A 144179-nucleotide genomic window follows, 5' to 3' on the forward strand; every position below is an offset into this window, starting at 1 on the left:
ATTACTAAGACTAAGTTTATCTAAAGAATAGAGAGGAATTTATAGAAGTAGTTGGGGCTGTCCAACACATTGTGGTCTGTCTACAAGTGCCCTAAACTGTCAGCAAACCTTTGGTACTGAGGTGAAATTAAGGCTCCTTGTAGGGCTGCCTCTGTTAACACTTTCGTGATCCTTTTCAAGAAGGAAGAAGGTAGTTGTCACTCCTCTTCCTTCTCAGTGAAAAGAGGCCCTGCTGCCAAGGTCAGAGTTGAGGCGAGGCTAAAACAAGTCGTGAAAAATTCTCTCAGAAAAGACAGAAAATTTCTTGCTTGACTGGATTGAATAATCTTTCCTTTTTCCTTTTTCTTTCTTTTTTTTATACTCTAGCGTCACAGGCTGGCTAAACAAATCTCTGTTCTCTTTTTCTGAAGGTGAGATGCACAGATAATCTCTCTCTCCCTCTCATACTTCAGAATCCCCCTTGAATACTGAGCTGCAGCTACAGTCCAATGCAGTTGAGATGATCCGGATGTTTGCAAACAAACTTCTCTCTGGAATAGCAAAGCCATTTTTTTTCGTCCTTCTGCAACAAATTTAGTCCTGCCTTGTAAAATATGGATAAGAGAGGCCAGGGTTAGCCTCCTAATTATTAGGCAAGGCAACTTTGGCTCAACTGGAGTTAGTAAGAATAGAACTGTGAGCAATTAGAGAAGGATGTCATTTTAAATTATACCTGTGCCACTACTGTTCATGCTCATTATGAAAAAAATCTGTGCTGGCAATTTCTTATAGTATAATATTGGGTTTTTTCCTCTCTGCAGGTTCTGACTCTTTGATATCATGTTGTTGTTGTGTACCAACAAGCTCCTTCAGTCTATGGCAACCCTGAAATAGTTACCTTCAAAAGCTCCTGTCTTTAACAAACTCACGTCCCTTCAGGCCTTAATAATAATAATGTGCCATCAAGTAAATTCTGACTTATAGCATCCCTTTGCACAGTTTTCCAGGTAAAGAATATTCATCATTGGTTGACCATTCCCTTCTGCTGGGGCACCCTGGGACTGTGCAGCTTGCCCACATTCACAGAAGCCAGCTTTTCCCCCAGGAGGTTCAGTGGGCAATCAAACTCCCAGTCTCAGGCTCTGAGGTCAGATACCTAAACCACTGAGCTAGCCAGCCAGTTCTTGAGACCTTACTCTTCTATATGTCTTTGTCCTCTGTAACCTCTCTTGCCACCCAGTGGTGTAGCATGGGGAGGGCCAGAGGGTTAATTGCCCCAGGATGCAACACTTTTAGGGGACACAACTGCTTCACTTTCACACTTCCGCACTTCATTGTGCTGCTGGGCTGGGCTGGGCGGCCCCATCCATCTGTCCTCTGTCCTTCCCTCCTTCCACTGCCACCCCCAACTCCCTGCCTGCTGCAGCTGTCTGGCGGGCAGGGCGAGCCATCTACCTCCACCACCGGCACTTTGATTTGAATTGTTGCACTGAACAGAGGGTTGGACTCGATGACCTTAGAGGCTCCTTTCAACTCCATTGTTCTGTGATTCTAAGGCAACATAATGAATAGGCTCCTGAGACTGCTTGAGTGATTTTCATTCATCAGAAGGTCCTTTCTGACAAAAAGTGTGAATGTGATTTGCACACAAACCTAAAAACTAGCCCTGGAGAGTTGGGAGGCCCTTCAGAACATGTGGAAAGTGCTTGCAATGGGCTACAGGGGTAGAGGACAACAATCAAAGTTTCCCTCTCACGCTTCCATTCCTAGGAGTCTTTGCTGGATAAAAAGTCCCATGACAAGCATGAGGAGTCCTTCCTTTCCAATGCCATCCTAGCTCTCCTAAATCAAAGGACATTTTTAAAAGTTTTCTGTATTATTAACAATGCGATCACAGGCATAGCAAGTCAAAAGCAAGCCTTGGTTTGTAGGGCAAACATTTTGTCAGTATTGTTTAGGATTGCATTCCAAAAGAAGCAAATGAAGTGACATTACACAGTTAGATACAATTGAAGCGATTATTGTACAGTGCATACAGTAATATCCTAAAGTATTCTGTAAGTTACAGCATCTCACCCTCTGCAAAAGATATTTGTTTTCTTTCTTTTTTTAATCATTTATTTGCATTGAGAGCCAACTTGAATGACTTTTGATGTCCAAAAGTGCTGGTAACAGTGTCCAAATATTTGAATAAATAAATGCATCACAAGAAGTTAACCAAGTGCAGGAGAAAAGGGAGGGAAAGGGAGTTACAGTGCTGCTTTGGGAGCAGGGTAAGGGTGCTTGCTCAGCAAAGGTGGCTTAGGAGCCCTCATAGCTCTAAACAACTCTCTAAAATGTAATTCTGTGTGTTATTATTATTGACACCATGGACCTTAATAGCTGACATGACCATGGGCAGTCAGAGACCTTGCCTCATGGATTATTAATGTGCTCAAACTGTACCTATTATGAGCCATTGTGTCAAAGACAATTTGAGTGGTTGTTGACAGCCAGCAGAAGGAATGCATGCCCTATTTAATTGTGTGCTATAAACAATGGAATGGTAGGAAACACCACAGACCTTAAAAGAATCTCCTGGGCAGTTCTATAGATTATCTCTCATGCCAGATGACCTCTTGTTGAAATATTGAGCATGCAATATGAGCAAGCAGGGGAAAGGTGGTGGTTCAATTTCAGGGCAGTTGGAGGGAGAAAAGGGATAGTGACACAGAATACTGCCATTATCAAACACTCAAAAATTACAAAATAACAGTATAATTTTGAGATAAATAAACAAGGCCTGTTAGCCTAACGACCCTAGCAATACGTGTTGCTGTTGCAACCAAAGACCATGACAAATATATCCTGGACACATGTACATGGAGTGGTAAGCCAGTTTCCATCAAATTCTGGTTTATCGTGAAGATGTTGCACAATAATGTGTGGAACAGCTCACTTCCACTTGGCTCCTTGCACTGGAATAAGCAGCTATACAAACACTGTCACTTGAACCCAGGATGTTTGCTTGTTGCACTTTTACAAACCAGAATTATAAATTAGGGCTTATTGTTCACTTGAAAATCCTACCTTATCAGCGCATAGCAAGCCAAGATTCTGAATTCAGGCAACACACTAAGCAAACTACAGTGGTGCCCCGCTTGACGATGATAATCCGTTCCAGGAAAATCGCTGTTAACTGAAATCGTCGTCAAGCAAAAAAAAAACAACCATTGGAATGCATTGAAAACTGGTTAATCCTTTCCAGTGGGGGAAATACCTGATCGTCCAGCGAAGATCCTCCATAGGGCGGCCATTTTACAATCCCTATGTTGTGAAAATAGGTCCGGAAAACAGCAGGGAGCCATTTTACGAACTGCCGATCAGCTGTTTTTAATCATCATCCAGTGAAAAAACGGTTCCTGAAGCAGGGACTGAATCGATGTAAAGCAAAAAAACCCCCATAGAAATATCATTTTGCGATCGCTATCGCGATTGCAAAAAAGTCATCTTAAAGCGATTTCGTTGTCTAATGGGGTCGTCGTCAAGCGGGGCACCACTGTATTTCCGATTTGTGGAGCAGCTCTTGCTAACCAGAAGTGCCAAGAAATAATAATCTTCATGCATTGCCATGCAAATGATTGCTGGTTGGCCAGGATTTAAAAGAATCCTGGCTTACTATTTCATGTAAATGCAGCAGTTTAATCACAGCAGTACGAAGTCTGAAATGCTAACCCCTGCAATCACAGCAGGAATACTCAAATACACAAAAACACATTTTGATTTTGATTCTATCTCGGCATTTCAACAGTAGTTTACTGCAGTTTTATCCATTTCTCTCTTTCTGATAGTTCTTGCTGCCTAGGCAAAGAAAGATACTCAGTTTGTATCTTTCTTTGGCACTAGTATCACTCAAGAGAAAATAAACAATTTCTATGAGAAAGAAAACTTATCCTCCCACAGGTCAGCAAGAGTTTCCAAAATTTCTTTTTGCCATAAGCTAAGTGCTGTCACTTACTATTGGAGCCTCGGCCTGAAGCTGAGGCTCCAATACTTTGGCCATCTCATGAGAAGAGAAGACTTCCTGGAAAAGACCCTGATGTTGGAATAGTATGAAGGCAAGAAGAGAAGGGGACGACGGAGGATGAGATGATTGGACAGTGTCATCAAAGCTACCAACATGAATTTGACCCAACTCCAGGAGGCAGTGGAAGACAGGAGGGCCTGGCATGCTCTGGCCCATGGGGTCATGAAGCGTCGGACACAACTAAATGACTAAACAACAACAAAGTGCTGTCAAGCCACATTGAACGTATGGCAACCTTAGTAGGGCTTCCAATGTACATGCAATATTTAATGAGTAATTTACCAATGAAATAGCCTGTGATTTCCAATGCCTGAGCAGAGATTTTGAACAGTACAAGTACTTTCTTCTACCTTCTATCTAGGCCTTCCACTTGAATGACTAGAAAATGTTAGGTTGGTGATATTAATCCAATAAATGTGTTTCTTGCGAATACTGAACTAACTACCTTTTCCTATTTTTTCCTGGTTTCAAATGTTCTGACAGATTGAGGTTATGTCTTTAATAATTATTCTTCAGCAAACCGAGATGACCAAGCACATTTGCAAAACTTTCACTGAAAAAAATCACATCCTTTCCCTAGAAATCTGTGTCAATGGGAAGTAGAGAAAGCTGTTCTGGTGGTTGTTGGTTTCTTTCTACTGGTATTTGATAGGGTTCAGTTTTCATCAAGTTACACGGAATTCCAGAGAATGTGAGCTTCAAAAGGGGAGAGATGTTTGACCTGTTTTTCCTTGTTCAGGCTTTCATAGGTACAGATACTCAAATCACAGGATCCAGCTGGGGTTATTTTATATTTATTGCCTATGTTGGGATAATACGATTTTAAGGCCAACCAAAAATGAACCAAAATATATCCCTTTAGAAAAGGTGCTGAAGGATGGGGAGAAAGGAACAGGTTTAAAGCTATGTAATCTGCGCAGTGTGATGACATGTTAACAGAGAAGGAAAGAGAGACATTTTTCATGCATTTGGTTGTCCTAAAAACAGTATGGTATGGATTCTGGACTTTGTTTTATAGTCAAGATGGCTAACTCTGTCCTTGTATTTATTATGTTATTAAGTGTAATTATGTACAATGTCATAAAATATCTATCTATCTATCTATCTATCTATCTATCTATCTATCTATCTATCTATCTATCTATCTATCTATCTATCTATCTATCTATCTATCTATCTATCTATCTATCTATCTATCTATCTATCTATCTATCTATCTATCTATCTATCTATCTATCTATCTATCTATACATTTTCAGCATCTTTAGAAGTTTACTGTTTTGAAATGGATAGTTCATTTTGGCTATAATGCACATTCTAAAATTTCAAAAATACGTGCCAGATTATGTAATAATTCTTAAACTTTTCCTCCCCTCACAGCTTCCTACAAAATGTATTAACATATTGAAACACAAAATAATTCACATCCTAGTCAACCAGTCTGTCATTTTGATGACATTTTACATATTTTATGATTACTTGTTAGCTCACTTCTAACAGCAATCTGCAGATTGACCACTAGTTCTGAATATTTTATTGGAACTATATCTTGTATATTATTTAATTATTTTTAAATTGTTTTATGGAAGCCATTTAAGCCATATAAGACCAGCCACTTCCTTCTAAAAATCTTTAATTCTGTCTTATTCCTACCACAATTATAATATATTTTAGTGAATGACCAGGGACCAAGTATTTTGCCTATTTTGTTGTTGTATAGGAGAACAAAAAATTATAAGTATTCCCTTCCTGCTTGGTGAGATTGCAAGGATTATTGTGTATTTTTCACATTATAGGATTTCTTTTTTGCCTATTTTTAAAAAACAAAAATACAGATTTTTCTGCAAGATACAAATTTTGGGAGAGGAACTATGTCTTGCACAAAACCTATATTTCAAAAGCAGTGCATTTTGTGCAGAATGCTAGGTTTGGCACTAAATTGAACCTTGTGGCACAAAATACAAGAGTTTTGCACGAAATACAAGGTTTTAATGCAAAATGGAAAGTTTTTTCCTAATACTCTTGATAATGAAAAAAGTGTTGATATTTTTCTTTTGTGCAAGAAAAAAAAAATTCACAGTAGTTGCCAGATTTTTTGATAGGATGTCTCGATGTGTCAAGACACCCATTTTCAACAAGGACAATTTGGAAACATTTGTTATGTCCTTATAAATTACATTAAAATTTGCATTCACCTTTAAAGCATTCTACCATATCTACCAAATTTTTCTGAAGCAAATGTCAACTACATCAAACTTCAAATAGATTTTAATATACATTTGTGAAGATTGCAAGCTAGAATTTATTTTGAAATGCTAGTTAATAAATTGTGTCCCATACCTTATACTATCCTATTCCAAAATTATATCACTGGCTGTACTGGGGGAAAATTAGTTAACTGTTTTGAGGATGTTTTGGAGAAATATTATAGATGGCATTTCAAAACTGGGAAAATATTTTGTTTTGTATAATACTCTGTATAATGTTTGACTGAAAGGCTAATCCCAGGTTCATGACATTGGAGTTGATAAATAAAAATTAGAAAGAAAGAAGTTACTTGCTGAAGAAATAATAGAAATCAGTTGATTGAAGATATAAAAGCAAATTCGGCTAGACATGAATTTTGAGGCTAGACGATGATGAATAATAATATTGGGTGCGTTGCTTGGAGGCAAATATATGGGAATATCAAATATGTGTGAACTCTCAGAATGCTTAGGCTTACAATGATGAGAGTCAGAGGGATGGTATGCAGATGAGGGAATTTATAATACCTTTCTATAGAGTTAGGATGTTTAGACACTCTGTTAGATATATTAGATATATAAGATAGGGATGTGGAATATAGCATGTGTAGATGCAAATGGATATATTATTTCTGCAGTTAGAAGTTTTATATATTAGCTAAGCTGGTATGGGAAATGCCTCCCCATGGTGTGTTTTGTTTAGTTTTGTATTGTTTTGTTTGTTTGTCTGTGTTATAGATTTGTAGGTATTTCTGGTTTTTCTTTTGGTTCCTGCTTTGTATTTTGTCTTTGTAGGTATATATGTTATAAAAAATAATAAAATATATAATTTTTAAAAAAATAAATAAATTGTGTCCCATCAAATGAATTCCAACACTGCAGTCCTTTTGAAGGTTTTGAAGGGACAAAATTCTCAAACGTAGTTGACCATTCCCTTCCTCTGCAAACATTCTGGCACTTTGCAGCTTGCCCAAGTCCAAACAGGCTGGCATTTTTCCCAGGAAGCAAAAGGAGAAATGACAGCTCCGTATTTGTATGCTGGTGGAAATAGATTCTACCTAATTTCCTTGTATTTTTGAACAGTGAAAAGGTGTTTTAAACAATAAACCTTTGGTAGAATTCATATTTTAAAGGATATTACCAATAAGTTCTTTTTTGCCACCCCTACAGGTCCTTCTGGTTTGCTCTGCTTTTGAAGGAAAAGGCTTTTTCCATTATCAGTCTGGTTTCTCGTGGATCCATTTTAGTTATGCACCCACTCATGGTGATTCGTGTTCAACAAACATGTATTTCTGTAGGAAATGTACTGTGAAGCATGGAGAAGGGAGTACTAGAAATGTTATTTTGAATGAACATAACATGAGCAGTTCGTTGTAACTGAGAAAACTTGGATGAGAATGTAGAAGAGAAGGTAGGACTGGCTGCCATTGGTACATCTTGGCACAACCACTTGACCCAAACAGTGAATGGAGCTTTTTCTGTTATGATGGAATGAGAATCATGATGATGCTGGTGATGGTGATGGTTGTGGTGCTAGCATGGCAATGTTAGCCACCCATCAAAAGCCCACTTGTCCAGATCCTTGGTCACCACTCATCATAAGGGGAATTCATGGCAGAGCATTCAAAATCTTTCAACCGAAGTGCATTCTAAACATTTATTATCTGAAATATATAGCTTGGTTTTGACTGATCTAAACATTATAAAATGAGGAAGGGTCACTATTTCCATGAGGTCTCATAAGAACAGTTGTGGAGATGTATATTTTTTAAATGCAGTTCAGTTTCCTATCTACAGAAACATATGTGAAAATCATTTGAAAGCTGAAATAAAATGCAGCCTCCAATGAAACAAGCCAGGTCAAGTATATATAATCCTTGTTTCATGAAATATATATATATATATTTCATGAAACATATACATATATATATATATTTCATGAAACAAGGATTATATATACTTGACCTGGCTTGTTTCAAGCCAGGTCAAGTATATATATGAGTTCAACTGAAAGGGTGAGCTAGTGAGTGAGGAAAAAGAGGAAAGCCAGTGTAAAAACAAGTGTGCTTATTTGAGAGTAGCCAGCGCATGTGGTTGGTGCAATGAACATTTATGATGGACATGGGTAGTATGTGAAATACTGCTGGGGAGAGGGAGAAGGTTAGTGCTGCTGGATCATCTCCTGAAGTTACCTGTGCTGTCTGAGTTTTGAGTTCTCTGGCATGAATTCTCTGATTCTTCTGCAACTGAGATGACCTGTTAGTTCTTGTCTGGTGCTGGGGAGTCAGTTGGAGTCTCCATTGTTTGAGGCTGATCTATTAGAGTCTGACACAACTTGTGGATACAGCCTAGCAGCAAGGCACTCACAAGCCAATGGAATACTTTTGTGCTTTAGATGGAGAGAGCATTTACAGAAGGATTCTGCCCACTTTCTGCTTTGTCGCTGGGCTTTTGCCCTTGAAATCACACGGCACCCCATGTCCTGGAACAGAAGAGGGTTTTTTTTTTCTTTCTTTCTTTCCAGAGATAGCAGCCTTACCTACCAGCTGTGCACACCTGCAGTCTGAAGTGGTACTGTTCAGAAACATTTTCAACACCCCATTTATACGTTCAATATATCAATTTTTAGATTCCAGTAGTATGCCCCTTTTGGGGAAAAAAAAGATCCTGCAAAGGGTGCACCAATAATACAATCAAAGGGGAGGGAGGAATGGAAAGAAGGATCAAAACTCTCTGGCTTACTTAGACTTCTTCAGAAATGCTGATCAGTATTCTGGCATTAAGCAGTGTGTGGTTTTCTTTTCTTTTCTTTTTCATTTCTTTTTCTTTTTAGTAATAGTAAAATTTAGCTCCTATACATCTTAACACTGATCGTTTTCATTTCTCACACTGATAGAATTATTCCACTAAAAGTCACTGCTAATTCAAGCAGCAGTTGCTCCAGGTGTAAATTGGTTCTGAGATAATTATTTTCTCACCTGTCTTACATAGAGTGGTGCTGTTTCCTTTTCAACGTGAATGAATATCTACATTGGCATCTCAACAGAGGAGTCCATGTTATCTTGATACAGACTAATATTACCCAGCTTAGTTGCATGGCAAAAGCAACACCGTGCATTTACTTCAAGGGAACTGCCATGTCCTGCTGTTTAAGTATATCACTGTTGCTTGCCTTAGACACTTTGTGTGGGTTCCCCCCCCCCTTAGCACCAGCAAGGTTTTCCCATTTGCCCTTTCCCCTGTCACTTCACCACCTGACAGTCAATGCTGACTTTTGATTTGTGGAGTTTGACACATTGATGGGCACCTTGGGCAGGGAGTGCATGACCAAAGTTATTCGCAAATAAATAAATCTCTTTCCATTACGTACTGATTGTTTTGGAAACCCATTCCTGGCACTTGAGGCAGATTAGTGCTAGTGTTGTGCTGCTGTGGTCTCTTTCCTCTTAAATAGCCTTTCATCTCAACTGGGGGAAAAAAATCAAAGTTAGAGACATGCCAAAGGGCTTGCATTCAATTAAGGGAGAAAGTCGGTGAGCTTAAGCCATGCTCAGCAGCAGCAGGCTGTGGCACCTCTAGATGTTGCATGTCATTGCTTCTGCCATATAGGATGTCATATCTTTGATCCGTATGCTTACAGGTCACAGAAGAGACAAAGGAGCAGCCTAAACAGTAATCTGTCAAGGAATACTGGGTTTACATTGTTTACCGTGTAGCTTCAGACACTCCTTGATTTAAGAAAGCATAGATCTGTCCCTCTCTGCCACAAGAAATCTATCCATTCTGCTTCCAATGAGTAATTTGTTAAATCGAGTGTATTGAGGAATCCCCATTAACATCAACTTTGCCCCCCAGTTCCAGACTGTCTTTCTTGGCTACCATTATAAATCCTTTTCTCCTGTTCTATATCACACTGCGTTAAGTGTGCGAAATATGTGCACTTGGAGGACTTTGACCCAGTCATTTAACAGCTTCTTGTGGAAGCTTATCAAAAAATTAAGGTTGCAATGAAGTGAATTAAAACTGGAACATTAATACACCACAATATAACAAAGAGCAACATACGAAGCAGCCAGTAGCTATAAATGCCAAGTAAATACAAATACAAAGTACAGTACTATAAAATGGAAAGGGTGAAAAACCCTGGGCATATGAAAAGAAAAAGCTTTACCTAGAGTCAGAATGACATCTGCAGAGACAGCAGGCGGGAAGAGCATTCTTCAGTCATTGAACAGGACCTTCCCCTTGAATCCACCATCTGCACTTCTGATGGTGGGTACATTCCAGAAAATGACTTTTATTGAATTATCTTGGTGTAGGGAGATGGGCATGTGGTAACAAGGGGTCCTTTACAAATCCCAGTCGCATGTCATGAAGGGCTAAAAATATTAAAGGCAGCACTTCTAAGTGCTGGAAATAATAAACCAGAAGTAAGTGCTATTACTAAATTCCACAACCAGCTACACTTGTGTTCCATTTTTTTCTTCAAGAAACACTGAGTTGGTATTTATATTAAGCTGTCTTAAACAGTGGAACAGTTACAGGCAAAAGTCTCACAGGACATAGCCCACCAAATTATCAGCTGGGGGGGGGCAACATCTGGGTACCATGGGCACACTGGAGCCCACCAAAGTTGGCCCTGCTTATCACAGTCACCATCTTATCTTTGAAAACATTTTATATTGGTCAGTAGCCATTGTACAAGGCTGCACAGGCTCATTGTATTATGTTTACATTAAAGACACTAACCAGTGTTAGCCCTGGTCCATTAAATGAATGAGATTTGTATGTCACAACTGGTTGAAGTCCCCTTGATTAAACTGTTTTCTATTTCATGCCCAGTAGCCATAGTATTCTTAACAATCACATCTTGGCTAAATAGGTACCACAAGACACTCATTTCACTTCTGTCACCTGCCTGGAAGTCATTATCACATTAAACCACCTCTGGAAAGGATTTTCTGATCTATGATAAATCCCCTGAAAATAAGTGGCCCTTGCTTATTCTACCCCAGTGATGGCAAACCCATGGCATGCATACCACAGCTGGCACACAGAGCCCTCTCTGTGGGCACATGAGCCATATGTCGCCATAGAGAAATACCTGTCTTCTGATCCCGGATTTCGGCACTCCCCTCTGCTGGTGCAGTGGTCCAGCGGAGGGGTGCAATGGCGACCATGACCAGTCTAGCCCAATGGGGGATTGGAGGACCAGTAAGTATTTCTTTGTTAATACCATCATGGGGGAAAAAAAACAACCAATCATTTAACCCTTGCAGTGCAGCAGGAGTTGTTTTTTCTAAACTAAAACCTCAGCATTCGGGTTTTAATTGCAGTATTGGCCGTTTGAAATAAATAAGTTGATTTTGTGCTGCAGTTTGGGCACTCAAGCTCAAAAAGGTTCACCATCACTGCACTAGGCACTCAGAGGCAGCCACTGCCCTCAAGCAGCAGATTTTGCAGTACCAGTGTATTTTTGCCATCTATCCATGACATGGATCCACATGAATTTTAATGTACGCTCATCTCCAAAGCATTACCCATTTCCATTTCCTCGGTTGTGGCACTGAAGTGAGAGGTTGGACTGTAAGTTTCTTTGAAGTGGCATATTTTCTCCCCACCTGTACTCTGCAAGGAGCTGTCCATGCAGTGCTCATGGTGTTGATGATGAAGATGAGGCTTGCCAGGTCTTAGAGAATGAGCTGCTGTGCCAGGAAATGGCTGGGCTCCCCTGAATTTCCAGGCCAGGCAAGCAAATGTGAGGAGCAGTGGTGGAAGGGAAGGAGTGAGTCTCATTTATTGTTACAGGGTGGCCATAGTGTTGGGTACCCAACTCCAATCCTCTCTGAATGGCACTAGGGCTCACTGGCTTCCTGTGTCTGTCCAACATGACACATAATATACTTGCTTCGGAGCTCAAACAGGGAACCCACATTGCCTAGCTCACTCCCACACACATGCATGGAGAAATATTATGTTTCCAATTCCTGTGACACCACAAGGCCCCACACCATGACTTCACAAAGACCCACCCCAGGCATTGGGCCCCAGATATAATGAAGGGATAGGGAAGATAATCCCGTGACAGCCCCTGACAAACAAGACAACACTTCAAAACCATTCCGGAAAAATTCTTTTATTGGTTTTGGAAAAGAGGCTAAATGGGTATACTCAGCGTAGACAACGGCCTGGTTCAGCTCCAGCAGGACGCCTACCTTCTGGTTCCTCGCATCCCCCTGGGGAAGAGGAAGCTTTGGGCCCCGTAAGAGAAAGAGAGAGAAAAAAACAACTAAGCGGCGAGCTTGTCCACTGCCGTTAACCAACTTCAACCCAGGTGTATCCACCAACCAATGCTCTGGCAACTTCATGCTGAAGTTCCGCCTGCCAACATCCACTGGCTTCCACCAGGAATATCCACCCATTCATCTCTTCCACTCTGCTTCTGAAGCCAGCCTCTGCCAGCTCCCAAATGCTTGGGTGTCACAAATGCCCCGGTGACATCCCCACATAACACCAACCAGCCCATTCACACACACTTCACACACACACCAGTCACCCCCCCGACACACACACAACTTCACTCCACCAGCCATTCACACACATGCCTGGGCTTCCATCCACCAATATCCACCAAGCTTCTGCCAGCTGGTTTCAGGAGGCTAGCGTCCAGAGGTGGGATTCAGCCGGTTCACACCGATTCTATAGAACTGGTTCATAAATGTACTATTGGCTCATAGAACCGGTTGCTGGCCTGAGATGAATGAAGGTGACCAGGGACGAGCAGGGGGAGGGGGAGCAATTAGCTGCCTCCCTTCCAGTGCCACACTGAGCCGTCAGAGGTGGGGTATGGGTCAGTGGGCAGCACGTGTGTGTGCACGCAGCAAGCAGCAGATCAGGGCGAGCAGCAGAGCACAATCGGGGCGAGCAGCCGACGCAGCTGAGCTGCGGAGGGGGGGAACGGTGGCTTCCCTCCGGCGGTGGGATCTTCCCTTGAAAATGGCATTCACACTCACACCTGTCCCCCCTTCCCTTTCCATCCTCCAAGGCAAAACGGCCCTTCCTGGATGAGTCATCAAGGATCAGAGCTCCAGAGGACGGGAGGGCAGGGTCGAGAGTCTGCTCTTCTTCTTTAGTCTTTATTCCTCTAAATTTGACCAGCAACAGGAATAGCTTTGTGTGGAAGGGCGCTCTGCTACAGACCCAGAGATTGCCGGTTCAAGTCCCTGCAGGGGAGCAACTCCTGTATTCTTTAATTTTATTTATCTAAGGGGACTTTTCAATTTTATTTGGTTGTTAAAGAGTGTTAGGGGTTTGCAGGTGGTGGTGGCGCAATTGCACCAGTGCAAGCCATATCTGTGTTCTATTTGGGTCCTGTTTACCTAAATCCTGGGTTATAATTTATTAAAAGTTTGGGTGCTTTATTTGGACATCAGCTGTTTGGACGGGACAGAGTGCTTCTTCCAAATTGAAAGGGTTTGGCTGTAATTGGGTCTTAGTGCGGGGCCCCCCACTTTTGGGGTTCTGCAGAACACAGCAGTCGGGCTGCTATTGTTCTCAATCCCCTGCCTGGCTGGAGCACGTGGCCTCCCTTTGTTAGGGGCTTCCCTTCGTTTGGTTGGCTGGGGGGGGAACAGGGCCAGGGAGGGTCTCCCTGGGTCCTTCCTTGCAGCCAGCTAGCAGGTCTATCTAGTCTGGCCTCCTCTCTACTAACAGAGCTGTCTGATAGCTCAGGGCCTTAGGTCAAAGACTACGGAGTCAGAGGACAGAGTTCGATTCCCATGGGGGCAAGGTTGACCTGCCACTTTGCTTTAGTCTTTCCTATATTATTAACGACGCTTAACTGAAATCTTCCTTTAAACATAATCTAGTTATCTGTACCTCTTTTACTCTTCTTATTGCTGTATTTAATGCGTGAATTATTACACTACCTTTCGGTATATCTTTTGGTATAGTTAAAATGGTCATTAGGACATAGAACCTGTTGTTAGTTTATTTGAATCCCACCACTGCTAACGTCCCCCGGCTTCATCGGCCAAAATCTGCCTGCCTCCGCCTTGCAGCCTCCACCAGCTTCCGCAGGGAGATTCCACCAGCTTTGGTCTGTGAACGTCCACCAATTTCCCCCCCACCCCCGTCCTTCACTGCAGCCAGCTTCAAGCCATGGATCACCAGCCTCAAGCTGTTAATTCGACAGCCTACTTAGTAAGTTCATCTGCTTTCGAAAGACAACTTGCCTTGGGCAGAAGGGCTGGGTCCCCCGCAGCCGCAGCCGCAGCCACAGCCACAGCCACAGCCGCAGCTGCTCTCTCTGCCGGGCTGCCCTCTGGCCACTGGCCTCCCTTCTGGTCTCCTGCCCTGCCCAGCAAGCCCCTTTTATCTGCCAGCAGAGAGGTGGGGCTCTGTGAGGTCACAAAGACCCAGGTGAATGGGGTTGGTTTTCCAAGGCAGCAGCAGCAACCTCGGGATTGGCTGAGTCCTGAAGATGATGTCAATAGTCCCTCTGATCATGTGATTCACCCACAAAAGCTTGCATTTGGCATGATTTTTAAAAAATATTTTTAAATTAGTTGCCTATAAATGTATCCCCTGTCACCAATCCCTCTGCTTGTTAGCCCAATGGGGGATTGGAGGACCAGTAAGTATTTATTTGTTAATCCTGCTCATAGGCAAAAACAACAACCAAGCATTTAACCCTTGCAGTGCAGGAGCAGTTGTTTTTGTTCTAATATAAATTAAAACCTCAGCATTCGGGTTTTAATTGCAGTATTGGCACATTGAAATAAATACAGTGGGGTCTCTACTTAAGAACTTAATCCGTATTGGAAGGTGGTTCTCAAGTTGAAAAGTTCTTATGTTGAATCTGCATTTCCCATAGGAATGCATTGAAAACCATTTAATCCGTATCTGCTCTTTTCCGTCCATAGAAACTACAGTGGAACCTCTACTTAAGAACGTAATCCGTTTTGAAATGGTGTTCTTAAGTTGAAGCAAAATTTCCCATAGGAATGGACTGAAAACCAATTAATCTTTTCTGGCTGTTTTTTTGTGTTTTTTTTTGTCATGTAGAGGTGCGTTCGTACATTGAAGCATTAGTTCCCATAGGAACTAATGCAAAGCTGGTTAATACGTACTCTACCACTAGGTCTATACAGCTCTATACAGTCAGCAAAAACAAGACCTGGAGCTGACTGCGGTTCTGATCATCAGCTTCTCATAGCAAAATTCAAGCTTAGACTGAAGAGAGTAGGAAAAACCACTGGGCCACTCAGGTATAATCTAAACCAAATCCCTTATGAATACACAGTGGAAGTAAAGAACAGATTTAAGGAACTAGATTTGGTGGACAGAGTGCCTGAAGAACTTTGGATAGAGGCTCGTAACATTATCCAGGAGGCAGCAACGAAAACCATCCCAAAGAAAAGGAAATGCAAGAAAGCAAAGTGGCTGTCCAACGAGGCCTTAGAAATAGCAGAGAGGAGAAGGGAAGCAAAATGCAAGGGAGATAGGGAAAGTTACAGAAACTTGAATTCAGACTTCCAAAGAATAGCAAGGAGAGACAAGAGGGCCTTCTTAAATGAACAATGCAAAGAAATAGAGGAAGATAACAGAAAAGGAAAGACCAGAGATCTGTTCAGGAAAATTGGACATATTAGAGGAACATTTTGCGCAAAGATGAACATGATAAAAGACAAAAATGGGAGGGACCTAACAGAAGCAGAAGACGTCAAGAAGAGGTGGCAAGAATACACAGAGGAATTATATCAGAAAGATTTGGATATCCCGGACAACCCAGACAATGTAGTTGCTGACCTTGAGCCAGACATCCTGGAGAGCGAAGTCAAGTGGGCCTTAGAAAGCCTGGCTAACAACAAGGCCAGTGGAGGTGATGGCATTCCAGTTGAACTATTTAAAATCTTGAAAGAAGATGCTGTTAAGGTGCTACATTCAATATGCCAGCAAGTTTGGAAAACTCAACAGTGGCCAGAGGATTGGAAAAGATCAGTCTACATCCCAATCCCAAAGAAAGGTAGTGCCAAAGAATGCTCCAACTACCGTACAATTGCACTCATTTCGCACGCTAGCAAGGTTATGCTCAAAATCCTACAAGGTAGGCTTCAGCAGTATGTGGACCGAGAACTCCCAGAAGTACAAGCTGGATTCCGAAGAGGCAGAGGAACTCGAGACCAAATTGCTAACTTGCGCTGGATTATGGAGAAAGCCAGAGAGTTCCAGAAAAATATCTACGTCTGCTTCATTGACTATGCGAAAGCCTTTGACTGTGTGGACCACAGCAAACTATGGCAAGTTCTTAAAGAAATGGGAGTGCCTGACCACTTTATCTGTCTCCTGAGAAACCTATATGTGGGACAGGAAGCAACAGTTAGAACTGGTCATGGAACAACTGAGTGGTTCAAAATTGGGAAAGGAGTACGGCAAGGCTGTATATTGTCCCCCAGCTTATTTAACTTATATGCAGAATACATCATGCGGAAGGCTGGACTGGAAGAAACCCAAGCCGGAATTAAGATTGCCGGAAGAAATATCAACAACCTCCGATATGCAGATGATACCACTCTGATGGCAGAAAGTGAGGAGGAATTAAAGAACCTTGTAATGAGAGTGAAAGAGGAGAGTGCAAAAAACGGTCTGAAACTCAACATCAAAAAAACTAAGATCATGGCCACTGGTCCCATCACCTCCTGGGAAATAGAAGGGGAAGATATGGAGGCAGTGTCAAATTTTATCTTCCTGGGCTCCATGATCACTGCAGATGGAGACAGCAGCCCTGAAATTAAAAGGCGCCTTCTTCTTGGGAGGAAAGCGATGACAAATCTGGACAGCATCTTGAAAAGCAGAGACATCACCTTGCCAACAAAAGTCCGAATAGTCAAAGCTATGGTTTTTCCTGTCGTGATGTATGGAAGTGAGAGCTGGACCATAAAGAAAGCAGACCGCCGAAGAATTGATGCCTTTGAATTGTGGTGCTGGAGGAGGCTCTTGAGAATCCCCTGGACTGCAAGGAGAACAAACCTATCAGTTCTAAAGGAAATCAACCCTGAGTGCTCACTGGAAGGACAGATCCTGAAGCTGAGGCTCCAGTACTTTGGCCATCTCATGAGAAGAAAAGACTCCCTGGAAAAGACCCTGATGTTGGGAAAGTGTGATGGCAAGAGGAGAAGGGGACGACCGAGGATGAGATGGCTGGACAGTGTCTGCGAAGCAACCAACATGAACCTGACACAACTCCGGGAGGCAGTAGAAGACAGGAGGGCCTGGCGTGCTCTGGTCCATGGGGTCACGAAGAGTCGGACACGACTAAACGACTAAACACACACTACCACTAGGGGGAGAATTTTTTTTTAACCTAAGATGACCTAAGGTTAAAAAAAGAACAGGAAAGGTTTTTTTTTCCTGTTCTTATCTTGGATTTCTGTTCTCAAGTAGAATCAAAATTTAGCAAATGGAGCTGCTCTTAAGTTGGATTGTTCTTAAGTAGAGACGTTCTTAAGTAGAGACCCCACTGTATTGATTTTGTGTTGCAGTTTGGGCACCCGGGTTCAAAAAGGTTCACCATCACTGTTCTAGCCAAACACTATCAGTGCTGCTCAGTGCAGTGTGCATTGCATAACCAGCCTCTACCTGATTATTATTATTAGCAGAGGTGTGGCTGTTTTTATAGGATGAAAAATACATGTATAGTTTCAGAGTTGGAATTTGTGTGCAGTGCAATGCAGGAAGAATTACATTACCCAGAAAGAGTAGATTCATATTCAGCTAGTGTTGAGAGAGGTTGGTTCCTTAAAGCCTTGACAGAAAAAAATGCCTGGGGTGAACTCAGAAGTAGCACTCTTATAACAGACCCCCTGGGACTGCCTTGGCATGTATATTTACTGGCATGATTTGCATTTTCCCCAATACATATGATAAAACTTGGCAAAACTGATCAGAGGAAGAATTGCTCCACAGGATTCTGTGGCTGTTTCATGTCTGTATTAGCCTAAAATGGCTTTAACCTTTTAAAATTCATTGCATTACCACTGGGTACAACCACTCTATGTATTTCTCACAGGTTAACAATGCTATAAAGAGCCTGGCTAGCCAGGGAAAAAATCAGAAAAGACTGAAAAGGTCACAGCATAGCAATTGTTGCAAAAGCTTCCCTCTAATTTAGAGTAGCCCGTGACCTTCACTTAACCCTTCGTTTAAATGACTGCAAATTAACCCAGGCAACATAAGTGAGGCTTTAGAAATCTAAATAGATTGAAAAGAGGAAACTATATCCAACAGCTTTCCATCAATGACAAAACAGTGCTATTTAACACAAAAGCATGCCAGCCTTGCGCCCACAGAGAGAAATGCCTTATTTAAGTCAAGCTTTCAGACCTCAGCATAATGTTTCCCCTTAGAAGGCCTGATACTGTGGAAGGATATTTTAGGGATGGCATGAAGCCATGCTTATCAAGCAACTACCACTGGGGAGAACAATTATGAGGCCTGTTATATATTCATTTTGTGGCCAGCTCATCTACCAAAAAATTCAAGACAGTGTGTAACAACTCTGTGAAGTAAACTAGGCTTGGAATGTACAAAAGGGTCATGTTGCATCAGTGGGCAGGTTACCATGTGGGACCTTTAACTGCCAGCCTTAAGTATAGCTTTCCTTCTCATTCATCAGCACTCTTGCCCATTGACCAACCATCTTTGTCTGTGAGACAAGGGTGCGCCCTCAACAAAGGCCCATTTGTCGAAGATGCCCTCAACAAATGTAAAGAATGCATTTCTGAATATTCTAGGGGTTATCATCTCGGATATAAGTGATGTTCAGTTTGGCCACTGTGCATGTTAGAGTATTATGCACAAATAGTTCACAACAGGAAGCAAGGAAGGTCACACATTCAACTACTGTATAGACAGGAAGTTTTAGCCGCATCTCCACCCCGAGCAGAGTTTTTGTGCTCTCTGGCAGCGTTGCCATAGTTTTTGCAAGAGGGGGACTCAACCTGCACCTCCCCTCCCTGGTTCCCTTCTGCTTACACACTGTCCCTGTTAGAATTAAATTCTGAAAAATCTATTTAATGTGCTTTCTTTATCTCTATTTAAAATGCCTTTTTATGCAAATGTGGTTGGGGTTGCAGGTTACTTGGCTATTATAAAAAAGGGGTCATGACTTGAAAAAGGTTGGGATACACTGCATTAGAAGAAGACTTTTTGTGTGTGTGTGTGCAAGGTACTTAAAATTTTTGTTATTATTATTTGACTATGGAAAATACCCAGAATAACTGTTTAGGGCATGAGCTGCAACCAGAGTGGGAAGGTCACTCAAACAGAATTGCTCTCTACCTGAGGCATCCATCTGCCTTGAATCCTTCAGTAGTGTACACTTTAATGGCCTTAGATTGTCAAACCAACAACAAAAACAACTGGAGATATGCCAGCAGAACTGGTTTGCTGGCTAAGTTCAGCTAGTGGAAGAGCCAAAAAGGACAGAAAAGCAACAGAACCAAAGAAACTGAGAGTCGGAAGGGATTCCAAAGGTCAGTGTGAAGAAACAGCTGAGGTGAGTGTCAGGACTTGTTCCTAACAAGTGAACAATGGGTTAAATTTAATATTTTGGGGTGAATGTAAAATGGATGACAAATGCAAAGTCATGCCTGTAGGAGTCAATGTAAAATGGATGACTGATGACAATGCAGCTGTAACAAGCTTAGGTAGTGCTGGTTAACTACATTCAGCTGCTTTGTGTATAATGATAGGCTACTCTTACTATATAAGCAAAAGAGTAAGAACAGCACATTGCCACACAGTACTGACTCTGGTAGCCTTTACTTCTTTGAATGTCTATGTTGCTCTAAGAGATTTATGCACAAGCTATGTCTATAATGCCATGTATATATATCTGATCTATGCTGACAAATAATATACGAAGTCTGAATATATTATTTCATAAGTTCTTATTAAACTCTGTTGGTGTTTTTCCTAAACCCTCTGCATCTTTACTCTGCTTATTAGAGAGAGGATTTGAAGCTGCCTGATAATGGACTCTGTTTAACCTGTTATCTCGGGTCCAAGGTTTGTCTTCATCAACAAAGTGCTCTTGGAGTTTTAATATCCAAATGCTGACTCCAAGCTTCTGGAGAGGCAAACACCACATCTGGTTTTTGTTTGTTTGTTTGTTTTTTGAGTTGGCACCCAGCCAACAGTAAGTAGGCTTTAAACCTCCTCCCGGCCAAGGAGATAGCCATGTTAGTGCAGTGGTATTGTAGCATTAGCACTCTAGCACAGTAGTACAATGGTAAGTCAAGGAAAGGTACAGACAAAGGTTCCCCTTGACCATTTGTCCAGTCATGTTTAACTCTAGGGGAGGATGCTGATCTCCGTGTCCAAACCGTAGAGCCAGCATTTGTCCGTAGACAATCTTCCGTGGTCACATGGCCAGTGCGACTTAAGCATGGAACGCTGTTACCTTCCCAACAAGGTGGTCCCCTGTTTATCTACTCGCATTTGCACGCTTTCGAATCGCTAGGTTGGCGGGAGCTGGGACAAGCGAATGGGCGCTCACTCCGTCACATGGATTCAATTTTACAGCTGCAGATATATAGACCTTGCAGCACAGAGGCATCTGCGGTTTAACCCGCAGCGCCACCACGTCCCTCTAAGTCAAGGAAAAGGTAGTCCTAAATAAGGATTCTGCTCCCAGACAAATTCAGTCTAAAAGTGCAGTCCTAACTCAACAATGGGCCCGCTATCAGCAGCAAGGATGGATTCCAAATGTTTGCCTTCTGGATGCTTTGGGATTGTAGCTTTCGCAATCTCCCACTGTGAAATACACTGTCAGGGAATGATGGGAGTTGCTAGCCAAACAAAAAATGTCTGGAGGGCTACAGTCTCCCCCTCCCCACCACCTTGTAGAAACAGACCAGTGCAAAATTCTCCCTGAGTCTACATTTCCTTCTTTTGTAATTGGTAGTTGCTATTTTCTTCCCCCCCCCCCACATTTTCACTGCTACTTGGGATATTTTAGGTCTACAACAATTTGTCATATGCTCAGGATATGTTAAACACCAGTCTCTGAGAGCGGCTGTGTGGTGATTAGTTGGATGATAGGATGGACCGCTCTCTGAATTCCCATGGAAATAGAATTCAGAGAGATGAATCCATAGCAACTGGATTTTCTTTCTCTTGACTTCTTTTTAACAAGGCCAAGTATGTGCATTTCCCCCCCTCCTGCTTTCTTTTTTTTTTCCAAATCTTTAGCATTCCACAATGATGGCCCGGAGCACTATAGTGACACAATACCAACCAGTAGCAATCTGGGCCATTAACCTATATTCTGAAGTGTCCTTCTCATTATTATCAGTAGAGATTCTAATGCCCTGTCAGTGCAGCACATTCAAACAGAAGCCTCTAATTCAATTTGACCTACCTGTTTTACTATTTGCTCATATATTTCACAGAAATCCACTCCCTTTGAATTGGAGTGTTCATAATGACAATTTCTCAATATAGCTAAACTGACATTGGGCTGAGATCCAAGGAGCGGAACTGTCTCTATAGGACAGCACATGGTATTTATTAGATCAGGGACTAGTCTAGCAAGTTTCTCTTCAACGGGGGGGGGGGGGCTCCACTTCTTCATTTTGGGAAAGAATCTGGCCACATAGCATAAGTGTCAGGTAGGATTGCAGCCATAACTATTTTCATGAAAGGAGTGTTGTGAATTTGGGGTTCCGATAATTGCCCTCATCCACAAATGTTATCAAAAACAACGGCAAAATTGGAAAACAGCAGCTCAATTCTGAATGGCTTCATTAATATTCATTCATGCATGCATTCATTACATTTTTATACCACGTATCTGACCAGTCCCCTTCATGGATTGCTGCCTTGTCATGGCGAAGGGGCTTGAGTAACTCAGAGAAGCTATGGGCTATGCCGTGCAGGGCCACCCAAGACGGACAGGTCATAGTGGAGAGTTCCGACTAAACGCAATCCACCTGGAGTAGGAATTGGCAACAGTGGCCAGAGGACTGGAAAAGATCAGTCTACATCCCAGTCCCAACGAAGGACAGTGCCAAAGAATGCTCCAACTACCGTACAATTGCACTCATTTCACACGCTAGCAATGTTATGCTCAAAATCCTCCAAGGCAGGCTTCAGCAGTATGTGGACTGAGAATTCCCAGAAGTACAAGCTGGATTTTGAATGGGCAGAGGAACTAGAGACCAAATTGCTAGCATGCGCTGGATTATGGAGAAATCCAGAGAGTTCCAGAAAAATATCTACTTCTGCTTCATTGACTATGCAAAAGCCTTTGACTGTGTGGACCACAGCAAACTATGGCAAGTTGTTAAAGAAATGGGAGTGCCTGACTACCTTAACTGTCTCCTGAGAAACCTATATGTGGGACAGGAAGCAACAGTTAGAACTGAATATGGAACAACTGATTGGTTCAAAATTGGGAAAGGAGTATGACAAGGCTGTATATTGTCCCCCAGCTTATTCAACTTATATGCAGAATACATCATGCGGAAGGCTGGACTGGAAGAAACCCAAGCCGGAATTAAGATTGCCGGAAGAAATATCAACAACCTCCGATATGCAGATGACACCACTCTGATGGCAGAAAGTGAGGAGGAATTAAAGAACCTTGTAATGAGGGTGAAAGAGGAGAGTGCAAAAAACGGTCTGAAACTCAACATCAAAAAAACTAAGATCATGGCCACTGGCCCCATCACCTCCTGGGAAATAGAAGTGGAAGATATGGAGGCAGTGACAGATTTTATTTTCCTGGGCTCCATGATCACTGCACATGGAGACAGCAGCCCCAAAATTAAAAGACGCCTGCTTCTTGGGAGGAAAGCGATGACAAACCTTGACAACATCTTAAAAAGCAGAGACATCACTTTTCCAACAAAAGTCTGAATAGTCAAAGCTATTGTTTTTCCTGTCGTGATGTATAGAAGTGAGAGCTGGACCATAAAGAAAGCTGACCGCCGAAGAACTGATGCCTTTGAATTGTGGTGCTGGAGAAGGCTCTTGAGAGTCCCCTGGACTGCAAGGAGAACAAACCTATCAGTTCTAAAGGAAATCAACCCTGAGTGCTCACTGGAAGGACAGATCCTGAAGCTGAGGCTCCAGTACTTTGGCCATCTCATGAGAAGACTCCCTGGAAAATACCTTGATGTTAGGAAAGTGTAACGGCAAGAGGAGAAGGGGACAACAAAGGATGAGATGGTTGGATAGTCATCGAAGCAACCAACATGAATTTGATACAACTCCGGGAGGCAGTGGAAGACAGGAGGGCCTGCCGTGCTCTGGTCCATGGGGTCACGAAGAGTCGGACACGGTAATTATTTAATCCCCTCACTAATGTGGCCGCCATATTCTGGATCTATTGAAGCTTCCGTAGCTGTCTCAAGGGTAGCCCCACATAAAGTGCATTGATGTCTGTTCCTGAGATTTCTAGAGCATGGACCAGCACGGCGAGGGACTTGGTGTTAAGGTAGGGAGGCAACTGAGCAGTCTGCCTAAGGACGAAATAGGCAGACCAGACCACAGAAATTTATCTGAGCATCCATGGGCAGTGCAGGGTCCAGGAGAATGCCCAAATTGTGAACCTCATCCTTAGCAGAGAGAATTCCTCCCCACAAAAAAAAATAAAGGAGGCCCCCAATTAGCAAGCAGCAGGAAGCCTCACCAGAGGACTTCCATCTTGTATGGGTTCAGCCTCAGTTTGTTGACCTTCATCCACCCCAGCACAGAGGCCAGGCAGCGCTCAAGCGATGGGACAGCATTTGCTGCAGAGGGATGGAAGGAGAGATAGTGCATATTGATGACACGAAACTCCAAATCTCTGGATGACCTCTCCCAGCAATCTCGTATAGACATGCCAACAACATCCTTTTCCAGCAGCAGTGCAAGTGACAGTATAAAAAGAAAGACAGAAAAGCCTTCATCAGTGGCACAGCATCTTGATCTTGTCCTGTGCACAATGGATGGCAACAGCTAAGATCAAAGACACTAGTTTGGCATGCAGATTTTAATAAGTGTCACAGCATCACAGGTTTTACAGTAAGATACTCTCACTTTGCTGTGGGATTCCACCCCACCCCCCACCTATTTCTTACCTCAGTTTTCAATGTTACATGTTCTTAAACTGCTGTTATTAAAAAGCTGTCATTTGGGAATTAAAGCAGCTATTAAATATCAACAACAAAAATGCTTTCTGAGTGTGCTAGACCAGTTTTTGAAAGAATCATCCCCTTGAGCCATTGAGGAAGTTACTGTATAATCGCCCCCAGCACCAGCTGCTCTGGATCCACCTGCCAGATCCGCTGACAGCACCGCGGCTGCAGCCACCTTCTCAGGTTTGGCTCGCTCCATCGCTCCCTTATCACCCCCTTCTGTTCCTTCACCCCTGCGTCTGCCCTTTTCATTCCATCGCCCCCTGAAAAATGAAATTATCCCCTGGATGGCGATATCACCCAGGTTAAGAACCAGTGAGCTAGACCACTGACAATTTACCTCAGCACATCTTAGGGTTTTTTTGTCACATTTACAAGGAGTGGAAAATCTGTGCCCCCACCCATGTTTGCTGGGAGTCTTAACATCTCTTAAAACTTCCATTGTAATCGCTGTTAGTGATATCATTGTCTAGCGAAAAGCATTTCCCTATTGGAATGCATTGAAACCTGTTTAATGTGTTTCAATGGGGAAGAATTGTTGTTGTCTAGCGAAGATCGGCCATAGGAAAGCTGCTTTGCGAACCGCCAATCAGCTGTTTATATCGCTGTCTTGCGAAGCTTAGGTCCCAAAAACATCTGTTTTGTGAGCACGGAGGCAGCTGTCAAAATCGTCATCTAGTGAAAATTGGTTTGCGAAGCAGGGACCAAACATTGTCCAGCAAAATTCCCCCATAGGAATCACTGTTTTGCGAATCAATATAGCGATCACAAAAAGCCAATGTCTAGCGAAAAAACTGTCATGCGGGGTAACTGTCTAGCGAGGCACCACTGTATTCTGAGTTGCTATAATCTCAAACAGGTTTCCCTTCTAAAACAGGGATTAGAAATTGAATTAAAAGCTGAGAAATTATTTGGGTGGTGGGGCTGTTTTCAGACAATTTATTCTACCTTTAGTTCGCTCACAAACTTCAAATTTATACTTTCCCAGTCTGAACACTTTGTAATTCTTTATCAATGGATACCATCAAATGATTTTAGGGATAAGGCTGGCGTAAAACTCACTGCACTTTTGCCCTTAACATTATTGCCTTCTGAAAAAGATAAAATTTAGATTAAAAAATATTTAATCTATTTGCTTTTACAGTATTTTATTTTATTTGCTGAGCTAAAGTAACAAGACCATGGCAGCACTAGTAGGGTTCTTGCCATTGATTCTTGTTGTTTGAGTCCTAGAGTTAAGTTACCAACAGGCTACTGAGGTAGAACCATGAGCAAGAAATGGATTATTGCTGCACGGGCATGCAGCAATAGATACTGTACATCATTCAACATTCCATAAGCCAACTTTAAAAAAAAGATGCCCCAAACAAAAAATTCTAACTTTGAAACTGGATGTTGACAACACCAATGGGACAGCCCAAGATGGTCTACAGGATATCCTTTTCTCTTCACTACCATTCGCACTTGTTGAAACCCCCCCCCCGACATTTTTGTTTGTGTGAAAAGTGATTACATTATGAAAAAAGGAGTCAGCTTTTGGGATTTTCCTTTGTGTGTTGTCACTTTGTGAATGGTAGTCAGGAGCATAACAGGGTATCCTGTAGATCAGAGGTCCCCGACCCCCGGTCCACGGCCCGGTGCTGCTTCGTGGCCTGAGACAGACCAGGCCACAGAGACGGACCTCCCACCCCCACCCCTGCATGCACTCCCCCCCCCACAGCCAGTTTGCGCCTGCGCGCATGTGCCTGCATCCACATGAGTGCTACCCCACCCCTTCGCACATGTGCATGAGTGCCCAAGTGCCCACATGAACATGCACACTCACACACAAGCGCCCCCACTCCTTTGCACATGCGCACACGCACAAGGGGGTGCCCCCGCCTTTCCCAGCCAGTCCTCAGGGCTAAAAAGGTTGGGGACCACTGCTGTAGATCACCTTGACTACTACCATTACTGTAGTCAACATTCAGGCTATGTAAAGCCTGGCATCCTTTTTCCTGCTGACAACATGAGCATGATATTGTGCAGCAATATTGCGCCATTTCCTGGCTTTTTGAACTATGGGTACAGAAGCAAAGGAATCCACATTCATAAGCCAGAGGATTTTTTTTTGAAGAAGTGACTAATAGATAAAGACATGTGCAACATTTTTTCCAGACAAGACATTTTATAATATTAAATGACTTTACTTGTTATTGAAACCCACTCAGATTTGAGTCAGTGGCCAGATTTACTACAGAAATCTTCTGACTGAGATTAGGAAATGTAAATGCAAAGTGGGCTTCCTCTGGCATTCCTCTCTGTCGCTCTCTCTTTCTTGGCAGAAACAGTTGGCCAAGCACAGCTGCTTTGTATGTCTTCTTTCCTCAGTGTCTTGGATAGCTGGCAAAAGATGCCGTCTCACATGAATGTTGTGTGCTAAATTGGCGCCTCTCATTTGCATGATTGCAGCACCTCATTTCCATGTTATGGAAATTAGATTGTCTAGATTTGGAAAAATGGGATATGGCAACCTTAAGAATCATTCTTTCATAGTTCATATTCTTTTCAAGGACTTCACTTGGATGGACTTTTTGAGGAAAAGCATCACTACTCATGGAAGACAACTGAGCCTCCAGTTTCAGAAAACAGCTCCAGAAGGAAATAGAAATTATGAAGTCACAGAAACACAGTGGATACTAACATCCATTGCTCAAGCCTAGAAATAATAAGAGCTTTGAATCGTGTGATGGAATACAAAACAACTCCACCATCTATTTTGGTTTAAGGGTATAATATTCTGTTTCAAGTACCTAAGTGGTAAATACATTGTACAAGATACATTCTGGGCTAGCATTTGATTACTCATGACCACAGGCCATTGAAAAACATAACAAAGCAATACAATACAAGAACACATACCAGTAATAAAATGTATATAAATTATATGAAACTTTTGTAAAAAGTTTATATATCCAGAAATTTTTTCTTTTTCCCATGTCAAGTTATAGACAACATAAAATCATTTACAAGTAGCTGCTACAGTCAATCCTACAATGGCATGTATCTGAAAGGTACATTTTGACATCTGCAAAATCTTAGCAGATACTGTCAATACAGCAAAACAAAAACATAAATATTCTGTTTGCATGTGACATTTTGCATGTCATAGTAAGACAAAGTGACTGAAATCCAAAATGGATTTTCACCAGTATTTCCCAGATCTTCCTCCCTGGAAGTGCAAAACTGGCTATGTGATAAGAGACCTTGCTCGTATCAATATCTCTAAGAAAGGATTTTTTTAAAAATGCACTGGACTATTGGCCAATATTGTAAGACACTTGGAAAGAATCCTTCTGGGAAAGTTGTATAGTGGGCAGTGGAAAGGAGAGTGCGGGAGGCCCTTTATGCCATCTCTGCACACTGTATCCACTGAGCCAACATTGATGGCATAGTCTAGAACTGCAGTGCTTCCCATATCTGAGGTGAAGTTATTGTCCTTTAATAACTAGGTCTAGAATGGTTCTCCATAACCACGTCATGCCAGTTCAAAAAAATACTGTACTGAATCAAACTATAATTGATACGTCCAATATAAGCATACCTACGCTCCCTTAATTTATTTGCTGGGCCTAGGTTGATCAGCATGTCAGGTAAAACACTACATTCTGGCATCCTTGTGACAGACATAGTCCCAAGACCATTCTTTGCATAGTTATTCCAGACAGCAAAGTTTGGATAGGTACCCATCACCTGGTTTAGTGGTTCCCAACCCAGGTAACCCAGGTGTTCTTGGACTGCAACTCCCAGAAACCCTAGTCAGCACAGCTGGTGGTGAAGGCTTCTGGGAACTGCAGTCCGAGAACACCTGGGTTACCCAAGGTTGAGAAACACTGACCTAGTTGATTCATTCTTAGCCAGAAACACAGTATCTCCAGTCCAGCTCTGAATGAGGTTGGGAGTTCTATTCCCCGCTGTGCCTCCAGGGAGAAGAGCCAGCCTGTGTGGCCCTGGGCCAGCTGCACACTCCGAGGGTGCTCCCAGAAGAAGAGAATGGTAAAACCACTTCTGCATATTTTTTATCTAGAAAGCCCCCCCCCCAAAAAAAGGGTTGCCACAAGTCAGAATTGACTTCCAGACACATGATTTGCAGGGGCATGATAATTTTTAAGTATTTAACCTGATGCTCTCTTATCTGTTCTTCTAGCTTTCTGATGTACCATGTATTCTACCTACCGAAAACTTCCATCTTGATTTTATGAGTAAATCATCTTCATACATTCTTGTTTACAGAACTGGCCAAATTATGATAGCACTTATCTAAGGCCAGTCTTAGATGTCAGGACTACATGCTCAGCAAATAATAGTACAATCCTTTCCCAATCCCTCAAAAACTGCAGCCTTTTGTCTGCAGACAGAGGAGGAATTCTCAGTTGGTACCTTTGTTACCTCTGTTTCCTATAGAAAATGTACACCATTTTGTTTTTTTAGTAGTTTGATTTCATAGCAAGGCCATTACATTGGGCTCAGTTTTCAAACTCTGTGCCTTAAGCCCATGTTTTATATCATCTTTGCCTGATAAAACATTCTGGAGAACTTGAAGGTTTGTCTTATTTGAAACTTGGTAGTAATCCAATAAAAATACTGCCAACCTTAGACTTAGTGGAGTCGTTTTATCCCCTTCTTTGCAAAGAGCTACCACCATCTTGAAGGTCCAAGCTAAAAGCAAATTCTCTGTATATTTGTGAGCTTTTTGGACAGATTTGGCACCTACTGTTCAATATTATCATTCAATAATTCTGGAGGTACAAGATATTTTGTTTCGGTTTAACCAAGATTAATTATATTTGCATCTTTCCTCACTGGAGATGCTAGACATTATTCAAGCCAGATGTACGTAACAGACTTTGCCCAACGTAGCATAGCTGAACAACATTCCCAGCTCTAGTTATGAGGCATGTCAAACAAACATTAGAAGACACAGGTGATACCATTTTGATGCCAAATCAAGACATATTTATTTGAGTCTTTGGATGCTGGAGATCATGGCCTCCATAGGTTTTAATGCAATGGTGTTAAGGTTTTTTTATATTTGAATATTTAAATTTGCTAGTGTTTGATTTTAATTTGTTTTAAATATGTTGCATTTTAAATTGTTTTGTACAGCTTTTTTAACTGGCCCTGAGATCCTGTGATACAGGCCAGGCAACAAATGTTTAAATAAATACATATTAAAATAAATATATGAATTACAATAGGGGTGCATGCCAAATTTTCCAGTTTGCCAGAATGGAGTGAAACATACTGGCTAAGAAAGCAATTGATAATCTCAGTTAAATATGTGCAGGAGGCTTTGTATATCATGCCTTTTAAAACAAAACATTTGCCTTTTGTCAGGAGATCAAACTGACAAGTTTCAGAAAACTGAGTTTTGCATAAGAGAAGCCTTAACAATTTTGGAGTTTCCAAAAAAGTGAGGAGGGGGTGTGCTTATCCCTCTGGAGGATCAATACATCATGGTACATAACAGTACTGCTTAAGAAACCTGTAACTTCATGATAGGTACACTGTCCTCTCCTCTAGAAGGGGAACGTTCAAATGTCAATTGCTGCCCCCTGCCCTTCTCCATGGTTTGCAGTGGGTGCAAGTTGTGTAAAAATAGCATATGTAATAGAGGCTTTCCTTTCCAAGCAGAAAGCCAAACAGAAAGAAAGAAGTCTGCAACTTGTCAGCAGGATAGGTGCAATGACTAAGATGTCATGGTGAATGAAAAATACGAGTTTAAGACTTTCTCAGTGGTCTGCACAATTGGCAAGAATATTGTATAGACTATTGCAAGAATAGCTGTATGTTTCACATCCATCATTCGCTCCATCCTATTTCTGATCAGTTTTGTGTCTGTGAGCCCCACTCACAGTGTCCCTATTGTTTTATCATCTGCTCTAAAAGCACTGTGATTGGAAATATTTGATTTAACCATTCACTATGATTAGAAGCTGGAGCGATCCATTACAAAACTACAGTATCTCCTCCTCCCCCCTCTACTTCTTACCCCGGAGATAAATTATCAAAATTCAGAGACCTTTTTATGCATCGGCGTCCACCCAAAAGATGGATTGATAATCCTCAGGATTGCTCAGATTCAGTATCATTCTGCTCCTGGATTTTTTTTTTCTCAATCAAAAGCACAACCCTACTGCACAAATGGCTGAAATCCTGTTCGCAGAGCTATAACCTCTAAGGATGATGATATCATCAGCTGTGGCTCCCCCCCCCTAAAGGTCTCAAGGCTCCCATGGGACTCCCTTCTTCATAGGGAAGCCACTGGGGGGAGATGGATGGGGAGAAGTCTTTAACTTCCTAAAACTGCCACCACATGTAAAATTATCCCACTGGCAACAATTTTTGAGAAATTAAAGACTTTGTCCCTTCCTGTTGCCCCCAAAGTTTTTCCTGCAATTAAAAGGATCCCATGGGAGATTCGGGATCCTTGGGTGGGGAGGAGTCAGAATTTTTATTTATGAAAAAATGCCGCAGCTGATGACACCATTAGCCTTACTGCTAGATACAGTGGTGCCCTGCATAGTGACATTAATCCGTTCCAGAAAAAACATCGCTATCCGGAAACATCGCTATACAGAAAGAAAAACCCCATAGGAACGCATTAAACTCCGTTTAATGCGTTCCTATGGGGGGGAACCCACCGCTAAGCGGGAATCCTCCATAGGGCTGCCATTTTCGCCACCTCGGTAAGCGAGGAATCAGCGCAAAAACGCTGCAGGCGGCCATTTTCTTGACGCAGCGACCATTTTGGAACCACCGATCAGCTGTGCAAAAATGGGGCCTTTGGGAGGACTGCGGGGGAGGGCTCCCCTGCAATCCTACCAAAGGCCCCACTGGCATTTTCGCCCAGCTGACTGGGGGGCGCTTGGGAAGGAGCGCAGTGGAGCCCTCCCCCGCGGTCCTTCCGAAGCCCCCACCGGTCAGCTGGGGGAAAATGGGGCCTTCATCACAATGCGATCGCTTTTGCGATCGCAAAATCTGCATCACTATGCTGATTCATCATTAAACGGGGTGCCCGTTAAGCGAGGCACCACTGTAGTTCACTGGCTTAGAGATTTGGCTGAGGGTTCAGTTCTCCACTGTGTCTACTTGACAGGGGCTGGACTTCATGATCCAATAGGGCCCTTCCCAACTCTGCAGTTCTAAGACGATCATTAAATACATGTTTTATGTCACAAAACAAGCAGTGAAGTGTTGAGTAGTAAATCATTTCCTGTCATTTTCATGGACAGAATGCATTCCGAGCCACCATGGCAGATGCTTTTGTGGGGAACCTGTTTGGGGACTGCAATGTGATGCTTGTGCAAAGCCCCCAAGGCTGAGATAAAAATGTCTATGGGTTTCCCTTTGTTTCTGAAGTGTGGGCCTCTATTGCCATCATATTTTCAGATTTACCCCTGCATACTGAAGGCTTGATGCTTACAAAGCCTAAAATTGTAGGATTCTGAAAACAATATTAAAAGAGATATCAGAAACCATCCCTCAGGAGGCCCCCAACTTACCTACTTCTGAAAGAGACCTTAACCACATTCCTTACCTATCCCTTGTTCCCAACTATCTCTCTCCATCAGCAACATAATCCACCATAATTAGGGTTGCCAGATACACGGGTACTAAAAGGAGGACATAGAAAGAAAAAAAGGAGGACAAAGGAGGACATATTGAATGTTTCATTTGAAGCATTCCAGATTAAACCCACAATCAATACAATTTCATTACAATAGCTGCCAATAAATGTCTTTTAGTGAACCGACCAAGAAGCAGTCATGTTAAAAAATAAAAATAAATTCAATGGAGGCTTTTTTTCAAAATACCGGGAGTGGGAAGGCAGGTGGGGGTGGGGGAAGCCAGGGGGAAAGGGGTCCTTCCACCTCTTCCCCTCCCATCCAAAATTATAACATAAAATATACAAAAGCCTGACATTTTATCTTTGCCTGCCTGATGGAGGACATTAGGCTAAAAAGGAGGACATGTCCTCCTTTTGCCTGACATCTGGCAACCCTAACCATAACCCAGTTTAGTGGCAGCAGAGGGGAAGAAGGTGGATTGCCATCTATCAGTAAACCTCTCAAAGACTTACATTGATTGGACAGGATTTACAACTCCCAGTGGTTTAACTATAGCAGAATCAAAATGACATGACACTAAACTGTACTCTTCAAATGAAGAAAGCTTGGAAGGGGAATAATTAAGAGAGGGGGTTTTTTGTGTGTGTGTACGTGGAAAGCCTGTGACATTTGTTCAGTGTTGGTAACCGAAAACAAATTATTGGGCTTTAATTATAAGTGTGTGTCTTTTGTGTCAAGTTCCAGGTGGTGGATCTCAAAGGCTCTCCCAATGCAACAACAGCAACACAGATATTGTAGGCCTAAAATATGCCCATCCCTAAACTACATATCATATTAATTTTCTCCCAAGTGAGTTACAACTCGATTCAGTGCAGAGAGAGTCACACCTCAGCCCACCCATGTCAGGAGCTTCAGAAAAGCTTAACTTTATATATGACTGCACTGTTAATGCCATCAAAATCCAAAGGTGCCGGCTTAAATCTTGTATTAGCTTAATCAGTTTATGGACTTCAGCCTTGGTGTTTCATTTGGTGCTCTGCAGACACAATCATGCTTTCTTCCTTTCTCCCATAATGCTGAAAGCATAGCAAATTGAAATAAATGAGAGCAGCAGGACGAGAAAAAGAGAGGGTGGCTTCTGAACCTCCTCATATTCTCAGCCACAGGAAAGTAGAGGAAAGCCGACAGATAATATTCAAACCAAACTGAAGCACGAGCTGACCTTTAGTAGCTTGTGTCAGGGGGCTTTGTTGTTCATGACCTTCAGAGTACTTAACACTGATGAGGAAACAGTGAGGAGTGCTTGAATCATGATATTAGCCTTGTCACATAGCACAGAGGGGATGAGAGGAAGGTTCAGGTGTCATAATGTTGTCAACAAGAGCTGACATGAAAAACAGCAGCAAATCCATCTCTCCCCTTGAGAGGAACTGGAACTTTTATGAAATGCTCCCTTGCAATGAGTAGCATCAGAACTGGGTTAATGTTTACTTATCAGAAATCTGTGGAGGTAGCCATGACGGTGTGATATTGCAAAGCAACCAAACAAAAATTTATAGCGATAGCGGGGGGAAATGGCTAGGCCCACTTTCTCAAGGCATTTTAATTTCTTCCACATCAATTTAATGCTATCTCAAATAGGAAGAAATGAGGAAGGTTGCATAAAATTTTCATATATTAACTGAAACACTGACCTCCACCTGCACCAGACAAAGTCAATAGGTTACAGCATGGTGAACACCTGCATGTGCTATAGTTGTACAAGCTTTTTGAAAAAGAGGTGGGTACGTAGAGGTTCATATCCAATGTCTCTAAGAGGTGATGGCACTCTACACAGCAGGGGTGGATTGTCAATACAGCTGCAGAGAAAAATGAACTGAAACAAGACTCTCACACATCCTTACTGTGAGACCTTCAAAGATAAACCACTGTAATACATTATGCATTTCTGAGATTCAGGGAGGAATCCACCTTTAATGGGTGAAACAAATCAGTAGTGAATACAGAAAAAACTTCAGGTTGGGAAACTCTGACTCAAGCCTTATGAAGAAAGACAGAAAGAGTTGGCCATCTTTAGCACCGAGAAAGAAGACTGAGGGGAGATATGATAGCAGTTTTCAAATACAGTGGGGTCTTGACTTGAGAACTTAATCCATATTGGAAGGCGGTTCTCAAGTCAAAAAGTTCGCAGGTCAAATCTGCATTTCCCATAGGAATGCATTGAGAACCATTTGATCCGTATCTGCTCTTTTCCGTCCATAGAAACTAATGGGAAGCTGCTATTCCGCCTTCGACCACTGGAGGGGGATATTTTGTTTCTTTTTTTCTTAGGTCAAGAAAGGTTCAGGGAAGGCAGGGAAAATACAGTCCAGGCAGGGCAGTACCAGGCAGCCTGAAGACTGTCTCCCAATCCACTCTCTAAACGCTGGGAGGAGTGAGGAAGCAGACAGGCATCCTTTTCACGGGCCAACAGTTAACTGAAAGTTCAAATTTTGCACTTTCCCTGCCTCCCACGTGGTTTTTTTTTCAGTTCTTAACTCAAATCTAAGTATGTAAGTCAAGTCAATATTTTCCTATGAGAGCGGTTCTTAAGTCAAAATGTTCTTAACTCGAGCCGTTCTTAAGTCAAGACCCCACTGTACTTGGAAGGGAGTCATACAGAGGAAGGGCAGGATCTATTCTTGAGCAACCCAGAGTGCAGGACATGTAATAATGGGCTCAAGCCACACGAAGCCAGATTTAGGCTGACTATCAGGAAAAAACTTATTAACTGTTAGAACAGTACAACAATGGAACCAATTATCTCAGGAGGTGGTGAACACACCAAACACTGGAGGCATTCAAAAGAAAATTGGACTACCATCGGTCAGATCTGCTTTGATGTGGATCCCTGCATTTAGCATGCAGTTGGACTCAGTGGCCTTATAGGCCCTTTCCAACTCTATTGCTCCACGATTCTATGACTTCGCAAATATGCCAGTTGAGGACAGCACCATCTGCTTTTGGCACAGTGGGCATTGTGAAAGCATATGTCACAATAATGTGCTCTGGTTGCAACATTTATGAATTCAGTCTTTGTGAGATCTGGTGCAAGCTAATCAAACCTATAGCTCCTGAACTAATATGTGGGTTGAAATATAATTATTCTTTAGAGCTTGCACTTGCCTACAAGCTTTAGGAATGCATATGTTAAGGTTAAATACACTGATCAATGTGCATTTTGTGAGGAGTTATAATCAAAATATTTATATTTTAAAATTCTACATTTTCACACTCCCCACCCCCAAGAATGTCACACTAATAGGGAAATTGGATGGCATAGACTTAGGAACATAGATCTGACACAGACTAGAAATAGCTGATCCAGCCGTCTCTAGCTACAAGATTCTTTCTCATTTTTCCTCAGATATAGAAAATGAGGTTAACTGTAATATTTGCTGACAGAAGTCAAGGCCCCTTTTTTCCCAGGTCTTTCACTGTTTTATTTCCACACAAACCAAAATTTACTAAGATCCTTGTACAATAACAGATAGTATGGAATCAGAGTATATGTATCTTGTGTCTCATTGTTTTAAGCTACCTTGGGTACCATATGGAATGACATGTCATCCACATGGTACCCAAGGTAGCTTAAAACAATACTGGAAAGCAATGAAGGAGCAGAGTATTTCTTTTGTGAAGAAAATAATTCTGCCATCCAAAGGCAAGAGAAAGAGAAGAGGCCCAGATCTCTGTACACATAAAACAAGTCGTGTGAAAGCAGCAACTTCAGTTTTGGGTGGATGGCAATAAGAAACGATGGTACGGATTCTTTAAGGATCATACGCTGCTACCAAATATATTTGGCCAAACACATCTGGATCTTTGCTTTCAGTATTGCTGAGGTAAAGAGAAATGTAGAGGTCTATATCCAGTGCTTCCATGAGATTACGGCACTCTATAGAGCAGGGGTGGAGACCCCTTTCCAGACAGATTTCCTTCCAGAAGAACTCCAAGGGGGTGCACATCAGCAAGGAGCATGGCCATCCTCTCTCTCTCTCTCTCTCTCTCTCACACACACACACACACACACACACACACACACACACACACACACACACACAAAGAGACAGAAAGAGAGAGAGAGACAGAGAGCCTTTCTCAGTGTTGGTGAACTGCTGGTTAAAGTTAAGAGCTTTTGTACAAAAGAAAGCTCTTGTCTCCTAAAAATTCTGATTAGAAATAAGAGTCAACTTCTGTCTGGTTAGCTCTTATTTCTGTGGGCACAGCCTAAGGAAAAGAATCTCGCAGGTAAGTTGAGGAACCTCTGTGGGCTATATTCAAAGGTTCCTTATGCCTGCTACATAGCATCGCAAAGAAATTGTGAAGTTATACAGACTTGCCTTATTCCATGGCTGATTTGGGCAGCCTTTTCTCTGCCAAGCCATCATTAGCGAGGACCCTTGGGTATCGTGCCTTATCTGAAATTGCCTGATGAGATGTCTTCCCTTCTCTCAATATATGCACCTGTTTGAAACAGATATTTTTTTTAGCTTTTATGGCGCTATCTTTTATACTAACCCTATGCAGTTCTTATTTCATTTTACCAATGGAATTTTGTTAATACAGACTGATCTGCCACAGGGCATAGCTTGTACTAGACAGCCTTTAATCCATTTACATTCTAAGACAATGAGGCATCCAATTTTGCTCTGGTGAATGAATCATTGAGATCACATACCTCCTGCTTCTTTGTGTGTTCTCCGATCATCTTTTCTACCCAGTTAAGATCAAAATATTTTGGTGACTTTCACTCTTAATCTCAGTAGGGGGAGCCCACAACACTATCCTTTTTCTTTTTCTTTTTTCTTTGGGTTTGTGTATCTTTAAAAAAGAACCTTTACCAACTGCTGCCTTGTTGTGGCGAAGGGACTTGAGTAATTCAGAGAAGCTATGGGCTATGCCATGCACGGACACACAAGACAGAAAGGTCATAGTGGAGAGTTCTGACTAAACGTGATCCACCTGGAGCAGGAACTGGCAAGTCACTCCAGTATCTTTGCCAAGAAAACTCCATGGACGGAAACAAAAGGCTAAAAGATATGACACTGGAAAACGAGCCCCTCAGGTCAGAAGGCATTCAACATTCTACTAAGGAAGAGTGGAGGAGAATAATAAAGTGGTTGGGCCAAAGCCGAAAGGACGCTCAGCTGTGGACATGCCTGGAAGTGAAAGGAAAGTCCGATGCTGCAAAGAAAAATACTGCATAGGAACCTGGAATGTAAGATGATTGAACTTTGATAAGCTGGATGTGGTCAAACAGGAGACGGCAAGAATAAACATTGACATCCTAGGCATCAGTGAACTAAAATGGATGGGAATAGGCAAATTCAACTCAATTCAGATGATTATCACATGTACTATTGTGGACAAGAATCTTGTAGAAGAAATGGAGTAGCCCTCATAGTCAACAAAAGAGTGGGAAAAGCTGTACTGGGATATAATCTCAAAAATGATAGAATGTTTTCAATATGAATCCAAGGGAGACCTTTCCACATCACATTAATCAAAGTGTATTCACAAACTAATGCTCTTCAATGCTGAAGAAACTGAAATTGACCAATTCTATGAAGATTTACAACACCTTCTTGAACTGACATCAAAGAAAGATGTTCAAGTCATTATAGGGGATTGGAATGCTAAAAAGTAGGGAATCAAGAGATAAAAGGAACAACAGGGATGTTTGGCCTTGGAGTTCAAAACAAAGCAGGGGAAAGGCTAATAGAGTTTTGTCAAAAGAACAAGCTGGTCATCACAAACATTCTTTGCCAACAACACAAGAGGTGACTCTACACATGGAAATCACCAGATGGGCAATACCAAAATCAGATTGATTATGTTATCTGCAGCCAGAGATGGAGAAGATCTATGCACTCAAAACAACAACAACAACAACAATAACAAAAACCAAGACCTGGAGCTGATTGTGGCTCTGATCATCAGCTTCTCATAGCAAAATTCAAACTGAAACTGAAGAGAGTAGGAAAAACCACTGGGCTAGTGAGATGTAATCTATACCAAATCCCTTATGAATACACAGTGGAAGTAAAGAACAGATTTAAAGAACTAGATTTGGTGGACAGAGTGCCTGAAGAACTATGGATAGTGGCTCGTAACATTCTACAGGAGGCAGCAACAAAAACCATCCCCCCAAAAAAGGAAATGCACAAAAGCAAAGTGACTGTCCAACAAGACCGTACAAATAGCAGAGAAGAGAAGGGAAACAAAATGCAAGGGAGACAGGGAAAGTTACAGAAAATTGAATGCAGATTTTCAAAGAATCGCAAGGAGAGACAAGAGGGCCTTCTTAAATGAACAGTGCAAAGATACAGAGGAAAATAATAGAAAAGGAATAACCAGAGGCCTGTTCAAGAAAATTAGAAATATTAAATATTTTCTGCAGAGATGGACATGATAAAGGACAAAAATGGTAGGGACCTAACAAAAGCAGAAGACATCAAGAAGAGGTGGCAAGAATACATGAGGAATTATACCAGAAAGATTTTGATGTCCTGGAGAATCCAGATAGTGTGGTTGCTGACCTTGAGCCAGACATCCTGGAGAGTGAAGTCAAGTGGGCCTTAGAAAGCCTGGCTAACAACAAGACCAGTGGAGGTGATGGCATTCCAGTGGAACTATTTAAAATCTTAAAAGACGATGCCATTAAGATGCTACACTCAATATGCCAGCATGTTTGGAAAACTCAGCAGTGGCCAGAGGATTGGAAAAGATCAGTCTACATCCCAATCCCAAAGAAGGGCAGTGTCAAAGAATGCTCCAACTACTGTACAATTGCACTCATTTTACACTCTAGTAAGGTTATACTCAAAATCTACAAGGTAGGCTTCATCAGTTTGTGGATCGAGAGCTCCCAGAAGTACAAGCTGGATTTTGAATGGGCAGAGGAATTAGAGACCAAAATGCTAACATGTGCTAGATTATGGAGAAAGCCAGAGAGTTCCAGAAAAACATCTACTCCTGCTTCATTGACTGTGCAAAAGCCTTTGACTGTGTGGACCACAGCAAATTGTGGCAAGTCCTTAAATGGGAGTGCCTGACCACCTTATCTATCTCCTGAGAAATCTATATGTGGGGCAGGAAGCAACAGTTAGAACTGGATATGTACCAACGGATTGGTTCAAAATTGGGAAAGACCTACGACAAGGCTGTATACTGCCTCCCTGCTTATTTAACATATGCAGAATACATCATGTGAAAGGCCTGACTTGAAGAATCCCAAGCCAGAATTAAGATAGCCAGAAGAAATATCAACAACTTGAGATGTGCAGATGATACCACTCTGATGGCAGAAAGTGAGGCGGAATCACAGAACCTCTTAATGAGGGTGAAAGAGGAGAGCGCAAAAAACTAAGATCATGGCCACTGGTCCCATCACCTCCTGGCAAACAGAAGGGGAAGATATAGAGGCAGTGACAGACTTTACTTTCTTGGGCTCCATGGTCACTGCAGATGGTGACAGCAGCCATGAAATTAAAAGACACCTGCTTTTTGGGAAGAAAGTGATGACAAACCTAGGCAGCATCTTAAAAAGTAGAGATATCACCTTGCCGACAAAGGTCCACATAGTCAAAGCTATGGTTTTTCCAGTAGCAATGTATGGAAGTGAGAATTCGACCATAAAGAAGGCTGACTGTCGAAGAATTGATGCTTTTGAATTGTGGTGCTGGAGGAGACTCTTGAGAGTCCCCTGGACTGCAAAGAGAACAAACCTATCCATTTTGAAGGACATCAACCCTGTGTGCTCACTGGAAGGACAGATCCTGAAGCTGAGGCTTCAATACTTTGGTCATCCCATGAGAAGAGAAGACTCCCTGGAAAAGACCTTGATATTGGGAAAGTGTGAGGGCAAGAGAAGGGGACGGCAGAGGACAAGATGGCTGGATAGTGTCACTGAAGCTACCAATGTGGATTTGTCCAAACTCCGGGATGCAGTGGAAGACAGGAGGGCCTGGAGTGCTCTGGTCCGTAGGGCCACAAAGAGTCGTAAATGACTTAACGACTAAACAACAACAACAACAACAACAACAACAACAACAACAATAACCTTTTAAAATATGTTATTGTACCTAAATAGAAGAATGAAGAACCTATGTGTGAAATGTACATCGACACAGAAATAAATCACACAGAAACACTTTGGATGGATTGTGTGATTCCACAAGAGGCTTCTCCAACAGTGGGGGTGGGGACACAAATACTTTTGCAATGGCTCTGTGGTCATACAATATTCAATCTGGCAAATAGTTTAATCACTGCCTTCATTATTACTGCTGCCATTTCCTCTTCTGTTGCAAAATGGGGATGTTAGGTCCTTTCTCTCCTACTAGAAGCTGACACCACCATGGCTATGCTGACTTTGGATACCATTGCTCTCAACAAGCAATGATATTGTGGTACATCCAAACACACCTCTCAAGTTCTGCATCCAACAAGATCTTCTCCTCTCTGCACTTCTTTTCTTAATTAGTGTACCTTTAATGATCATATGTAACAATCTGCACTTTCTATTTTTATTTATTTATTTATTTATTTATTTTATATCCTGCCTATCTAGTCGATTAAGACCACTCTAGGCGGCTTACAATAAAACCAATTTTACATAAGGGGAAAACTTACAACAAGATGGGACAAACATTAGGAAGAGGAAAGAAAGGGGAGATCAGGAATTGGCTGAGAAGAAGGCCTGCCGAAACATCAATGTTTTTAGTTGATTTTTTAAAATACCCAGCGAGGGAGCCGCGCGAATATCAGGGTGTAGGTGAGGAGCCACTGCTGAGAAGGCCTGATTTCTTGTCTTTTCTTTTTGGGCCTTCCTTGGCATCAGGCTCCTCAGCCTCACCTCCCGGCTCGTGCGAGTGACACGGGTAGATCTTGGTGGGAGTAGGCGTTCCACCAAGTATCGAGGCCCTAAACCGTTTAGGGCTTTGTACGTAAGCATCAGCACTTTGAAGTCGATGCGGAAGCGGATGGGCAGCCAATGCAATGCGGCCAGAGTGGGTGAGATATGTTGGTATTTTTTCACACCATTGAGAAGTCTGGCCGCTGCATACTGCACCACCTGAAGTTTCCGCAGCAGCCTCAAAGGCAGCCCCACACATGCCATGACCGACATATTCTAGTTTTCTGCATTCAATATGGTATATCTTTTTTTTCTGTTTGTTATTTATTCATTTCCTTTAGTACTTTGTCTTTTTAAAAACTTTTTTGAAGGTACATGTGAACAACAACAAATAATAATAATGGTACAGGCCTTTCACCAAGAATGTATAATCCAATAAATTACTTTCATGACACTGCAGTCTGTATCAGATTAGAATATTGCACCAAAGATAGACATGGGAGGCTGGTGGAAAATAAGTTTTGTCATTCTTATTAATGTAATAAAAGAACACAATGTGTTGAAAAAATCAACTTGGAAAAGAGGTTATTTAAGTAATCTGAACTGGTGAGTTAATTTTTCCATTAGGGCAATATGCAATATTCTATTTCTCCATGCATGTAAAGTTAAATTACAAGTTCCCTTCCTGTTTCTGGCAAATTCCAAATGCACTGACACAGAGAAAAATATAATCAATTGTTTATAAATTGTCCTGTTTCACAATAAATATGATTTTCTACTGCGATGGTTCCCAATCATGGGAGCACATGAAAAAATTGTAAGGGACATGAGGTGGTAGATTTTCATCATCCTTCACACACACAAAAATGTCTACTTCTTAAGTTATACTACATTTTGGTCAACTTTTATGCCAAGAAATGTAACTCTGCATATTTAACTTTTTGCTAATTTTTTAGGTTTAGTTTTAGTTTTAAATTACAAAATGAATGTTTTGTTACAAGGGAGCTAGACAATGCAAAAGACGATAAAGGGAATGGTGATGGTTGTTGTGATGCAAACAAGGGTTGTGTGATGCCAAACATTCAACCAAAAGGACAAAGCCCTTCTGACTTAGAATTAAGAAGAAGATAAGTACTTGCAGAGGTATAGAGCATAGCATGCAGAAGGCACACTGGCTATAATCCTGTTTGCAGAACTATACAACATGAAGCCGATGATGACATCACACACACACAAATCCAATTTCACACTCTCCCTAAGTCCCAGGCACACGCCCCCCCCATGAGATCCCCTTATTGTGGGGATGTTGTTGGGCACATAGTGTGGGGTGCCTGTCTTTAACTTCCAAAGTTCACTGCTACCAGTAAAATCATCTTGGTGGCAGTGATGTTCAGAAATCAAATATTCCCAGCTCCAAAAGCCCATGGCCCTCTAACAGCTTCCCCACAACAAAAGAGATCTCATGTGAGCCACAACAAAAGAGCCACAGAACCTTCAAGTGGGAATCAGAAACTTTTTTATTTCTCAAAAATCACCACAGCTGATGACATCATCACTCTTACACTGTTTAAGATGTGGGAGAGAATTTCAGCCACTGTGTAATAGGGTATGAAGGGGAAAGGGGTGTAAAAAGAGGGTTGTTTCTCTCTCTCTCTCTCTCTCTCTCTCTCTCTCTCACACACACACACACACACACACACACACATACACACACACACACACACACACACACACACACACACACACACACACACACACACACACACAAGAGACAGACAGACAGAGAGAGCCTTTCTCAGTGTTGGTGGACTGCTGGTTAAAGTTAAGAGCTTTTCTACAAGAGAAAGCTCTTGTCTCCTAAATAAATTCTGATTAGAAATAAGAGTCAACCTCTGTCTGGTTAGCTCTTATTTCTGTGGGCACAGCTAGGTATGTGCAAATTAGGGCAGAGATGGTATTACTGGACTCCGGCATCCTCTGTCAGCATAGCCAATAGTTAGGAATTAGAGGATTCCTTGATGTTCAACAATGTAATAAAGTTAGGTAAAGGTAAAGGTTCCCCTTGACAATTTTTGTCCAGTCGTGTTCGACTCTAGGGGGCGGTGCTCATCCCCGTTTCCAAGCCATAGAGCCAGCGTTTGTCCGAAGACAATCTTCCGTGGTCACATGGCCAGTGCGACTTAGACACGGAACGCTGTTACCTTCCCACTGAGGTGGTACCTATTTATCTACTCGCATTTGCATGCTTTCGAACCGCTAGGTTGGCAGGAGCTGGGAAAAGTGACGGGAGCTCACTCCGTCGTGTGGATTCGATCTTACGACTGCTTGGTCTTCTGACCCTGCAGCACAGGCTTCTGTGGTTTAGCCCGCAGCGCCACCACGTCCCATACGCCATCACGTCCCATATAAAGTTACACTGGCCAATATTCTGTTGTCGAACTTTATGCTGACATCGCCTAGATTGGGTACTGGAAACATTTCATTTAAAACAATGGAAAGCCTCCTTTATCCCCCTTTCAGGTTTTGATATTCCCTAGGGCTCCCTTTGGCCCTGGGGAAGCCTTTGGGAACCTCAGAATGGATGAGGCGAACTTTTCGGTGGCAAAGCTTTCTGCCAGATCACTTCTGCCAGGATCAGGAGGACTGCTGATGGTGATCTGGTGGTGGTGATGATTTTACTATTCAGGTCTCCTCTTTCCCTGTCCAGAGGCTGCCAATGGCAAATACGAGCCCTAGGGGCCTCCGAACCTCCAAGGGTAGATAAGAAATATTCCGTTTACATAAACTGCTTCCAGTGCCCAATTGGGGTTTCTCCCAACAGGATTTTGCCCATTATGCATTTCTGTAACAGATAAGTACTAAAACAGCAAGGAAGGAGCCTAATACAAGGTTCTTGGTTTCTCCGAAACTCTGCAGAAGGCCAGATTCTATAATGAGAGACAGGCGGAAAAAAGCCAAGTCATTTAAAAAAAAGGTTCTAAATAGTCTCAGTCAAGTGTGTTGGGGAGAGAGAATAAATTAGGACAATTCAGACGTATGTTATATAATTGTCAGAATAAGAATGAAACCGAATCATTCAGGGAAGGTACTTGATAGTTCACCAGAAACCATCAAAATGACTGTGTCACAAGGCCTGCTTGTTTATTGTGGTAAATACTAACATTTGTTAGTTAAAGGGTGATGGGTGATTCCTTTTCGGTATGACAAGGCCTGCTTTGGACATTTACTGGTGCAAGATAATGAATAAAGGTTATTACATATTTACGAATATATCAAAGAAAAATACGAAATATGCAAATTTGCCAAGGCTTTTTGTCTGACCTAAAGATTTTACTAGTAATTAGATTTTTTTTTCCCCTGGCATTTCTCATAGCTTCCTAACTGCAGTGAATTTGTGGGGAAGGTTAATCCAGTGGTGCCAGTGGTGGCAAAGTCCATCGGCTCCAGGTTGTGAGAATAACCAAGAACAGATTTTATTACAATGAAAGAACCAACAGAAACAGAAACATTTTCCTGATCTTCTTCCAGGAGCCTTCTGGAGGATTGAGTTCCTTGCACAAGACCCACCCACCCCCATGAATTTCCTTTCAAGAGGGTCCCTATTAAAGCCACAGGTGCCCTGAAAGTCCTGGTTTCTGAAAGTGGAAGGAGAGGATGAGTCCCATTCCTGGTTGGAAACTTTTCAAGGATGGCTCGTAGAGCAAAGCAGGAGTTGCTGGGCTGTGCTCCTCTGCTCTTCTTGGAGCCTCTTCTGTCTTTCACATGGGTGCTTTCATCACCAGTGCCACAGCTGGATCAGAGCGGGCCCTGCGTCTCTGGTCAGATGACATGGGCGAGGGGTTGCGTCAGGGGTGTGATGGGCTGCCAGAGTCCTGGCTCTAGGGTCTCTTGTCTGTGGCCCCTTCTTCTACCCAATGGGTGTGGCTCAGGGACTTCAGTCTGGAGTTCCTCTTTCTAGTTACTCTCCAACTCAGCCAAGAGGCCATCTTGAGACTCTCCTCATGTCTCCTCCTCCTCCTCCAAAGTCTCTATATCTCCCTCTAGTCCCCTGAAAGAAGCCCCCAAGTCCTTCCAGTCATTACTCCCTTTATCTCACACTCGACCTCATCCTCTCATCCCTGCAGGTGGCCCTCATCAGCTGGCTCCTTTTCTGGCACCTGTCATCCACCCTTTGCCTTATGGCCATCGCCCATTTCCCAGAAAAGCCTACCTGCAATAGTATGAAGATTGTCATGGTTATTGTGACAAACCCAGACCTACTGGGATATGTCACACAGTTACACTAAGCTGCCACCAACCATTCCCTGTAAGAAGTCACACAGACCAGGGATGGATTTTTAAACAATAAAAAGAATAAGGTTTATTTTAAATACACACAGGAAAATAAAACAATCAGGTGAATAACATAAAGTAACGTGGCTTATTCTCACACATACAAGCATACAGTTTGGTTCACCCAGAACCCTTAACTTGAAGCACAGACCCTGAACCTATCAGTTCTGGCTACCCAACAGACACCTGAACCTATCAGGTTGGTACTCTGACACACAGAAGTACCCTGTCTGACACACAGACTCCCACAACAGCTTCTTCTTCCCAGCTGCTGCTTCGTCACAACCCAGTGTCTCACAGTGTCTCCCTGTCTCAGTGTGTGTCTCAGCATCTCCCCCTCACCACACAGGCATCACATATTTATACAGTACAGCCCCTCCTCCTGATGTCCCGCCTTCCACTCCCCATAGGATGGAACTTTCCCTCCAAACCCATGACAGACAGGTAACATCAGTGCTGTTATGTAACACCTCCCCTCTTTATAAGTTGTTTTGTAGGGGGAAAGCTAAGGTGCTTTTCACCAAAAAACAACCTGAATAAAATACACAACAACAGTTATACATTCAATACCATATTATACTTACTCATACTTACATTCTAAGTTAAACATTTACCATTTACATTACATCAATTTACCTTTATTCATACAAACCAAATTCTAAACCAGGTACATTTAACTTTTTGTTATCATTATATACATATAGTCCATGTTCTTTCGCCGTCTTCATTCTTCAGGTCTTCTTGATAAGGCGTCAGCAACACAGTTCACTGACCCTCTGACCACCTTCACTTCAAAGTCATAGTCCTGTAGGTTTAAAGCCCACCTCATAAGTTTGCTATTGTGGGTTTTCATTGTCTTTAACCATTGCAATGGCGAATGGTCAGTACACAGAATAAAATGTCTTCCCCAGATGTAAGGCTTGGCCTTCTGGATCGCGTAGACTATGGCCAAACACTCCTTCTCCACGGTTGCCAAATGTCTCTCACCTTTTTGAAGTTTCCTACTCAGGTAGGACACTGGATGCTGGTCACCATTCTCATCCTCCTGGCACAGAACTGCTCCTACCCCGCTGTTAGACGCATCGGTGTAGATGATGAACTCCCGGTCGAAGTCTGGAGCACGCAGGACAGGATAGTTGATTAACGCCTCCTTCAACCTTTGGAACGCCGCCTCACAGTCGCTGGTCCACGGGATGCGGTCATCAGCCTTCTCCCTCGTCAGATCGGTCAGCGGAGCCGCAATCTCGGTAAACCTCGGGATGAACTTTCTGTAGTAGCCCACCAACCCAAGAAATGATTTGACTTTTTTCTTGGTGTTGGGTCTAGGCCAATCACGAACAGCTTCTATTTTGGCCTCCAGGGGTTTTATCATTCCTCCCCCTACCATGTGACCCAAGTATTTTATTTCTGGGCTACCCAGCTGACACTTGCTGGCCTTTACTGTTAGCCCTGCTGCACTTAACCTCTGCAGCACTAACTCCAGGTGTATCAGGTGATCTTCCCAGGTATTACTGAAGATCCCTATGTCGTCAATGTAGGCCACTGTAAAGTCACTGAGCCCTGCCAAGGTCTGGTCCATCAGCCTTTGGAATGTGGCTGGTGCATTTCTGAGACCAAAGCTCAGGACTCGAAACTCATAGAGACCAAAAGGGCTGCAAAAGGCAGTCTTTTCTTGATCCCTGGGATCAATTCTTAATTGCCAATATCCCTTTACCAGGTCCAATGATGAGATGAACCGACAACCCCCTATGGTTTCAATCAGGTTGTCTAGCCTGGGCATTGGGTAGGCATCAGGAGTGGTTACACGGTTTAATTTCCTGTAATCAACACAAAACCTAATGCTCCCATCAGGCTTGTCCACAAGGACTATCGGAGAGGACCAAGGACTAGAAGAGGGGACGATTATGTTCTCCCTCAGCATTTCGTCCAGCTCCTTCCGCACCTTGTCCCTATAGGGTCCCGTTACTCGGTATGGGGATACTGCCTGCGGGGGTGCATCCCCTGTGTGGATCCGATGCATCACTCCCTTCACTATCCCCGGCTTGTTGGAAAACACCTGTTGATATTTACTAAGCAGCATTTTTAGTTCTTGCTGCTGGTCTTGGGTGAGTGCAGGACTGATCTTTACCTCCTCTGGGTTGTATTTTACTTCCCCTCTACCCTCCCAGAAGGGCAATTCCGCCTCCTCACTCTCAGCTGCTTTTATCGCGAATAAAACCCTCTGTTCCCCTCTGTAGTAGGGTTTTAGGGCATTCACATGAACCACCCTCCTTGCTTGGTTCTCCTCCTGCTCTATAAGGTAGTTCAGGTCTGACATCTTGGAAATGACCCTATATGGTCCTGCCCATTTGAGCTGCAGTTTATTCTCTCTGCAGGGCCTAAGCCAAAGCACTTCCTCCCCTGGGTCAAAGTGCCTCTCTCTAGCTTTGTGGTCATACCATGTTTTCTGTCTGACCTTCTGAGCTTGCAGGTTTTCTGCTGCCAGCTCTAGATTTCTCCTTAGGTCATTCATCAAGGTGTCTATGTATGTCACAACGTCTTGTGGGTCATCCTGGGTGATCTGCTCCCAATTTTGTTTGATCAAATCAAGGGGCCCTTTCACCCCTAAGTGTGCAGCAGACATGTCAGAGTGACCCCTTTGTAAGATCATGGGGCGATACTTTTCAGGTACCACCAGCTGACTTCTGATCCCATCTCCCCCTTTTGAGATATTCCTCAGAGTTTCTCTACATAAAATCCCCTTTTTCTCCAGAAATCTCACTGGGGTTTCAGGTGTTAGCTGGGCGTCAGTCACCTGTTCAAAACACTTTTGGAGAGTGGCGTCTGCCTTTTGCTCCTGTCCAAATCTGCTGTCTGTGGTTAAGGTTTCCACCACAGCTTCTGAACTCCCCTCTGCTTCCGTCTCTGGCTCATCATTACCCCCCTGAACTGTCCCTGTGGTGGCTTGTGAGCGTGTAATCACTAGCACCCGTTTCACATGTTCAGCCAGGTCATTTCCCACGAGCACGGCTGCTGGCAGAGTCGATGAAATCGCTAGCCTCCAAACTCCCCTCCAGCCTTGAAAGTTGACAGGTACCTCTGCTACTGGCAGAGAGATTACCTGCCCCTCAATCCCTGCCACCTTCATGCTCTCATTTGGGATTATAAACTCCCTAGGAATAATATCTGGATGGCACAGGGTTACCTGGGAACAAGTGTCCCGCAGCCCCCTATACTGACGGTCAAGTATTCCTACGTCCACCCCTGCTGTCTCAAACAACGGAGAATCTGTTTTCACCAGCAAGCAGCGCTTTACCTCCACAAGAGGACCATTTTCCTCAGCCTGATCAGCAGCGGTAGCTGTTCCAGACTGAGTAGCCATGGCAACAGGCTCCCTCAGTGACACTGAGCCTTGCTCTTTCTGGACACAGAACACAGCTTTTGGCTTGGTTCCACTAGACTCCTGAGGCACCATTCCTTTTAGCTGCTTTAATTTCTCACACTCTGAGATTAGATGACCCTTTCCCTGACAGAAATAACATTTTCTGGTGTATTTTGATTCTCTCTCATCTTGTTTTGGTTTTCCCTCCAAAATCTGAGGTCTTAGTTTCATGTCTGAGGGCTTCCCTTCACCATGGGCCCCTCCCCCTTGCTGGCTTTTCCCTGGTCCCTGAGAGTACTTGCTGTAGGTTTCTTTGGGTTTACCTACAGATTTCCCCTCACCCAAGGGCTTTCTTATTTGGGAAATAAAATCTGCGATCTCTGCGGCTGCTGCCACAGATTTCGGTTTCCTTTCCCTCACCTGGAATTTCAATTCCCCATGCAGGACTGAATAGAACTGTTCCAGCGCTATCAAATCTTTAAGCTGCTCATAGGTCTCTGTTCCCTCCTGCGATAGCCATTTTTCAAGCAGCCTCACCAATTGGGCCCCCACTTGGGTAAAAGTCTGTTCTGGTTTTTTGGTGAGGGACCTGAATCTTTGTCTCAGCTGCTCTGCATTTATCCCATGTCTGGCAAACACCAGTTTTTTAAACTCTGCAAAATCTTTCATCAGTTCCTCAGGCATCTCGGCATAAACCTCAGCCAGGCTACCACTGATTAAAGATCGCATGATGGTCATCTTCTCAGTTTCCCTCACTGAGAAGTCCACAAACGCTCTTTCCACTAAGGAAAAGAACACCTCAGGACAATCTCCCTTGTGGTACACAGGGAATTTCTTCAGGTCAGCTTTAGACAGTTGGCCTCCCTCAGAATCCCTATTGTTATTATTGTTCTGGTTAATCAGTTCCAGTTTTCTTAATTCAAACGCCATTCTTTCTTTTTCCATTCTTTCTTCTCTCTCCATTCTCGCTCTCTCTAACCTTTCCTCCATTTCCCTCACCCTCAGTTCATGCTGTTGGGCTAGGATCAATTTTCTGAGTTCTGGGTTCTGCTCTCCTGTGCTGTCACCTTGCACTGAGCCAAATTCATCCTCAGAACCTTGGTCAATCTGGGGGTCTTTCACTTCACTCATGTCTGCTATCTGGCTTCGAGTCAAGGGCATAATCCCCCCTCAGAACAGGCTGCTTTAAAAGTCAAGCCTCAAAATAAAACGACCACTTTTTTCCTTCTTGCCTCAGAACCAGCTCTCCCTAGAGATTGCTGCTGTTCTTCAGCACTAACTTGCAACAGTATCGAGTCAGAGCCTACCCCCCTCTGCTGGGCCTCTCAGCTGGCAAGCTAGCTCACTGTTACTATGCAGTTTTGCCTCAGCTTTTTCCCGCCAAAACTAGGCTGCCTCAGAGCACCTTAATCTAAGTCTCCCCAGTTGGCACGTTCTTCTACTAGCGCACCTCCCCGTGAGGTACACCTAGAAGATTACCTACGCGCCTCAGACTGTCCCTGACTAGACCCCCCTTGCTCTGGGCACACTTGCCAAGGCTTTGCTGGACCGCTGGACAACTGGACCAGTCGTATCCCACACGCTGGACACCAATCAATGTGACAAACCCAGACCTACTGGGATATGTCACACAGTTACACTAAGCTGCCACCAACCATTCCCTGTAAGAAGTCACACAGACCAGGGATGGATTTTTAAACAATAAAAAGAATAAGGTTTATTTTAAATACACACAGGAAAATAAAACAATCAGGTGAATAACATAAAGTAACGTGGCTTATTCTCACACATACAAGCATACAGTTTGGTTCACCCAGAACCCTTAACTTGAAGCACAGACCCTGAACCTATCAGTTCTGGCTACCCAACAGACACCTGAACCTATCAGGTTGGTACTCTGACACACAGAAGTACCCTGTCTGACACACAGACTCCCACAACAGCTTCTTCTTCCCAGCTGCTGCTTCGTCACAACCCAGTGTCTCACAGTGTCTCCCTGTCTCAGTGTGTGTCTCAGCATCTCCCCCTCACCACACAGGCATCACATATTTATACAGTACAGCCCCTCCTCCTGATGTCCCGCCTTCCACTCCCCATAGGATGGAACTTTCCCTCCAAACCCATGACAGACAGGTAACATCAGTGCTGTTATGTAACAGTTATCTCCATTACATATTTAGTGGTTCTGAAGAAGCCAGATATGCCCAACCCCATCTAACAGCTCATAAGGCACGATGGTAATATATGGACTGATTGCAAAGGGAGAGCTGTGGCCCCAGACAGCCCACAACAGACACACACATAGAGAGAGTAACTGATGCACTAGTTCTTGACTCATGTCCTGCTGCATAGCTTTCATTGTTGTATGGAAGATGATATTGCTGCGAAGGCAAACCATTAGTTTACTAGAATCCCTGCTACATTTCCCCATGCAATTGCTCATTGTGTGTGAGTGTGGTAGGTTTGTGCATGACCTAGAATCCAAGTGGGGCCTTCTAAATCCACCCAGCCCACATGCTATGAGGAATCATACAAAAAAATTACCAAGGTAATGTTAAAGAGCAAGGATTTCCTTTCTGCAGTAATGCCACACCAGTATAAGTTACACCACAGGATTTGGGCCACTGAACTATGGTTATACCCAGGTTTCACTGAGGTCATATTCTGTGTTCAAAAATGCCTCAAAGAAAAGTACAATTTGACACAATTACTCAGCTCTTAAAAATTCCAGTCTTCATGCAGATACTGGGTTTTTTTCTATTTTCCTCATTTACCCGCTCCACTGCTTATTTAATTAATTTAAAATTCTGTAGTGTCTTGATCTTTTCTGACTCTCAATGTCCTCGATGCCAATGGCTTTCCAGCCATCACTGCTGTGCTACCCAGGAACTGTCATGAGGTACAGGAGAGCCATTTGGCACAAGCCTCACCTTCATGGAGGAACTCACATTTAGACTTTTGAGATTATCTCAAATATATGTAGATTTGTTTGTATATATGTATGTATGCTAATTTTAAAGTACATATATATATATATATATAATTTAAATATTAGCATACATATATACAAACAAATCTACACATATTTGAGATAATCTCAAAAGTCTAAATGTGTGTGTGTACACACACACACACACACACACACACACACACACACACACACACACACACAAGTCAAAATATATATATACTGGGAGCCTTGAAGTATAGGGTGTTGCCTCTACTCCTCTCTCCATTATTGCTGGACTTAATTTTGCAAAAATAGTCAGCCAGTTGTCTTCAACTGCCAAATGCATTCAGCTCGTTTACTAGAGTATGTGACATAACAATGTACTGAAGCTTAGGGCATGGTATGACTTTGGATAATGGTATCACGGCACTGCGTTCAAAATGGTATAATATCTGCCAAAAATTAGGGGAAAGAAATTATTGATGGACTCAGCAGTGAGTAGAAGCCAACCTTCCAAGAATAGCCCGGACTGTACTTTAGTCAGGCTGTCACCTATGATTTAGGAAACAAAATGCAACTTCAGTTCCTTGTCTCACCATCTGACCTGTACAGACTTATGGCTTAGGGGGAGGTGAATGTTGACATGAGGTGAAGACCATGCCAGCTCCTGGCATTTTTAAAGAGCATTAGGCACCTTCTCTCCAACTGTATTCACAGTTTAGAGAAGAGATGCTTGGAGGCTAAAGTGGGAGACTGCTGTGAAAGGAGCTATTTATTGACTTTGTCCATTAACCTTTCTGTTCATGAGCTAGAAAATGGGGACTTCCTACCACTCAGTTAATCTGTACAAATGTTTAAAATTATAATCACTGTGCATGTGATATATCAGTGAATATAAATGGATAGATGCAGGAAAGTGAGATTATGCACTTGCTAACTCTGGCATTCAATCTCCGCAAACAATACAGTGTACCCTTTCAACTGTATTTGAATTTACTTGGGTTCTTTATGTGCAGATGGGAGCCCTGTTACAAATACAACCATATAACCACCACTGGTATAATGTTGAACACTTTAACATAATTATTAGAAATCACACTAGCTATAGCTGGGTTATACAGGAAACAATTGTTAGGCCGCATCATCCCATATTCTGCAAGGAGATAGGTTAATTAGCTATGCACCCTGTATGACCCCTGCTATATATAAACATTAGGCTGGGTTGGACAGCCACTTCAGTATCCCTTGAAAGGGGTGGGGAATGATTCCCAAACAAAGAGGACAAAAGAGAACTATGACTTTGAGATACTTGGCACAGGCTAAAGTTTTTTTTGTATAGCATAAGGCCAAGTATGGTCTCTTGTAGCTATGCTGATGTGTCTGCCCTACAACTCACACCGGCCTTTGTTATGATTGTCAACAGAGCATTTAAGTCAAGCACCTAGATGTACAGCCCTCCTGGATACTGATGGACATTTGGAAATAATTATAATTTGCATTGCAGTACATGGATGTGGTCAAACAGGGGATGGCAAGAATAAACATTGACATCGTGGGCATCAGTGAACTAAAATGGACAGGAATTGACAAACTCAGTTCAGATGATTACCATATCTACTATGGTGGGCAAGAATCCCGTAGAAGGAATGGAGTATCCCTCATAGTCAACAAAACAGTGGGAAAAGCTGTAATGGGATATAATCTCAAAAATGATAAAATGATTTCAATATGAATCCAACGCAGACCTTTCAACATCACAATAATCCGAGTTTATGCACCAACCACCAATGCTGAGGAGACTGAAATTGACCAATTCTATGAAGACTTACAACACCTTCTAGAACTGACACCAAAGAAATATATTCTTCTCATTACAGGAGATTGTAATGCTAAAGTAGGAAGTCAAGAGATAAAAGTAAAACAGGTATATTTGGCCTTGGAGTTCAAAACGAAGCAGAGCAAAGGCTAATACAGTTTTGTCAAGAGAACAAGCTGGTCATCACACTCTTTTCCAGCAACACAAGAGGCGACTCTACACATGGTCATCATCAGATGGGCAATACTAAAATCAAATTGATTATATTCTCTGCAGCCAAAGATGGAGAAGCTCTATACAGTCAGCAAAAACAAGACCTGGAGCTGATTGTGGCTCTGTTCATCAGCTTCTCATAGGAAAATTCAAGCTTAAACTGAAGAGAGCAGGAAAAAAACTACTGGGCTAGTCAGGTGTAATCTATACCAAATTCCTTATGAATACACAGTGGAAGTGAAGAACAGATTGTAAGAACTCGATTTGATGAACAGAGTGCCTGAAGAACTTTGGATAGAATCTTGTATCATTGTACAGGAGGCAGCAACAAAAACCATCCCCCCAAAAAAGGAAATGCAAGAAAGCAAAGTGGCTGTCCAACAATGCCTTACAAATAGCAGAGAAGAGAAGGGAAACAAAATGCAAGGGAGACAGGGAAAGTTACAGAAAAGTGAATGCAGACTTCCAAAGAATAGCAAGGAGAGACAAGAGGGCCTTCTTAAATGAACAGTGCAAAGAAATAGAGGAAAACAATAGAAAGGGAAAAACCAGAGATCTGTTCAAGAAAATTGGAGATATTAGAGAAACATTTTGTGCAAAGATGAACATGATAAAGGACAAAAGTGGGAGAGACCTCACACAAGCAGAAGACATCAAGAAGAGGTGGCAAGAATACACAGAGGAATTATACCAGAAAGATTTGGATATCCCAGACAAGCCAGATAGTGTGGTTGCTGACCTTGAGCCAGACATTCTGGAGAGTGAAGTCAAGTGGGCCTTAGAAAGCTTGTCTAACAATAAGGCCAGTGGAGGTGATGGCATTCCAGTGGAACTATTTAAAATCTCAAAAGATGGCATTCTTAAGGTGCTCCATTCAATATGCCAGCAAGTTTGGAAAACTCAACAGTGGCCAGGGGACTGGAAAATATCAGCCTGCATCCCAATCCCAAAGAAGAGCATTACCAAAGAATGCTCCAACTACAATTGCACTCATTTCACACGCTAGCAAGGTTATGCTCAAAATCCTACAAGGTAGGCTACAGCAGTATGTGGACCGAGAACTCCCAGAAGTACAAGCTGTATTTTGAACAGGCAGAGGAACTAGAGACCAAATTGCTAACATGCGCTGGATTATGAAGAAAGCCAGAGAGTTCCAGAAAAATATCTGCTTCTGCTTCATTGACTATGCAAAAGCCTTTGACTGTGTGGACCACAGCAAACTGTGGCAAGTCGTTAAAGAAATGGGAGTGCCTGATCACCTTATCTATCTCCTGAGAGACCTATATGTGGGACAGTGTCATGAGTGCAGCTGAAGATCTGGAAGCTGAAGGTTTAACTGTACCTGAGGAGAAGGCTGAGCAATCAGAAATACAAACAGCTGAATCGCCTCCAGATTCTCTGTCCCCCATTAGACAGGCTGAGGGCCAGGCTTTGGGGAAGACTTATGACAAAAAGGTCAGAGGATCGCTTGAAGGCTGCCTGCAGAAACATCCGATCAAATAGCCCTGAGTTCTGACAGGATGAAAAGGCTTCCAGCAGTTCAGGGGCTGTTTTTTAGTATATAAACAGCTCTCAGACAGCTGAAAATCCGTGGAAGCAACAAGTCAAACCTCTGGCTTGCATCTACACTCCTGACAACCTTGAACCTTGTTCTCTGGACCCTTGGCTTTGGACTCTGACCCTGGACTACGTTGTGTGAGTTGGCTTTGGTGTTAGGATATTGGCTGTGCATTCCCTGAATTCCTGACAGGACTGGCTTATCGGACTCTGCTGTTGTAACCCCCGGGGAACATGAAGCAACAGTTAGAACTGGATATGTAAACACAGATGGGTTCAAAATTGGGAAAGACCTATGACAAGGCTGTATATTGTCTCCCTACCTATTTAACTTATATGCAGAATACATCATGTGAGGAATCCCAAACCGGAATTAAGATTGCCGGAAGAAATATCAACAACCTCAAATATGCAGATGACACCACTCTGGTGGCAGAAAGTGAGGAAGAATTAAGGAACCTTGTAATGAGGGCGAAAGAGGAGAGTGAAAAAAATGATCTCAAACTCAACATAAAAAAACTAAGATCATGTCCACTGGTCCCATCACCTCCTGGGAAATAGAAGGGGAAGATATGGAGATAGTGACCGATTTTACTTTCTTGGACTCCATGATCACTGCAGATGGTGGCAACAGCTCCAAAATTAAAAAAACCCTGCTTCTTGGGAGGAAAGCGATGACAAATCTAGACAGCAACTTAAAAAGCAGAGACATCACCTTGCCGACAAAGGTCCCCATAGTCAAAGCTATGGTTTTTCCAGTAGCAATGTATGGAAGTGAGAACTCGACCATAAAGAAGGCTGACTGTCGAAGAATTGATGCTTTTGAATTGTGGTGCTAGAGGAGACTCTTGAGAGTCCCCTGGACTGTAAAAGGGAACAAACCTATCCATTTTGAAGGAAATCAACCCTGCGTGCTCACTGGAAGGACAGATCCTGAAGCTGAGGCTTCAATACTTTGGCCATCTCATGAGAAGAGAAGACTCCCTGGAAAGGATCCTGATGTTGGGAAAGTGTGAAGGCAAGAGGAGAAAGGGACGACAGAGGATGAGATGGTTGGACAGTGTCATCAAAGCTACCAACATGATTTGACCCAACTCCGGGAGGCAGTGGAAGACAGGAGGGCCTGGCGTGCTCTGGTCCATGGGGTCACAAAGAGTCGGACATGACTTAACGACTAAACAACAACAACATGTCACCAAAGTGGAAACGTCTATGATCAGATGGCCCTTGTCCTGGCTATTCATACCGTTGGTGAGGCCCAGCACCAACTTCACATTGTACTTTTTTATATATTCAAATAGGTCTGGGAGCAGGTAGCTTTTCAAATAGACTAGTGTTCTCTATTTGAAGGCATCTCCAGCACAGTAGCATCCTTCATTCAGCTTGAAGACCGTCTTCTGTGAAGGGAACAGCCCCTAACACATGATCACTGTGTTGGATTGTATAGATTTCCACATACTCTCACAAAACTCCACTGTGATAATGAGATTTATTTCTCTAAGGTATTATAGATAAACATAGGAATGTTGTATGCAGCCATGGGCTGAAGCCTTCTCTCCTTATTATTCACACTGACTAAAATTACAAATTGGAAGATGAAATGCGGGAAATGTTGATGCAAAGATGTTCTACATCCCTTCTTTCCATACATAGGAAAACAAATCCCAACAAGCATGGCCTTCTTGGAAACCCACTGTGTTGTTCATGTCAAGAGTCAGGAAGGGGGATTTCTATCTCAAGCAGAAATGCAGGAACTCGGTAAAGCTGAAATCATTTGTCATGCTGGTGCATTGCAGAATGTGATGAAACCACCTTCCATTGAGTGACCAGTCCAGCAATGTCTAATCTCAGTTGCAACTGGTCTCTAAAACTACAGAAAAAGATATTCACCAGCCCTGCTACCCTCCCAGATCCTTTGCTTCGGGTCTCAATATTATAAAACCTAGACGATTAGATATACAAAGCACAAATTTTGCCACTGGGCAACCGTGGGCTATTTGAAAGGCTCTTTCTGCTCTGAGACTTATTGCATTAATTTCTGCTGTTTCAGCTTTGATCTAATTGTCTCTCCAGCTGTACATGGAGCTTGGAGCTTGGAAAAGTTACTGGTTTGGCCTAAAGTTTCTAAAAGGCCCCAGCTAGCACAGCCACTGGCCAAGCTGGCTGGAGGTTCAGTGAGTTGTAGATGAGAAAAGTAATATCTCCAAGCTCTAGTGGAGGGTATCATAATTATACATTCATCCATTTATACACAACCGCTAATTCCTCTCTACAGAGAAAAATAGGATTTTTCTAGCTTAGTATTCTCCCCTGACATTCTAGTTTTCTATGCTGGATGATTTTGCCTCTCCCCTTGTAATGAAACAATCAAGATCCCACCTTTGTTTGACATGGTATAGCTCAAACTGTCTCAATTTTAGTACAAGGGAACGTACACCAAATGCCGAGAGATCTCGGATTGGCAGGGAGGAACATATGCATGGGCATAGACATGCAGACACCCAAACCTGTACATTCTGCTCCTACACATTCACACACACACACACACACACACACACACAGAGAGAGAGAGAGAGAGAGAGAGAGAGAGCTCAACATGCCAAAACTGAGAGATTTCCCCCTCATCGCCTGCTGAGAGGGTGGAATCATTGAGAGGTGTGGAAGCAGAAACCTCTCCTATTCCATAATGAGAGCCACCAGGACCTCTGTCACTTAATCTGTTGGAAAAATACAATTTTGCATGCTTCTCCTTTAAACATTAGGTGTCAGTGGATGACATACACTGCATTTTCCCCTACACTTTTTTTTGTCTATTGTTGTTTCTTGTTTCAAGACTCAAAGTCTTTCTTCCCTGTTCCTTCTGTCCTTGGCCAAATTTCATCTCATCCTCTCCTCTATCTTTTGTTGCTTTGCTCCCTGAAGACCAATGGGTGAAATGTAGCACCAGACTCTCTCTAAATATACTGCACGTAAGTCATGAACAATAAGGGAAAGTTTTGTGTTTTCCTTTAACAAAGAAACATCCAGACTGATCCTTTTCTTTCCCTTTTCCAGGGGAAGGTGTAAGAGTGGAGAGATCGCTTCACATTTTTCTCTGTACTAAAAGGGGAATAACGAAAATCCAAATCCTTTCAACATCATCACTACTAGCTCCTAGCAGAAAGTAAACAAGATTCTCAGAAGAAGAAGAAAAATGTGTTTTTCTCTCTTTATCACATAAGATCCTCCTAATCCAAAAATTGCATACAGCATGACCAAGAACCCATTCCAAGGGCACAGAGTGAACATCCCTGCCTCAGAGGTTTACCTCAGAAGTCACCTACTCTGGCAGCAGGCAAGCAGTAGGTGTTCCATTATAGCAGGAGTGTTCACCATGTGAATCTGCACATGGCCTCCTTGCAGTCCCCCAGTATCCCTGGTGGAACCCAGATCTCCACACCTGCAGAACTGGAGAACAAATCTTAAAAATTGCTCAGAAAGTCATGTGTGCTCTCTAGGGGATGTGAAGGGCACATCTATCATGTTCTAAGGCTCTCCAGCAGCCCTGAGGACCTCAATACTCCCAAGATGTTTACATTTTAATTTTTTTTAATTGGCCGCTATGGGGCAGAAGGATGGTTTTTCAGAGTTTTTAAAATCATTAAACACATTTTCAGTTAACAAAAACCTATTGCAGCAAAATGTATTAAAAAAAATAATAACATAATAATTGGTCATAGTCCTCCTTTAGACTCTCTGCTTTGGGGACACAGTCCCATGGACTGTCGGCACATCTAATCATGGCCCTCAGCTTTCCTGGGATCTTGTTACTCAGTTGATTTGGGATGCTTGAGATCAGGTCAGATTATAAAAATAATAATCCTTTCAGCATATAATATATTCAGTCTTCATAACTGCAACATTGAAATAAATGTAAAAGAGAATGCACGCAAATAAAGTTGTGCATTGGCTTCTGTAAATTAGTAATGTCACCAGTGTTTTGTGCTTATAGCTGGAACCCAGAGTTTTAGTTTTAAAAATTGATTAATTTTTAATTAATTAATTAATTAATTAATTAATTAATTAATTAATTAATTAATTAAAAATTAATTAATTAACCATCCCTTTAGTGGAAATATTACTGTGGGTGGTTTGCAAATAAATAAATCAATTCTGCAGGGAGCTGCAAGAAGCCACACACACACACACACACACACACACACACACACACACACACACACACACACACACACACACACACACATCAAAATACTGTTACATGGAGTTTTGTAATATTTCTGTTTGCTTGCCAATAGACGACTAGAGAATACGTGAAGGCAAGTAGCTTAAGCTCTTCAAAACAGCAAATCCGCTGCTCCATAGCAGGTTGCCAGGGGAGAGAGAAAACTACCAAAACCTGTGCCTTTTGGCATAGTGCTCATAGCTCTGTGCTCTCTGAGCCTCCACATTTCGTACTACTGTGTCTTTTTGAATAAAAACATCCTTGTTTTCTCTGTTTCAGAAATATGTCTCCTCTCTCTCTCTCTCTCTCATACACACACACACGCACATACACACAAGCTCATCTCCTTTCTCTTCAGCTAAGAGGGAATGAATCAGCTCTCCCAGGTTTCCTGGGTTTCACATTCCAAAATATCTATAGGTGATTAGCTACCATGAGATACTTTGAGCATCTTAAATTATTACTAAACCATTTGCTTGACAAACCTGGCATTCAGAGTGGCTAGCATGGCTTAGTCAGCATTTATAATAATGCTTTCCACCTCTTCTTTAACCCACCTTGTGAAAGTGGAAGGCATCATTCACTCTATTCCAACTCAACCCCACCCCTACACATATTACTATGGGCATTTTATGGATTCAGTCACACGATACAAGATGACTTAGACCTGATTTGGCGTCTTCTTTCCACGTTGTCTTTTTTTTTCATTCACAGTTGCGCCTTTCTCTGTGCAATAAAAATGAGAAATCTGACAGATGTAGATGAAATCCAAAAATCTGAACCAATTTAGATGGCTTTTGGAGTAGTAGTGGTGCTTGCTGAGGAGAAGCAGACTTCTATTTGAAATTCAGGGTACAACTAAATGTGCTACAGGGAGCAATTCCAAAGGACTGCTTTGGAAAGTTTTGGAATGGTGAGGCTTGATCGGATAACTCCTTTTGTTCACATGGAAATTGCTCCTGCAAGCCCTGGGATCTAGTCAACCACACGTTAGCATTAGATTGCTCCATTTTGGTCCATTTTGTCACAATGTGCCCCTCCCTTTCTTGCTACACACCTCCTGCCTTCTCTTTTGCAATAGCTATCAGCCATTTTGGAAACTGCTTCCAATTTCTCATGGGCTGACAATATTGGGAGTTTAGGCACACAAAGGGAGTGGTGTATTTCAGCCCCGTGTTTCTCCTTTTCTTCTTTTTTTAAAATTAATTTTTGGTAAGTGACATACTGCTGCATTGTTTCGTCACTGAAGTACATTAAGAGACCCTTTGGCTCTCCTTCATTTTCAAAATACATTTCTGTCTTTAAAAATTAAGCATTGCTGCCTACTGTACTACTGTGATATGAAGTCTTCACTAGGAGATGTCTGCTTTGCGAAACTGACAGGCAGTAAACACGTGGAAAGGGAAAGCTATACAGCCAGAATGTTTTCAGATCTATACTTTATAGTTCTTAAGGGATGAGGCACAATAGTGGGTGGGTATTTTTTAAGAAATTAAAACAAAAATGCCTTGTCTTTCCCACTTCAAAATAGGATGGAGGATGCCATCTATAATCATGGCATGTTCTGGGACCTAATTCCTTGTTCTCTGTGTACGCACATGAGCTTCCCCCCCCCTTTCCCCCTTTTTTGCATTGGTCTTAGAATTTTTCCCATGGATATTGTTATTTAGTCATTTAGTCGTGTCCAGCTCTTCGTGACCCCATGGACCAGAGCACGCCAGGCCCTCCTGTCTTCCACTGCCTCCCGGAGTTGGATCAAATTCATGTTGGCAGCTTCAATGACACTGTCCAACCATCTCATCCTCTGTTGTCCCCTTCTCCTCTTGCCTTCACACTTTCCCAACATCAGAGTCTTTTCCAGGGAGTCTTCTCTTCTCATGAGATGGCCAAAGTACTGGAGCCTCAGCTTCAGGATCTATCTTTCCAGTGTGCACTCAGGGTTGATTTCCTTTAGAATGGATAGGTTTGTTCTCCTTGCAGTCCAGGGGACTCTCAAAAGTCTCCTCCAGCACCACAATTCAAAAGCATCAATTCTTCGGCAGTCAGCCTTCTTTATGGTCAAGCTCCCACTTCCATACATCACTACTGGAAAAACCATAGCTTTGACTATGTGGACCCTTATTGGCAAGGTGATGTCTCTGCTTTTTAAGATGTTGTCTAGGTTTGTCATTGCTTTCCTTCCAAGAAGCAAGCATCTTTTAATTTCGTGGCTGCTGTCACCATCTGTAGTGATCATGGAGCCCAAGAAAGTAAAATCTGTCACTGCTTCCATATCTTCCCCTTCTATTTCCCAGGAGGTGATGGGACCAGTGGCCAGGATGTTGATGTTTTTTATGTTGAGCTTGAGACCATTTTTGTGCTTTCCTCTTTCACCCTCATTAAGAGGTTATTTAATTCCTATTCACTTTCTGCCATTAGACTGGTATCATCTGCATATCTCTGATATGCCTGTTATTCCTTGCATGTGGTTTTATTTATTTATTTCTTAAATTTGTATACCACCCCATTAATGCAGGTGCATTACTCTGGGTGGTTTACATCCAGCTAAAACAATAAGTGTAAATAAAAATGAAACACAAAGTAACAGTTAATCAACACGTCAAGAGGCAGAAATATCAGCATGAAATGCAGCATGGGGCATGTAAACATATAGACAGAAAACACATCAGGACCAATAGAGACAGAGAGAGAGAGAGAGAGATGTATAGCTTGTGCATAAGATGGCTGAAGCAGGGAGGGTGCCAAGAATCAAAGGGGGGAGGAACGCAGTGAAGGGGGGAAATGGAAGCTTTTTCCACACTCTTGCAATAAGCTCCCTTTTTAACAAATTCAAATGTGTTCCCAGGAATCAATCCAAATGGCATTGTGTGAATGTAAACCATGATGGCAGAACTGGGTCTTGGTTAGAAGCAGGAGAAGTGCTCAGGCCAGCACCCAGCGGATGCCAATCCAGCATGGCTAGATCAGAAGCGGGTTGTCTCACCTCATGCCAAGCACGGCAGATCATGTTTGTCTTCTTCACTGGCTAATAGATTGCCTGCTCCCTGAAGGCGGTTAATTTCTTATTAATGATGCCCATTTCTCACCACATACTTTGGCTGCCAGCTTTTGAAGGTAATTGCGCCTTGTTATTTAGAAAAGTTCAAAGGTGCCTCCTTTCGAAGCGACTGGAGCTATGATCTTGTGTACAGAAATCGGCTGCTGTGGGTGGAGCGGGAAAGAGGGTGCCTCAGGTGCTTGTTAGGTGCCTGGTGTCACCGCTGGCAACCAGAAGACAAGGTGCTTCCTTTCCGCACCTCCCTGAGATAGAGGGGGTTAGCAAAGAACCTTTAAAAGCAAAGGCCATTCGGACTGTTTAAAATACCCAACACAAAATGTTCTTTCCACTAAGAAAGTGATGTCGCAAATGACCTTATTAAAAGAAGGTAAAAAGCTTGTTTACTTAAAGCTCTTGCTCAGAGAGAATGAAGGGAGGAGGGAATGCAGTTTAGGATATTTTTCTTGACCACCCCCCCCTTCTCTTTTCCCTTTCCTCCTAAATGAGATTGAAATGCAGTTTTACATTTTCAAAGAGCAGTGCCCTTTCTGCCAAGGAATCTATTGACACTCCAATCAGCAGACATGTTCTGCTTACAAGGACCAAGCATCAGTCAAAGAGAAGCTCACAGACTGTATCCAGCAGGAGATAATAGTCCTGAAACCAGCCAGGAAATGACAAAAGCAAAAATCCCTCAGTGTGTACATCAACAACAGGGGTGGAAATTTGCCTTGGAAGACAGAAGAGCTTTGGAGAAGCGGGAGGTGCAGAGGATTTGTGAACTGATTAACATTTGAGCTCAAGAGTTTCAGATTCCATGTGTATCAGCAATTCAAACTGGTGGCAAGTGGCCATAGTCTGCATTAAGTATGGGTGAAATTTTTGTTTCAGTTCATTTTTTTTCCTGTCAAAGCCTACCAGGCTTTCATTCCAGATGAAAAAAAAAATAAAGATAAAAGAAACCCATTCATACTGAACACTCTGAGTGATTAACTCTTAAATGTACAAAATAGAATTCTTCTGCATTCAACCATGTTAGTGCCGAAATAGGGTTGCCCAGAGACCTTTGGGTAGTGTGGGCGGCATATTAATTAATTAATTAATTAATTAATTAATTAATTAATTAATTAATTAATTAATTAATTAATTAAACAAACAAACAAACAAACAAACAAACAAACAAACAAACAAACTTTTTTCCCTCCTGTCAATGTTCACATCTTTGACACCTTTATGGCACAAAGGTACAAAACAGTATTTTCCAGGCTTTACCTACTGAACTAATCCCCTTCATGGATTGCTGCCTTGGCATGGTGAACGGGCTTGAGTAATTCAGAGAAGCTATGGGCTATGCTGTGCAGGGACATCCAAGACGGACAGGTCATAGTGGAGAGTTCTGACGAAATGTGATCCACTTGGAGTAGGAACTGGCATGCCACTCCAGTATTTCTACCAAGAAAATTCCATGGAGCAAAACAAAATGCTAAATGATATGACACTGGAAGATGAGCCCCTCAGATCGGAAGGCATCCAACATGCTCCTGAGGAAGAGTGGAGGACAAGGACAAGTAGCTCCAGAGCTAATGAAGTGGTTGAGCCAAAGCCGAAAGGACACTCAGCTGTGGACATGCCTGGAAGTGAAAGGAAAGTCTGATGCTGCAAAGAAAAATACTGCATAGGAACCTGGAATGTAAGATCTATGAACCTTGGTAAGCTGGGTGTGGTCAAACAGGAGATGGCAAGAATAAATATCATCCTGGGTGTCAGTGGACTAAAAGGGACGGGAAAGGGCAAATTCAATTCAGATGATTATCATATCTACTATTGTGGGCACAAATCCCGTAGAAGAAATGAAGCAGCCCTCATAGTCAACAAAAGAGTGGGAAAAGCTGTAATGGGATACAATCTCAAAAATGATAGAATTATTTCAATACGAATCCAAGGCAGACCTTTCAACATCACAGTAATCCAAGTTTAAGCACCAACCACCGATGCTGAAGAGGCTGAAATTGACCAATTCTATGAAGACTTACAACACCTTCTAGAACTGACACCGAAGAAAGAAGTTCTTGTCATTATAGGGGACTGGAATACTAAAGTAGGGAGTCAGGAGATAAAAGGAACAACAGGAAAGTTTGGCCTTGGAGTTCAAAACGAAGCAGGACAAAGGTTAATACAGTTTTGTCAAGAGAACAAGCTGGTCATCACAAACACTCTTTTCCAACAACACAAGAGGTGACTCTACACATAGACATCTATAGATGGACAAAAGCGAAATCAGATTGATTATATTCTCTGCAGCCAAATATGGAGAAGCTCAATACAGTCAGCAAAAACAAGACCTGGCGCTGATTGTGGCTCTGATCATCAGCTTCTTATAGCAAAACTCAAGCTTAAACTGAAGAAAGTAGGAAAAACCATTCGGCTAGTCGGGTATAATCTATACCAAATCCCTTATGAATACACAGCGGAAGTGAAAAACAAATTTAAGGAACTAGATTTGGTAGACAGAGTGCCTGAAGAACTTTGGATGGAGGCTTGTAACATTGTAGAGGAGGCAGCAACAAAAACTATCTCAAAGAAAAGGAAATGCAAGAAAGCAAAGTGGCTGTCCAACGAGGCCTTAAAAATAGAAGAGAAGGGAAACAAAATGCAAGGGAAAGTTACAGAAAATTGAATGCTGACTACCAAAGAATAGCAAGGAGAGACAAGAAGGCCTTCGTAAATGAACAGTGCAAAGCAATAGTGGAAAAAAATAGAAAGGGAAAAACCGAGATCTGTGCAAGAAAATTGTAGATATTAAAGCAACATTTTGTGCAAAGATGGACATGATAAAGGACAAAAATGGTAGGGACCTCACAGAAGCAGAAGACATCAAGAAGAGATGACAAGAATACACAGAGGAATTATACCAGAAAGATTTGGATACCCCGGACAACCCAGATAGTGTGGTTGCTGACCTTGAGCCAGACTTCCTGGAGAGTGAAGTCAAGTGGGCCTTAGAAAGCTTGTCTAACAACAAGGCCAGTGGAGGTCAAGGCATTCCAGTGGAACTATTTAAAATCATAAAACATGACGCTGTTAAGGTGCTACATTCAATATGCCAACAAGTTTGGAAAACTCAACAGTGGACAGAGGATTGGAAAAGATCAGTCTACATCCCAATACCAAAGAAGGGCAGTGCCAAAGAATGCTCCAATTACTGTACATTTTCACTCATTTCACACGCTAGCAAGGTTATGCTCAAAATCCTACAAGGTAGGCTTCAGCAGTATGTGGGCCAAGAACTCCCAGAAGTACAAGCTGTATTTTGAACGGGCAGAGGAACTAGAGACCAAATTGCTAACATACGCTGGATTATGGAAAAAGCCAGAGAGTTCCCGAAAAAACATCTACTTTTGCTTCATTGACCACGCAAAAGCCTTTGACTGTGTGGAGCACAGCAAACTATGGCAAGTCGTTAAAGAAATGGGAGTGCCTGACCACCTTATCTACCTCCTGAGAAATCTATGTGTGGGACAGGAAGCAACAATTAGAAATGGATATGGAGCAACTGATTGGTTCAAAATTGGGAAAGGAATACGACGAGGCTGTATATTGTCCCCCTGCTTATTTATCTTATATGCAGAATATGTCAAGCGAAAGGCTGGACTGGAGGAATCCCAAAACGGAATTTAGATTGCTGGAATTAAGATTGAATTAAGATCGAATTAAAATAACCTATGATATGCAGATGATACCATTCTGATGGCAGCAACAAGAACACTGAACTAAGGTATAGCTCTGTGGATTGGAGCACCTTTCTGTCGAGCTAGGGTCAGAAGTAGGAATCCCCACACAGTCTCGCATGAGAAAACCAGGGGAGTGTGTGGCTGATGAGGTAATGCATCTTGCCACCTCTGTGGACTAGAGCAAGCTGCATGATCCCAGAGCACCATAAAAAGCACAGACTGATAAACCACTTCTGAAATCCTAGGAAATCGAAGGTGGGTAACCATAAGTCAGTACTGACGTGACAGAACATCACTTTTATTTATTGACTTGAGGTATACATTTTGGTTGGAATATATAGTAAATTGTTTTTTTTTCTTTTTCTTTCTTTCTTTCTTTCTTTCTTTCTTTCTTTCTTTCTTTCTTTCTTTCTTTCTTTCTTTCTTTCTTTCTTTCTTTCTTTCTTTCTTTCTTTTTTGAAGATTTCACCAAAATTCACTTCCGCCCTACTGTCAGCCTTGAGCTGGCATGGCTTCTCCTGACTTCACCTCCAACCATTTCTTTCTCTCTCCTGAGTTCGATGGGCAACCCCTTATAAAAGTAATCTCATCCCGCCTGAGGGTTCTGGTTCCTCTTCTGAGAAGTTCTCTGTCCAGAATCTCCTGAACCACTTCTCCTAGGCATCCTCTGCTGGTGGCAAGACAGCTTTTATAGCTGCCACCCACCAAGATATATACAGTTTCCCTCTTCTCCCTTAGAGGTCTTCCTCTGATCCCCAGAGGTGACCTTATTACCAGGGCCTACATTGTAGGAGTGTTGTGTCTTGGCATCTCCCTCTCCCTTCTCTAGACCTTGAACCCCCTTGGTGGGTGTTGCTGACTGAGCCATAGCCTCGGGCCATCGGTCAGAGTGTGACAGCTTGCTGACAGGGGCATCTATGCTCCTGTCCTCTTTACACAGCGAAAGAAAGAATTTGAGGTTCCAGAACTCTGAATGTCAAAATCTGGATTTGAATATGCGTAATTGTGTTCCAGGGCATGATTTGAGACAAGACTGATGAATGAGTGAGCACCATTGGGAAAATTAGCTTCTGTTTTATTTATATCATATAGGAGAAAGCGTTATTGAAATAAGTTACTGTTTCCAACACTGGGAGTCACATTATTTCAAGATGTCACTTTTAACCTCAGCACATGGATTTCTGAATGGCCTGAGAATACCACATGCCCACCCACCTCCAGTTCTTCACACATACATTAAGAAGACAGCAAGGCTTTACACGTCTTCTTGGTAATAGTTAGGGTGTGTGATTTAACCTTGTTTTAAAAGAGGTACAATGTATTCCAAAGAAGTTGTGATATTCCAGAGCAAGTGATAAATGAAAGCAGCATGGCACTGGCAAGCCAATCAAATATTTATGAAAGAACTCCATCTATTAGCATGGCTGGTTTAAAAAAATGGGGGGGGGTGAATGAATAGATGGTTAAACCAATGGGAGGTATCAGTACTGTGAAAGCTCAAAGATTAGTTTTAACATTCCAGTACCTTTACACTTGTAATGGAGAGGCTAAACCGGCCCAGATTAGAAGGAAGAAAGGGTGTTGGAGAAGGGCAGAAGAAGGTTGTTGGGTAAAAGCTGTAAAATAAAAAGAACCCTGGATTATTCAAAATTATTTAGAATACATTTGTCTGACTACTTCCTCAGGCAACCAAATGTTTTTGCATACTGCCAAGGAGATCCATATGCTGAAAGGAAGAATACAGGGGAGAAACTGTGTGTGTGTGTGTGTGTGTGTGTGTGTGTGTGTGTGTGTGTGTGTGTGTGTGTGTGTGTGTGTGTGTGTGTGTGTGTGTGTGTGTGTGTGTGTGTGTGTGTGTGAGTGTGTGTTTATACAGCAGGAAAGGGCATCTAGTTTTGCATTCACAGGCAAGGCAGTTATTACAATCGGTGAAATGCCAGAAAAGGTTAACTCACAACAGCCAGAACCGCCCGGGAAGCCCTAAGAAGAAGAGTGTGGAATGGAGCCGGAGAGGCTATTTTTAGGATCATATGTTATTATTTGATTAATATTTTAGGAGACAGTTATCAAATGTTAAAATACCAAGAGATTATTAGCCACCTCGCTTGCTTATGTGCTGCTGATATTTTAACAAGTGGCCTGTGAGAACTTCCACCCACCCCCATGTGGGAGCCAGGAATAGGTGTGCATTGGGGCTGAAGCACTGGAAAGGGCAAGAGGGGGGGAGAAACCTCTTCTGATTAAAAGGGAGGCACTTCCTTCAAAACCATTATCTCTTGAAATGGCAGCAGAGACTTTCTGTGCTTTGTTGTGCTTTGCTGGAAATGCACGTCATTTGGTCCTGCAATTTTTAATGAGTCTATTACTGAAAGCAAAGCCAGATGATGAAAGAGAAAAACTGGGGTCCTGATTAATGGGGCGATATGAAGGGGGTCAGGCTGGCAATGTACTGGAGTCTGTGAAGAACTTTAGAGGCGTTAACGTTTATGTCACTGAGGAAACTAAGATATTCATCAAGCCGTAATGTTTGATCATGGGGGGGGGGCTTTCTTTTTCACCATCAGATGGCTCCTGGGTCTCTTAAGCAGTAAGCTTTTTCAGCTCCCAGAGATGGAAGCTTTGCAGTGGGCTACTATAGCTATAATTAATGTCTGGCCTACTCTTATTCCCTTAACACAGAAATGAGGGGTCAGTGACTTTTCAGCTGTTGTGAGACTCAAACTCCCATCAGCCTCAGTCAGTGTAAACCATGAGCAATGATGATGGGAGTTCATCTGGAGAGACTCAAATTTCCCATGGCTGTTCTAACCGTTGTTTAGTATACAGAACTATATATGCTGTGAAGTCTCACCCAACGCCCACACATCACTTTGCTGTTGTAAAAGAATAAAACATGGCTTTTGTGGTCAGTTGACCATCTCCTCCCATAGGCTCTGAAATGCTCTGAAGACCAGGATCACAATCATTCACACCCTGGGAACCAACAGTGACAAAAACAAGTATTGATCTTAGCATTTTCACTGAAGTGCCAAATACCCAGTGCTTGGACAACTCCCAGAATTCCTCAGTTAATGTGACTTTTTCTGCACCTGCCTCTTGTGTCCACAGCATTCGAGAACCATCCTGTTGCTGTTTGCATGGCCTACCTCTAAATCAGCAAAGCTTCCTTTGTTTGGTCATATTAGTTTGATAGAATATTAGGAGCTACTTTGTGCTGATTGCTGTGTAATCCATATACCGATTATATTCTGATGCAACTCTAGAAAAATTAAATGCCACTCATGTGAAGGACATGCATTGTTAATCCAAAATAACTACCAAAAATATCCTATCATGCATAATCTACATCTGGTTTTTCAAATTCTCACTGTCCTTCTGTCAGAACTGCTGTTCATGTTTAACCACAATATTGCATCTCCCCCCCCTTTTTTTTTTTCAAAAAGCGTTTAATCTCCCAAATACTGTTCCACATTGTGACCTGTGCTGGGCTCTTTGCTTCAACCTGTGGCCACTACAGCTTTGTAGAAATCACTGTGATCCTGACTGTGTTTCAGCATTTAGCCAAATCCCAGGTACAGCCCATTTTCTCATCTGCAGGAGAGACAGTAGATAGCACTGGGACATGCAGTGTCTCAGATACATCCGTGTAGATCTTTCTGTCAGTGTCTTTTGTAACTAAATGTTTTGTAGGAGCTACAATCGGGTGCAAAGAAACAATCACATGACCATGCATGTTTTTTAAAAAACAACACTGTTATAGCTAAGGTTGACAGCAGTTGTGTAGGCATCCTTCAGTCTCGAGAGACTATGGTAACGTGCTCTGTATGGAGGTCTTGGAACACCGTCTAGTGTGGCTGAGAAGGCCAATTTGAGAGTGACAATCTCCTCCACATTGAAGACAAATATAATCTGTCCCCTGTCCAGCTCCCTGGTTTTGCTTGTTTCGGGACTGCCTCTTTGCCAAGTGTCTCTTCAAATTGGGAGAGGCCATGATGCACCGCCTGCCTCCAGGCTGACCGCTCAGACGTCAGGGTTTCCCATCTGTTGAGGTCCATTCCTACGGCCTTCAGATCCCGCTTGCAAATGTCCTTGTAACACAGCTGTGGTCTCCCTCGGGGGCGGCTTCCCTGCACTAATTCTCCATACAGGAGATCTTTTGGAATCTGACCATCAGCCATTCTCACGACGTGCCCAACCCAACACAGACGGCGCTGTTTCAATAATGTATACATGCTGAAAATTCCAGGTCGTTCTAGGACTACTCTATTTGGAATTTTGTCTTGCAGTAGTAGGGCTAAGATTTTACTCTTCTGTCTTTCAAAATACTCATGTAACTTAAGTGATCAGCTTTGCTTCATATCTGTAAATAAGGTCAAAGCTAAGAAAAGTTACCTTTTGGACAACAGCTCCCAGAATCCCCCAGCCAGCATAGCCACTAGGGATTACAGATGTCATCAGGCAAAAATAAATAAATAATTTTTCTGAGCTCTCAGTAGGAAGACATTATATCCGTGGGCATCGTTTTCTTTGCACAAATTGTTCTATACTTGTCAATATATTCACTTGTAGAAAGAGCACGAGAAAGAAAGAGGGGGTGGGAGGGAGAGAGAGAGGGACTTACTCTAAACATAGAATAAATCCGTATGGAAGATGTAATAACCAACACAAAGTCTTCCAAATTCGAGGCCATCTTGTTGTCAGCCTTTGCATGATATTTGCTGGCATAGATACTGTTACATACAGCACTGATGTTACCTGTCTGTCATGGGTTTGGAGGGAAAGTTCCATCCTATGGGGAGTGGAAGGCGGGACATCAGGAGGAGGGGCTGTACTGTATATATATGTGATGCGTGTGTGGAGAAGTGGAGACGCTGGGATGTGACGAAGCAGCAGCTGGGAAGAAGAAGCTGGTGTGGGAGTCTGTGTGTCAGACAGGGTACTACTGTGTGTCAGAGTACCAACCTGATAGGTTCAGGTGTCTGTTGGTTAGCCAGAACTGATAGGTTCAGGGTCTGTGCTTCAAGTTAAGTGTTCTGTGTGAACCAAACTGTATGCATGTATGAATGAGACTAAGCCACGTTACTATATCTTATTCACCTGATCGTTTTATTTTCCCTGTGTGTTGTATTTAAATAAACCTTACTCTTTTATTTGTTGAAAATCCATCCCTGGTCTGTGTGACTTCTTATAGGGAATGGTTGGTGGCAGCTTAGTTAACGTGTGGCAGATCCCAGTAGGTCTGGGTATGTCACATTGATTGGTGTCCAGCGTGTGGGATACGACTGGTCCAGTTGTCCAGCGGTCCAGCAAAGCCTTGGCAAGTGTGCCCAGAGCAAGGGGGGTCTAGTCAGGGACAATCTGAGGCGCGTAGGTAATCTTCTAGGTGTACCTCACGGGGAGGTGCGCTAGTAGAAGAACGTGCCAACTGGGGAGACTAGATTAGGGTGCTCTGAGGCAGCCTGTTTTTGGCGGGAAAAAAGCTGAGGCAAAACTGTGAAATAGCAGTGAGCTAGCTTGTCTGCTGAGAGGCCCAGCAGAGGGGGGTAGACTCTAGCTCGCAACTGTTGCAAGTAGTGCTGAAGGACAGCAGCAATCTATAGGGAAAGCTGGTTCTGAGGCAAAAGAAAAAAAAAGTGGTCGTTTTGTTTTGAGGCTTGACTTTTTAAAGCAGCCTGTTCTGAGGGGGGATTATGCCCTTGACTCGAAGCCAAATGGCAGAAATGGGTGAAGTGAAAGACCCCCAGGTTGACCAAGGTTCTGAGGATGAATTTGGCTCAGTGCAGGGTGACAGCACAGGAGAGCAGAACCCAGAACTCAAAAAATTGCTCCTAGCCCAACAGCATGAACTGAGGGTGAGGGAAATGGAGGAAAGATTAGAGAGAGAAAGAATGGAGGAAAGGGAGAAACAAAGGCAATTTGAAATAGAGAGACAGAGAATTGAATTAGAGAAAATGGAAAGAGAAGAAAGATTGGAGAGAGAGAAAATGGCGTTTGAATTAAGAAAATTGGAACTGATGAACCAGAACAATAATAACAATAGGGATTCTGAGGGAGGCCAATTGTCTAAGGCTGACCTGAAGAAATTCCCTGTGTACCACAAGGGAGATTGTCCTGAGGTGTTCTTTTCCTTAGTGGAAAGAGCGTTTGTGGACTTCTCAGTGAGGGAAACTGAGAAGATGACCATCATGCGATCTTTAATCAGTGGTAGCCTGGCCGAAGTCTATTCAGAGATGCCAGAGGGACTGATGAAAGATTTTGCAGAGTTTAAAAAACTGGTGTTTGCCAGACATGGGATAAATGCGGAACAGCTGAGGCAAAGATTCAGGTCCCTCACAAAGAAACCAGAGCAGACTTTTACCCAAGTGGGGGCTCAATTGGTGAGGCTGCTAGAGAAATGGCTATCTCAGGAGGGGACAGAGACCTTTCAGCAGCTCAAAGACTTGATAGCGCTGGAACAGTTCTATTCAGTCCTGCATGGGGAACTGAAATTCCAGGTGAGGGAAAGGAAACCAAAATCTGTGGCAGAAGCAGCCGAGATCGCAGATTTTATTTACCAGATAAGAAAGCCCTTAGGTGAGGAGAAATCTGTGGGGAAACCTAAAGAAACCTACAGCAAGTACTCTCAGGGACCAGGGAAAAGCCAGCAAGGGGGAGGGGCCCATGGTGAAGGGAAGCCCTCAGAAATGAAACCAAGACCTCAGATTTTGGAGGGAAAACCAAAACAAGATGAGAGAGAATCAAAATACACCAGAAAATGTTATTTCTGTCAGGGAAAGGGCCATCTAATCTCAGAGTGTGAGAAACTAAAGCAGCTAAAAGGAATTGTGCCTCAGGATTCGAGTGGAACCAAGCCAAAAGCTGTGTTCTGTGTCCAGAAAGAGCAAGGCTCATTGTCACTGAGGGAGCCTGTTGCCATGGCTACTCAATCTGGAACAGCTACATCTGCTGATAAGGCTGAGGAAAATGGTCCTCTTGTAGAGGTCAGGCGCTGCCTGCTGGTGAGAACAGATTCTCAGTTGTTTGAAACAGCAGGGGTGGACGTAGGAATACTTGGCCATCAGTATAGGGGGCTGCGGGACACTTGTTCCCAGGTGACCCTGTGCCATCCAGATATTATTCCTAGGGAATATGTAATCCCAAATGAGAGCATGAAGGTGGCAGGGATTGAGGGGCAGGTAATCTCACTGCCAGTAGCTGAGGTACCTATAAACTTTCAAGGCTGGAGGGGAGTTTGGCGGCTAGCAATTTCATCGACTCTGCCAGCAGCCGTGCTCGTGGGAAATGACCTGGCTGAACATGTGAAACGGGTGCTAGTGATTACACGTTCACAAGCCACCACGGGGACAGTTCAAGGGGGTAATGATGAGCCAGAGACGGAAGCAGAGGGGAGTTCAGAAGCTGTGGTGGAAACCTTAACCACAGACAGCAGATTTGGACAAGAGCAAAAGGCAGACGCCACTCTCCAAAAGTGTTTTGAACAGGTGACTGACGCCCAGCTAACACCTGAAACCCCAGTGAGATTTCTAGAGAAAAAGGGGATTCTATATAGAGAGACCCTGAGGAATATCTCAAAAGGGGGAGATGGGATCAGAAGTCAGCTGGTGGTACCTGGAAAGTATCGCCCCATGATCTTACAAAGGGGGCACTCTGACATGTTTGCTGCGCACTTAGGGGTGAACAAAACACAGCAGAGAATCACACAGAATTTTTACTGGCCTGACATAGGGAAGCAGATCAGGGAGTTCTGTAAACAATGTGATGTGTGTCAAAGGCAGGGGAATAACCGCGACAGGACCAAAGCAAAGTTGTGCCCTTTGCCTGTGATTGACACTCCGTTCAAATGCATAGGGGTGGATATTGTGGGACCTTTGCCCAAGGCCACAAAGAGGGGGAACAGGTTCATTCTCACCATTGTGGACCATGCCACGAGGTACCCTGAAGCCATACCCTTGACTAACATTGAAACTAACACAGTGGCAGATGCCTTGGTGGGGTATATGTCCAGGATGGGATTTGCCTCAGAAATAATCACAGATTTGGGCGCATCGTTCACATCAAAGCTCATGAAACGCTTATGGCAAATCTGTGGAATTAAGCACAAGGAAACCACTGCCTATCATCCTGAAAGTAATGGGTTAACTGAGAAGTTCAATGGGACTCTAATGCGCATGATTAGGGCTTGCTTGGCAGAGAATCCAAACAATTGGGACCAGAAGCTGCAATCCCTTTTGTTTGCTTATCGATCAGTGCCACAAGCCAGTACCGGGTTCAGTCCATTTGAACTTTTATTTGGGAGAAGGGTGAAAGGGCCCCTTGATTTGATCAAACAAAATTGGGAGCAGATCACCCAGGATGACCCACAAGACGTTGTGACATACATAGACACCTTGATGAATGACCTAAAGAGAAATCTAGAGCTGGCAGCAGAAAACCTGCAAGCTCAGAAGGTCAGACAGAAAACATGGTGTGTCCAGAGAGCCGGGGAGAGGCACTTAAACCCAGGGGAGGAAGTGCTTTGGCCTAGGCCTTGCAGAGGGAACAAACTGCAGCTGGGTAGCCCAGAAGTAAAGTGCTTGGGTCACATAGTAGGGGGAGGAGTGATAAAACCCCTGGAGGCCAAAATAGAAGCTGTTCGTGATTGGCCCAGGCCCAACACCAAGAAAAAAGTCAAATCACTTCTTGGGTTGGTGGGCTACTACAGAAAGTTCATCCCGAAGTTTAGCGAGATTGCGGCTCCGCTGACCGATCTGACGAGGAAGAAGGCTGATGACCGCATCCCGTGGACCAGCGACTGTGAGGCGGCGTTCCAGAGGTTGAAGGAGGCGCTCGTCCAGTATCCAGTGCTGCGTGCTCCAGACTTCAACCGGGAGTTCATCATCTACACCGATGCGTCTAACAGCGGGGTAGGAGCAGTTCTGTGCCAGGAGGATGAGAATGGTGACCAGCATCCAGTGTCCTACCTGAGTAGGAAACTTCAAAAAGGTGAGAGACATTTGGCAACCGTGGAGAAGGAGTGTTTGGCCATAGTCTACACGATCCAGAAGGCCAAGCCTTACATCTGGGGAAGACATTTTGTTCTGTGCACTGACCATTCACCACTGCAATGGTTAAAGACAATGAAAACCCACAATAGCAAACTTATGAGGTGGGCTTTAAACCTACAGGACTATGACTTTGAAGTGAAGGTGGTCAGAGGGTCAGTGAACTGTGTTGCTGACGCCTTGTCAAGAAGACCTGAAGATTGAAGACGGCGAAAGAACATGGACTATGTATATATGTTGGTGACCAAAGGTTAAATGTACCTGGGTTTTTTTTGAATTTGGTTTGTATGAATAAAGGTAAATTGATGTAATGTATATGGTAAATGTTTAAATGTCTAATTGATATGGTTAACTTAGAATGTAAGTATAAGTAAGTATGATATGGTATGTATAACTGTTGTTGTGTGTTTTATCCAGGTTGTTTTTTGGGAAAAAGCACCTTAGCTTTCCCCCTACAAAACAACTTATAAAGAGGGGAGGTGTTACATACAGCACTGATGTTACCTGTCTGTCATGGGTTTGGAGGGAAAGTTCCATCCTATGGGGAGTGGAAGGCGGGACATCAGGAGGAGGGGCTGTACTGTATATATATGTGATGCGTGTGTAGAGAAGTGGAGACGCTGGGATGTGACGAAGCAGCAGCTGGGAAGAAGAAGCTGGTGTGGGAGTCTGTGTGTCAGACAGGGTACTACTGTGTGTCAGAGTACCAACCTGATAGGTTCAGGTGTCTGTTGGTTAGCCAGAACTGATAGGTTCAGGGTCTGTGCTTCAAGTTAAGTGTTCTGTGTGAACCAAACTGTATGCATGTATGAATGAGACTAAGCCACGTTACTATATCTTATTCACCTGATCGTTTTATTTTCCCTGTGTGTTGTATTTAAATAAACCTTACTCTTTTATTTGTTGAAAATCCATCCCTGGTCTGTGTGACTTCTTATAGGGAATGGTTGGTGGCAGCTTAGTTAACTTGTGGCAGATCCCAGTAGGTCTGGGTATGTCACAGATACTTTTTTCAATTTGGCCAGTGTATGCGATGAGTTCACACACCTTCGAAGTCATGAAGGCAGACTGAGTTGAAGAGCCAGAGTGGTGTAACAGATAGAGTCAGAACAGGACTCAGGAGACCTGGGTTCAAATCTCTGCTCAGCTGCGGAAACTCCCTGGGAAATACAGTAACAGGAAAACCCTGTCAGAGTTACCTTAAGCTGGAAGTGACTTGACAACACAATACAATGACTATGCCGATGATGAACTATAAAAGGAATATAGATCACATCAACAGGATAAAGATGCATAATTGGTGCTTCTGTGAGAAGAGAAAGGCTGGAAGACGCTATTAGGCTGTAAAGGCTACTAGAAGCTACCTGCGAAGATGGTGTGCTTTGAAGAGATGAACCCTTGACTTTCTCATCGGTTCTCCGGGTCAGATGATTAGACTTGCAATCTGCATTTTAGCCTCACTAGGTTTGGAACCAGGTTACACACAACACAGATAAGTTATCTGGCATGGTGACAAGACACCTCAAAGGAAATCAGTGCTTTGTACGTCAAAGCAAGGATGGAACCGAATTTTATGGAGATTCTAGACCAAAGTATAAACATAGCACCCATCGACAACTTCTTTGGAGACAAAACACAAGTGGCAAAGGAAGTATAGTTGTATTTTTCAATAAAAAATGCCAGTGATGTATCAGATACTATTTTTGTATATTTTTCCAGTGTGCTACAATGCAACAGGACCACAACTTGATTATAAGGTGCAATAAAAAGGGGGAGCTTTTCTAAATGGCCCTGTAAGTAATGACACTGACCATCTGACTGTCACATAGTAATGAGTAACACAACAAATTCCTTTTGAAAAAGAATGTCGCGAGCTCATTTGGCTTTGAAACTTTACTCTGCTTTGATTCAGAAGCATCAGAATTGAAAATAAAGTTATATTTATGCAACCACAAACCAGCCAACAGTACTAAAATTTCCACCATCTGATGTATCAAATCTATGAGTGGGTGATGATGGACAAGGCAGGACAGAAGGCTGCTCTCTCTCTCTTTTTACAACTGGACTCATACCCAAGAAGAACTGGCTTATTTTTGTCTTTGAAGCCACCAGATGAACAGAAAGACTTTTTTGAAAGGCAGACCAACCAAATAACGAAGTGCCAGTTTTAAAGGGCAACTCTCTGGTTCTTAACAACACTTCACATGTGTCTCAAATGTATGTAGGACAAGCCATATTTAGAAGGGCCATATTTGGCATGGGAATGCTTCTGAACAGGGAGCTGATATTTGTGTTATTATTGGAAGAACATTGTTCTAAAAAGGGATCATTCCAGCTCACATAAGTGGTTGCAAACCAGAGAAACAAAACTTTGAATAATTACAATTGCATCATGAGTTATGTGATCTAAATAAATAAATCTATATACTGGATAAATTAACCAAGGAAATCTGCAAGCCCCAGCCGAACTGTGAAATCCACAAGAACCAGCAGAACTTCAACAAAAAAGAGGAAAGTTTGAAACTCAACAAAACTTGGCTCCCAGCTCTGAAAAATACAGCATGCAAAAGGTCAACGAACTCTACCCAGCCACAAGGACCGGGGATCACTACACAAAAAAGACCAGCTAATGACACCCATCAATCACAGTGGCAGATAATCTCTCCTCCTTATCATAACAATACACCCACAACAAGACACGCTAATCACCCATCTCCTGAAAAGGACAAAAGCCTGTCTCGCAGCCATAAATACTTAACTCCCAAGCAAACTACACCAGAGCACAGAGTGCTGTCCACTGAAGATGCCGGACACAGAGACTGGTGAAACGTTAGGAGAACAACCTTCAAAACACAGCCAAAGAGCCCGAAAAACCCACAACAACCATAACCAAGGACTGTTCCACACATTATACAAAGAGGAGAAAACATATTAGCCTATCATCTAACATATGATTATTAGAATGTCAGGGCTAAGGGCATAGAACTGAATAATACAGCACAAGTAGTGCTTTTTTTAAAAAAGGAGGATAAAATGCAGCAAAACAAATTATTTTTGTTTGTGAGGTGTTTTTAAAGCCTGGGTATCCATCTTCACTCCTTCACCACTGGTGTCCAGGCTCAGTGGCTGATGTGTTTGCACATGTGTTCTGGTTCTCCTCCCATAGTTTCCCTTACCCACCCTCTCCACATGACATCATTAGGATCCAACCTTGGTCTCGGATTTTGGCCCTAAAATCTCAGTTTATGAGATGCTGCTGACCTGGTGACCTTATTTATCAATATCTTGACTCATAGCAATGATTAATCAATACTCAGTTATTTTGTTCGTCTTTTCTGCTTTGCTTTTTTCCTTTTTGGTTTGTTTGTTTCTGGTTCAGTTTTCCAAAAGCAGGACAGTTCACAGAAACCAATGCTACAGGAAACCCGTCCTTGCTTCTCTTACTCATTATTACTGAAATAATATTAGCTGTGGGTCCGATGGCAATTTTATATATATTTTAATTGTATTTTAATTGCTACATAACTTTATTGTATTTTAAATGCTGTAAGCCACCCAGAGACCTTTGGGTAGTGTGGGCGGCATATTAATTAATTAATTAATTAATTAATTAAATAATTAATTAATTAATTAATTAATTAATTAATTAATTAAATAAATAAATAAATAAATAAATAAATAAATAAATAAATAAATAAATAAATAAATAAATAAATAAATAAATAAATAAATATTGGATACTGCCGTGCAGCTCCTACGGAGTTTTGTGCTGGGAACACAGTGGAGTTCCCAAATGCATGTATGCTAGGAAATGTGATCAGTATAAAATGCGATGAACTCTCCAAAGATTTGGTGATGGAAAATGCAAAGTAGCACTGGGAACATTTCATCTGGGAAATGGGATGTGTCCAATGGGAACATTCACTGTTACTTGGCTTTGTAAAGAGCATTCATATCAACACATCCTGCTTTCAAAATGGAATATGCTCCACAGGGTATCTGCAAACAGAATTCAGTATGTTTTCTTACTTAAAACAGTACATGCTTGGCTGGCATTTATAAAAGTCATTAGGGATCAGTTCTCCACAGCCCAGTGAAGTCCAGAACATAGCAGCATTAGTGGGATGCACTGTATGTTGTTCAATTGTATGTCTGGTGCACATCCTTGAATTATCAGTGACTTGGAGCTCCATTGTTGCCTACCTGACTTGACAATCAATCCAACACAATGTTTTCAGTGTTGCCTAGGGAATTGGTTAAGTAGCACCAGGCTGTCCAGCTAGAGATGACACACCCAAAAATGAAATGAATCGTCAATGCCAATAATAGTTTGCTTTTTGTTTCATTCTAGTCAACCACATTTCCTCAAAGAACTTTGAAATGAACCACAAAACAGCCTCTTTCTTTCCTTCCTTCCTTCCTTCCTTCCTTCCTTCCTTCCTTCCTTCCTTCCTTCCTTCCTTCCTTCCTTCCTTCCTTCCTTCCTTCCTTCCTTCCTTCCTTCCTTCCTTCCTTCCTTCGCTTTGTGGTCATTTCTTTGTGTTGTTTTGAGGGGGTATTTTTGGTTGTTTTGTTTTTTTGCTTCATGATTCATGAGTGGCATTAAAAGAAAAATGCCTCAAAAATATGGCAAAATAGCACGACATAAGTAAAACTGCAAAGCAGCATGATGGACAGAGGGATGAAAGGATCTGGGCTTCACTCATTCATAGCTTAGAATCTTGGACAAGATTGTGTGATGTTATTGATTCAGTTTTCTCACTCTTTTGTTTAGCTTTTATAAATCATTGAAAAAACTGCAGTGATTGTTTTGCAATGATTGTCTTAGTGATTGTTGAGTGTCTTGATTATTATGAGCCTTTGTCTCTTCACTTTCAAACCTTTTGTCTAGTTAATCTGAATAGTCTAGCCTAATCCTCTGTCCTCCTCACTCTTGATGCTTTAGGTAGTAAGAGTTATCTGTTATCCTCATCTCACCCCTCCAGTTTCCAATATGGCTTGAGCAGGAATCTCAGTAGTACCCTCTGATAGATATTTCTGAAAGAACTTTTTTGGTTTTAGTGTACCTTTTGTTTCTCCTCCGTTCATTGTATTAGTATCTGAACTTCACTTCTTTTTTTCCTAATTTCCCCCCAAGTCTAATCCTGTCTTTCCTTACTCTTTAGATTTGCAGGTTAATTAAACAAGATATTGTGTTAGTCTCACTGTTTAAGTAATTTTATTTGATAGTGGCACTTCCCTTACTCCTTTATAGTCCCCACAGACCCATTGTGGCTATTGTTTTTTAAGGTTATATCTGTACACATCATTCTTGAATATCTGGAAGTTGATTCAGTTGCTATTACTCAGCTTCTAGATAACCTCACCTGGATGACTGAGAATCTTCACAGATTCATTCTTGAGTGTGTTTACTCTGATTTTATAGAGTTAGTGCAGTAGCAACACTCACAAATCACAGATACTACTAGAGTGTTAAAAAAGCAGGATACATATTGGCAAACTTTACATATACTTAAGGGTAGAAATGGGCACAAACTGGGTTCCTGCCAGAGGGGGCAGAGCTTTGAAGTGCCAAACAGCTGTTCGGCCACTAAATGAATCACCAAGCTGGCTGTTCATACCCATCTCTACTTAAGGGGGATATCACAAAACCCCTAGATATAGCTTTATAAATGTTGGGAATGTCCAATTCTTAAGAGGCTGCAGCGCCCCCAAATTTCATGTATTAACTCTTGTCATTAATAAAGAATAATGTAGAAGTGGACAGCATACACACAAAAATATCCTGGGCGTCTTTGTCTTTTAGGAATAATCCTTCCTGAGGAGCTACCATATCTCCAAATTTCGTGTATATGAATGAAATTACCAAAAAATGTTGAAGCAATTTTAATTTCCAAAAGCAAATGGAATGGGCAATGTGAAGGTTCCAATTTCTTAATTAGGATACGGATTCATGTCTGAATCAGATCAGGTCTTCACTGGATGAACTAAATCTCTGAATTGTGTCCAAGAGTGAATTGGGTATATTTGGATTGTGTTACAGCGACATTTTTCATGGTCTTCTATGTAGAGAGTACTCAGAAGTAGTTTCCCATTTTCTTCTTCTGAGGGTGCCCTAGGATTGTGCAGCTTGACCACAGTCACACAAGCTGGCTTTTCTATGATGCACAGTGAGGCATTGGACTCCCAACCTCTAGCTCCACGTCTAGATACCCAAATCACTGAGCTATCCAGCCAGCAAACAACAGCAATAGCTCACTAGCTGGCTACACCTGTTTGCCCACCACAATAGGCAGTGAGCAACAAAGTAGGCAGATGTTTCTAACCACATTCATTGTGAGGCTAGGTTCCCTCTCTCCCCAATGATATTTTACAGGAGCAAAAGGAAGGGGGCCAGGCTCTGCCTGTTGCATTGGTCTTTTCCTATGGCATTTATTCCATCAGTTGTTGATCTGATTCACCCACTGTAAATTTCATGGATGGCCTCAATTAGACATGGTGCCCCTTATGCTTAGAGCAACTTCTTAAGAAATACTCTAGGATGGAAGCATGTTACCCCTGCATCCATTTCAAAGCTTGGAAACACTACTTCTTTGACTGCAGTATGTAGAATCATTCAGCTAACATATGGTGTGACCATATTCCCTTGATCCTATGACCAAAGCATGTTTAGATGGGATAGGGCATGGTTGTTGTTTTTTTTACATGTCTGAAATGTTAACATTTTTCTTTGTGCCCCTTTCAAATGAGCATACTGGGAAAGGTCATGCAGCTGTCCCTCAGCATGAAGTTCTGGGGCACAAATTGCATCCACTGCATCGACTATCTGGCGCCAAGTGGATACCCAGATAAGTCTGTCAACTCTCAGACTGAAATCTGATTCCTCAAACATCCCTACACCCAGATGCCTGCTTTCAAACTCGGATCACTCTTAGTGTGATTCAGGAAGATCCCTTTAAAATGTCCAGCTGCAATCTAGCAAGAAGAGTCTGGCAAGGCCAGAATAAGAACACTATATTTTGTTCTTGGTTTGTTTTTTTACCTCCTGTTTCACAAGATAGTTGATAAATGTTTTTTTTTAGGTGGGGGGAGACTTTGCTCTTTTGCTTGTAGTTTCCAGCTTCAGACGGCTGATGTGTACTGAAATCACAGCAGATGATAGGAGACTGACAAAAATCTTCTCCAAATAATACAGATTTATTACTTTCTATTTGGAATACATTTAAGATGTATTTGTCCACCATAGCTGGGGAAAGGAATTGATTTTCTCTGAATTGAGGCAAGTAATGCAGTGAAGCCTACTTTAAAGCAATGCCCAACAATGCGGGGAGGCCATTAGGGCATAAATTCTCAGGGAGCTAAAAAGACAAAACATGAAAAGGCTGCCCTAACATGAGGAGAAATCTATTAAACAAAGCCATTCTCTGTGTTCAAAAACCAAATATATCTCATAAGCAAGCTGAGCCTTCTTGGATCTATCCTGGGGACAGGAATAGCATTTAGGGCCTTCAAGACTGGCTGTATAAGGAATTCTCAGGTTTCACCTTGTCCAAAGACAAGACCATGTTGCAAAGTCCACATACAAAGCTCAGAGAATAGAATCTCAGAACCTGTTCTTGGTGACCCTTGGCACTTCAGTAAGCAATATAAGAAGTAACTTTTTCTCCTGTGTGGGCTTTTGAAGAAAAAAAAAATACAGATGGTTTCATCAACCGGTTTGTGCCCCTCCAAATATCCCGCTTCCCTGTAGGAGGAGCACTAAGGCCATATGAAAAAATTCTGATGATGAAATTATGTAAAGGAGAGCCTTCTGAATGTTCTGGGCGGTGGATATCCCAGTTGGCAAGGTCAAAGGCAATCTCCGGATTGGGGAAATGACTTACAGTACTAGCTAATGCATTCATTAGGTGTGTTCACTGTGTTTGGACAAATATGCAAAAATGGACCAAGTCAGGGGCATTTGTTCTACTTGGATGTGGCTACAGGGCAGAGCCCTATGAGTGGAGCAACATCACAGCAGTTCTTTCTTATTCTATTCAAAACTCAAGGATGAAAAGATGGCCTATGATTGAAAATGTGTTTACACTGAGTTCTTGGTAATAAAGAGAGAGAGAGAGAGAGAGAGAGAGAGAAAGTGACAGCTGAATACCCCCTCAAAAAGCTTAAGAGCCAGGGCCAAACCTATCACTCTTTCCGCATCAAAACGCCAATTTGCCAGACCTCTGGGGGAAGAGACTCTGGGAATTCGTTAGCTCCTGGATCTCCCTGAACCGATTGATCTGTTGGCGTGATATTGCATCAGCTAAACTGTTATCGAGGCCTGGAATGTGCCGTGCCTGAACTAAAATATTGTATCTCAGAGCGCGCAATATGAATGTGCGCACCAATGGCATGATGTGTGCGAGGTGAGGCTGTTTACAATGTAAACCACTACTTGATTGTCACACCAGAAATGCACCACCGAATTGGCCCATTTGTGTACCCAAAGCCACAGGGTACTGACTATTTTAAAAAATTCCAAGAATGTCAAATCCATGGTGATGCCCAAGTGATGCCACTCCTCAGGCCACCGCTCGTCACATCATCTGCCCTTAAAATAGATTCGAAAACCTAAGGAACCTGCTGCATCTGTCTGGACCTGGAACTCAGCCCTAAGATTCATCTTGGACCTCCAAAAGGATATCCCGTTGAATTCAGCTAAAAACCGGCTCCAAACTTATAAATCTTATCTCATGCCCCATGTAACTCTCGTTCTATGGAAAGGGCAATCGAGACCTTTCATTGCATCGCATAACCTATGCAGGAATGCATGACTTGGCACCACCACCCTCCATAAAAAGTTTGGATGACCTACTGTTTTCCGCAACTCTCTCAACGACATCTTTCTTTTTCGTAATATCAGACTAATCCACACCTTAAGGTCTCTCAATTTACTATCTGACAATCTGGACGTCTGTTGCGTTGTGTCTAACTCTATTCCCAAGGACGTAAGGGACGTAGCTGGTCCCTCTGTCTTTTCTTTGGCTAAGGGTAGACCTAACTCACTCACCATTGGCTGAAAGACTTCTAGAATGAATTTGCACCTTCCGGTGTTCCCTTCCCCACAAAAAAGATAGTCATCCAAAGAATGGACCGTGTTCTTGCAACCTACTCTACATCTGAGCTTCCATTCCAGGAACAAACTGAAATGCTCAAATGTCATGCATGAAATGGAACAGGCCATAGACAATGCCCTATCTATGTAATAAAAGACCTGAAAATGAAAACTCAGTAGATCAAAATTCTGGGGATGGACAGGTAGAATACAAAAATCTGATTTAACATCACATTTCAAAAGCTCTGCCCCTATACCACACCTCCGGACCATATGAACCGCCTCATCAGATGAGGTGTATCACACCGTCCATAGCTCCTGAGGGATGGCATTGTTCACTGATTCTCCCTCTGGGTACGGCAAGTGATGTATAAGCCTAAAATCTCCCTGGTTCTTTTTGGGCACCATTCCAGTGGCAACAACCTCAGGTTTTCCAATGGAGTGTTTGGAAAAGGTCCCAATGTTACATACAGCACTGATGTTACCTGTCTGTCATGGGTTTGGAGGGAAAGTTCCATCCTATGGGGAGTGGAAGGCGGGACATCAGGAGGAGGGGCTGTACTGTATATATATGTGGAGCGTGTGTGGGGAGAGCTGAGAGAAGAAGCTTGAGTGGGAGTCTGTGTGTCAGACAGGGTACTACTGTGTGTCAGTCAGTACCAACCTGATAGGTTCAGGTGTCTGTATGGTTAGCCAGAACTGATAGGTTCAGGGTCTGTGCTTCAAGTTAAGTGTTCTGTGTGAACCAAACTGTGTGTATGTATGATTGAGACTAAGCCACGTTACTGTATCTTATTCACTTAATCATTTTATTTTCCCTGTGTGTTATGTAAATAAACCTTGTTCTTTTATTTGTTTAAAAATCCATCCCTGGTCTGTGTGACTTCTTATAGGGAATGGTTGGTGGCAGCTTAGTGAAACTGTGGCATATCCCAGTAGGTCTGGGTTTGTCACATTGATTGGTGTCCAGCGTGTGGGATACGACTGGTCCAGTTGTCCAGTGGTCCAGCAAAGCCTTGGCAAGAGTGCCCAGAGCAAGGGGGGTCTAGTCAGGGACAATCTGAGAGCACGTAGGTAATCTTCTAGGTGTACCTCACGGGGAGGTGCGCTAGTAGAAGAACGTGTAACCTCAGATTGGGGACTAGATTAGGGAGCTCTGAGGCAGCCTGTTTTGGCGGGAAAAAAGCTGAGGCAAAACTGTGTAGTAGCAGTGATCTAGCCTGTCTGCTGAGAGGCCTAGCAGAGGGGGGTAGACTCTGGCTCGCAACTGTTGCAAGTTAGTGCTGAAGAACAGCAGCAATCTATAAGAAAGCTGGTTCTGAGGCAAAAGGAAAAAAAAGTGGTCGCTTTATTTTGAGGCTTGACTTTTGAAAGCAGCCTGTTCTGGGGGGGGGGATTATGCCCTTGACTCGAAGCCAAATGGCAGAAATGGGTGAAGTGAAAGACCCCCAGGTTGACCAAGGTTCTGAGGATGAATTTGGCTCAGTGCAGGGTGACAGCACGGGAGAACAGAACCCAGAACTCAGAAAATTGCTCATAGCCCAACAGCATGAACTGAGGGTGAGGGAAATGGAGGAAAGGGAAAGAGAGAAACAAAGGCAATTTGAAAAAGAAGAAAGATTAGAGAGACAGAGAATGGAAATGGAATTGCAGAGAGAGAAAATGGCGTTTGAGTTGAGGAAATTGGAACTGATGAATCAGAACAATAATAACAATAGGGATTCTGAGGGAGGCCAATTGTCTAAAGCTGACCTGAAGAAATTCCCTGTGTACCACAAGGGAGATTGCCCTGAGGTGTTCTTTTCCTTAGTGGAAAGAGCGTTTGTGGACTTCTCAGTAAGGGAAACTGAGAAGATGACCATTATGCGATCTTTAATCAGTGGCAGCCTTGCAGAAGTCTATGCAGAGATGCCAGAGGAACTGATGAAAGATTTTGCAGAGTTTAAAAAACTGGTGTTTGCCAGACATGGGATAAATGCGGAACAGCTGAGGCAAAGATTCAGGTCAATCACCAAGAAACCAGAGCAGACTTTTACCCAAGTGGGGGCCCAATTGGTGAGGCTGCTAGAGAAATGGCTATCTCAGGAGGGGACAGAGACCTTTCAGCAGCTCAAAGACTTGATAGCGCTGGAACAGTTCTATTCAGTCCTGCATGGGGAACTGAAATTCCAGGTGAGGGAAAGGAAACTGAAATCTGTGGCAGAAGCAGCCGAGATCGCAGATTTTATTTACCAGATAAGAAAGCCCTTAGGTGAGGAGAAATCTGTAGGAAAACCCAAAGAAACCTACAGCAAGTACTCTCAGGGACCAGGGAAAAACCAGCAAGGGGGAGGGGCCCATGGTGAAGGGAAGCCCTCAGACATGAAACCAAGACCTCAGATTTTGGAGGGAAAACCAAAACAAGATGAGAAAGACTCAAAATATAGCAGAAAATGTTATTTCTGTCAGGGAAAGGGCCATCTAATCTCAGAGTGTGAGAAATTAAAGCAGCTAAAAGGAATTGTGCCTCAGGATTCGAGTGGAACCAAGCCAAAAGCTGTTTTCTGTGTCCAGAAAGAGCAAAGCCCCTTGTCACTGAGGGAGCCTGTTGCCATGGCTACTCAATCTGGAACAGTTACATCTGCTGATCAGGCTGAGGAAAATGGTCCTCTTGTGGAGGTCAAGCGCTGCTTGCTCGTGAGAACAGATTCTCAGTTGTTTGAAACAGCAGGGGTGGACGTAGGAATACTTGACCATCAGTATCGGGGGTTGAGGGACACTTGTTCCCAGGTGACCCTGTGCCATCCAGATATTATTCCTAGGGAATATATAATCCCAAATGAGAGCATGAAGGTGGCAGGGATTGAGGGACAGGTGATCTCACTGCCAGTAGCGGAGGTACCTGTGAACTTTCAAGGCTGGAGGGGAGTTTGGCGGCTAGCGATTTCATCGACTCTGCCAGCAGCCGTGCTCGTGGGAAATGACCTGGCTGAACATGTGAAACGGGTGCTAGTGATTACACGTTCACAAGCCACCACGGGGACAGTTCAGGGGGGTAATGATGAGCCAGAGGCGGAAGCAGGTGAAGGGAGTTCCGAAGCTGTGGTGGAAACCTTGACCACAGACAGCCGATTTGGCCAAGAGCAAAAGGCCGACGCCACTCTCCAAAAGTGTTTTGAACAGGTGACTGACGCCCAGCTAACACCTGAAACCCCAGTGAGATTTCTAGAGAAAAAGGGGATTTTGTATAGAGAGACCCTGAGGAATATCTCAAAAGGGGGAGATGGGATCCGAAGTCAGCTAGTGGTACCTGAAAAGTATCGCCCCATTATCTTACAAAGGGGGCACTCTGACATGTTTGCTGCGCACTTAGGGGTGAACAAAACACAGCAGAGAATCACACAGAATTTTTACTGGCCTGAAATAGGGAAGCAGATCAAAGAGTTCTGTAAACAATGTGATGTGTGTCAAAGGCAGGGGAATAGCCGCGACAGGACCAAAGCAAAGTTGTGCCCTTTGCCTGTGATTGACACTCCGTTCAAATGCATAGGGGTGGATATTGTGGGACCTTTGCCCAAGGCCACAAAGAGGGGGAACAGGTTCATTCTCACCATTGTGGACCATGCCACGAGGTACCCTGAAGCCATACCCTTGACTAACATTGAAACTAACACAGTGGCAGATGCCTTGGTGGGGTATATGTCCAGGATGGGATTTGCCTCAGAAATAATCACAGATTTGGGCGCATCGTTCACATCAAAGCTCATGAAACGCTTATGGCAAATCTGTGGAATTAAGCACAAGGAAACCACTGCCTATCACCCTGAAAGTAATGGGTTAACTGAGAAGTTCAATGGGACTCTAATGCGCATGATTAGGGCTTACTTGGCAGAGAATCCAAACAATTGGGACCAGAAGCTGCAATCCCTTTTGTTTGCTTATCGATCAGTGCCACAAGCCAGTACCGGGTTCAGTCCGTTTGAACTTTTATTTGGGAGAAGGGTGAAAGGGCCCCTTGATTTGATCAAACAAAATTGGGAGCAGATCACCCAGGATGACCCACAAGATGTGGTGACATATATAGGCACTTTAAGGAATGACTTAAAGAGAAACCTAGAGCTAGCAGCAGAGACACTGCCAGCTCAAAAGGTCAGAAAGAAAGCTTGGGATGACCAGGAAGGCAGGGAGAGGCGCTTTAATCCAGGGGAGGAAGTGCTTTGGCTTAGGCCCTGCAGAGAGAACAAACTGCAGCTCAAATGGGCAGGACCATATAGGGTCATTTCCAAGATGTCAGACCTGAACTACCTTATAGAGCAGGAGGAGAACCAAGCAAGGAGGGTGGTTCATGTGAATGCCCTAAAACCCTACTACAGAGGGGAACAGAGGGTTTTATTTGCGATAAAAGCAGCTGAGAGTGAGGAAGCTGAATTACCCTTCTGGGAGGGTACAGGGGAAGTAAAATACAACCCAGAGGAGGTAAAGATCAGTCCTGCACTCACCCAAGACCAGCAGCAAGAACTAAAAATGCTGCTCATTAAATATCAACAGGTGTTTTCCAACAAGCCGGGGATAGTGAAGGGAGTGATGCATCGGATCCACACAGGGGATGCACCCCCGCAGGCAGTATCCCCATACCGAGTAACGGGACCCTATAGGGACAAGGTGCGGAAGGAGCTGGACGAGATGCTTAGGGAGAACATAATCGTCCCCTCTTCTAGTCCTTGGTCCTCTCCGATAGTCCTAGTGGACAAGCCTGATGGGAGCATTAGGTTTTGTGTAGATTACAGGAAATTAAACCGCGTAACCACTCCTGATGCCTACCCAATGCCCAGGCTAGACAACCTGATTGAAACCATAGGGGGTTGTCGGTTCATCTCATCATTGGACCTGGTAAAGGGATATTGGCAATTAAGAATTGATCCCAGGGATCAAGAAAAGACCGCCTTTTGCAGCCCTTTTGGTCTCTATGAGTTTCGAGTCCTGAGCTTTGGTCTCAGAAATGCACCAGCCACATTCCAAAGGCTGATGGACCAGACCTTGGCAGGGCTCAGTGACTTTACTGTGGCCTACATTGACGACATAGGGATCTTCAGTAATACCTGGGAAGATCACCTGAAACACCTGGAGTTAGTGCTGCAGAGGTTAAGTGCAGCAGGGCTAACAGTAAAGGCGAGCAAGTGTCAGCTGGGTAGCCCAGAAATAAAATACTTGGGTGACATAGTAGGGGGAGGAGTGATAAAACCCCTCGAGGCCAAGATAGAAGCAGTTCGTGATTGGCCCAGGCCCAACACCAAGAGAAAAGTCAAATCATTTCTTGGGTTGGTGGGCTACTACAGAAAGTTCATCCCGAGGTTTAGCGAGATTGCGGCTCCGCTGACCGATCTGACGAGGAAGAAGGCTGATGACCGCATCCCGTGGACCAGCGACTGTGAGGAGGCGTTCCGGAGGTTGAAGGAGGCGCTCATCAACTATCCAGTGCTGCGTGCTCCAGACTTCAACCGGGAGTTCATCGTCTACACCGATGCGTCTAACAGCGGGGTAGGAGCAGTTCTTTGCCAGGAGGATGAGAATGGTGACCAGCATCCAGTGTCCTACCTGAGTAGGAAACTCCAGAAAGGTGAGAGACATTTGGCAACCGTGGAAAAGGAGTGCCTGGCCATAGTCTACGCGATCCAGAAGGCCAAGCCTTACATCTGGGGAAGACATTTTATTCTGTGCACTGACCATTCACCACTGCAATGGTTAAAGACAATGAAAACCCACAATAGCAAACTTATGAGGTGGGCTTTAAATCTGCAAGACTATGACTTTGAAGTGAAGGTGGTCAGAGGGTCAGTGAACTGTGTGGCTGACGCCTTGTCAAGAAGACCTGAAGAATGAAGACGGCGAAAGAAACATGGACTATGTATATATTTTGATGACAAAAAGTCAAATGTGTCTGTTTATTAAACATGTTGGTTTGTATGAATAAAGGTAACTGGATGTATTGTAAATGTTATTGTTTAAATGCCTAATTGATAGGGTTAACTTAGAATGTAAGTATAAGTAAGTATGGTATTGTATGTTATTATATGACTGTTTTTGTTTGTTTTGGGTCCAGGTTGTTTTTTGGTGAAAAGCACCTTAGCTTTCCCCCTACAAAACAACTTATAAAGAGGGGAGGTGTTACATACAGCACTGATGTTACCTGTCTGTCATGGGTTTGGAGGGAAAGTTCCATCCTATGGGGAGTGGAAGGCGGGACATCAGGAGGAGGGGCTGTACTGTATATATATGTGGAGCGTGTGTGGGGAGAGCTGAGAGAAGAAGCTTGAGTGGGAGTCTGTGTGTCAGACAGGGTACTACTGTGTGTCAGTTAGTACCAACCTGATAGGTTCAGGTGTCTGTATGGTTAGCCAGAACTGATAGGTTCAGGGTCTGTGCTTCAAGTTAAGTGTTCTGTGTGAACCAAACTGTGTGTATGTATGATTGAGACTAAGCCACGTTACTGTATCTTATTCACTTAATCATTTTATTTTCCCTGTGTGTTATGTAAATAAACCTTGTTCTTTTATTTGTTTAAAAATCCATCCCTGGTCTGTGTGACTTCTTATAGGGAATGGTTGGTGGCAGCTTAGTGAAACTGTGGCATATCCCAGTAGGTCTGGGTTTGTCACACCCAACACTCTACCTTCTTTAACCTCTTTATTAATCTTTTCCTGGGCTATACAATCACACTTCTCATACGAAACGATCCAGCATGAAATAACCATGCTTGCCCAGCAAAGTCTACGTATGCCCTGTATATCAAATTGGGATACTGAAACAATGACTGAGCTCTCCAAGGCTGAGCCTTCACTACTACCCCAGCATAAATTAGGAAATCAGGGAGCAGTTTGCCCATGTCCAGTCCAGCCTACGCCTCCTACGCTTCTCTTTATCTCTTTTGTCCTCCTTTTCAAGATCCTTCTTCTCTACATTTCTATTCAGGATTTCAAAAAGGTCAACATATTGTCCTCTCTATATTTTTTCTTTGGTCGCTGGGATGAGGTGATCGCCCAATGGCATAGCATGATCCCTGAATGGCAAAGCCTTTAAAGGGACAAAGTTGTAACCGGTGTCAGGTACTGATGGGTAGGGCCAAACCCCCATGCCAGGTGTCAAACTTGTCGGAGCCAGAAATGTAACTTGCAGATATGCAGCGACCCAGTTTCCGAACTGAGTACTTGTACTAGGCTAAGGAGTGTTTGGGGCCCTAAATCCCTGTGTGTCACATGGTGTGTCAAATGGTGAACTACCTTGGCCACTGCTGGGCCATGGCCAGGCAGGCAGACAATATTGCAGGATGTCCAGTGCAACCGCCAGCTCACCTGATGACATAAGCGACGGCACATCATGCTCCTCTCTACCAAGTTGGTAACCTGTTGCCACCTCTTCAATTGCCTCCTGCCGACTCCTAGCTGCTGCCAACACTCCAGCCACCTCCAAGGTCTGCGGCTCTCTCTCCTCATCCTTGCTCTGAAGCTGTGGTGTTCCCGTGTATGCATCTGATTCCCTCCTGGACAGCCCAGCGACCTGCCAATCTGCCTCTAGAGCAGCAAAACAATACATTAGATTTTCCACCATGGCCTTAAACTTAGCCCTCTTATGGCTTTTGACCTCCCTAGCAGAATGGTGTGGTTGTGCCATGCTATGTTGTGGGACCTTTTGTGCCGCTGTCTCGACTTCTAAGGCCAAAATTTTGTCTTGCAGCTGTTGCCAAATAGGCCAAGACTACTTCTTTGAGGATGACTGAGGAGGCAAAACTTGAGAAGCTGCACAGTTCTTTGCATGCTTCTTGCCCTTCTTATTACCTTGGCCCTTCCTTGAAGCCATTGAAGCCATTGTTACCACCCAACTCAAACATTTACACATCCGATCACCACAAACAGCTTGAAACAAGCTACCTGTGCACTCCTCAAGTTCAAAGAACACTAATTATTCTCAACTACCCCAATAGGAGTCAGGCAGTAAACTGGCCAAAACTAATGTATATTATACAGATAAAAAACCTCTCTCTTTTTTAAAAATAAAAAACCCTTTCCAGATGCTGCCCAGTCACATCTAAATACTACACTGTTCCCCTAACAACAGAGATGGACACAATCAACCTGTCATTTAATATTTATGTACGTCCTGGGCTAAACCTACCCCACCCTCCCAAAGGGTGGAGCCAACCTACTATCCCTATTCCTGATGTGATCAATTATCAAAACTTCAGAAAATTATATTCAACACTGATTAATGAATTGATAAAATTGATATCCAATTGGCTATGACCTTGGAGGGGGGCCACAATGCCTTAATTGTGTCATCTATCCACTCAATCATACAACTATAATCCTTCCCTGATAACACATATAGTAAACTAAGTTTAGTGAGAGAACAACAACAACAACAAAATAATCTTCCAGATCATAATCCCTGTCACCTCAGTGTTTGGAACATCTAAGGGAAATCTTGAGTTTTGTTGGAGGATTTGGCTGTCACTCACCTCCAGTGATGTCAGCAGCTTAGGCTACTGGCTTGATTTCTATTTTCCCTTTCCTCAATAGAAATCACTGGGGAAAAAATTTAACACCACAAATGCCAAAGTCTCCATTGTGATGCTGTTCCAACCCGGGGTTGAAGAGCACTTCCTTGCTCCACTTCCTTGTCACTCTAAGTGTGCACAAATCATCCTGAGATAATACATTTTTGTACATTTTTCAAGAATATCTGTGAAGACTCTTCAGGTGAGGTTATCTGGAAGTTGGGTCAATGGGGAGGATATATCAGATATATCGGGGTCTCCTGCCAACTCTCCTCAGACTGAAGAAGCTACTTGGATGAGTAGAGAAATGTTTCAGCTTAATAAGGAAGAAGTCCAGTTGCCATGACTCAACTTCCAGATATTTTTCAGTGACATTCCTAGAACATGTGAGTAATTTGACATTCTGCTACTCTTATTTTTTTGCTCCTCCTGAATCACCAGTCCACTAGAAATGTTTCATCCATATAAAGTGGATTAGCTGCTGGCAATGCCAAATGACAAGCCACAGATGGCTGCTGTGATGTTTTCCTTGCTCACCTTGGAAGCCACTGCAGATTGCCCCCCTCAGGAGGAAATGCCACAGTTCATTGCTTAAAGTGGCTTGGCCTACACAGCTGTCTAGCACAAGAATACCCTGCTCTGTTCTATCCTTGTCAGCTACTTAACAGAGCATCAACTTGAACAAACAACCACTTTGGGTTTTCTTCCATTATTTTTTAATTTCTCTATTTGGTGACAGATCAGAGTTAAATTAACAACATCTGGCAATTAGTTCATCTCTTGTGTAATTCCATTCTGCAACAAAGTTCTGAATGTTTGGCTTTAATTTAAAAAGAGGGGCTGTCAGAGGGAATTAAAGAGTGCCTCCAGAGGCATACAGACTTCTCAGTTACAAGGCATGCAAACTTTGGCAGGTACTGGTAGCTGGAAATTAAAAATTTTCAGTTTTAAGTTCTAATTCCTCTGAACACACACACATTCATTCTCTCTCTCTCTCTCTCTCTCTCTCACACACACACACACACACACACACACACACACACACACACACACCATGGGCAAAAGATTTCCAAGTTATGACTTTTTAAAGTAAAACTGGTCTCCCTCATGCAAAAACAAGCAACCACAAACATTCAAAGGCTTAAAATAGATCGAATAAATTGAAATACCACTCTTACTTAACTTGAAAGAGAGTGGTTGGCCCCACCCAAATTGGAAACAATCTAGATTGCAAGGGATAAAATATTGATCCTTTAAAAGGCCTTTCAAAATGGAAAGATTGTGACTTTGTTACACAAGGCTAACCAGCAAGAGTGTTCTAATGTAGATACATTGCTGCACCAGGGAAGGCTATAGGGCAATTAAAAATCACATAGAGTCAAGAGACAAGTTTTTTTTAAGAGATTTAAAAAACCTGGCTTGCTTTAAAGAAAGAAATGAAGTTATAGTCCTCTAGAAATGGACATTTTTCCATGTTTCTCCAGGGAATTAGCATACAATTTTGTAAGGCATATTCAAAGCATATTTACATTACAAAAGCACAGAGTAGTTGTGTTTCTCCCATCCATGAGAGTTTTCAGTAAACAATTTTGAAACCAACCTACTGGCAAAAGTATTCAACGGGGAAATCAGCTCTAAGTCTGGGACTATCATTCCCAAACTGACACCAAGCAAAGGAAAATTCCAAAAACCTTACTCCTTTTCTTTCCCAAACACAAAGTGATTCTCAGGGCTGTTTTTGGACACGTGTGAACAAAATAAAGTATCCCGTAGACCATACTGACTGCTGCCATTGGTGTTGTCAACGTTCTGGATGTCCTTTGCTATGTAAGTCTTGACATCCTTTTTTCTGCAGGCCATGCAGGCGCAATATCATGCAGCAATATCAAGCTATTTCCTGACAGTTTGAATTGTGGCTATAGAAGCACAGTATCCCACATTCATAAACCAGAGGATTTTTAAAAAAATAATTGAGTTTATAGCATAATTTGGTTGGAAATGATAGCAGAGAATGTCTCTCAGCCCTGATGTTTGGATCATGGGATGAAGAAAAAGGTATATGATTGCTGTAGTGACTAGGCCTTGGCCAACCTAAAAGACAAAGAAATAGCATGGGCAAGCTACAGGGTTTGATACTTCAGCAGGTGCACTACCCACAGTATACCCTAGTAAGATGGAACGATCATGTGTTTGGTTCAAGACATAGAGGTGCTTTATTTGGGAGACAATAAAGAAAAATGGTGCAAAACAAATTTCAAAAGCAAGATTGCAGCTGAATATTAAGGGCGGGGATACCATGCCTACATAAGAATTGCATAACTTTAATGCTGCCAATGAAGAAATCCAAATTATTAAAAGATATTCTGTACCATGGTTCGATCATCAAACTGAACAGATAACAGCATTCACACCATAAGGACTGAGACTTGGAAGAAAGTGTAAGGATATGTCACTGGCAACCAAGATCAAGCTAATCCACACTACTGTATTATACAGTATTCCCAATTACTATATGCAAATATAAAAGCTGGGTAGTGAAGAAAGATCACAGGAAGAAAATTTATTCATTTGAACTGTGGTGCTGGAGGAGAGTTTTGCAGATACTCTGGATTGCCATAAAGATGATCAAATGGGTCCTAGATCAAATCAAGCCTGAACTACCTGTGGATGCAAATATCAAAACTGAGACTGTTGTACTTTGGACACATAATGAGAAGGCAAGATTCTCTGGAAAAAGAGAATAATGCTGGGGAAGTTGGAAGGCAGCAGGGAAAGAGGAAGGCCAAATATGAGATGGATTGACTCCCTAAACGAAGCCACAGGCTCGAGTTTACAAGCACTAAGCAGGGCTATTGAGGACAGGACATGTTGGAGAGCTCTCATTCAAAGGGTTGCCATAAGTTGGAGGTGACCTGACAGCACAAATCTCTAGTCCTGATCCAACACTCAGACCATTCATGTTATGTCATTAATTCTCAAATTAATCAGTAAGTACAATTAATCTATCAACCCAATTTTTTTCTTGATGTTACAGCAATGTTATTTCTGACTATGCACAGAAATTCTAGTATTTTATCTTACAGTATTTTCTGTGTTTAAGACACCCTTATGTGTAAGACCCCCACCCCACTTTTCTAACCCAAAATTTCTTTCTTCACAAGAAAGTGGAGGGGGAAAGCAGGAATCAAAGCACTTTGATCCCTGCCTTCCCCCTCCTTACTTCCGTGTATAAGACGACCCTCAATTTTTAACCTAAATATTTTAGACAGAAGTATCATCTTATACACAGAAAAATACAGTATTTTATCTGGGGGACAATTTCCTGTGATGTTTTCCAAGGCAAAATGAAACAAAGTCCGTTTTCTTGCTCTACCTTATATGTTTGCTCTCACTGCAAAAACCATCAATGCTATTAACAGGTTGGCTCATCACAGTGCACCAGGTGGGACATAAAGAATGAGTGACTGTAACAGAGACTGGTGGCATTCTCTTTATATCCTACCTGTGGGGCAATTTCTATCCATTCCAGAGGGCTGGATAATGACTGCTACAGCTCTAGCTGAAGTCCCTCTGGATGCCCGTTAATTAGCAAAGATATGTGGAAGCAGCATGCTTTTTTGTGTGTGGTTTTTTTTTGTGGGTTTTTTTTTTCCTTGCCTCTTCATAGCCTGCAGTTGTTCTGGGAATAAACAGAAATTCAGCCTCCTGGGTCATCTAGAAAGATGTTTGCACAAACACAAGGGACCTGGAATGCTAGAATAATTGGGCTAGAAGTAGTAGGGTGACCAGATTCAAAGGAAGAAAGAGTCCCTTCACTATCTTTAACTGCTATAGAAATAGGAATGTTGGCAAGTGATTTTTTTTCCCCTTGACTCCTGCGGCACTATGTCATGACAAGCTACACTTGCTGACATGTCTTATTCTAACAGTTTGACCCATTCCGCAGATGAACTTAACCCAAGATGGAGCCATAATTACAGCATGACACAAGAGGGTACAAAAGAACAAGGTTGAATCGACACCAGAGATTCTTGCAAAGGAGGAAGCAAGTGCAGGCACTTATAGCCAACATTTTTTTTTAAAAAAAATTATCATTTGTTTCATGTGTTTGTAACCTTTCTACCACCTCTACCTAGAATCAAAAAGTAGCTTACAGCATTATGAGCACTCTTGAAAAGGCAACCAACAAGAAAATGAACCAATATACTTAAAAGTTGAGGGAAAAACTAATTCCAAATATCCAGCAAACTACTGAATCCTCTAGCAGCCAATACTTTTGCAAATATTTTTGTTTACTCCTTGAAAGTTAATTCAAACTTTCCTTACCAGTTTTCCTGTCAGACTTCATACTGCATTGCTGATGCTATAGCAGCAATGGCCATGTTCCTGCTGCTCTTGTTCTGCTCCAGCCTTCTCCAGATTGGTACCCGAATAAGAGATGGATTGACTCCCTAAAGCAGTGGTCCCCAACCTTGGGCCTCCAGATGTTCTTGGATTTCAACTCCCAGAAATCCTGGCCAGCAGAGGTGATGGTGAAGGCTTCTGGGAGTCGTAGTCCAAGAACATCTGGAGGCCCAAGGTTGGGGACCACTGCCCTAAAGGAACCAGAGGCACTGAAGCTTTTGTTGTGAACATGCTAGAAGAATATTCATCCCCCTCCCTTTTAAATATCCTTCCTGTTACATTCTATCATAGACTTTTTCACGTTGAAATCAAATGTGTATGCTTGCCATCTATGTGGAAGTAATTTAGCAAAACAATAAACCCTGCAGGACAGATAGTTTATTGTTCTTAATCCTAAAAGTAAAGGTAAAGGTTCCCCTTGACATTTTTAGTCCAGTCGTGTCAGACTCTAGGGTGCGGTGCTCATCCCGTTTTCAAGCCATAGAGCCAGCGCTTGTCCGAAGATAGTTTCCGTTGCCACATGGCCAGCATGACTAGGGAACGCCATTTTACCTTCCCACCGAGGTGGTACCTATTTATCTACTCGCATTTGCATGCTTTCGAACTGCTAGGGTGGCGAGGAGCTGGGACAAGCGACAGGAGCTCACTCCGTTGCGTGGATTCAATCTTACGACTGCTGATCTTCTGACCCTGCAGCACAGAGGCTTCTGCGGTAAGGTGATCAATTTCAGCCTTGAATATTTGAGATAAATGGCCCACTGGGTCCCTCCGACCAAAGTGAGGAGATAATAAAATATGTTTTTAAAAGTAGAAAAGAAATGTGAAGAAAGTCAGTTATACCTTTCCCCATGGCCAATCCTTCCTCAGTCTGAGCCCCTGGCCTGTACCAGATACAGTGATTTTCGTGATTACCCACAATCAGACTGTGCTGGCGCATGCACGGCACAGATGTTACCGTCTACTAACTTGCAGGTAGATTTTTTTAAAAAAAACAGTCAAACTTTCAACACAAAAGAAAGAGAACTCATTCATGAACAAATGTTGTTTATAATATGACAATATGTAGGCAGATGTGCAGCAACATCATGGTGGCACAGGGGGCTTGTATTCATGCTGGCAGTTAGGATTGTTTGGTGGACTTATAAACATGCCCTTCTACCCTCAAGACGTATCCACAGTAGTGTACAATACCCACTTTTGTTCTCAACCAGCCTCTAAACCAGGTGTATGGAAAGTATGGCCACATCTAAGGCCTTCTTGTGTCGTCTTACAGGGCATGACAGAGCCCCCATCCCCTAAAAACTGAAACAAAACATCTGGGAGTCATTCAGGAGCTGTGTTTTTGCCATAAATCTGGTTGGAGAATGGCACAGATGCCCCTTAACCCCCCCTCCCAAAATACTGTACCCAAGTAAAAACTGGAAGTGCACATCCAAGGCCCTCAAGGTGTATTTTTTTATTTAGGCCGTTTCTGGACCAGGTGTGGCTCACAATGGGTCCCAGGCCTGCCAAAGTTGCCTATTCCTGATTAAAAGATACTTAGGTAGGCTCAGTTTGGCTTCCAAAAAAGCAAGGCTTTGTGGGCATAGACATTAGGCAGTGATAATTCAGCATGGAGGCTGCTAAAATTTGATGAGCTGAGGAATAGGTTTGCCATATTATCTCACCGGCAAGAGGGGGAGTGGTTGCCTGGATTTGGGTGCCCATTTAACCCACTAATGGTCCTAGATTCCAGGTTTTCATTTTAAAAAAGGTGTGCCTTTATCCCTTATAGAATCGGAGGCATAAGGCTAACCATGAGACAACATGAATTTCCTAGGTGCTCAAATAAATGACTATACGGGAGTCTGATTCAGGTTTTATTTACTTGTTCACCACCAGCCGCTCAACGTTTTGGTGTTAACAGAAAAATATTTGGAGATAAACACTAAAAATAAACCAAGCCATTTTTTAAAAATCGGCAACAAGAGTGGCCCATTTTAATGCTAGTACAAGGATCTTTATTTCTATAAATGTTTCCTAGTGTAGACTTGACATTTGTTACTGATTTCACTGCTTAAACATGGAATTGGCAGATCTAATTAAACCGCAGAACAGAGCTATGTAGATAAGCAGAGAACTAGAGCTGAATTGAATATTTGCAGTGAAGTTCATATCAGTCAAATTTAGCTATTTTATAAGTCTGAAAGCCAGAGATGAAATCCTTTATTTTTATGAGCTCGTCAAACAAATGCCTTATGGTCATAAACCAAGCAAAATGTCTATTCAAATTCACAGAAAGAAATGAAGGATTGTGTAGAATGACCAGAAAGAATAATAATATTGAAATAAAATTCATAGTGGCTAGGAGCCAGCCCATGTGACGCCACACAACTCTAGGAGACCAAAAGAAATGTAGGCGGATAAATGACCAAATACAAAGCTAAAACTGAATCATTAGATTCAGGAGGAGGCAACACAGTCGTTATTCATACAAACTGAAAAGGGTGCCACCTTTTCTGTGCTTTAGGAAGCATTTAAACCAAATAATTTTAAACCGGCTTCCAAAAAAAAAAAAAAAAAACCCACCTCAGGAAAGTATAGCCTTGTGGTAAAAAGTCTGGAGACTTGAGACAAAAAACGACTAATGTTCACAAAGCCAAAACTTCTGGAACTCACACGAGCCAAGCACTGGCAGTGGGACTGGGACATGGGAAATCCTGGTTCAAGTTCCCCACTCACCCTCATCTTAAAGCTTACAGCCTATAGACTGTCTCAGTCTGACCTACCTCACAAAGTTGTCATGAAGATAAGTAGGAAAGAAGAGTCATGTATGTAGCACTGACCTTCCTGGAGGACAGGTGAAGGACAAATGTCATAAATGAATAAACAAAACGGTTTCAAGGTTTTAATAGCTATACAATTGAGGCATTTATTTATTTATTTATTTATTTATTTAATATCCCGCCTATCTAGTCAACTCAGGACCACTACAGGCGGCTAACAAGCATAGGCATCCTATATTATTGAGATTGAATCCAAATATGACCAAGACAGAGAAAAACTCATACCAGAAGGCACGTGGATGGGAAGAGGTGCTATAAATCCAACAGATAAGGTTATGGGCCATTGACTTTCACATATGAAGCTGAATTAATAAACCACGGCTTTCCCCTTGGATGTTTTCATTGAGAACTACGGCTCGAGCTACAACAGGGATGGGAACTGTTTGTTTTGCTGGATTACAGTTCTCAGAATCTCATAGCCAGCACAGCCAATGGCCATCATGCCCAAGAGATTCTGGTCCTAAAATCAAACATTTTGTATCTATAAGCTATAGGGAAAAAAATGATAGAATTAATGGTGTTCTCATTTCTCTGCTATTCGGGAGGAGGCTATAGGAGGAACTGGCCTGTATACCTGCAAGGACAGGAATGGTAAAAAGTGAAGCAGCTCTCTCGCCCACATATCTTCCACTGGCCCATCTTACTCTCTCTCTTTTTTTTCTTTCTCCCCCTGCCCCACCCCTTCCTCCTTCTCCTCTCTGATGGATAGAACCATTAGTGGAATCACTGTAAATAATGTGTAAAGTTAGAAGTTACAACAAGGTATCTCATTAAAGCCGCTTCACTCATCTTACTTCCCAATTAATGTTTAAAGCTTCACTAGAATGCAGTGACAATATGTCACAGCATATCATTGTGGCAGGCGACAGGAAGTTAATAACCCACTGGCCCTTAAAGGAACCCTTTAATATCAGCCGCACACTAGTAAATAACATAGGGATTTTTGCCCCCTTCTCTCTTTTTTTCCCCCTCACTGCTTCCCCTTGTTTAATTTACAATGAGTTCAAAAGAGTTTGCAGTGAAGTAAGATCATTATCTCACCAAAAGCTATTTTAAATAGGAAGATGAGCTAGAGAGGTCTTGCTCAGAAGGCATCATGGGATTCCCCCCCCCCCTTAAACATGCTTGGCTCATTTCTATCTGTATTCTGAAAACACCTAAATTGAAGGAAAACCTACCTTCATCTTTCTCCATGTCTTTCGGTTATATTTTCCTTGCCATTCTTTTGGAATTCTACTGTCCCTTCCTCCCGCACCCCCTTTCTGGGGTCTTCAACATAGCTTCACTGTTTCAAACTAGGTTGATGTGTTATTTTATAAAGAGTAGCTTTGTATCTCATCTCTTGTTGCCGTAGCTCTCTGCCTTTAACCGTGTTCCTTTACTTGTGAAGCAGGAGGGGGGGGCTGGTTATCTTTCCCTTTGATTTCTTTGAGTATCATTCCCCTTACTGAGTACATTTGCAGTCCTTTACCTCAGTGTTTCCAAACAAAAGACGGGACACTCTTTTAAAAGATCAGAGCATCATAGGTGAAGGTCGGGTAGCTTATTGAGCCAGAGCGAAATGTGTTAGCTGTGAGCCTGCAGTTACTTCTCTGAGAGTGAAGGAAAATATTTATTAACAAAATATGGCCCATTGATAGTATCTGTGAAACTGCTTCCTGGACAAGACTTCTGCCATGGTGCAAATATGGTTTATGCACCTTGGAAGTTATAAGATGTAGCTACACAAGGCAGAAGTCTTATCCAGGAAGCAGTTTTACAGATGTAATTGCGTGATTTGTTACACGTTGCACAATCAAATATGTGGACAGTCTGGTTGTAACTCCCCATAAATTCCTCAGGTATAACTTTACACTAAATCAAATGCAGTGGGATTTCAGTCATTCTGTGCTAGAACTCCTTGGTCTTATTTAGTCCTTTTGCTGTACACTGGAAGCTGTGAATGTAGCCCAAATGGGAAAGTGCCTATATGTATTTTTATTCCAGAGTTTCCCACAGTCTTTGGTACAGCTATAACTAAGCAGTTCTTCTCCTTGACATGATGCCACCTCAGCACAGCCATTTAAGCTCTGTAATTTGACTGATGATTACTTAGCCATTGCCATTCTGATTTGAATGAAATTGTCACCCTCTTTTTCCAATCTTACTTGGTCCCCACTTGTCCACTGTGTACTCTGTGTATATGAACCTTCAGAACAATTATTATACTCCAGGTATGTGAAGAACTGGATTGTGATCCATGAAGCCCACACTGAAATAAATCTAATTTTTAGAAGCACCATGACTGTTTTGTTTTCATTTTTGCTATAAGCCTTTTCCCTTGTGAAGCTAAGCACATACACCTATAGCAAGGACAAAAAAGTCTGGCTTGGAAAGAAGCAAACATCCATTCCAGTAATTCTGGTTTTAGCAGTCCATGTAACAAGGCAGCCATTATCATTGTTTTAAATTTTATTCATTTATGCAGATAAGACATTGTTTGCTTGGTCCTATTTAGTCTTTTGATATACATTATAATCTATGAAAGTAGCCCAAATGGGAAAAGTGCAAGCAATGAACAAAAATCAGTTTCACAAAATCATAAATTCTCTCCCATATCCACCCACCCCTAATCTTGCACAGAGAAGATTGTTTATGGTTCCTTGTTTAGCATATAAGAACCAGCTAGCTCAAGACTTTTGTCCCTCTTTCCAACAAAGGGAAATGGCCAGGGAGTTCAGAAGGATCAACCAAGGAGCCCCTGTTGCTATCCCTAGCATCTGCCACCTGGTATCACTCTACCTGACAATAAGGCTGATACATCACTAATGTATGGGCATCAGTGACTTATGTGCACCAGAAGCTAGGGCTGCAGTGTACTCTGATGTGGCCTTTTTAGCCATATCTGTTGTAAACTTTCTGTTATAAACAGGAGCAACTGAGAAGCAAATGTGGCTTATGAAGTTTTTGGCAAGTGCCATGTTTTCACTTTGGAAATAAATGTGATTCTTAAGTATTTTCCAAAAAGTACCAAACAGAAAATGCAAAGAGATGGTTGTCAACTGGGAACATTTGTTTATTTCATTTAATAATTTCATATAATGATTATGTATCTTAAACAATGGCTGAAATCCTGTTGCTCTGTTACATATCTATGTGGAAAGCGAACAGTGTAACTTATAGTGCATTCTAGCCGACAATTAAAGAGTCCGAAGTGGGATTCCCAAGCACATGACAAGCCAGTGGACTCCAAGAATCCCAGTGGTGACTCATTTACCGCCAGCTAGAAGTTACTATATGCCACATCCTTTCCCTCCATGTATGTAATTAAGCCACAGGGGTTCAGCCAGTATCTCAAAGCCAAGGTTTGGCCAGTCTGCTCTTTCATATAGCAAAACACAGAGCAATGGATACTTTACTTGACATTTTATTTATCCAATTTTTTGCCTATCTTTGCCCCCAAAATAGGAAACTTTTTTTCAATAGCCAGTATGCTCTTTAACATCAACATGCACATGGAGCTCCAACCACAGAAGTGTCCGGATGAGGTGCTGGTTGCGCATGGCAAGGAGCACATGGTATATGATTAGCATTTGGTCAGATCTTCCATAGCTGGAGCATGTGTAAATACTGAATTGGATATTATCCAATAAAATAATTTTTAAAAATGCAAATGAAATATAAAATGAATACAAAACACCTTTGTAAACTCATCGTATTTAGCTTTAATTTTTTTTAATGATGTAAGCTGCCTTGGTTCCTTTTTAAGAGGAATGTTGGGGTAAATAAATAAATAAATAATCAAACAAATAAAAAAAATCAATAAGAGAAAACCCAGCAGGTGAAAGGGTCCCTTCCACATCAACAAATTATATCAGTTGCCTGAAGCCTGTCTGGGCATCCAAGTCTTCATCTGCCACTGCCAGAAGCAAAACAGGGAAGAGTTTTGGAACCTCATAGAAGCCACTGAGAAAGCACTTTCTTGCATCCTCACCAAATGTGCCTGGGAGGGTGACTGCAATTTTGTTGTTGTTGTTGTTGTTGTTGTTGTTGTTGTTGTTGTTGTTGTTGTTGTTGTTGTTGTTGTTGTTGTTGTTGTTGTTGTTGTTGTTGTTGTTGTTAATTCATTTATTGTTAAAATTAGACAACAAACAAAATGCCCCCAACATTGTGTAGAATCACCCCTTGCCCACCCAAAAGTCCTACAGAATGAGAGAGAGAGAAAAACCCAGAGTGGATGCTGCTGCAGCAATGCCTACCCCCTGCCCTGTGAAAGATTATAATGGTGAAACCAGTCTGCTTCATGAGTTTGCCATGAGAAAGCCTGCGGTAATGAACAAAGGCATGTGGCAGTGGTAGTCAGAAATTATGCTACAGCAGCACCTGTCAATGCACAAGAGGAGGGCACACCAGTGGCCACCACAGCAACAGCAACGATAATGAGGGAGAGAGATTCTCAAAGGAAAAGGAGAGGGGAAATCACCTACTACTAGAGATGGCTTTGCTTTCAAGATGCCTGGCACTCAAGGTCCTCAGAGGCAGAACTCCTGAGAAGAGTGACCAAGGAAACCACTTGTTCAGCACTGTAAACTATTTTCTCTGATCAATGTTCCTTTCAGGCCCTGGAGTAGGAAAACCCAGCTGAGCAATTTCCTTCCTCCTCCTCCTCTGCCTCTGGGAGGCCTTCATCCCCTTTCATGAAGGCCCAGCTGGGACAGATTGGGGAGCAGAGAGTTTTCTGTTTACAGTGCTCTGCTGCTTGAGGTGACTGCCTCACTGGGGGGGGGGGGGGGTCAATGTTTGGCCCAGCCTTGTTTCTTACAAACTGTAGTAGTGACATCCTGTAAGCAGCATAACATTTTGATTTACCTTTGATCTAAAAACTACTAGACACAGGGGACAAATCGCTGGCCGGATAGCTCAGTGGTTTAGGTATCTGATTGCGGAGGAAGAGGTTGGGAGTTCAATTCTCTACTGTGTCTCATGTGAGTAAAGCCAGCCTATGTGGACAGTACAAAGTGATGATGAGGATGAGACACAACTCACACTATTCCGAAAACACTGGCCAGAATTCTGGTGTTTGTATAGGATCTATGTCACATGTCAGAGCTCAATGAAGCTAATTCATGAGATGTTCCCATGAGTCTCAGTCATGTGCCTGGTCCAACTGTGCAACCAAGATGACCTTTGGCATCTCATCAATTAGCCACAGTTAGCCATGATGAGTTACAAAACTCTACAGGAAGGAGAACAGAATACCAGCTACTATGTTGTGTGTGTGTGTGTGTGTGTGTGTGTGTGTGTGTGTGTGTGTGTGTGTGTGTGTGTGTGTGTGTGTGTGTGTGTGTGTGTGTGTGTGTGTGTGTGTGTGTGTGTGTGTGTGTGTGTGTGTCTCAGAGTAACTACATAGACTCTTTCGTGATTTGTTGATCACAAACACATTGCCAACATTTGTGTGATTTGTTTGTCCTTTTATACCACCTTGCTTTTTTGCGATAGGATCTGTTTGTTTTTTAAAAGAAGTGAAAGATCAGAGACACGCCAAAAGCAAGTCGATAAGTTGTTGCCAATAAAATGAAAAACAAATGGCTGGGCTTGTTGGTCTGGGGAATTTAATGCTTCTTCATTAAGCAAATCTCAGCCCCCCTTGGGTATCACAGAAGTGTTAATCGCCTATTGATCTGCAATGCAAACACGGCTGCCTAGATGACAGCAGTACTGTGATTCAGTGAAACTGGATGAAGTGGGAGAGAGAGTGTGTGTGTGTGAGAGAGAGAAACAACAGTTAGCAAGCACTAAGGAGGCACTAATTGTGAAGCATGCTCTGCAGTTTCACAAGACCTCCTTTGCTGGGGTCAAAATCTTTATGCAGAGATCAATCCATTATAAACAGTTCTTTGTCGTCTTTAGCTGCTGGTATTCATACATGGGTAGATACTATGTACAGTGCATTAAGAGGAGGAAATACAGGCAAGTGGCTGTCACGCGACGTTCCAGTGATAACACAGGAAAATGAAACATGGCAAAGGCCTGTCATTTATTTACACATACCAGAACTTTGTTCCTCATCCTGCCCTCTGTTTGAGGTTTCATAAGAGTATCATATAGTGAGGGCAGGCTCAGGGAGCAATTTCCCCCCCATCCTGACTTCAGTGCAGGGCTTGATCAGCCCTCTTTCCACAAGCACCCTACTAAAAACGTCCTCATTGAATCCTGATGTATTGCAAATGCTGAATGATTTTTTTCAATTTCCTCCAAGGTTCCCATCCTATCATACAGTGATGCAAAGTGAATCTCAGGCAAGCCTCCAGAAATTGGGTTCTGCAAGACTCAGCTATAGTTGCTGATGAAGACGAAGAAGAGGAAGATGAGGAGGAAGAAGACAGCATCTCATTCAGGGCTTCTCAGGGCGCAGTCCCATGGAAGAAAAGAATCACAGTTAAATAGATTCAAGTGTTATTTAAATCAAATTATAACGCACTAGTGAAATCAATTTATTTGGGCTTCAAATGAAGTTTATTTCCAACTGACTGGTAGGGACTGTTACATACAGCACTGATGTTACCTGTCTGTCATGGGTTTGGAGGGAAAGTTCCATCCTATGGGGAGTGGAAGGTGGGACATCAGGAGGAGGGGCTGTACTGTATATATATGTGGAGCTTGTGTGAAGAGAGGAGAAGCTGAAGAAGAGCTGAGAGAAGAAGCTTGAGTGGGAGTCTGTGTGTCAGACAGGGTACTACTGTGTGTCAGTCAGTACCAACCTGATAGGTTCAGGTGTCTGTAGGGTTAGCCAGAACTGATAGGTTCAGGGTCTGTGCTTTAGTTAAATGCGTTCTGTGTGAACCAAACTAGTGTATGTATGATTGAGACTAAGCCACGTTACTGTATCTTATTCATTTGATCATTTTATTTTCCCTGTGTGTTATGTAAATAAACCTTGTTCTTTTATTTGTTAAAAATCCATCCCTGGTCTGTGTGACTTCTTATAGGGAATGGTTGGTGGCAGCTTAGTGAAACTGTGGCATATCCCAGTAGGTCTGGGGTTGTCACAGGGACTTTTTAAAATAACTGACTTATACATTGATTTAAATCCATTTCAGTTGGTAGGTGTGGATAGTGATATTGATTTACTTGGGGGGGCATGTTTAATATCAGCCACATTGCCACCACAGCTTCTACTCTCTCTCTCTCTCTCTCTTTAAAATTTGCTACAATACTGTTTAGTGATGCATCGGTTGCTGCCGAATGGAGCTATTGATTTGTTGTTTCTCTATTACTTTTTTTAAAAGAAAATTTTAAAAGGCAAGTGATAACAGAAACCGGACTCCTAAAAAAGAAGAAAAATTAATTGATTTCATCAGTGTAGATGCAAAGATTGGTTTAAATAACCAGAAATTAATTGATTTAATTTAAATACCACGTGACCTGGACCTGATTTTTAAAAAGCCTGAACAGAAATCGATTCATATTGCTACTGGAGCCATGCCCTTAATCTCAGTTGAAAAAGGGTATGCTGAAAGAGATATGCCAGGAAATTACAAGGATTGTAATAGAAGAAATTGACATTTTAGACTGAATGTATAAAGGAAGTTGTTAATCAGCCGTTTTGTATAGTTGTGTATAAAGCTGAGTCATGCTGACTAGGCAGATGGCTATTATAATTTATGAGATCACCTAAGATGAGGTAATGTTACCTGATTGGTCATATGTACTATATATTGTACATAGGAACACACATATTGTGTGGAGAGTTTGGAGATTTGCTGGAGTGTTTTGTGAAGACTGTGCATTTCTAATAAAAGCTTTAAAGAAGAAGCTGTTGTCTCATTCTTCTCTGCAAGGACCTTGGAGGTCGGTTGTACCCCTGCTTTGCTCAACATACCTCAAAAGAAATACTTGACAAGATATATAGATGTGCTATATATTGATCATGAGAAAAGAAGCAAAATCTTTTTCTTAAAGATGCCAGCAACAATCTTTAGAGTTTAATCCTATTCATGCTTTCTTGGATGTAAGTAGCAATATGTACAATGAGACCAAAGGCTGCAAGCCCAAGCAGACTTTCCTGCAGAAATTTTCTCTTGAGTATGACCAGTCTTACTCTTTATTAGACATGCATATGCATAGGATTAAATTTAGTTGTACAGTATTTCCTTCATTATCTTCCAATGCTTTTGCTCTGTTTTGTTTCGTAATTTTACCTGATACCGCCCCCCACCCCTTTTGGACCATAGTGCAAACTGCAGATGATAGCTCATTGATTTCAAAGCCTGCATACTATCAAAATTAGCACACTGGGTGGAATATTAGCAGCATAGCTTTCACCTTAGAAAATGTATGTTCTTTGTATGGAGGCATTTTGTAGGAGGGAATGTTCAAATATGGGATGTCTCATCTACACTCTGAGAAGGAAAAAATCCCAAAGGAACAATAATGTGCTCTTTTATTTAATTTTTAGTTTGACAGAGTTCTATCTGCCCACTTTCAACATCCTCCCTCGAACAGGATTTTTTAAAAATGCCTTATCTGTCTGTGAATCATACAGATTCAAGTAAAGAACTGGTTTTCCATGTGGAGCCTTTAAATATACTATACAGTAAAAGCTAGCTTTAGAAACCAAGATTAATGCTTATAGGTGTATCTTGCAATCCCTCTAACCAGTGTTTATGACGTTGTACCATGGTGAAATAAAATCTAAGTGACTTGTTTTCGCTGAGATTTTAAGTCAACTCTAATACCAGAAAAGCTCTTAATCTCAGTGCTCTCACTTTTACCTTTCATAAAAGGTTGGTAGCGATTCCAACTTTACCTCAGAAGCTGAAGGGCACAATGAGGTTTAGCCGAAATGTTTCGGGATCCTTGACAGCAAGGCAAATGGTATTTGAGCTTCCTCCCTCTCTTTCCTGGGCTCTGATACATTATTGATTTGCTCATTTAATAAGGGCCACCTGTCAAAAGCATAATAGCATTAGCGATATTTGACGTAATAGGGGAATGGAGAGGTCCGCAATTAAGTTTAGACAGCCCTATTTGGTTTAGCTAATTGGTTCAACATATTCGGCTACACATGCAGCTTTGTGCTTTCAGCTCCAATAAGGCATAGTATTAATTTTAATTAAAGCTCCACAGAGTTGGCCAAATATTTCTATTTTCCCAAGTATTTTCCTTAATCATACAATTCACATTCTGCTGTGACTAAGATGTAGGAGCCAGTATGTAATGGTCTCCCCCTTCCCCTGCCTGTAATCTAAGGTCTGAAAGACCAGCATAGGTTTTTCATTACAGTTGTATCATTTGCAATAGCACTTGGATTATATATTCCAGATCAGAGGAACATCCAGGATCTCAACCTTTTAGGCTCCCAGAATTGAAAAAGAACTTTCTAAAATACATTTATGCTCATCTGGTTCCAAAATGAGCTGTGTAACATTAACGGCTGGCTTTCTTGGTCCTTGTCACCCAGTGCTGAGCACGCAGTTCCTACCCATGAAGAAAAGAAAGCACTAATATTTATTTCAAGTGTACAGCAAGATGAGGATATAGAATGCTGGGTAATAATACAGATTATACCACTTGAGTCTACTGGCACTAGTGGTAGAGGGGAGGCAGCATGTGCCAGGTCAAAGCCCGGGAACTTTCTGATTCATAAATTCTGTGATATGATCTTCGATTTCCATTGAGGCTTCTTGTTCCTCAAAGTGGCTGGGAGAGACATTGATTTCTCTAGGCCAGTGGTTCCTGACCTTGGGTAACCCAGGTGTTCTTCGACTGCCACTCCTAGAAAGCCTAGCCAGCACAGTTAGTGGTGAAGGCTTCTGGAAATTACAGTCGAAGAACAGCTGGGTTGAGAACGACTGCTCTAGGCAATGAACAGCCATTTTTACAAAAAAGAAAAAACCCTCTATATTTCTTTCTGTGGTCCAAATCAGCTTCTTATACTTTCAGATCTCTTTATGGTGGACTGACTGTGGGTCTGCATTTCCAGATTTAGTATAACACCACTGGGAATCACAAGTTTCAACATGCTAGTACTTTCAGAATCCCCAGAAAACATAAAACCAGAACAGCAGGCAACGTTTTATTTCCGACATGCTAGTTCTAGCAGGTAGTTTTGGATGTTGTTTTTCTCACAAGAATTAGCACTCAGAATAGTATCCTTCACTAAAAGAAGTAGATTCCTGGTACCATCTTGTCTCTACCACATTTTGTTCCACATATATGCCATCTTAAAATGTCCGCTCTGAAGTGTGCTGTATACATTTTCCCTATAACCATCCTTAAAGCTGAAGCTATGCTCGTATGTAACATAGGGCAATATAATACTAACAAAACAGAATACCATTTCATACAACAGGGAAAGTGCAACATTTTCAAATATTTTCCTACAATTATGTTCAAAAGGACACTGTGAAATACATCATAGAAGTAGAATATTAGTGGTGAAAAGGCTGAGTTAGCACCTCTCTGACAGGGCAATTTTGCTACCTGAGGCAGGAAAGCAATTGGTGCCTTCTGTGACCCATCCAAATCAAGGCAGATAGCTCCCAAAGTCAGTCAGGTTATTTTGGCACATGAGGGGGGGGGAGTCCCTCTGACAGGCATCCATCCTTCTCTCTTCCAAGCACTCAGAAGTGGGGGGGTCAGCCTGTCACAGCCTTCAGAGTGCTTGGGTTAAAAGAGGGGAGAGGTCATTTGAGTCCGTTAGTCAGAGTCAGCATTAGGATTTTGAGAGGAAAGTCTGGGGAGAGTGTGGTGTAGTGAAATGTGGGGGATAAGTTAAATAACAGGGATAGATTAAGTAACATACAGGTTTAATGCCATCAAAATCTGATTAATGAGGGGAAGCTGGCAGAATCCAGTCATACACTTACAAAACCAAGGATGTGCAATCCTATTCTTTGGTTAAGTTCTTTTATTCCGGAAGGCTTTCACGACCGGGATCCAATGGTTGTTGTAGGTTTTTTTGGGCTGTCTCACCAAGTTCTTGGGTTTTTTTTTTCTTCCTAACATTTCACCAGGCTCTGTGGCCAGCATCTTCAGAGGACAGAGACAGGAGTCAGAACTCTGTGCTCTCGTCTGTCTGTGCCACAGAGACTGGGGAAACATTACGAAGAAAAACCTCAAGAGCACACACAGCCAGACAGCCCAAAAAACCTACAATAACCATCTTCTTTTATTACCTTTAGAAACCTGTGGTGATTCTGGAAGAAGTAAGTTGAACCTGGGAGACCAATATAGACAGACAGATAGATAGATACAGATATCTCGCCCCGTAATATATAGCACTCTCTGGACCATTTACAACAGGAAACTATGGCAGCTAAAGGCACCTCCAATTGTAGTCCCATTCAGTACTATACATATATAACATGAGTGAAGTAAATGAAGTAACAGTTTATTGATTTTGGAGCCTGTGGTACCATGGTTAAACTACAGTTTGTGCAGTAAAGACTCTGATCACAACCTGAGTTTGATCCTGGGCTCAGGTAGCCAGCTCAAGGTTGAATCAACATTCCATCCTTCTGTGGCTGGTAAACTGAGTTTGCAGCTTGCTGGAGGGACAATGTGTAGTTTGCATAATTAAATTATAAACTTCCCAGAGAGAGCTTTAAGCACTATGGGGCAGTATACAGTATAAGCAGCACACTTTGTTTTGCTTTGCTTTTCCATGGCATCCAACGTCTGCTATTCAGGTCGGTGCCTCATGTACTCATTGATGTCACTGGCTCTGCTCCCTGACATGTTAGTTTTCTGCCAATGTAGATTTGTTTTTGTTGTGTTATTAATCTCTCTGATTTTCACAAAGGCTTTTCAAGAATGAAGCCCGTTGCCCCCAGTCTGAAGCGCTGGAGTCTTGTCTCTTAGGGCCCCTATTAGGCCCTACGTGATAATGACTTTTCACTTCACATTGCAACCAAGTCACTAGAGTCTCAGATCTGCCCTACAATCTACCCATTCTGAAAGTAGGCCGTATAGATTTACTTAGTTCAGTCAGTTATGCGTAAGATTATGCAGCTGACTCTCACAGGCTGTCAAAGTGACGATTGGACTCCAGTTCTTTGGCAAGGCCTCAAAAGAGCCCTCTGCATGTGTTGGAAGGAGCAATTACAGTACCTCTGATGAACACTGTTGACGTAATAATTACTAGAGTCAATATGGCTTTTTTAATGGCAGCAATTTAAAGGACAGTTGAATCCAGAGAATATTAGAAATAACCCAGGAACCAGCAGCTGTGCTTGAAGGAATCTCTGATTAATTCACAGCCCCCACTCCCACTGTTGTACAGTATGTGGTCGTTCAGATTTCTTTGTTTTCCATATAACTTTGATCAGAAATATGCAGGGGGGAAAAGACCTTCACACTTTAGTAATATTGACTGTGGAATGTGATGTTTGATACCGATTCCTAGTCCGTTGCAAATTGTCCAAGTTTCAAGAAGTTATATTATTAGAAATTTTGCAATTAAAATATGGTGTTTTGAGGGTGTTGTTATTAGCCTCAGCTTTCCAAAAGTCCAGATTTGTGAGATTCACAGATCCCTAACCCCTATCCCCAAACGCTAAGCTCTAGAGTGGTCTATTGACTAGATAGGCGGGATATAAATAAAATAAAATAAATAAAATAAATAAATAAATTTAAATCAAAGTCCTTTTTCTTCTCTGCCTTCTACAATAGATTCCCCTTGTTTTGGATTTTTTTTTTTTTGAATAGGCATAATATTGCCAGTTTCTGCAGCACCTGTAGCATTTCCCATTGGCAAAAATGGAAACTAGGACCCTCTGATTTTCCACTTGGAGAGGGCTGAGGATTCCTGGGTTTCACTGTTAAATAACAACACAGGGTTGGAAACCACAGCAGAACCATAAGATCACAGTGGCACAAAATCTACATTACAGGGCAGAAAATATGTCATTTTTGTGTGCTGCATCACATGCAGCAAGTGTAAATTGGTAGCACGGTTGAAAGAAAAAGAGAAAGACTGGAGCAATGAGTGACCACACTCCAGGCTATAAGAGAAGATGAAGAGTCCATAGACAGAACTCTCAAGCAGTGGTAGTGGTAGCCAAGGGAGGCACTAGAGGAGGAAGAACAGGAAGACAAAACAGACGAGGAGAATGCTGAGGAGAGAATAAACACAGTGGAGGAAGCACCATGGAAAAAGTCCACATTAGGTACAAAAGCTGGAGAAGTCACCCTTCACCAGTGGAACTGCAAAACCACATTCAGATTCTTGAAGAGAAGTCTGTCAGACAGCGTTCAGAGGAAGACATACGGGAGACCCTGTAGGAGAACATGAGAGAGCCTGATACTCAGCAAAGTGGCTGCTGAACCGAAAAGAAGAGAAGAGAAGAGTGGTTGTAGTAGGAGACTCCCTACTGTATGGGACTGAAACATGAGTATGCCAGGTAGATCCATGGACCCACCTGGTATGCTGTCTTCCAGGATTAGGGCTGTGTAGAAGGATTGCCATCACTCATAAAATTTTATTTTATTTATTTAAAATATGTTTACCTTGCCTTTCTCATTTAAAAAAAGGATCCAAGGTGATTTACATCAGTCAGCATTCAAATATTTTTAAAAGAATCAACTACCACACTAAAATAGTAAATAAAGTAAACAACAAAAACACATTTACAGCAACAAGGCACAACAATCCATTTGAAAATGTGTTTCCGACAGACAGTCTCTAAGGGAAAACCTGTCTAACGAGAAAGGTCTCTTTGCTTGCTTGTGGAAAAGAGAGCAAGGGAGGGAACAGCCTGACTTCCTGTGGGAGGGAGTTCCAGAGTCTGAGAGCAGCGGGAGAGAATAACCTCTTCCATATCCCCACCAACACACTTGTGAGGATGGTAGGACAGAGAGAATGGAGTCCCCCAATGATCTTAACACTCAGGCAGGAGCATAGGGAAAGGTACAGTATTTGAGATAGCTTGGACTCAAGTGACTTAGGGCTTTATAGGTTAAAACCAGCATTTTGAATTGCATCTGGCAATGGATTGGCAGCTAGTGGAGCTGCTGTAACAGGAGGATTATGCAATCCCTGTAACCAGCCTCAGTTAACAATCTACCTGCAGCATTGTGGACCCACTGAAATTTCCAAACACTTTCCAAAAGTGGCCCCATGTAGAGCACATTACAGTAATCCAGCCAGGATGTAAAACCCACATAGCCAATGGTGAGGAATACTCAATAAGTGTAAATCCAGCAACATCTGGCAAGCCACATTGGGTCCACTCCTGTTCTGCAGTTTCTCCTGCACATGTACCCACCCACCTAGCAAGCTGCTGCTTATTTTCCTCCACAGTGTTAAGGGAATCAGTTGGAGCTTATGAACTCGGCTTAAGAAATGTGTAGCTTCTTCCAACTCGGTGGGAACAGGATGTTGGTAGACAGCAAGTGCAGAAGGCTGGGTTGTCCAGGCCAGTCTGGTTCCAAGCTTTGAGCTGCCATTCAGGATTCTAAGGGTCAAGATAAGAGTAAACCACTCACCTTGTCAAATGGAAAGCAGGCAGAAACACAGGTGTCAGTCAAGCCAGGTTGCAGGATTTTCCAAGGCAGACAGAAATGGTATCCAACCTAGGTCAGTTAAGACTGTTTAATCAGCAGCCAGGTCAACACTGAGAGCAGGATCTGTATCTCTTGGTGTATCTCTGTCCAGGCATCCAGCTGTCTCCAATTAGTTATCAGGTACCTGTTTGACCTTGGAATACTGTTCATGTTTCTTGTCCAAAAAAAGCAGAGCCAATCTTGTTCTCCAGAGCAAACAGCCAGTGCAGCCTTTCTCCAAATCCCCTCTTGGAGGACTGCCTGACCTCCTCCCCTGATCCTCCAAGAGAGTGCCATTAGTTGGGCCTCATCCTTGCCTCCTCCAGCTGGAACAGACCATCATGCTTTTCTGATGCTAGGAGAGGCAAGGCAGGAAGTTCATTCCATGGAAGTTTGCCCATCATTAACTAGATATATTAAACATGTTTATAATTAGATTGGATAAGCAACCATAGCTAAGTGGTAGAACATGTGGTTTGCATGCACATAGTTCTCAATGCCTGGTATCTCCAGCCCAAAGAGTCAGGCAGCTGGTGATATCAAGTACCTCTGCTTGAGATCCTGTGAGTTGTTGCCAGCCAGAGAAGGCAGCATTGACCTGGATAGGCAAATAGCTGGACTTGGTAGAAAGTGTCTTCCTCTTCTTTTTAATAATTACTTAAGAATGTGAACATACAAGGTTCAAATATGTTAGAAATCTATAAGAGATGGTCTACATACAAAATCCAAAATCAGATTTGGGTAAGAACTTTATTAGACCTCAAGGATTTAGGAAACTCACCTTTTTATGATATTTTAGTGGTTCAATAAAGGTTACAAATCAAGAGAGATTTTTCACAGCATTTTTTCTCTTTTCCGCTCAGGATGTAAAATGAGATAATGTGCTGTTAGATCTCAGGCTGTCTAGGTTATTCCACATGCACATAAATGCTTTAACACCAGTCCCTTACTCTCATTTTAATTGCTTTGAATTACATGATCACACCACCTGATCAAACAGCCTTTTGTTTGATGAGTATCTTCAGTTTGTTCGGACTAGTCCCCTCACCTGTTTGTTGCAATGTTTGGTGAGGTTTCTTTTCCTTGTATACATCATAAGCCTTTCCTTGTTCCTAGACAAGTAGGATGCTGCTGGTAAAGAGACGTGCATGAATTTCCCAATAGATCTCACCCATGAGATATTCAGAACAGTGCCTGAGGAACGAGGATGCAGTATGTACACACAGCACATGCCGAATATGATTTAAGCAATATTATAAGTTGGAAGAAATCTGTCAGAATCAGACAGACTGGGTCCACTTCCATCTGAGCCTAGGAGAATTTGTACATAATTAGCTGACACCAAAATTCATCCCTATTTCACCAGATTGGTAGTCCAGAGCTGATCTGTATTCCTTTCATAATTCTAGAATCCAGGGTCATCCAGTCAAGCAAGTTCTCCAAAATAGTGGCGATCCAGGACAGACAAAAGGATTACTTCTACAAAAAGTACATAAGTAAACTATGGAACTCACTGCAACAAGATGTAGTGATAACCACCAACTTGGATGGTTTCAAAAGCAATACATTCATGGAAGACAAGGCTAGCCATGGCTACTCTTCATGACTGCTATATATTACCACCTATATCAGAGATAATATGATTCTCGGCATTGGCAGGGACCGCACACTGAGGTTGGTAGGGTGGAAGGCACAACAACCATGGTGGGCAAAGAGAGGGCCATTTATCATCCAAGATAAAATCTTAAAACAGATAGAAGAACAGGCTTTGCTGAGGGAAAATCAGCTTGGCTTCTGTAAGAGTAAGTCTTGCCTCACAAACCTTTTGGAATTCTTTGAAAAGGTCAACAGGCATGTGGATGAGGACAAACCAGTGGATATTGTCTATCTGGATTTTCAGAAGGCGTTTGACATGGTCCCTCAACCAAAGGCTACTAAGGAAAACTCCACAGTTAGGGGATAGGACGTCAGGTCCTCTTATGGATTGAGAATTGGTTGAGAACCAGGAAACACAGAGTAGGTGTCAATGGGAAATTTTCACAATGCAGAGAGGTGAAAAGAGGTGTGCCCCAGGGATCTGTCCTGGGACTGATGCTTTTCAACCTGTTCATTAATGGCCCGGAGACAGGGATAAGCAGGGAGTTGGCAAAGTTTGCAGATGACACAAAATTTTTCTGGGTGATGAAGATCAGAAGGGATTGTGAAGAACTCCAGAAGGATCTTTCCAACCTGGGAGAATGGGCGGCAAAATGGCAAATGTGTTTCGATATAAGAAAATGTAAAGTAATGCACAGTAGGGCAAAAAATCAAAACTTTGTTTATCAGTAATGGGTTCTGATCTGTCCATGATGGATCAGGAGAGATCGTGGTGTGCTGGTGGACAGCTTGATGAAAGTGTCAACCCAATGTGCAGCGGCAGTGAAGAAGGCTAATTCCATGCTAGGTATCATTAAAAAGGGGATTGAAAACAAATCAGCCAACTTTATAATGCCATTTGTACAAAACACTGGTAAGGCCACACCTGGAGTATTGGATACAGTTCTGGTTGCCACGCCTCAAAAAGACATAGTGGAAGTGGAAAAGGTGCAGAAGAGAGCAACTAAAATGATGACTGGGCTGGGGCACCTCCCTTATGAGGAAAGGTTACAGCATTTCAGGCTGTTTAGTCAAGAGAAAAGGTGCCCGAAGAGGACATGATTGAGACATGTAAAATTATACAGGGGATGGATAAGGTGGATAGAGGAAAGCTCTTTTCCCTCTTACGCAATACCAGAACCAGTGGACATTCACTCAAATTGAGTGTTAGGAGAGTGAGAACAGACCAAAGAAAACATTTCTTTACCCAGGGTGTTGTTATCTGTGGAACTCCTTGCCATAGGATGTGGTGGTGGCTTCTGGCTTAGATGCCTTTAAAAGGGGGATTCAACAGATTCCTGGCAGGTTACAAGCCATGATGGGGATGTATAATCTCCAGGCGCAAAAGGAAGGTACCTAAGAATGCCAGATACAGGGGAAAGGTATCAGGAGACAGGTATCTAGTTGTCTCGTGTGCTCCGAAAGGCATCTGGTGAGGCCACTGTGAGATACAGGGAGCTGGACTAAATGGGCCCTTGGCCTGATCCAGCAGGGCTCTTCTTATGTTCCTATGTACATATTCACACTTATACTGTATAAACACACAGAGACCCAGTGACATACTCATACAAACACATGGGGAGAAGGAAAGCATTCACACATGCCCAGGGAGCAGTGGGGTGTTTGTGGTCACTCTGAGGTGGAGCAGCACTCACTTGCCCCAATGGACAAGCCAGTACTGTCACTACAGAATATTGGGCCAGATAAACCTTTGATGATTCAGTGGTGCTCATCTTACATTTTTAGGATCTTCAAAAGACTCCCTCCTGCACTTGTTATGAGAATTAACACTGATACTTTCTTTTCTTTCTCTCTTGCCATGCACAGGATAAAAGCCAACTGTGTAGTAGTAATATCTATTAGAAATCATTCAAAGGACTCTAAGCAATATAAGAAAATCTATACAGTCCCTCACATTTATACATCCTAATTACATATCATTAATCATGTATTAACTCTTTATTAGTTTAACACATGGTCATAGTCCTGCAGTTATATTATTTGCACATATATAGATTCCCCGTCGCAATTACAACTTGGTTATAAAAATCATACAATGACGCTCCAAGCCACGTTATTAACTTCAAGTATGTTAAGTCAAGTCTGCTGCCATCAATGGGTTTTCAATATAGTCTCAAGTACTTCTCAGAATCAAGACCTTAGTTAACTAAAGTAATCAATAGAGCTGAAACAAAGTGCTTTTCAAATTACCAATTCAGATGTGAATATCTTCATCTTTGACAAATACTCAGATTTGAAATTGTACTGTTTAAGGACTTGAGCCTTGAAGAGCTTGCCTTCCTCAATTCAGATTTATTTCAATCACACTTGTAGCCTTTTACATCAGCCCTATGTGACCCATTGAACCAGTTGTGATGCATTTCTCCTTTTATTCTCCCAAACGATTAACAAGCCCTGTTGATGTTGTCTTAAATGACTGCAAAAACAAAGCAAAACAGTTTTATAGAAGCTCTTTTGACAAATGGTGCACACTGGGTGAGTGGATCGGAACCTATTCAGGCCTGATTTTGCTGCCCTGGATACCCATGTCACAGAGTTGGTATAGCTTCCCGACCTTGGGTAACCGAGGTGCTCTTGGACTGCAGCTCCCAGAAGCCTCCACCAGCTGTGCTGGCCGAGGTTTCTAGGAGCTGCAGTATAAGGACCACTTAGGTTACCCAAGGTTGGCAACCACTGGCTTAGTGGGTTAACATGTCTGGCTATGGAGTTGGGGACTGGGAATTCGAATCCTCATGGTGCCTCCTGAGAGAAAGGCCTGCTGAGATCACCGAGAGGACATCTGGCAGAGGAAGTCATGTGCCCTGGCCACCCGTGTGGCCTTGGGCAAGCTGCATGATCCTAAAAGAATCACTAAAAGGAAAAGACTGGTAAGCCACTTCTGAGTATACCTGGAAAACCCTGGAAAAGTTACCATGAGTTGGAATCAACTTAACAGCATATTATTATTATTACAGATTCATGTGAAGGATCTGAGCAACGACAGAGGCTACACAATCATTCATTTATTTTAAAGGGAGGATTATAATGTATTTGCATTCTGCTGTTTAAACCACAGTTAGGCAGTGAGACATTGTATAAGGTAATTGGGGCATCATGGTCTTATGGAAACTTTCTGATCATATGAGTCACCCCCTCTGGACTTAATGATCTGACAGAAACCATAGGTAGTATATGTGTATTACCTCTCTTGATGCAAAACATAGCAGGCAAGCTCTGCAACCTTTGGGGCCCCTCTACTCATTCTTCTCAGTGGAGTCACAAACCTCTTCCCCAAAGTTCCACCCTTATAGGACCATGGCAACAAAATTGAAGACTGTTATGGCCATGTGTGTGGAAGTTTTTTCCTCCACCCCACTTCCACAGTGTTTTACATTGTGACAACTTCTGTAGCATGTAGTTTTTGATTTACAGTGGTGCCTCGCTTAATGATTACCCTGCTCCACGACAAATCCGCTTAACGATTAGTTTTTGTGATCGCAAAACGATGTTTAGATAGGAAAAAATGCTTTATGATGATTGGTTCCCTGCTTTGGGAACTGATTTTTTCGCTTTACAACGATCAAAACAGCTGATTGTCAGGCTTTCAAAATGGCTACCCGCTGTGTAAAATGGCTCCCCACTGTGTTTCCTCACTTTACAGGCACTGGAAAATGGCCACCCTATGGAGGATCTTCACTGGCCGATGAGGTATTTCACCCATTAGAATGCATTAAAAGGTTTTTAATGCATTCTAATGGGCTTTTTACTTTCGCTTGACAACGATTTCGTTCTACACCGATTTTGCTGGAACGGATTATCGTCATCAAGTGAGGCACCACTTTATTCATTCATTCATTCATTCATTCATTCATTCATTCATTCATTCATTTACCTCGCCTTTCTCCTTGAAAAGGACCCAAGGCGGCTTAAAACAATGAAAGACAATATTTAAAGTTGAAAACAATGAGTATATAATGGTGGTTAACATCATTAAAAGACAATATTAAAAAATGAGTAAAGAGGCATTTTACATCATTAACAGGCAAAGAAGCAATGCTGCACCAGAGAAAAGAAAAAGAAATGAGGAGACAATAAGAAGGGGACTTAAGCTAAATGTCATGTACACAAAACGAAAGGTGCTAAAGTTCCCATTGCCCCACTCTATAAATACAGCCACAAATGGAGCCAGATCTTTACTTCAGTTTCAAATAATGTATACAGGATGTGTCTCAGGACACCTCCTTCAGGTACAGTTGGGGACAAATAGCTACTGTGCCTGAGACCTCTATGGGCATAGTCAGATGAAGCATTCCCCTCCCCCATATGTATCTGATTGTGTGTCGATGGTATCAGTATTTTTGCATCTCCAGTCAACCTAAGTCTTAAATCAGCACTCAGAGTGACAAAGGGTAACAAAAGCCACAGCTTTCCAGATGTTTTAAAATTATCCCCTTTATATGTTTGTTTCCTTTCATACCATGGTGGAGTTCAAGGCTTCTCAGTGAAAGTTTTTCATTTAGCTTTAATCCACCAGAACAACAATAACAACCAGACAAAAATCCAGCAGAGAATATCATTTTTACGGGCCTTCCTCAACATTTTTTTAATAAGTGTTGTGAAAGACAGCTGATTTCCAAAATGGGTTGAAAATGGATCTCTGCTACAAAGAACTCAGATCAGAAAATTTCGGTTAATGCTAATCTACTTCTTTTTAAAAAATCTAGTATTCTAAAAATGGTTTTTCCAAGTTTTTTTTAAAAAAAACAGTTTTGAATATTTGTCTAAAAATAATTCTGATTCCTTAAAGAGAATAGAAGTGGGGTTTTACGAGTAAGTGTGGACAGGAACACCAGAAAGCTCTGAACCCATTCAAAACCAAATGGCACCAACCTGTGGAAAGTGGGGAGTAATAAATGTTCTGCCTGGATGAGCCTGGTAACACAAAAGAGAGAATTCTCTGAGGAGAGATAGAACAGAGGCGTAAAGTGATATTCAGCCTTCACTGCCATTCAGTGAACTTTTAGCTGCAAACTGCACATCTCATGTTGCTGTCTCCGTGGGAGAGATCTTGTAAGGAGATTCTGTGCATTTGCTGAAATTGTTTTTAATTGGCTGTTTTTATTTGCATTTTACTTTCTCTGTCTGTCTGTCTGTCTGTCTGTGTGAATGCCTACTGCATAACTTTTTGTTGCACTTTGTTTTGTTCTATTTGTGTTGTTAGGCGCTTGCAAAGATGGGATGTAAGTTCAACAATCAAACAAAATTCCCCTTCTCAATAAATAGTGATAACTAGAGATTGGGGTGTTGGTATTCATATATGAATATGAATATCCCCATGCAGTTGGAGTTAATGAGGGTCCAGCCCCTGGGGCCGGACCATCCACTCACATGTCTGCTGCCACCGCTGCCACCATGCACCCTTCCAATCGCTCCCGACCGCCATTCTCTTCCCAATCATATTTTAGCCACTCCTGGCAGAGGGAGGGAGAACCAGTCTCCCTGCAAGGCTGCCAAGCGGCTAGCTGAGCGGCACTTCAGGAGCGATTGGAAGGAAGACAGGGGCCACTGCTGGATATGTGAGTGGACAGTCTAACCCCAGGGGCCAGACTGTCCAGCTGCGTGGGATATTTGTATTCAGATATTCATATACGAATACCCCGATCTCTAGTGATAACACTAGTTAGAGAGGGTCCCCACTTGAAATCCCAGAATTCTCCAAGAATTCCACAGGCAGCCCACAAACGCACACCTTCAGATGCCTTAATTTCACTCCCCTGCAGGACGGCTGAAGCATTGCATTGCATTGCCTCATGTTGTACATTATTACACTTTTTATCTTTCTTCATCTTTGCAACGTAGAATTCATTGTAGATCATGCCATTATGTTTCCATTTTAAAATTCCTCCCACAAAATCCATCACTCCTGCAAATCCAGAAACTAACCTTTTCCCATAGTGGCAATGTTAGATTAAGTGGGGAAATGGCAATACTTCTCTCCCTCCCTGTCTTCATATTACAGATAAAGTTATTGGTGGAAACAGGTTTCAAAAGGACCATGAGATTTTTATGTTAAGTTTGTAAGGGGGCGTAAGTTTAGAAAGGTTGAAGCAACCTTGCTCTGTGTAATGCTGCGGATCAGCATGCACCACATGAACTCAAGTCCAGCAGGACTGAAAAATATAAACTGGAGAGAACACTCCTCCAAATTGCTCTTTCAAAGTTTATATTAGAGCACATGCTGGGAGGGAATCATGCTGTAATGCTCAACCATCTCTACTTCATTGGGAAGGAGTTACCAACAACCTAATGTTGTAGGAAGAGCCCTTGGTGTAAATACCAACAGAGCAGTGAAGCCCATTGGGTGATAGTTGTTGTGGGTTTTTCGGGCTCTTTGGCCGTGTTCTGAAGGTTGTTCTTCCTAACGTTTTGCCAGTCTCTGTGGCCAGCATCTTCAGAGGACAGCAACCTGTGCTCTGGTGTAGTTAGCTTGGGAGCCAACTACACCAGAGCACAAGCCAACTACACCAGAGCACAAAGTGCTGTCCTCTGAAGATGCTGGCCACAGAGATTGGTGAAACGTTAGGAAGAACAACCTTCAGAACATGGCCAAAGAGCCCGAAAAACCCACAACAACCATTAGATCCCGGCCGTGAAAGCCTTGGCGAACCCATTGGGTGACCCTGGGCAAAAACATTTCCACCACCTAACCTACCTGAAAAGGTTGTTGAGAATCTTAAATGAAATAAACTTTATCTGGGCTGCTCCTTGGACGATAGGCAGGAAACAATCCAGTTCAGAAAAATAATGCTTGCTTACCCTTTGGCTGCTTTTGTTAAAATACTGTATCTAATTGTGCACTCCACATGTCTATGTGTCTATGTGTATATAAGAATGATTGAGATCTGTTATTTACGTATAGAAACTTGTAACCAATCAGACTTTGTCTAGTGCTAGCCAAAGGGTGTTTGAAGGGGTTAACTCCCAGATAGAGGAAGTGACAGGATGAGGCTTAGCTTGTTCTATTTTTCTGTTGGCGTGAGGCTTTTCTGTTGAGTAGTAGTATTTTTCATTTACGTTCTCTGCTATTAGTATTAAGGAAGCTGTTATGAAATAGTTATCTGTCAAGCACAAATCTATATTGAGTAAAATGTTCAAGTACTGTTAGTTTGTTTTTATAGTAAACATTCTTAAAGCTTTACCATGATTAAATGGCACACACAACTTCATATATGTATGTATACCAAGGGAGAATTTATTCATGATCTGTGTGCATTTTTAATACTCAGGCTTAATTCTCTGTGTGTGTAAACTCTCAGAATTTTCATCAGTTTCCTCGGTCTCAGAATGGGATTAATCAGGTTGCAGATACATAGAGACACCTTAACTATTCCCTGGCCCATCCTCTCCTGTGAAGTCATATTGAAGACAACAAGATTCTCAGAAGAATATTTTCCACCTGCTCCTTGTGTATGCACACAAGACCAGTGTTAAACTCCCAAGGGACATTCAGCTGCCAGGCCATTTGGGGAACCAGCTGCCATTACAGAATAATACATGTTCTTTCGCTTCTAAATTAGCCGTCATGTCACTAAAAATGTTTCTGTGTTCCACAATCAGTCCACTTAACTGTAACAAAGCAGCGTAGATCTATCAAGCCCACAATGAGCTCAGCTAATGACAGCTGAAATTACAAAATCAGTCCTGCTTCCCGATACCCCAGACTTTCTTCTGTGTCTCTCCTCAATCATCTCGCTGCTTGTCGCTGCTCTCTGTGGGAAAGAATCACTGCAGAGGCCACTTGAGCCTTTTCCAAGTGCCAAATGCATTGTGTTACACCACCTTTGGAAATTATTATTCTCTTAGCACTAACCACTGGAAGGAAAGGAGGGGCAGCGGACAAGCAGGGAGGTGGGAAAGCTGAGGCCAGCAATAAAATACAAGTGAGCGAATTGTTCCTGGATCTTGATTATGCATTTAAACTGCATTTCCAAGCACATCTATTCCCCCACACCCCCTGCCAGCAAACCAGAGCTTAGGAAGTCTAATTTTGCTGCTATTCAGATACAATGTGGTTTCTATTCTCTCCCTCAGTTTTAATTATGTGTCCATTCCTGCATCTTCTCCAAGCTGGCCGACTCTGAGATTCATAATTTCAGCCTGACACCATAGTAACCACTTAGTTTTGATTCGGGACTCCAATGTCATTGCTGGCTGGTCTTGAACAAAGCAGGGAGAGAGGGTGTAATTTGAAGGCAGCGTCATATAGAAATAGCAATTATTTCTCTGTTTCAGAGGGAAATGTAAACAAAAGGTCAGTGCTGGTCAGTGCTCTTAATTTCCATTCCTCCACACTGAAAAGCTGGGTCTGCTGGGTTGTTATTTATTTCAGTCTCATACATTCTGATTATTCTTTCCAGCTCTATGCCATAAAGGGAAACAGGCTATCTAATATCAGGAAAAAAAGAGTCAACAGTACCTTTAAATACTACCGGCATTGTCATGTTTCTCTCTAGAATGCTGTGTTGTAGTACCCACCACCACAGTTTGGCTAAGGAACAGGTGGATCTGCTCCAGAAACACCATCTCAAATCCAGAACAATCAGTTCAATGGTTCTTCCTGTGTCTGAGGGATTGGCAAGACCAGCCACATTTTCCCAGAGCTGTGCGGGAAACAATAATGGGTCCAACAGCGCACCCTGTGCACTTTTGCCAGTAACAAGGCTATCTGAACAGCTCTAGTCAAGCTTCACATGTCTATATGGCTTGAGTGAATCAGAGATGCTACTTCTAGTCTTGGCAAGTGAATGAAACACCAGTTAGGAATATCGAAACACAAGTAGCTGCCTTATGACAAGTCACACCATTGCTCTATCTGACTCAGTAGTGTCTTTGCCAGAGGTGGGAAACTTTGGAGGCTCCAGGGGTCAACTTTTCATAAGGGCCCACACCAGCAAGGATCATCCAAGCCCCTAAGAGGAGCAAAAAGTTCAGAAAATCAAAGCAGAATGTTGCTTGTCCTTTCAAATGACATTTTTGTGGGGCTGAAACTTCAGAGGTTGGGAGGGGGCTTCCATCCCATTTTATTATGAAAACCACAACTGTGGAGGCTTCCTTAGAAGCAGAAATGAATTCCCTCCCCTCGGGAATGAAAAAGTGACCTGCATATTCTCGTAGACTGCACTTTGCCCAGTCCTGTCTACACTGACCATCAGGAGCTCTCCAGGATTAGAGACCCAACAGGACCCTTTGTTAGCCTTAGTTGAAGATCCAGAGGATTGAATCCAGCACCCTCAGTTTGCAAATCGTATGTTCCACCAAAGAGAAATGTCCTGGATCTATGCTCTTTGACCTTCATCTGAAGCAGGAATGAAGACAGCTACAGCCTCTGCAGACCATTTGTTTCCCCAGTCATGTTATCGGTCCTTCCCCCCCCCCCATTTCTTGTAACAAACAAGTGTCCAAGAACACTACATCACAAAGCAGGTGAGAAATCAAGCAAGGAAGAGCACCAGGGAGTGAAAAGGGTTAGGAGTTGCTGTAGCCACCCTCACTGTGACAGGGTGAGGAATGGATCTAAAATTACATTGATGTTCTGGATAAGTGGTTCTGTAGCAACCCTGCCACTCCCCACAAGCACAATGGCATCCTCCAGGGTTTCCACATCAGGTATTGCGTGCTGATGAATATCTCCAAACGCTCACATTCCCAGGAGCCTTCCAGAGATAGCATGACACAACTAAAGTATGATTCCCATATCAAATCAGCAACCATTTAATCCCTTGCACTAAGTAGCTCATTATCATAATCTCTTGGCATATCCTGCCATCATTGACAATAGGTTAACCAGCAAGAGAAAACAAACACACAATATAAAAGAAAATGCTATGCTGTCTGCTCAGTCTGCTGTTCCCAAATTGCTATTTAGTAATTATAATTTTTTAAGTCAGTTCCTAAGACATTGTACAAGGATTCCACAACAAATGACAAGCTTTCCCCCCTCCAAAATAATTTATCTTCTACTTGAAAAAATTCACTATTTGCTTTGATTGTTTGCTTCTGCTCTTGTGCCATCTGACAATCTGTCTAGAACATGTCATATGATTATATGATTATAAGTAACGGCCCCGTGCTGTCTTGTGAATTGCTCAGTACTGAAAGTACTGGGGCGATTTCCCTGCACTATACACCCTGCACTATTCTCTATACAAGAGATCTTTTGGAATCTGACCATCACTCATTCTCACAACATGCCCGAGCCAATGTAGATGTTGCTGTTTCAGTAATGTATACATGCTAAAAATTACAGCTCGTTCTAGGACTACTCTATTTGGAACTTTGTCCTGCCAGGTGACACCAAAAATGCACCAGGGGCAATGCATATGGAAGGTGCACGAAGGGTCCAGGGCTCACTGAGTGTGCTCAGAACAGAAGCTCTATAGACCTGGATCTTGGTATATGCCACCAGCTTCTTATTAAGCCATTTTCTTCTGGTGAGTCTAGAAAACATGGTAGCTGCTTTCCCAATGCGTTTATCCAGCTCGACATCTAGGGAGAGTGTGTCGGAGATCAATGAGCCAGGGTACATGAAGTCATGAACATCCTCCAATTCTTCCATGGAGATGGTAATACAGGGAGGTGAGTCCACACTCTGGCCCATGACTTGTGTTTTCTTCAGGCTGATTGTTAATCCAAAGTCTTGGCAGGCCTTGCTAAAACAATTCATGAGTTGTTGGACGTCTTCAACAGAGTGGACAACAGCTGCATCATTGGTGAACAGGAAGTCCCACATGCATTCCAGCTGGACTTTGGTTTTCACTCTCAATCTAGAGAGATTAAAGAGCTTTCCATCTGATTTAGTGCAGAGATAGGCAACTTCTATAGCAGTTGCAAAGGCGTGCTTCAGCATGACAGCAAAAAGGATCCCAAATAGGGTTGGTACGAGGACACAGCCCTGTTTCACTCTGCTTCAGATGTCAAAGGGATCTGATGTTGAGCCATCAGAAAATACAGTGCTCTTCATTTCCTCATGAAAGGACCTGGTGATGTTAAGGAGTCAAAGTAGACGTTCAATCTTCGGAAGTATTTTAAAAAGGCCGTCCCTACTAACCAAATCAAAGGCCTTTGTGAGATCTATGAAGGCCACAAAGAGTGGCTCTCGTTCCCTACGTTTCTCCTGCAACTGTCTGAGGGAAAATACAGTGGTGCCCCACACAGCGAGGTTAATCCGTTCTGGATTAACCGTCGCTATGAGGAAACATCGCTATATGGAACGGAAAATGACATAGGAACGCATTAAACTTCGTTTAATGCGTTCCTATGGCTTCTAAACTCACCGTTAAGCGAAGTTTCCCCATCCGGCCGCCATTTTCGCGCCCTCGGTAAGCGAGGGCAGGGCGCAAAAATGCTGCACGCAGCCATTTTGGGCATCCGGCGGCCATTTTGGAACCGCCGAACAGCTGATTTTTAAAAATCGCTATGCGAAAATCGGTAAGCAAAACGCTCACCGATTGTCGCAAAGCGATTTTTGCCCATCTTAAATCATCGCAATGCGATCACGTTAGCGATCCCAAAAAACGGATCACTATGCGAATTCGTCATTAAACGGTGCGCTCGTTATGCGAGGCACCACTGTACCATGTCAGTGGTGGACCTATTAGCTCAAAATCCACACTTTGATTCTGGATAGACTCTGTCTGCAAGCACAGACAGTCTCTTCGGCACAACATGGGCAAGCATCTTCCTTACAATGCTGAGAAGAGAGATGCCACAGTAGCTATTCAGTTCCCCCGTCTCCTTTGTTCTTATACAATGTGACGATGTTTGCATCCTTCATGTCCTGTGGTACCCCACCTTCCCTCCAGCAAAAACAAAAGATTTCATACAGCTCAGTGGTGATTATCTCTTTACAGCACTTCAGCAGGGATGTTATCCTTCCCAGGTGCCTTGCTGGTGGCAAGGGAATCCAATGCCACTTTTATTTCTGCTAAAGTTGGTTCAGTCCAGCTCTTCTAAGACAGGCAGGCACTCAATGTTATTTAATGCCTCTTTGGTTACTGCATTCTCTCTGGTACGTATATACCTCAGAGTAGTGCTGCACCTAGCGTTCCATCTGCTGTGCTCGGTCCTGGATGATCACGCCTGTAGCAGACTTTAAGGGAGCAGATTTCTTCTGTATTGGACCTAAAGCCTGCTTGATACCGTCATACATTCCCTTGATGTTACCTGTGTCCGCTGCTATCTGTATCTGAGAGCAGAGCTGATGCCAATAATCGTTAGAACATCTCCTGGCAGCCTGTTGGACTTTGCTACGAGCAACTCAAAGAACCTGCAAGATGTACTCACTAGGACAGGCTTTGGATGCTGCTAGAGCTCTCCTCTTATCTTCAATAGCTGGCATCAACTCCTCCAAATGGGCTTCGAACCAGTCTGCCATCTTTTTAGTCTTCTTGCCAAATGTGGACAATGCGGTCTTATAAACAGCACTCTTGAACTGTTCCCATCATTCAGTTTTATTTGCATCTGCTGGGCCTGGAAAGGTTTCCTCAAGCGCTTGGGCTAAATCATTAATAAAGAGTATGTAATGATTATTTTACCATGACCATTTACTCAGTCATCCTGTCCTTACAGGGACTTGCAAAAGCAGCACTGATTCCTCTATTTGTTGTAAGCTGCTTAGAGTGGTCGCAACTGACCAGATAGGCGGGATATAAATTAAATAAATAAATAAATATTTCTCTCAATATTTTTAACCCACTGCTTTTAAGTTCTGGCATACATACACTAAACTTAGTGCTATCCAGCTGTTAGGAAGGCAGCTGTTTCTACTTTGGCCCATTCTATCTAGTTCCATATCAACATCCAGTATTTTACTTTTACTAGCAAATACAGGGCATGGGAGGCTTGCAGGCTCTTGAAATTAAAGCTGCCCGGTAATATCGGTAATTGTAATTTAGCTTAAGTGATATGTGGCCTAGCCTGTGGTCCCCATAAATGTTTCCTGAAAAGTTGATCAATTTGCATAAAGTATTTCTGGAGAATTGTAAGGAGGATTGTAAGCCCCCCAGGTTATAAATCATTCTTGGTAAGAGATTCATTTTTAAGACTTTTATTTTATTTTATTTTATTTCAATGTCAATTTTCTTTGCACCACTCCACGCAAATTTTGCTGCATTAAATAAAACTCTCTGTTCTCCTCTGCTTGCCTCTGTGCTTGAAAAGAGTTAATTGAACATAAATACTCATATCAAATCTCAAGTATTGATTTTCTAAGCTGGTAAATGAGCATGCTTTATCTCCAGTGGGGGATTGAATTCTGCGTGCCATGCTATGCTCCATTTTCATAAAAATGTAGGCACGCCAACCTTCTTTTTATCTGGGGATCTATTAAAAATAAAGGGGGTCATCTTCCAACAGCAGGAGTGGTGGCAGTACTCTAATATAATACCACCAAAGCCAATGGAGATTACTGAGGTTTTGGAAAGGTTAACAAAAGAGAAAGGCTACCAAGAGTGCAGGTAACTTATGAAGTAGTAACCTGGAAAGAAAACAGTTCATTCCAAGGTTTCTCTGGTATGTAGATGCACCTCCTTCACAGTAGACCTCTTGGGGAAAAGCAACCAGAGCGGCTGCATTCATGGTCTCTCTGACAATCTTGTTAAAGCTGTGACTGTACAAATACTGCTGCTGTGGTTATATTATGGGTTGATTCAAAGTGGGTTTTTTTTTCTGTTCACATGATGCAAAGGTCATTTAGAATTGGCCTGGCACTTTTTGGTCCCAGTGCTGGTTTCTCTCTCTCTCTCTTTCTCAGCCATTGGGCGCTTCTACTTTTTTCAACCTGGAACAATTTGAATGGACTTTTCTTCATGCGATCAGTTGAATTGTTCTGGTAAAGACAGAGGGCATGTCCGTTGGTGATGTTTCAGAGACACAGACAGTTGGGTTGTGATGTTCAGGTCCATGGGAACACCCTCCACTATGCTCTTTCCCCTCATCATACTATGAATTTTTTTAAAATTTCTGACATATATGAGATTAGCACTAGATCACCTCATCATGTTGTTACTAGTAATTGATATACTAGTTTAGTTCTAGATCACCTCCAGATGAGAATTTTTTTAAAAAAAGGAACAGAACAGAAACAACTTGGAAGAATAAAAGATGTTCCTGTGGTACAGTATGTGATATTTCTGTATATATTAAGAAAAGCTTTGGAACACTGCCACCTTTTCCAGAACAATGTACAACCCTTTCAAAACCAAGAAATTTGACAGCAATCCATGAAAGGATTGACAGAGGCGTGACCAGAGGAATGAAGGAAAGAAGTTGCAGCTGTGGGCTAAAATACGAATTGCATCACATTGATTATGAACAGTGAACTCCCAAATTAATCCGCAGCCCCTGTTTGATTAATGACTGCAAATTCAGCTATAAGACAGGCTGCAAATCAAATTACAGAAAAGCTGAATCACTCGGATTTTCTTGCCAGTAGAGTTACAGCCTCAATTATGCTTTTCTTTCCATTGGCATGTCATACCTTACAACAAGCTTGTAGTAGCAACTAGATCTGGCTTCTGTTAGAAGACAGATCAGATTCAGATTTGAATAAACAAAGAGGAGGAAAATCAAATATACATGAACCAAACAGTTCACATTTTTGCCTGAATTTTGCCATGCAGTTTGAAAATCAGAACATGCAGATAAAAATTAATATAGTAAAGTATTTTTCTGTATTATATGCATCTTTCTAGCAGGTTTTGATGTGCTATTAAACCACTTCTGAATACTCTTCATCTAGAAAAGCCTGGAATGAGTTAACATAAGACAGATTTAACTTGATGGCATGCAATTATTGGAAGGACAAATCCTGAAGCTGAGGCTCCAATACTTTGGCCATCTCATGAGAAGAGAAAACTCTGGAAAAGACCCTGATGCTGGGAAAGTGTGAAGGCAAGAGGAGAAGGGGACAACAGAGGATGAGATGGTTGGACAGTGTCATCAACATGAATTTGACCAAACTCTGGGAGGCAGTGGAAGACAGGAGGGCATGGTGTACTCTGGTCTGTGGGGTCACGAAGAGTCAGACACGACTTAACGACTAAACAACAAACAGCATGTAATTATTATTAGAGAAAGATGTGCATGCAAAAAGTGTACAATAGTGTATCATGAGGACAAAACCACATCATGTATGAATAAATCATTTGCAAAACGGCCTATGGTTAAAAACACACAAAAATGTCAAAAATGTGCACAAGGAGGTGCTCTGTCAGGTATTAAACCCATTTCTTGTGAAAGACCTGTATTCTTAAACTATAACTCCAAAAAAAGTGGCAAGGTGAAGAAAAGACAAAGGAAACGGAATACACCCACATGGTGAAACCCCTTGCTTAGCTTATACAAAACCCACATTTTGAGCAGAAAAAGACTGGAGTAAGAAAATTTGGTGGACAGTAAAAAGTAACATTATAAGAAGTGACAGGAAACAAAAGTAAAAGAGCACTTTTGTTGTATTTTTGCATGGTTTTGCACTGCTAAATAGTTGACCAGTTGGAGGTCTAGGTCCAGTGAGCATACTGGGAAATTTGTTTGTTTGTTTGTTTGTTTGTTTGCTTGCTTGCTTGCTTGCTGTCCTTTTCTCCATAGGGAATCCCAAGGCAGCTCACAACAATTAAAACTATACAATGGTAAAAGGTTTAAAATACTATAGACAAACAATTCAGCACGAATCAGTATTAAACCCAAGATTAAACCAATTTAGAACAGTTTTAAAAACATTTTAAAACATCTGAATTCAATAAGTATAGCATTATTGAGATGTATGTGTGCACACGCACGCGCGCGCACGCGCACGCGCACGCGTGCACACACACACACACACACACACACACACACACACACACACACACACACACACACCACTTACTGCTCAAAAATCTGCTGGAAAAGGTCTTTGCCTGACAATGGAAGGACAAGAAGGATAGGGCCAAGCTGGCTACTCTGGGCAGGGCTTTCCAAATTTTATCAGCTCCTCTAGACATCTGGTAGAAGGCAGCTGAAGAGCGCGTTCTGAGGCACAGAAGATAATTCATTGCATTTCCCTCAAGGCACTCTCATAAGCAGTAAATGTATGTTTCAAATAAGACAGAGAAATTTTTCTTTTGGTATCAACCTCCACATGCCTTATAGTACAATCCTAAGTGTATATACGAAGAAATTAGGCCTGACTAACATGGAGCCTATTCCCTAACTAAGCATGCCCAAGATCACGGCCCTAGGTTGAAATCTGAAATATATATCCCACCCACCCCCACAACTAAATATACTTAGGATTGTGCTGTCAAGTGTGTTCAGCTGGCTGGACAGTCCTGGAATCACAGTTTGAGATGGGCACAAATCTCCAGCTTGGCAGGTTATGTCCGTTCATTTCGGCTGAACAGCTTTTGGCACTTCTCAACCCCACCTCCTCCAGCAGGCACCCAATCAAAGGCATCACTCAGAGGAGGCAGGGCAAGGAAGTCAGAGTACCCGCCAGAGGAGGCAGGGCTGGGAAGTGCCAAACCCCTGCTCAGCTGATAAACAAACTGGCATGAGTGGTGCATGCCCATCTCTAACAAATACTAGTACATTGGTTGAGGCCAGTTGTACCACAATAGCATTTGATTAAGCTCTGTATGAGATGCAACCAGATTCCTGTGGTGAATGGTAGAAAAAGATGCCTTTCCTTTTTCATAAATTGTCTTCCATACTGACTAAGATAGGCATGAGTCAGACTGGATCTGAATGTTTGCTTTTCCAGCTGGAGATCAAATCATCAAGCATGTCTACTCAAATGCCAAGCAAGGTGGAGAATCAGAAAACAGAGACAGAGAACAGGTACGTTTCTTTTTTCCCATAAACAAAGTGAAAGAGAGAAGGGGAGGGAGGGAGAGAAGACCCCCATCAACCTCCCCCAGCTTCCTCCAAACTCGAAAAGCTTTGTTCGCACATTTTATGAATCTTTTTCAATTATCCTCTTTGCTATACCAGAGGAAACTTCAGTGCATACAACCTTGCCGCAAAGTGCAAACATCAGTCTTTTCTTATTAAGCTGAAGCTGAAATGTTCATAGCCTCTTTAAAAAGAAGGAAGTGTCCATGCAGCGGTGAAAAAGGTAAAAATGCCGTAATTGTCCAAGCCTTTCAAGACAGAAAATTGTACCATGAAGAAGAGAGGACCTTTTCCCTTTAGAGAAAATTGCAAAAGTAATGTAGTGAGACTCAATTAACCAGTTTATTTTAAAGTGCACAGAGAAACTTTGCACCCTATTCCTGCAGATTTGTGCAAAACACTTCAAGGTACAAAAGAAAATGAGACCCTCTGGTCCCTTCCCTCTTATGGCAACTGTTATAAAATCCTTCATTCCTTCCAGCACGCACACACTTCGGCCACTTAACACATTTTTTATTTTTATTATTATTGTCGTTATTACTTTGCTATTTGCAAAAGGGAAGAAAAGGAACCATTCTCGTGTCGAAGAAATGGCAGATAAGCCTGCATGATATGAAAATGAAGACACCAGATTTTTTTCTTAAGGGTTTGCAGTCCAGGGGTCAAAGAGTACAACAGAGAGACATATATTAATTGAACATACAATCTTTGTTTTCTCTTTTAGAAATAAGCTTGTTTATTTCCTCAAGTGTGCAAATGCAAGGTGAACTGCCCCAGTGTTTAGGCACAAGAATGATCCCTAAGGATTTCCAGATAGACTCTGATTTAGTGACCTAGGAAGGATTTCCCCATATCCCATGCTATGAACTCTTGGGACCAAGGTCTGTTGTTCTGGAGAAAATCATCACGTGCCAGTTTTAGTTTTCAGGTCCCCTCCTTAAGAACCACTCAACGAGACCTCTCCTAGAGTTTTCTCCTGCCCCACTGTATCCTTGACCTCTCCCTCAAGGCCTACCCCATAGCACCACCCAATGGAAGAGCACACGATGAGTGAATGGAATGTCCTACGGTCCGTCACTCCTCATGTGACAAGCAGAACGGGCCACAAGAGCAAGAAGGAGGGGCAGCAGGGCTCTCTGTAGTCTCTCTCCTGGGGGTGTTGTTTCCCCCAGAGACTGGAAGAGCCAGCAATGCTGGCTGGAAGACTCTGGGAGTTCTAAACTTTTCCACATTCCGAGCTTTGGCGGCCAGCAATGCCACTGACCAAGTTTTTTTGTTTGTTTGTTTTTTGTATGATTATTTTATATTTTTGTTTTTGTCTTCCTTTAATAAAAATTCATAAAAGTAAAAATGAAAAAAGAATAGAATAGAATAGAATATTCTATAATGAAAAAAAGAGAACTCCTTCAGCTACCTCTCAGCCACTCATTTAGTCCTACTTAGTAGGCAACTAATGACATCATTAGGGGATCTCGACCCCTCTCCCCAATTCCTGCTGCTTGTCTGTGGGTTGGATCCAGTATTCCCAACAAAAATATTCTGCCAAGTGGGTTCTGACTTCTGGTGACCTCTGGCAAGGTCTTCTCTCAGAAACTGTTCACCTCCGCCTCCCTCTGGGACCTTGCAGGCTTTCCTAGGTCACACAGGCTTCCCCTGAGAAACATAGTGAGGAACTCTGAACCTCCAGCTTTGAAGCAGGGGGCCAACTCACTGAGTTATCCAGCCAGCATGGATTAGTGGGAGCAAAGTGAAATACAAGCAAGTTCACTGCTCAGCATCCTTTTCCATGCAGTTGTCAGCAGGAGCAAAGTCACAGCCACCGCATCCTACAGTGTGTCCAGAAGGTGCTGTTACTACAAGCATCCTGTCAATGAATTATTTATGGACAACAGAAGGATAGTGGTGCTTGCCAAATTATTGGATTTATAACTAATTCTGCCAGGCCTACTTGAGTAGGTGTGTGCCTGTACCGTGTGTGCTCAACAGAGAAAAAGAAGGTGTGAGAGACCATGTCTACTGTCACAGCTTTCTTCCCCACTTGTTTTGCACTTGGGTGCTTCACAACTCCTTAAAGGAAATCATCTAGTCACTTGCATATCTTACACCGTTGACCACATCATCCAAAGCCCCGTTAAGCATGCATCTATGCATTGAAATCAACAGTTTTAAGTATGCTTTTCACTGTATATGACTGTATCTTTACTGTATTTCACAGCCATATAAATTGGAGGCAAACAACTGCAGGCTAGCCATAGAGAAAGAAATAATTTGTGTAAAAACCAAGTCACCAAGACACTGAACTTCACAAAGCATTGTGTCATTTCGCTCTTGAATTGTAGCATCCTAATTGCATCCTGTACTACTGCAATAGCCCAACCTCCAGTAATTCTTTATATAGCTCTATTAGGTACAAGGAGATTTTTATGAGAGAATGAAATGCAGCCCATCATATTTATGGGCTCTTGGTTCATTTTTAATGCTAATGTAGGTACACAATTTGAATGAACAGAAGTATTGATATGTTCACTGTCATTACTTTTAGCATGGAACAAAGACATCGTGGTCAGGAAGGAGGGCACATGAAGACTTCTTGGATGGAGGAAGGAAAACAACTCTTACGGGCTTTTGCCTGAAGAAGTTACTTTTTTAGATGCTGGGTGGGAGATTCTGGGAATTACCATCCTTGAAAGTAGCTCATTCTAGTTATCCTTAAAGATTTATAGCAGGGTGCTTTCATTCTGGAAAAGAGCCTGAAGCTAGTACCTCTCTCCTGTTTTCACAGTGACGAGCCAAGGAACTCGTGGGCTGCAGGAAGGACTTATATAATCTTAGAGCTGGAAGGGACACTAGGAATCACTGAGTCCAGCGCCTGTCTGGGAAGCAGAAGGGGGAATCAAACTCGCAACTAGAGATGGAATATTTGTATTCATTAACAATTATTCAGTACAAATATCTCTGGCCCAGGTGGCCCAGATCCCCGGGCTTGCCTCCCAGAACCGACCCATCCACTGATGGGTCACGGCACAGCATGCGGGGCCGGTATCCTGCTGGTTGGTCCAATCTCCAACAAAGCCCCGCTGTCATGGCTCTGCCTTCTTGCTCTTCTGGCCACTCAGCAGCTGAGCAGGGAGACTCATCTTCCCGGACCCCGAAAAGCAGGAAGGCGGAGACATGGCAGATGAGCTTCATCGGACATTGGACCAATGAGCAGGACACTTGCCCCGCACACTGTGTTGCAATCCGTAAGTGGATGGGTCAGTTCTGGGAGGTGGGCCTGGGGATCCAGGTCACCTGGGCCCAGGATATTTGTTAACTAATCAAAAAATCCCATCATTATTCTCAGCCTCTGGCTCCGCACTCAGATACCTAAACCACTGACCTTGTAGGGGTAAGGGGCACCACACAGAAATATGGATATATGGAGGGGATGTACCTGTTCAGTTTAAAGTACCTTCTCCTACAGCACCCCTAGAAAGCAGCAAGATGGCAGCTTTTTGCTGATGCATTGCATAGAGCAGTGCTGTAGGAGAGCCCACACTCGTATGGTGAAAACACCAGGTTGTTTTCATTGACAAGGGATGACATAATGTGCCAGGCACCTTCCCTCTTTCCTCTGAGCTTAGTTCCCTGGAGGAGGAGATATTCAGAGTATGCACACAGTAACAGACAGACAGAAGCCTTTTTCTCCGCAGAGGTTTGGCTGAGGGGGTGCTGACATGATAAGTGTCTGTACTTCAGAATCCAACATTACCTCACTAGTGGGAAGACATTCTATGATTCTATGTTATTGCCCCATACATGTTCATATTTCTTTGACAGCAAAAGACAATAACCAATTCAAGATAAATTTTAGGCATGTTTTGCAAAAAAAAAAAAAAATCCAAAAAGTGAATGGGCCACTCATCACCAGGAGCCCTGCCTGTGTGGTAAAGGGACTGCATCATTTTGGCACATCCTATCTTCATAACTGAGATAGTTTGGGGGCATGTCCAGACCTCATAGACTGCCAGAGGTTGGTGCATAAGTCAACAGAAACAGTTGGCAAAACAACTCAAAATATTTTCTGATGAAACAGAGGATGAGAGGATGAGTGTGCAGTTTTTCTCCACCCAACATTCAAAATGTCTAGCAATTGTGAATTGTGGTCATTTACAGTGTGAAGAAGTGACGTGGTGGCGCTGCGGGCTAAACCGCAGAAGCCTGTGCTGCAGGGTCAGAAGACCAAGCAGTTGTAAGATCGAATCCACGCGACGGAGTGAGCGCCCATTCGCTTGTCCCAGCTCCCGCCAACCTAGCGGTTCGAAAGCATGCAAATGCAAGTAGATAAATAGGGACCACCTCGGTGGGAAGGTAACAGCGTTCCATGTCTAAATCGCATTGGACATGTGACCACGGAAGATCGTCTTCGGACAAAACGCTGGCTCTATGGCTTGGAAACGGGGTGAGCACCGCCCCCTAGAGTCGAACACGACTGGACAAAAATAGTCAAGGGGAACCTTTACCTTTACCTTTACAGTGTGAAGACTGTAGAATCTTACTACACCAGAAGGCGAGTTGTATGGAGAAAATGTTAGGAAGAAGATGGCTTCTACTTAAAAATGAAGCTGAAGAATTCTCATGTGAAAGTTGTGCCACTCAGAAAGGAACAAGTTCTCAACTTATTGTACCTCAAAGGCTGAAACAGGCATGGAAAGTATGAGTATTGCACTGGTGAGACTCATTATTAAAAGCTTGTTTGGTGTTTTTGTCCATGAGACTTAATACAGCCAATATTAAATTGATGCATATGATAGTGATCTAAGATAAGACGTAATGCAGGATTTGGTTCCGTCTCTCCCTCTGAATTTAACTTCTCAATATTACTTTAAATGAAGTGTTTCAAATAAGGATTTAATTTAGAGTCGGTAGAGACAGTTATTGTTTAATAAGGAAATAGTGGATAGTTATTGCAAACACATTTAGAGAGGCTTAACAGTCCTGTACTAGGTATGCAGAAGCTGTAGTCTGACTGTAGAAACTCAATAAATGAATATCATCTTAATCATACATTGATATTTATTCAATAAATAGAATTATTAAACACAACAGCTTCATTAAATCTGACTTTTGCATGTGGAGGCCATCTCCATTCTCAATTTCCAGTGGGTTCTTTTATATCCTTGGGAGGAAGTAGAAGTGAATTGACTGCATGATGTAATAACTAACTTCCACTTAAGCGCTGTCAGTCAGATGAAGTCTAGAACAATTCCCTGTTGCTAAACCACAGAGCAAGAAACTTGCCTCACCTCCACAGAAGCCAAGAAGAAGGAAGACAGACATCTGAAGACAGCCCTTAAGTCCTGTGGATAACTAAAATGGGACTTTAACAAGGCAATGTCCCGACCCAGCAGGACAATGGAACTGTCTGAGACCCACAGCCAAAGGAAGAACTTGGTCATTCCTTATATGGCAGGTGTGTCTGAAAAGCTCAAAGGATTTTTGGTAAACACCACATATCCATGCACTTCAAACCCACAAATGCACTAAGGAAGAGACTCATCTACCCAAAAGACTGGACACCAAAACACGACAAGAGCAATATAATATATGTAGTCCAATGCAAAGAGGAGTGTTTGGAGCTCTACATTGGAGAAACCAAACAGCCACTAAACATGAGAACGGCCCAGCACAGGAGGGGCAATGGCTCAGGACCACAATCAACAGTGTTCCTTCATTTGAAGGACAAAGGACACTAATTTGGTGACCAAGATGTCCTCATTTTGAACTAAGATAGGTGGTTTGAGAGGCCATACATGTGCATATAGAAAATCCCTCACTCAACAGCCATGGAGACCTTAGATACAATCTGTCTCCTATTTATCATGCTGCCCTTTCATCCATCCCCAGAAAGATCAAGATCACAAACACAAGAAAGACCACTGTTTACGACTGTTAACGAGAAGGACTGCAAAAGTGGGTTTATCCCTCACCCCCAGTCCTTTGTCCATCTAAAGACCCTATTCAGACCAGGGGAAAGTGAAACCAATGTGGAGGATACATCTATCAGGGGTCTCGTACCAACTCTCCTCAGACTGAAGAAGCTACTTGGATGAGTAGTGAAACATTTCAACCTAACAATAAAGAAGTCGAGTTGACATGACTTCATCTTCCAGATAACTTCACCTGGATGACTGAGATTCTTCACAGATTCCCAGTTGGTCATTGTTTTGTGTGGAACTGGTTCTTATCAAGAAAATCAGCCATGTACCCATTCTTTTCCTTTGTATAATGTTTTGATTAATAGTTGACCAAGTTATCATGAGATTGGAATGGATCATTTCAGAGAGACCTAATTCACCAACCCTCCTTACCAATATTTTACAACTCTAATAATTGTTATTCAAAGCTTTCAGCTAAATTTGCTTTGTGGGGGCTTGCTGCATGTAAAAGGTGACAAATGCTCCATTTGTTCTCTGCAGTGGGGTAAAGCTTGTCTAAGAGCAAGTGTAATCAGCCCTCTCTCTCTCTCTCTCACGGGAGTAGCCATTCTACGCCATCAAAAATGAAATTGATAATGTGACTCTGCCTGGGACTTCCAGGTTAGAAAAAATGTATCTGCCTGGATAGCTTAGTGGGATGGGTACTTGACTCTGGAACCAGAGGTTGGGAGTTTGATTCCTCACCATGTGTTCCAGGATCAGAGCCAGGCTATGTAGACTTGGAAGAGCAGCATAGTCCCAGCATGCCCACAGAAGGAGGGAATGGTAAACCACTTCTGAGTACTCTATGGACATGAAACCCTGTCAAAGGGTTGCCATAAGTCAGGATTGACTTGATGGCACACAGTTTTTGTAGGCATCCTTCAGTCTCAAGAGACTATGGTAATGTGCTCTGAATGGAGGACTTGGAACAGTGTCTAGTGTGGCTGAGAAGGCCAATTGGAGAGTGGCAATCCCTTCCACACTGAAGACAAATACAATCTGTCCCCTGTCCAGCTCCCTGATTTTGCTGCTTTCGGGACTGCCTCTAACTAACTAACAGCTCCAATCAGAGAGATGCTTTGTCATTAATATGACATTGATCCACTGGGAGGAGCTGGAAAGAATTGTGGCTGGCAAGGGGTATAGAATGTCTTATCTAAGTCAGGTTTAACCCCTAAACCTGAAAATTTTTATTGACTTTGAAGTAGCAGAGAGTGTGCTTTCTTTTATTTATTTATTTAAAATATTTTTACTCTGCTTTTCTCCTTAAAGAACCTATTATTTATTCACAGTCTACAAATATTCTATAATCTATTTGCCTCAAAAAATCTTAGCATAACCAAGCATACATTTCAGAACTATATAACACAATTAGGAGGGGTGAACAGTTCTTCCACAGGGTTAGTGAACATTTTCATCTTATTCATAGTATATTAACTGTTGCAGTGATAGGTATCTTAATCTTGAACATAATTTCAGACTGCATTATTGTTTTCTGCGTGGTGGCAAAGTCAGGTCTAGGTACCTACTATAGTTGTACAGCTGCAGGGCTTTCATGCACCAGCAAGATCCACTCCTGAAGTCACCTTAGGCCCCTTTATAAGGTGGGGGGGGGTGTTGAGTGCTCTGAGAAGTAGTGAGCCCCTGGCACCAGAAACTGCCATTTAAATTTCCCAGATTTCTCTTGGATCTCTGCTGCTTTGCAGTGCATTGTGAGTAATGTGAATGGCAGCTAGCCTCTTTCAGCTTAGTAGTGATTCTACTCTCAGTAGTATTCCAAGGGATCCACCTGTGGATATAGGAACAAGCTCCCCACCTCAACCCAGAATCTGAAAATAGCCTTCCAGAATGCAATTTTGCATTTAAAGGCAGAGACCCAAAGATGCATTAATGTTCATGTGCCTTGAATAATCGCACTCAAAGTACATCTAGTTTGGTCCAGGATGATAGAAGTAGCACCATGTATTCAGAGATAGATTGTCATTAAACATAGAGGCACTATAGTTTTATATCACAGTAACATTCACTGATAACCCAGTGAATTTGTCAAATTGGTAAAGACATCTCTTTTAGTGGCCATGACAACATATGGTGACAGTGAAGTCCATAAATAATTCTTTGTCATTGTATGAAAACATTCCGTTTGTCTTGGAATTACTAACAATCAATTTAATTGGATGACCCTGAACTTCGGTGTTCCAAGAGAGAATAATTTACTTCTGTTCAGTGCTATCCTTAATCATTCCTGAGACTGACATTCCCTTTTCCTATTACTTGCAGCCGCATGTTGGGAAGACAAGTTCCCCTGATTCTTTTTTACTTCAACGCCAAGATCTCTATCTTGCCTAATTACAGTACAGGCAATTTAGACTCCATCGATGTATATGCAAAGTTCGAGGTATGTTGTCTTAAAGTGAATCGCTGTGCACTTGCTCACATTCACATTCATGATTGTATCTATATCTCAACAAGCCAAATTGCCAAGGTAATCCAGAGATGGAAAAAGGTTTTGGGATGGCAGGTTAGTCATCAGTCCTACTGGCTATAGAGTTCGGGGGGGGGGGTTGTTCGTTTGTTTTGTTTTGTTTATTGGTTGTGTTTCTCCCAATACAGTGATCCAAGGCAGCTCTATTGTATTAAAAAGAACAGAATTAAAAACCTATTGAGTTAAGCATTAAAAAAAACAATTAAGCTTACACACTAATTAGAATACAATTGAATAATTAAAAGCAAGAAAACATTTAAAACTATCTTCACTTTAAAAAGGCATTCAGGGACTCGATCATGGTTGTTAAACGCCTGCCTGAAGACATGGGTCTTCAGGATAGAAGGGAGGGGGCTAACCTGACTTCCTGAGGGGAGAGCGTTCCATAACCAGGGAGCTGCCAAAGAGAAAGCCCTCTCTCGGTGTCCCCATCCGCCACACCTGTCCTGGCAATGGGACTCACCGGAGGGCCTTCTCTGATGGTCTTAAACATTGAGAAGGCTCAAAGGTCCATTCTGCAGAGTTATAGCTCCCATCTCTGGAGCAGACCATACTGTATGTGCCCAAAACTGTCGTATCTGACACAGGTTAACCCATGGATAATTTCTACACTGCCCATCCAGTGGCATGCCACTACTCTGGGTAGTTTCCAACATTGCACATAAGCATAAAAAGCCTAACCCTCACCCGATATAAAAGCAACACCACAAAGAGCCCAAGTTGGCAGCAACGGACCCAAAAACATAACCCGCGTATAAGCATAAAAGATAGAAATTATAAGAGGAGGGTGCCCTGAAATGCCTCTCTGAAAAGCAATGTTTTTATCTGCTCACTAAATATTAGGAGGGAAGGGTGCTGGCACACAGAGAAGGCCTGGTTCCTAGTCATGGACTTCTCTCAGGGTGGCCATCCACAGCAACCCCCGAAGCCTGAGAGGTATGAGTGGTACAGGTAGTTGATCTCAGGGAGGAGGCGGCCTTACACTGAGTAAGACCCACTGACTCCACCCCAACATTCTCAAATCCGACTGGTGTCAGGTTGTTTGCATTTCAGGCAGGAGTTTTTCCAGCTAGAGATGCCAGATTTTGAACCTGGGTAAAGGTAAAGGTTCCCCTTGACTCTAAGGGGCGGTGCTCATCCCCGTTTCCAAGCCATAGAGCCAGCATTTTGTCCGAAGACAATCTCTCCGTGGTCACATGGCCAGTGCGACTTAGACACGGAACACTGTTACCTTCCCACCGAGGTGGTACCTATTTATCTACTTGCACTTGCATGCTTTCGAACCGCTAGGTTGGCAGGAGCTGGGACAAGCGACAGGCGCTCACTCCGTCACGTGGATTCAATCTTACGACTGCTGGTCTTCTGACCCTGCAGCACAGGCTTCTGCGGTTTAGCCCGCAGCGCCACCACGTCCCACGTTGAACTTGGGACCCTCTATATAAAAAATAAGGATTGTATATAAAAAACCAAGACTGAGTTACAGCCCTTTTCCTAATCTTGAAATGTATAAAATCCTTGCTATGTTACTGCATCACTTAACTGTTCAGAAATGTCTCTAGAATGATGGGTTCTGACAGGATTACTCACTTACTAGCAGATGTTGACAAATGTATTACTGAGACAGCTTTGTATGTGGCGGCAGCTCAGAAAACAAGACACAAATATATGAAAACAGTTGCTAGGCCTTGTCAAGGTGATTGGTGAGTATAGAGTATAGCATGAGAAAATGAAACTAATAGTTTTCATCTGAAACCTAATTTTTATTGAAAACCAAGAGCTTCAAGAGTTACTTTAAAAAAGTAATTATTTATAGTTATATATCCAAGTCTCCCAAATTTGTAACTGTTAGTGAAATATTTTAGAAATGTTAATTTCATATTCTAATTTTTCCCATTCTTCCAAAATAACTAATTATCTTTTACTTGCTTAGGAGAGATGGAAATTTCTCAGTGCTACAAGACAGTAGCCTCTGGGAGAATATGCACTCTCTCTCAGAGCAACGTGATGCCCACAACAGGGGACCAGGCAGTGACAGCACCATGAGGCAGACCATATAAACACGTCCTATTGGTTCGCAATCATATAGGGAGACCACATTTGGTAGCTATAAAAGGAACTAAGCATTACAGTTACACTACCAAAGAAGTGAGTTTATCTATCACTAAATTAACATTGCAATGGCTGAAATCCTCTTGCCTCATTATGCACGTGGAAGGCAAATAGCGTAATTTTCAATCACTTCTAGCTGGCAGTTAACAAGCTGCCACTCGGATTCTTGAGAGGTGGACTCATGATGGATTTGCACATGCTCAAGACTCCCAGCAGGAGCTCATTAATTGCCAGCTAGAAGGCACTGAAAATTACACTGTCTGCTTTCGTCATGCGTTACTAAGCAACAGGATTTCAGCTGCTGTCATTTTTACCTTCAATAATGGAAGTGGACGCTTAGAAAAAAATGTGTAATGAATTAATGTAATTTTTTGTAATGAATTACTTCCATACTGTGGGCAAATCTCACTTAAAGAATATTTTTCAGTGCTAATTTT

The 144179-nt window shown here is 42.5% G+C and overlaps 1 long non-coding RNA gene across 1 annotated transcript; it reads right to left on the reverse strand.

Annotated features, from left to right (window-relative positions):
- Positions 1-36393: 36393 nt before the first annotated feature.
- Positions 36394-103989, reverse strand: LOC144586680 (uncharacterized). The gene is made up of 2 exons (XR_013541636.1): positions 101277-103989; positions 36394-36592 (listed from the first exon to the last, which is right to left on the reverse strand). It is a non-coding gene; the product is annotated as an uncharacterized LOC144586680 (long non-coding RNA).
- Between the last annotated feature and the right edge of the window lie 40190 nt (positions 103990-144179).

The sequence above is a fragment of the Pogona vitticeps genome, chromosome 2 (genome assembly GCF_051106095.1).
Source record: "Pogona vitticeps strain Pit_001003342236 chromosome 2, PviZW2.1, whole genome shotgun sequence".
Classification (NCBI taxonomy): Eukaryota; Metazoa; Chordata; class Lepidosauria; order Squamata; family Agamidae; genus Pogona; species Pogona vitticeps.